Source organism: Vigna angularis, chromosome 8 (assembly GCF_016808095.1).
Source record: "Vigna angularis cultivar LongXiaoDou No.4 chromosome 8, ASM1680809v1, whole genome shotgun sequence".
Lineage (NCBI taxonomy): Eukaryota > Viridiplantae > Streptophyta > Magnoliopsida > Fabales > Fabaceae > Vigna > Vigna angularis.
The window spans coordinates 5099930-5225276 of NC_068977.1; the positions used below are offsets into that span (position 1 = coordinate 5099930).

At 34.2% G+C, this 125347-nt stretch overlaps 5 protein-coding genes across 27 annotated transcripts; 3 read left to right on the forward strand and 2 right to left on the reverse strand.

The window, feature by feature from the left end:
• Positions 1-25283: 25283 nt before the first annotated feature.
• LOC108345608 (granule-bound starch synthase 2, chloroplastic/amyloplastic) lies at positions 25284-35138 on the forward strand. Of its 2 annotated transcripts, none has more exons than XM_052867074.1 (9): positions 25284-25478; positions 25598-25971; positions 26689-27223; positions 27528-27592; positions 30290-30367; positions 30455-30565; positions 30915-30959; positions 31662-31859; positions 33759-35138. In XM_052867074.1, exons 1-9 carry the CDS (start codon positions 25445-25447, stop codon positions 34713-34715), a joined length of 2397 nt encoding a protein of 798 aa, XP_052723034.1. In that variant the 5' UTR covers positions 25284-25444; the 3' UTR covers positions 34716-35138. The 2 variants fall into 2 exon arrangements, with proteins under 2 accessions (XP_052723034.1, XP_017439718.1); XM_017584229.2 differs by having other exon boundaries at positions 25289-25478; positions 31662-31835.
• Positions 35139-38179: 3041 nt separating this feature from the next.
• LOC108344653 (uncharacterized protein At5g19025) lies at positions 38180-42474 on the reverse strand. Of its 5 annotated transcripts, none has more exons than XR_008244779.1 (4): positions 41136-42434; positions 40633-40700; positions 40002-40164; positions 38180-38376 (listed from the first exon to the last, which is right to left on the reverse strand). XR_008244779.1 is itself a non-coding variant. In XM_017583093.2 (1 exon), the coding sequence occupies exon 1, from the start codon at positions 41982-41984 to the stop codon at positions 41244-41246; it is 741 nt and encodes a 246-aa protein (XP_017438582.1). In that variant the 5' UTR covers positions 41985-42474; the 3' UTR covers positions 40977-41243. The 5 variants fall into 5 exon arrangements, 1 of the variants encoding a protein (XP_017438582.1); XR_008244777.1 differs by having other exon boundaries at positions 38181-38376; positions 40633-40703; XR_008244778.1 differs by having other exon boundaries at positions 38185-38376; positions 40002-40064; positions 40633-40703.
• A 22687-nt stretch (positions 42475-65161) lies between these two features.
• LOC128193817 (uncharacterized) lies at positions 65162-68023 on the forward strand. The gene is made up of 4 exons (XM_052867954.1): positions 65162-66167; positions 66281-66479; positions 66570-66691; positions 66882-68023. The coding sequence occupies exons 1-4, from the start codon at positions 65859-65861 to the stop codon at positions 66909-66911; spliced, it is 660 nt and encodes a 219-aa protein (XP_052723914.1). The 5' UTR covers positions 65162-65858; the 3' UTR covers positions 66912-68023.
• Positions 68024-68232: 209 nt separating this feature from the next.
• On the reverse strand, positions 68233-81077 carry LOC108345709 (reticulon-like protein B16). 11 transcript variants are annotated; one of them, XM_052866921.1, is made up of 9 exons: positions 80799-81077; positions 80424-80471; positions 80250-80322; positions 71176-71218; positions 70891-70974; positions 70090-70270; positions 69860-70001; positions 69391-69460; positions 68233-68669 (listed from the first exon to the last, which is right to left on the reverse strand). In XM_052866921.1, exons 2-9 carry the CDS (start codon positions 80438-80440, stop codon positions 68503-68505), a joined length of 777 nt encoding a protein of 258 aa, XP_052722881.1. In that variant the 5' UTR covers positions 80441-80471; positions 80799-81077; the 3' UTR covers positions 68233-68502. The 11 variants fall into 11 exon arrangements, with proteins under 11 accessions (XP_052722881.1, XP_052722878.1, XP_052722879.1 ...); XM_052866918.1 differs by lacking the exons at positions 68233-68669; positions 80424-80471 and adding exons at positions 78125-78166; positions 78303-78375 and having other exon boundaries at positions 69106-69460; XM_052866919.1 differs by lacking the exons at positions 68233-68669; positions 80799-81077 and adding exons at positions 78125-78166; positions 78303-78375 and having other exon boundaries at positions 69106-69460.
• Positions 81078-112338: 31261 nt separating this feature from the next.
• On the forward strand, positions 112339-118416 carry LOC108345776 (DNA-directed RNA polymerase I subunit rpa49). Of its 8 annotated transcripts, none has more exons than XM_017584521.2 (9): positions 112339-112437; positions 112559-112761; positions 112833-112898; positions 113395-113487; positions 113784-113853; positions 115759-116164; positions 116252-116392; positions 116742-117056; positions 117804-118416. In XM_017584521.2, exons 5-9 carry the CDS (start codon positions 113849-113851, stop codon positions 118221-118223), a joined length of 1287 nt encoding a protein of 428 aa, XP_017440010.2. In that variant the 5' UTR covers positions 112339-112437; positions 112559-112761; positions 112833-112898; positions 113395-113487; positions 113784-113848; the 3' UTR covers positions 118224-118416. The 8 variants fall into 8 exon arrangements, with proteins under 8 accessions (XP_017440010.2, XP_052722764.1, XP_017440009.2 ...); XM_052866804.1 differs by having other exon boundaries at positions 115987-116164; XM_017584520.2 differs by having other exon boundaries at positions 112351-112472.
• The last annotated feature ends 6931 nt before the right edge of the window (positions 118417-125347 follow it).

Consider the following 125347-nt stretch of genomic DNA (forward strand, 5'->3'; position numbering starts at 1 on the left):
ATTCCAACCCACAAGATCAGACATAATTAACTTAATTATAGTAAACTATGAATTATCTATATTATTTTGTATTATAAAAACTAAATTATTAAACTATTTTTATGAAAACTGAATTATATTATTTTTGTAACTCAATTTAAAAAAATTAAACTTTTTTCTATTAACAGTTTAGTTAACTATTTCAATATGTGTACTATGTTTTATTTATGAAACTTTTGCTTAATTGCTTTCCTCTTTTTTCGTTTTTCAGCACTATAAACATAAAAAAAAAAAAAGAAATAAAAGCACGTGTACTCAGTTATCTTTCATATTATACACATTTTTATCTTTTTATTTTTATAAATATAATTAATTTTTTAATAAAATTAATAAGTGAACTATGGCGGTCCAATGTTGGTAAGTTAATCACAGTATTCCTGTAACATGTCATGTCTATTTTTATGCATGGTAGAATTCTTGTAAAATTCATTGTACTCCTCTTTAGTGATTTCTTTATGATTACGGAGCTGCAAAAATAAAGTAATTCCACTTCATTCAAGTAATAATTTTCTAAATTATTTATGAGTGCAACTCATGAAATTGGAAATCATAAAACTCACCCAAAATTGTTTGGGTGAGTGATAGTGTTTTATGTTTTATAGTGATAGAGGAATGCAGATTCGAGGATAACTTGATCTATATATTTTCATTAGAATTGATAAAAGTCTTTGAAACAAATTTTTGCTTCGAAGATAAGGAGTTTGTGTAAGATTCATGAAAAAAAAAAAAAAGATATATATATATATATAGTAGTAAATTTTAGTATTTTATTATTAATAATAATTTTAATGGATAGAAAATTGTAAATTTTGGATATAAAATTATAGTAATTTTAGAAGGAGAGGTTCAAATTTTTGGTAACTTATTTAGTAAATTTTTTTAAATTGAATAGTAAAAAGTAAATAGTAAATAGTAAAAAGTAAATAGTAAAAATAAATTTTCAGCATTAAGATTTCTTAGCATGGAAGAAAGTAGTAGGTAGAAATTAGGATCAGATTTGGTGAGAAAATGATTGAAATATTATTTTTAAATAATATTAAAATAATAAATAATATTAAAATATTAATGAATAGTAAATTTTTTTTACTATAAATAGCCATGGGAGGGAAGGGTATTCTGCACCAAGAGAAGAGAAATCAAGTGAGAGAAAGTTAGAGAGAAATTTTTAGTTGCAAGAAGGGTAGAGGTTCTGAAAGGTTTCGGAGAAATAAATTCAGAGCATGAGACGCCTGGAATAGAGGTAGGGGAGCTAACCTTTCTATGTTTTTTTTTTATGATTTAATAGTTCTATGCTTTTATATTATGATTTAGTATTATTTTATTACTATTCATATATTGAAATTCTGTGTGAATATTGTTAATGTTTACTGTATGTTTATCTATGTTGAAATTCGGTATAAATATTATATGCTGTTGTTTTGAATCTGTAAATAAGAAATTTGTTAAAAACTAGTTGAGGAACACTTTGGCTAAGGAAAGACTTGGTACTTAAGTTGTCCATTGTGACGCACCTCTCTTTCCTGGAAGTCTACTCGACAAGTTTTTAACTTAAATCCTATTGAACAGATTGAGTACTGTTAAATTATTATGCAATATATTGAGTTTGTGTGATTATGTGATGATTGTATTTTATTATATTGCATTTGAATTTATGCATCTGAACATGTTATGAGTATTATGGGGAGATTTTGTAGGGGTATAATGTGAGTTGAGGAATATGAGTATGGCATGAGTCTCGTGGAGAGATTCAGTAATATTATGGTATTTGTGTATATGTTGATGTTGAGGGTCCCGTAGTTGGAGGTTATCCTGATACTCTAATAATCATCTAGTCTCAAGTAGAGAGGGATGAATTATGTGGTGAGAGGAGCAGGAGGTCCTGGTCTATGTGCCGGTTTTGGACATAGTGAGGGGACTAACCTTGTGAATGGTATGAAGTATTTTGGAAGTGTATTTGTAAGAAGAAGTAGAAGTCATTCCAAGTGCATAACCTCCCGTGACCGCTCATCAACGTATCATCCGGATGAGTGTCTATTGGGTATTGTGGTGTCTATTGGGTATTGTGAGACGAGTGTCTAATAGGAATTGTGGTATGAGGGTGTCGAACATAATTATTATATGATGTTTATATCAAGGTAATTATACATGTTTTAAATGATTTGTTGCATGTTAACTCACCTTACTTGTTTGTGTTTGTTTTGTGTTTGGGTATGTGCGATGATCGTATAATTCGTTATACGGGAGCAGATGAAGGATTGTCGTCTGATCCAATGCCAATGAAGAGAGAGACAGAAGAATAAGTTAGAAGAATTCGAATTATATTTATGAGTTTATAATTGAAATCTGAGTTTAAAACATGTGTAGACATATATTAATTATGAATTTATAAGTGTGAGATTACGGGATATTACCGTAAATGTAATGTTACAATATATAAATTATGAATTATCCGGCGTGAGATATTGGGATGTTACATTAATGGTATCAGAGCGGTTCGTCCTTAAGACGACCTAAGAGTTGTGGATTAATCCTACAAACTCATATTATAAATTATGATAACAATAATTCTCTGTATGAACAGAGAGAAATGGCTCGTAGACAACCCAATCGTGAAACCCCTGAGGTACCTAGCCTTGCAAGGGCTTTAGAATCTATCGCATCCGCTCTTCAACAACAGGGAGCTGCTTTAATGCAACAGCACACAACGACCCTACAATAGTTAGAAGCGGCCAGACTAAATTCTGAAGCAAGCCAAAGACAACATGCGGAAACCTTAAGACAACTAGCCGAGAATGGCACCCATATGGAAGCTCAACCTCAGAGAGTTCAGGAATGGACCTTAGAAAATTTTCTGCAACATCGTCCAGCTATTTTTAATGGGAAAACGAGTCCGGATGAAGCTGATCTCTGGATAAGGAACTTGGAAAAGATTTTTGAAGCAAAGAGGTGTCCACCCGAAACTAGGTTGGCATACTCTGAGTATCAGCTATCTGGGGAAGCAGCACACTGGTGGAACAACACAAAGCTGATATTAGAGGAAAGTGGTGAGATTATAACTTGGGAAATTTTTAAGAGTAAATTTTATGCTGAGTACTTTCCGGACAGTGTGAGACATTTGAAAGAGGTGGAGTTCTTGCAGCTGGTGCAAGGCAACAAATCCGTAGCTGAATATGCAGACAGGTTCAAACACTTGGTTCGTTTCTACACCCAACCGTCAAATGAAGAATGGAGGTGCAGGAAATTCAAAAATGGATTGAGAGCAAACATTCAACTAGCTGTGAATCCTTTAGCTATTAAGGAGTTTGCTGCTTTAGTAGAACATGCCAAAGCTGTGGAAAGGTTAATAAGTGAGATTGAAGTTCAGAAGTTACCAAGGGTAGGAGGACCATCTGGATCACGAGTTGAACGACATGTAAGGAATCGACCTTATGACAGACCACAACCTCAGAGGAATCCTCATCAGCAACAACACCAACAGAGAATAATCCAATGTTTCGTCTGCGGAGGACCTCATCTGAAAAGCGTCTGTCCACAAGTTAATCTGCGCAACAAGTGTTTTCTTTGCGGAGCTGAAGGACATTTTGCTAGAGATTGTCTCTCTAACAGAAGAGGAACAACTCAACCTCAACAACCGCCTCAACAGGGAAGGACTGACAATAAACCACAAGCGACTGGGAGAGTCTATGCCTTAACGGGAGCAGAAGCTGCCAAATCAGGTACTCTCATCATTGGATGTTGTAATATAGCTGGTAGAGACTTGAATGTATTGTTTGATTCTGGAGCGACACACTCCTTTTTGTCTGAAACTCTTATTCAAGAGTTGAACCTACCTGTAAAAGAGCTGCAGTATGATCTTATAGTATCTACACCGGCCTCTAAATTGATAAAAACATCAAGGATGTGTCCTCAATGTCCAATCATTGTAGAAGGACGTAGGTTCAAAGTACATCTTATATCTTTACCTCTACAAGGTTTAGATGTAATCCTAGGAATGGATTGGTTATCTATCAATCGTATCCTTATAGACTGTAACAAGAAGGAGTTAATTTTCCCTGATCCTGAAGAAGCGGAGTTGTTGTCATTACAACAAGTGTTGAAGGAAGTAAAAGATGGATCTCTGTGTTTCATTATCTTGACTCATGTGGAAATTGAGAAAGATAAACAAAATCTTGATATTCCCATAGTTAATGAGTTTAGTGATGTATTCCCAGAAGAAATACCAGGATTGCCACCTCAACGAGAAGTAGAATTTTCCATCGATTTAATACCTGGAGCTGGACCCGTATCGATATCTCCATATCGAATGGCCCCAGCAGAGTTGGCAGAGCTGAAGAAGCAAATTGAAGAGCTATTGGAAAAACAATTCATCCGACCAAGCGTATCACCATGGGGAGCACCGGTACTGCTAGTGAAGAAGAAAGATGGTAGCTTTAGATTGTGTGTTGACTACAGGCAGTTGAACAAGCTAACCATTAAGAACAAGTATCCTTTGCCTAGGATTGACGATTTGATGGATCAGTTGCATGAAGCTCAAGTATTTTCAAAGATAGATCTAAGGTCTGGATATCATCAAATTTTGGTTAAAGCTGAAGATGTACAGAAGACTGCTTTTAGATCAAGATACGGGCATTACGAGTATGTAGTTATGCCATTCGGGGTAACTAATGCTCCAGCTTTGTTCATGGATTACATGAACATAATCTTTCAACCCTTTTTAGATAAGTTTGTCGTAGTCTTTATAGATGACATACTTATTTATTCCAAAAGTCGAGAAGAACATGAGAGGCACCTAAGAATTGTGCTTGAGATCTTGAGAGAAAAGAAACTATATGCAAAGTTGTCAAAGTGTGAATTCTGGATACACGAGGTACAATTCTTGGGACATGTTATATCAGCTCAAGGCATAGCAGTGGATCCAACCAAGGTGGAAGCAGTGCTACGGTGGGAGAAACCAAAGACTACGACGGAAATACGAAGCTTTGTGGGTTTAGCTGGATACTATAGAAAATTTATAGAAGGTTTTTCTAAAATAGTAGCGCCTTTAACACAGCTAACTCGCAAAGATCAACCGTTTGTTTGGACGGATAAGTGTGAGAAAAGCTTCCTGGAATTAAAGCACAGGTTGACAAGTGCACCAATATTGATTATCCCAAATCCAAGTAAGTCTTTTGAGATTTATTGTGATGCTTCACACCAGGGGTTAGGATTTGTGCTTATGCAAGAAAGGAAGGTGGTGGCTTATGCTTCAAGACAATTAAAGGTTCATGAGAAGAATTATCCTACTCATGATCTAGAATTGGCAGCAGTGGTATTTTCTCTGAAGATTTGGCGACACTATCTTTATGGTGTCCAATTTCAAGTATTTAGCGATCACAAAAGTTTGAAGTACCTATTTGACCAAAAAGAGCTAAATATGAGGCAAAGGCGGTGGATGGAGTTTTTAAAGGATTATGACTTCGAACTTTTGTACCATCCCGGAAAGGCGAATGTAGTAGCTGATGCTTTGAGTAGGAAGATGGTACATGTTTCTCATATGATGATCAAAGAATTGGAATTGGTGGAGAAATTCAGAGATCTGAAGCTACATATGGAATATGAAGTAGATTTCATTAGATGTAGTAATTTGACTATATCTAGCGACTTTCTAACTTTAATCAAAGAGAAACAATTGATGGATCCTAACCTAAAAGAGATAGCAGAAATGATCAAAACAGAATCAACTAAAGAGTTTAGGTTAGGACCTGATGGAGTATTAAAATTTAGAAGTAGAATATTTGTACCAGACAATGCAGAGATAAAAAGATTAATCCTTGAAGAAGGACACAAGAGTCGTTTTAGCATGCATCCCGGCATGACTAAAATGTATCAAGATCTTAAGGAGTCCTTTTGGTGGCCAGGAATGAAGAAGGAAGTAGCACAATTTGTAGCAGCTTGTTTGACTTGCCAAAAGGCAAAAGTGGAACACCAAAGGCCTGGAGGAATGCTACAACAATTAGACATACCAGAGTGGAAATGGGATAGCATTGCTATGGATTTTGTTACCCATTTACCACGAACAATGAAGGGTAATGATGCCATCTGGGTCATCATTGATCGATTGACAAAAAATGCTCACTTCTTGACAATAAATCTGAGAATGTCAATGACTAAGCTGGCACAATTGTACATAAAGGAAATAGTGAGATTGCACGGTATACCTTCTAGCATTGTGTCAGACAGAGACCCAAGATTTACTTCTAGATTCTGGCAAACCTTACAGGAAGCTATGGGCAGTAAATTACGAATGAGTTCCGCATATCATCCCCAAACTGATGGACAATCTGAAAGGACTATCCAGTCATTAGAAGATCTGTTGAGAACTTGTGTATTAGATCATCTTGGTAGTTGGGATGAAATACTTCCTCTTGTGGAATTTACCTATAACAACATTTTCCAAGCAAGTATAGGTATGGCACCTTATGAGGCTCTGTATGGCAGACGATGTCAAACTCCGTTATGCTGGTATCAAGATGGTGAATCAGTTTTAATAGGACCTGAGCTACTACAACAAACCACCAACAAAGTAAAATTGATACGGGAAAGAATGAAGGCTTCTCAGAGTAGACAAAAATCGTATGCAGATCAAAGGAAGAGACCATTAGAGTTTGCGGCTGGGGACCATGTCTTTCTGCGAGTAACTTCAACCACGGGTGTTGGAAGAGCACTTCGCTCCAGGAAACTTTCTCCTAAGTTCATTGGTCCATACCAAATTTTGAGACGAATTGGGCTAGTCGCTTACGAGATTGCGCTACCCCCTCAATTGGCCAATCTTCATTCAGTTTTTCATGTCTCCCAACTAAGAAAGTATGTACCTGACCCTTCTCACATTATAGAAATAGAGGAGATTCAAATCCGAGAGGACCTCTCAGTAGAAGTACAACCTGTTTGTATAGAAGATACTAAAACAAAGGAACTTAGAGGAAAAACTATTAATTTAGTCAGGGTAGTTTGGGATAAGAGAACAGGTGACTCTACATGGGAACTAGAAGAAGAGATGAAGCAATTATATCCTCAACTATTTTCTTGAAGTATAGAATTTTCGTGGACGAAAATTTTTGTTGTTGGGGAGAATGTAAGATTCATGAAAAAAAAAAAAAAAAGATATATATATATATAGTAGTAAATTTTAGTATTTTATTATTAATAATAATTTTAATGGATAGAAAATTGTAAATTTTGGATATAAAATTATAGTAATTTTAGAAGGAGAGGTTCAAATTTTTGGTAACTTATTTAGTAAATTTTTTTAAATTGAATAGTAAAAAGTAAATAGTAAATAGTAAAAAGTAAATAGTAAAAATAAATTTTCAGCATTAAGATTTCTTAGCATGGAAGAAAGTAGTAGGTAGAAATTAGGATCAGATTTGGTGAGAAAATGATTGAAATATTATTTTTAAATAATATTAAAATAATAAATAATATTAAAATATTAATGAATAGTAAATTTTTTTTACTATAAATAGCCATGGGAGGGAAGGGTATTCTGCACCAAGAGAAGAGAAATCAAGTGAGAGAAAGTTAGAGAGAAATTTTTAGTTGCAAGAAGGGTAGAGGTTCTGAAAGGTTTCGGAGAAATAAATTCAGAGCATGAGACGCCTGGAATAGAGGTAGGGGAGCTAACCTTTCTATGTTTTTTTTTTTTATGATTTAATAGTTCTATGCTTTTATATTATGATTTAGTATTATTTTATTACTATTCATATATTGAAATTCTGTGTGAATATTGTTAATGTTTACTGTATGTTTATCTATGTTGAAATTCAGTATAAATATTATATGCTGTTGTTTTGAATCTGTAAATAAGAAATTTGTTAAAAACTAGTTGAGGAACACTTTGGCTAAGGAAAGACTTGGTACTTAAGTTGTCCATTGTGACACACCTCTCTTTCCTGGAAGTCTACTCGACAAGTTTTTAACTTAAATCCTATTGAACAGATTGAGTACTGTTAAATTATTATGCAATATATTGAGTTTGTGTGATTATGTGATGATTGTATTTTATTATATTGCATTTGAATTTATGCATCTGAACATGTTATGAGTATTATGGGGAGATTTTGTAGGGGTATAATGTGAGTTGAGGAATATGAGTATGGCATGAGTCTCGTGGAGAGATTCAGTAATATTATGGTATTTGTGTATATGTTGATGTTGAGGGTCCCGTAGTTGGAGGTTATCCTGATACTCTAATAATCATCTAGTCTCAAGTAGAGAGGGATGAATTATGTGGTGAGAGGAGCAGGAGGTCCTGGTCTATGTGCCGGTTTTGGACATAGTGAGGGGACTAACCTTGTGAATGGTATGAAGTATTTTGGAAGTGTATTTGTAAGAAGAAGTAGAAGTCATTCCAAGTGCATAACCTCCCGTGACCGCTCATCAACGTATCATCCGGATGAGTGTCTATTGGGTATTGTGGTGTCTATTGGGTATTGTGAGACGAGTGTCTAATAGGAATTGTGGTATGAGGGTGTCGAACATAATTATTATATGATGTTTATATCAAGGTAATTATACATGTTTTAAATGATTTGTTGCATGTTAACTCACCTTACTTGTTTGTGTTTGTTTTGTGTTTGGGTATGTGCGATGATCGTATAATTCGTTATACGGGAGCAGATGAAGGATTGTCGTCTGATCCAATGCCAATGAAGAGAGAGACAGAAGAATAAGTTAGAAGAATTCGAATTATATTTATGAGTTTATAGTTGAAATCTGAGTTTAAAACATGTGTAGACATATATTAATTATGAATTTATAAGTGTGAGATTACGGGATATTACCGTAAATGTAATGTTACAATATATAAATTATGAATTATCCGGCGTGAGATATTGGGATGTTACAGTTTGAAAGGTTTTTCAATTCGAAAGATGGGTTAACACGTTGAAGTCTGTAAGTAATGTTTTGCATAAAGGAGTTTTCAAGAACAGAGTCAAGGGATCAAATATCATAAGAAAAATTAAGTTTGAAGGTTAAAATAAAATATTATGACTTGTCTAGACATTTAAATGAGTAAAATCTGGTGTAGAAGTGTTAATTGTATGATAAGGTGAGTCCTTTGGTTATTTTTAGTTCAATTTTGAGGTTTTACCTAGCGAAATCTTGAAACAGAAAGGTTGAGTATGTAACATCTCAATATCTTACACTTGATATTACATAAATAATATGAAAACTATAACATTTCTACAGTCATTTATTTGGAAATATAAAATATTTCACATTAATTACATATTTTAAACTCAGATTTCAACTTAAAGACAACCCGAGTTTTTCTTTACTATCCTTCCTCCTCCATCTTCACTTGTACTGGATTAGACAATACTCCCTCATCTACTCCCGTATAACGAATTATACGATCATCGTACATACCCAAACACAAACAAGTAGGGTGAGCTAATATGCAACAATTCATTTATAAAACATGCATAATTGCTTTGATACTAACATCATATAATAATTATGTCATACACCCTCATACCATCATACCACAATTCTTATTAGACACTCGTCCCACAATACCCAATAAACACCACAATACCTAATAGAAACTCATCCGGATGATACGTTGATGAGCGATCACGGGAGGTTATGCACTTGTGATGACTTCTACTTTTTCTTACAAATATACTTCCAAAATACTCCATACCATTCACAAGGTAAATCCTCAACACTATGTCCAAAACCAGCACATAGACCAGGACCTCCTGCTCCTCTCACCACATAATTCATCCCTCTCTACTTGAGACTAGATAATTATTAGAGTATCAGGATAACCTCCAACTACGGGACCCTCAACATCAACATATACACAATTACCACATCATTACAGAATCTCTCCACGAGATTCATACAACACTCACATTCCTCAACTCATATTATACCATTACAAAATTTTCCCATAATACTCATATTATGTTCAGACGCATAAATTTAAATCCAATATAATAAATTACAATTATCACAATTAAAATTCATAATTTCGTATCTACCACAATAAAATGAATTCATTCCAACGAGATATATTGCACAATAGTTTAACAGTACATAATCTGTTCAACAAGAATTAAGTTAAAAGCTTGTCGAGTAGACTTCCAGGAAAGAGAGGTGCGTCACAATGGACAACTTAAGTACCAAGTCTTTCCTTAGCCAAAGTGTTCCTCAACTTGTTTTTAACAAATTTCTTATTTACAGATTTAAAATAACAGCATAGTTTTATATAACAATATTAACACATAAATTTAAGCATGAATAGATATATAACTAACACATAAACATACACAATAATTCAATACATAAATAGTCAAACAATAATTAACATAAGGCATAGAAAGATTAGCTCCCCTTACCTCTATTCCAGATTTCTCTTGCTCCGAATTTGTTTCTCCCGAAAATTTTTCAGAACCTCTACTCTAAAATTTCTTCCTACTCCAAAAACTTCCTAATTTCTTCTTTTCTCATAATTCTCTCTACTTCTTGGTGCAAAAACTCCATTCCTCTGGTCTCTATTTATAGGTAAAATTTTTTACTATTCATTAATTTTTTAATATTATTTATTATTTTAATATTATTTTAAAAATAATATTCTAATCACCAACTTGATCAAATGTGATCCCAACACCTTCCATGCTACGTAGGAATTCTTATCCTTTCAATTTTTTTTTACTATTCACTATTCACTTTTCTTACAAAAAAAATCCTAAATAAGTTATCAAAAATTTGAACCTCTCCTTCTAAAATTACTATAATTTTATATCCAAAAATTTAATTTTTTTCTATCCATTAAAATGCTAAAATTTACTATTATAAATATTTTTCACGAGTCTTACAGAGTAAACTAAGGTATTGGTGTATATTATCTTGTGTATTAAGACTTATCCATGTTGTTAGAATTGAGTTTAGGCACTTTTGAGTTGTTGAGTTGGTTTGGTACATCTAATTCTTATTCAAATGAGCGATATAATACTCTACTTTCATTTATAAACATGTTTTCGTATCAATATTAGTTTTACAGATTCTAAATTGATCATTTGGATATGTCTAAGATGCACCAAAACAAAAAAAAATCAAGTTATTATAAAAAAAGTGATAAAAATAAATAATTAATTATTATCTCACTTGATAATCAATTATACCAGTTAGGGTCAAATTTTCTTCAAAGCTTTCCTTTAAGAAAAAAAATTGTATACTTTTAGTGTTTTATAAAAGGAATTTATTTGAATATCTAATATTACTTTTTCAGATAAATAAATAAAATAGTGAATATATGTATGTTTTAGGGTTGGTTTAATGCTACCCACTTAATTTTGTTATATACAGGGGACTTATGTTTATATATTTATTTATAATAATAATATCTAATTTTAAGTATATGGTCATAATTAAATTACTAGAATATAACAATATTTTAATTTATAAACTAAAATGGAAGCATGGTATAATATCTTCCTCTTACAAAAATGGATAATGGCTTTTGTTTGTAGTTAACATTGCAGCTACTTATTTGCATGACATGAGAGTATTTGTTTGAAGTATATGAAGTAGCAAATGATGGTCATCTTCAATTATCTTTGGATTATTCTATTTTTTTAATAATAGATTACTGTAATTAATTAATTAATTAATTGATTGATTTCCTATTATTAATAGAAGGGTTTGTTTAATGAAATATTTTTAGATATATAGATGTTGAAACATAAAGCCCTGTTCTTTTGAGTGGATTTGAGAGGATGGATTTAAGGGGATTTAAGAGAATTTGAAGATAATTTTTTTTGTCGTTTATTTAAGTGAATTTGGAGGTAAATGAGAGTGAATTTGGAAATAAAATTTGTGAGAATTAGTATAGAATTGTATTGACATGACAAATTAAAAAAAAATTATTTCTAAATTTACTTTTATTTACCTTCAAATTCACTCAAATAAACGACAAAAAAAATTATCTTCAAATCCTCTCAAATCCCTTCAAATTCATCCTCTCAAATCCACTCAAAAGAACATGGCCTAATAGTCTCGTGTGTTAAAAGAATTTTAGATTCTCAGTCATCTAGTCATCTGTTCTTTCTTAAAAGAAATTATGTATATGCAGTTTTTGTTCTCATGTAAATGAGCTACGATCCTAATCAAATATGGGAAGTTATTTTATTACAGATCTTATTATACTTTACTTTTTTAGTTTAATTGTTTTAAAATTTAGAAAACATTTATTAAAATATAAATAATGAACAAAACATATTTTAAATATGTTTAAGAAAATATTTGTTATTATATATTTTATCATGATATTAATAGGAGTTTTAATGTAGTTTTGTAGACAACTGTGTCACGCAAATTACTACAGTCGCCAAAATATTGATAGTTCCCAAACAAGATATATTATAATGTTTGCAATATATGTCTGAACTAGATACCCGTGTGAGTATATATATAATAAAATCCAAAAATCATAAGTGAAAATATAAAGTTATTCAATTTTAATTTAATTTTAGTGTTTTCCCCTGTTTGAAATCTCATTCCTTTTAATTAAGATTTTTTTTAGAGTTGTCCATTGAGTTCTTGATGCAAGAGTTAGTTCTTGACCCATGATTGATATATTCATCTATCAATTTATTGTAATTAGAGAAAATATATATAAAATCTTTTTAATTAAAAAAAATATGTGTATCATCTTCTAGATTATTTTGTTTCCTTATTTCTTTTTCTAAAATATTAAATTGCTATAAATAGAGATAAAAAAATATAATTACAATCGATAAAAATAATAAAATCATTCTTTTTCAAATAACTCAAAATCATAAAGTTATTCAATTTCAATTTCATTGTTCTTCTCCTATTTAAAATGCCATTCCTTCAAATTATGAATAATATCTCAATGAATCATACATTAATATTTTATTAATAAATTATAATTAAATAAAAGTGTTAAAATGATAAATAAAATAACTTAATATAAATGGTAATAAGTATAAAATGATTTAATTTAATATGTTATTCTAAAATGTTGTTTTGTTTTATTTATTAAATTTTATAATAAATTTTATTTTTATTCTAATTTATATTTTAAAATTATGTTTACATTAAATTGTTTTCAAAACAATTACATTTTAAATATATTTAAAAAATATTTTAGACATCAATCACATCTATTACAAAATTTCCATTTTTTTTAATCGAAATAACTTAACTCTTGATTCTATCTTTTCTTTGTTACTCTTCATGTCAGTCAAACAAATAAAGTATAATTAAGACTTTAGGTGAAACATAAAAGCTTGCATGTAAGACTCATGAAAAATATTTACTTTAATAGTAACAATTTTATTATTAGATTTCTTTGTGAATGAAAAATATAATAAATTTATCTAAAAAATAAAATGTGGAAAGCTAAACAAGAAATTTTGGTAGCTTAATTGGTAGAAAATTGTGGTGATTTCAAGAACATGAGTTCAAACTCTTTTCTACCTTTTTCTTTAAAAAAAAATTAAAAATAAAATAAAATATTGATAGTAGATAAAACACTCAGATTTTAAGGCATTATTGAGGGATCCAATATGTCAAGTGGTGATTAAAATATAAAGAGAGGAAGAATCAAGTGAGAAAGCTTGAGAAAAAGAGAAGAAAGAGTTAGGAAGAAATTTTTAGTTGCAAGAAGAGTAGAGGTTCTGGAGGGTTTTCGGGGAAACAAATTCTGAGCAAGAGATTAAGTCTGGAATAGAGGTAGGGGAGCTAACCTTTCTAAGCTTTTATATTATGATTTAGTATTGTTTTATTACTATTCATGTCTTGAAATTCTGTATGAATATTGTTAATGAAAAACATAGGTGCTTACTGTATATCTATCTATAGTGAATTTATGTGCTAATATTATATGTTGTTGTTTTGAATATGTAAATAAGAAATTTGTTAAAACTAGTTGAGGAACACTTTAGCTAAGGAAAAACTTGGTACTTAAGTTGTCCATTGTGACACACCTCTCTTTCCTGAAAGTCTACTCGACGAGTTTTTAACTTAAATCTTGTTGAACAGATAATGTACTGTTAAATTATTGTGCAATATATCTTGTTGGAATGAAAATTTCTGATGAATTCATGTTATTGTGGTAGATATGGAATTATGAATTATAATTGTGATGATAGGATAGAGGAATCTTAAAAACCGGAGTTGGTACATCCCTGATCATAGAGCAGCCCTGGTCAAATCCAGTAAGTTGTGACTAGTCATATGTACTGACGTTTATGGTGAGTTTGATTCATCAAACATTTGATTCTTCTCCGGTGACCATTTATGGTGATATTTTAGTATTGTTAATTTATTTTGTGATATATTCATTTTGTATGATTTTTGCGATGATTGGATTTTATTGGATTTGAATTTATGCATCTGAACATGATATGAGTATTATGGGTAGATTTTGTAAGGGTATAATGTGAGTTGAGGAATATGAGCATGGTATGAGTCTCGTGGAGAGATTCAGTAATGATGTGGTATTTGTGTATATGTTGATGTTGAGGGTCCTGTAGTTGGAGGTTATCCTGATACTCTAATAATCATCCAGTCTCAAGTAGAGAAGGATGAATTATGTGGTGAGAGGGGCAGGAGGTCCTGGTCTATGTGCCAGTTTTGGACATAGTGTTGAGGACTAACCTTGTGGATGGTATGGAGTATTTTGGAAATGTATTTGTAAGAGGAAGTAGAAGTCATCACAAGTGCATAACCTCCCGTGACTGCTCATCAACGTATCATCCAGATGAGTGTCTATTGGGTATTGTGGAATGAGTGTCTATTGGGTATTGTGGAATGAGTGTCTATTGAGTATTGTGGAACGAGTGTCTATTAAGTATTGTGGGACGAATGTCTATTAGTAATTGTGGTATTGTGGCATGAGTATCTATGATGCGATTGTTGTGTGACGGTATGAGTATCTATGATGCGATTGTTGTATGATGGTATGAGGGTGTCTGACATAATTATTATATGAGGTTTGTTGAGTGTATCAAAGTAATTATGCATGTTTTATAAATGATTGGTTGCATGTTGGCTCACCCTACTTGTTTGTGTTTGTGTATGTGCGATGATCGTATAATTCGTTATATGGAAGCAGATGGAGGAATGTCGTCTGATTCAGTGCCAATGAAGAAAGAGATAGAAGAATAAATTAGAAGATTTCTAGTTATATTTATGAGTTTATAGTTGAAATCTGAGTTTAAAACATATATATATATATATATATATATATATATATATATATATATATATATATATATATATCAACTATGAATTATCAAGTGTGAGATTAAGGGATGTTACCTTAAATGTAATGCTACAATATATCAATTATGAATTATCAAGTGTGAGATTACAAGATGTTACATTAATGGTATCATAGCAGTTCGTCCTTATGACGACCTAATAGTTGTGGATTTATCCTACGAACTCATTATGAATCATAATAAGAATAATTCTATGTGTGAACAGAGAAATGACACGCACCCAACCCAACTGTGAAACCTCTAATATGCCTAGCTTGGCAAAGGCTTTGGGGAGTGAGCTCATCTAGTTTCTAGTATGTGTATCGAATGAGCAAATTGAAATTAATTACTTTGGCATTACGATGCATATATGTTTGACTGTTTATTGAAATGAATTATAAATTAATTAGGTAAATGAAGTCAATCTTTTGTTATTGATTTCCACATGATATTATCTTTGGTTATTAGTCTATGTGGAATTTACATACATTATGTCTAGTATAGGGCTGATCATGATCATGACTTCGCGCAATGCCAACTCATACTTGCCTTGTTTCTAGTATTCCATGGCACGTAGGATATGGACTTCTGCGAACTCTCTGTATGTTTTCCGTTCTTCTTCTACCATTACCTTCAAATGCAGTTTCAAATAAGAAACTAAGAAATAAAAGAAAGTTTAAGAAATAAGTTTCAAATATATTATATTGTCTTCTACTTTTTATACAATAATAAAATAAGTAACATGATGTCTGCTGTAAGGTAGTTATATACAAATCAAAGAACATTATTTTCCTAAACATTCTTGTTAAATCAAGGTTTTTTGTCACTATGTTTACAAAAACAAAATAGTACCTTTTTATCCATGGAAGATCTTGAAAGACGCTTCTTTTGCTTCCCAGACTGAGAAGCGACCACAGGAGAAGATAAATTCATCAAGATCCCCAAAGACATTTCGGTTTCTTTCACTTCCCGGTCTGCGAATGCATAGTTGCCTTGTTGCAGGTATTCCATGGCACGTAGACTATGGGCTGCTGCAGACTTCTTGGATGCTTCGGACAAACGTTTTCGTTGTCTTCGTTCTTCGTGTATCATTATCTTGTTGCAAATGCACTCAACCCAACAAAGAACAAAGTTTGAACTAAGAAACTAAGTATCAAATATATTTATATATTTATACACTAATGGTTGTTAAATTATATTAATATTTAAGATTGGTTCATGTAATTTAAAGTATAACTTTGATGTACAGATTCTAATGTAATGATTATTAGAATATAATGTATTAAAGTTATAGAGATTATTTTAGAGTTATTAAAATTAATCTCTCTCTTCTCACTTCAATAAAGGGCATTTTGGTATTTTATTAAAGTTGATTAAATATCATAAAAGAGGGAAAATGTTTGACTACGGTTGACAGGTTAAGTTTCTGAAGAGAGAGAAAGAAAGGTTACGTTCTCTGAAAAGAAAAGAAACTGTAACATCCCTTAGAATTTTTATATCATTAAAAAAGCATTAAAGAGGAGTAAGAGAAGGGAGAACATTGACAAGAAGAAATTATACAATGGATCGAGGTAAGTTCTTTTCCACTGTGTATGAGGAATATTGAGTATCATGAAAATTCAAGATCCTGTGTGTGTTTTTCATTCAATTGAAAATCAAAGAATTGCTTACAAGTGGTATTAGAACCAGGTTCTGAATTTTTTGATTCTCCATGAATGGTAATTTTCTCAATTTTGTGAAACCCTAATTTTTGAATTATAAAATTAGGGATTTTAAATTTTCAGATGTTTAATTTTACTGTTTATGCTATTAATCGTTTGTTTTGATTGGCACAAATGAAAGTTGAATTCCTTTGTGAATTTGAAAAGGAAGTCGCGATCAAGATTTTATTCTTTTTTGGTTGTCGCAATTACATGAAATCATCCAGTGGATGCCGTAAATGTCAATTCTAATTGAATTGAAAAAGAAAGCCAATTGGAAAAGCAGTAGAGCAAACTTACTGATAATGTTGCATGATTGTTTTTGAATTCACTGTAACGTGAATTTCATTTATCTTGGAAGCAACAAGTTATTTTTTTTATTTGATTATTACATTAATGTGATTTTGATCTGTGCATAACACATTAAAGTTCATTAAAGTTTCCGTATGTTAAAATTGAAATTCCTTGCGCAGTAACCAGATTAAATCCTACATGAAAGAAAATTAAAGTCACAGGTTTTTATGATTTCAATTGCTTTTATTGATGAAAGTAAAAGAATATTCATTGTAACATGAATTTCTTTTGGAAACCGCAAGTGGAGAATTTAATTTTGCCAAAAAGCAACTCTATGGTTGTGCCCATATTCTCACATTAAAGCACTTTTACTATTGTGCTAATGAAATTTCAAATGTGAATTAAAAGTTTCATAATTTTGAGTGCTTTTAATTTGAAAAGTGCATCCACATGGATGGTATAATTTTTTGTTAAATTATGAATATATATAATAATTAGTCATTTATATAAGAATGTTATGGATTACCTAAAGGTGAACCATTGTTTATAATTAATGACATTAAAGTGAGACATTTCATGTACTTAGTTAATATGTTTGTATATCCAAAGATAGCATACATATAGACTTAAGTATGATTGATTGTTTACTAAAGTGTATATGAAATTTGTTAGTTTAAGTATCACCCAAAGGTGAACTTAAATGAATGACTTAAATGATTACCTATCAGTTTAAGTGTCATCCAAAGGTGAACTTGAATGTATGACTAGTGTAGTAATTTGTTTGAATCCATTAATTTTATCAAAGCATTAATGTATGAGCTTGTGTATTATTTCCAGCTTACATGAATTTATCAGGTTTGAGCAACAATGTGGTCAAGTTTAATGGGCTCAATTGTGCTGATTGGTCACAACAAATCTAGTTCCAACTGGGTGTGTTAGACTTGGACATGACAATTATGATGGATGAAATGCCCACAACCATTATAAAGACTAGTACAAATGATGAGAAGTCTCTTTATGAGGCTTGACATAGGTCTAACAGGCTGTCACTAAACTTGATGCGCATGTCCGTGACAGAGAATGTAAAGCCTTCTATGCCTAAAACGGAAAACGCAAAGGAATTCATGAAACTGATCAAGGAGTACTCACAATCAGACATAACTGACAAGTCTATTCTAGGAACTCTTATGAGTGAGCTGACTACCAAAAAATTTGATTGGTCACAACCCATACATGACCATGTAACTGGAATGGCAAATATAGCAACAAGATTGAAGTCAATGGGAATGGAGGTGAATGAGTCTTTTCTAGTACAGTTCATCATGAACTCTCTTCCTCCTGAATTTGGCCAGTTCCAAGTGAACTATAACACTCTTAAAGACAAATGGAACTTTTAAGAAATTAAAGCCATGTTGATACAAGAAGAAGGGAGATTGAAGAAAATGAAAGATCATTCTATCCATCTCACAACTCATGAAGGTGCTAGCTTCAGTAAAGCCAAATCAGGAAAGAAGAACAAGAAGGACAAAGCCCTAATGAAAGTGAATAAGGGCAATATCTAGAAGGACCAGAAATGTTTCTTTTGCAAGAAAGTAGGTCACTTCAAGAAAGATTGTCCGAAAAGAAAGGTACTTTTTATGTTTCTATAAGTTTTGAAGCAAATGTAATTGAAGTGCCTAATAATACTTGATGGTTGGATTCTGGAGCTACTACTCATGTTTCTAATATTATGCAGGGATTCCTTTCAATCCAGCTCATAAAAGGAACTGAAAATTATTTATATATGGGGAACAAAATGAAGGCACGAATAGAAGGAATTGAGACTTACAGATTGATTCTAGACACTGCTATTGTCTGAATCTTGAAAAGTGTCTCTTTGTTCCTGGTTGTGCTAGAAATTTAATTTCTGTTGCAAAGTTGGATTATTTAGGTTTTAACTTTAAGATTGAAAATGGTATTTTTCATTTGTATAAACTTTTGTACTATTATGGTTTTGGTGCATTATTGGATGGTTTATATCGTTTAAATCTTGATGTTAATTTTTCTTAATCCCTGTTTAATGTTGAACATGTTGATAGAAATTGTGGTGCAGGAAAAGAATGTTCTGCTTTCTTATGGCATAAAAGATTAGGTCACATATCCAAAGAAAGGATGTTGAGATTAGTGAAAAATGAAATTTTACCTCAATTGGATTTTGATGACTGGGATGTATGTATTGATTGTATTAAGGGTAAACAAACAAAACACATATCAAAATATCCCGCCACAAGAAGTAGTCAACTTCTTGAATTAATACACACTAATATTTGTGGTCCTTTTGACATTAAATCATGGAGTGGTGAAAAATATTTTATCTCCTTTATTGATGATTTCTCACGTTATTGTTATATATATCTATTACATGAAAAATCTCAATCAGTGAATGCCTTTGAGGTGTTTATAAATGAGGTGGAAAGACAATTAGATAGAAAAGTAAAAGTGGTGAGATCTGATAGAGGTGGTGAATATTATGGTAAAACTGATGAGAGTGGACAATGTCCAGGTCCATTTGCAAAGTTTCTTGAAAGTCGGGGTATATGTGCACAATATACAATGCCCGGTACACCACAATAAAATGGTGTAGCAGAAAGGCGAAATTGTACTCTTATGGATATGGTTAGGAGTATGTTAAGTCATAGTAATATTCCTTTATCTTTGTGGATGTATTCATTAAAGACTGCTGTATATCTGGTTAACAGGGTTCCTAGCAAAGCAATTTCTAAAACTCCTTATGAACTATGGACTAGAAGGAAACCCAGTTTGAGACATCTTCATGTTTGGGGTTGTCTGGCAGAGGTAAGGTTATATAATCCACATGAAAAGAAGCTAGATGCAAGAACCATTAGTGGTTACTTCATCGGTTATCCTAAAAAATCAAAGGGATATAGATTTTATTGCCCTAACCATAGTACAAGAATAGTTGAGTCTGGAAATGCTCGGTTGTTCATTGAAAATGGTCAATTTAGTGGGAGTGAGGAATCACGAATAGTGGATATTCAAGAGCATATTGATAGTGTTTCTACATCTAATGTCTCTTCTGAAGTTGTTATCCCTCTTGTTGTATCATAGTCACACAACAAGCAGAGACAACAAGTTAATGTTCTAATCTCACAAAATGAACATATAAATGTTGAGCCAATTGACAATGAGCAAGTCATAAATGAGCAATTGATAGATGAACCATAAGAAGCAGGATTAAGAAGGTCTGTAAGGGAGAAAAGACCTGCTATTTTGAATGATTATGTGGTTTACTCTGTTGAACATGAATATGACTTAAGCATTGATGAGGATCCAGTCTTTTTCAGACAAGCCATGGAAAGTAATAATTCAGAGAATTGGTTGAATGCTGTGAAAGAAGAATTGAAATCAATGGATGACAATAAAGTATGGGATCTAGTTGAATTGCCTAAGGGTTCCAAAAGAGTCGGTTGTAAATGGGTCTTTAAGACTAAACATGACTCAAAAGGAAATATTGAAAGGTATAAAGCTAGATTAGTCGCCAAAGGTTTCACTCAAAAGGATGGCATTGACTACAAAGAGACCTTCTCTCTTGTTTCTAAGAAGGACTCTTTGAGAATTGTGTTGGCTTTGGTGGCTCATTATGATTTAGAGCTTCACCAAATGGATGTAAAAACCGCTTTTCTGAATGGTGACTTAGAAGAGGAAGTTTATATGGATCAACCAGAAGGTTTCACAATAACAGGAAAAGAAAATTCGGTGTGTAAATTGAAGAAATCAATATATGGACTGAAACAAGCTTCCTGACAATGGTATCTAAAATTTAATGATACCATAACTTCATATGGTTTTGTAGAGAACACCGTTGACCGGTGTATATATATGAAGATCAGTGGGAGTAAGTTTGTTATATTGGTTCTATATGTTGACGACACTCTTCTTGCTGCTAATGATGTTGGTATGTTACATGATGTAAAGAAGTTTCTCTCTAGCAACTTTGAAATGAAAAATATGAATGAGGCATCTTATGTGATAGGAATAGAAATATTCCGTGATAGATCACAAAGATTTTTAAGTTTGTCTCAAAAAGGCTATATTAACAAAGTGTTAGAGAGATTCAGAATGGAAAAATGTTCTCCTGGAATAGTTCCAATTCAAAAAGGAGACAAGTTTAGTCAAATGCAATGTCCCAAGAATGATTTGGAACGAAAGGCCATGGAATCTATTCCTTATGCGTCAGTGGTTGGGAGTTTGATGTATGCTCAAACTTGTACTCGGCCAGATATCAGTTTTGTTGTTGGAATGTTAGGCCGATATCAAAGTAATCCCGGAATGGATCATTGGAAAGCTGCAAAGAAAGTTCTTAGGTATTTTACAAGGTACCAAAGAATACATGCTCACCTATAAAAGGTCAGATCATCTTGAGATGGTTGGCTACTCGGATTCAGACTATGCTGGATGTGTGGATTCAAGAAAATCCACATTTAGGTATGTTTATCTATTAGCTAGAGGAGCAATTTCTAGGAAAAGTGCAAAACAATCAGTCATTGCTACGTCCACCATGAAGGCTGAATTCGTGGCATGCTATGAGGCCACGATTCATGCTTTGTGGTTGCGGAACTTTGTATTGAGGCTTGTCATTATTGACAGTATTGCTATGCCGATAAGGATTTATTGTGATAATTCCGCAGCCGTCTTCTTCTCTAAAAATGACAAGTACTCAAAGGGTGCTAAACACATGGATTTGAAATACTTGTCGGTCAAAGAAGAAGTGCAGAAACATAGAGTGTTGATTGAGCATATTGGTACGAATTTGATGATAGCAGATTCGTTAACTAAAGGACTACCGCCCAAAACTTTTATTGGCCATGTTGAAAGTATGGGCATTATGGATAAGTCAATATTAACATAATGATGTTATCTATCTATATGGATATGTATAGTTATATGCTTGTACTGTCATGACACTTGTGAATTCAATTAAAGTTATGTTTCTCTTTATTCTATTGTTATCCACATTAAGTTATATACATGTATTATTGATTGTGGTAACATGTTATATCTCTTTTAGAGACATGAAAGTTAAAAGATTGATTAAAGTTATGTTGAGTTGGTTTGATTATGTGATACATGGAAGGAATCTTGTCGTTCATGACTTTTGCCCGCCATGATCCGATCATTTCAATTTATATAAGGATGATGACTTGATAATTCTAATTAATGGTGCACACTTAAAGTTTAGTTTTAAATCTTCAAGTCATCACATGAACCAAGTGGGAGAATGTTAAATTATATTAATATTTAAGATTGGTTCATGTAATTTAAAGTATAACTTTGATGTATAGATTCTAATGTGATGATTATTAGAATATAATGTATTAAAGTTATAGGGATTATTTTAGAGTTATTAAAATTAATCCCTCTCTTCTCACTTCAATAAAGGACATTTTGGTATTTTATTAAAGTTGATTAAATATCATAAAAGAGGGAAAATGTTTAACTACGGTTGACAGGTTAAGTGTCTGAAAAGAGAGAAAGAAAGGTTATGTCCTCTGAAAAGAAAAGAAACTGTGACATCCCTTAGAATTTCTATATCATCAAGAAAGCATTAAAGATGAGTAAGAGAAGGGAGAACATTGACAGAAAGAAACTATACAATAGATCCAGCTAAGTTCTTTTCCATTGTGTATGAGAGAATAATGAATATCATGAAAATTCAAGATCTTGTGTGTGTGTTTTTCATTCAATTGAAAATCAAAGAATTGCTTACAATGGTACCATACACCTCTTATATATTTGGTTGGAAAATATTTTTTAACAATTTTTTTATAATATTTTATAATTATTTATGTGATAGTTTGTGATTGGTCTGATTTAAATGTATGAACCAATGAAATAGTGACATATAATCAGTTGTCAAAAAGTTATTAAAATAATTATTAACATATGGTTTTATTTCACACAAAATGTAAAGATAAAAGGGTCATAAAAGTGTAAATTTTTATATTTTTTAAGAAAGAAGAGAATAAAAAATAAATAAAAATAGTATTAAATAAATATAAAAAGATTATATGCGTCAAAATATTATTTTTTTTATGTATTTATATTGTTTTTTACTTTTTTATACAATATTAAAATAAGTAATATGATATCTGCCCTAAGGTCGGTATAGAAATCAAGGATCATTGTTTTCGTAAACATTCATGTTAAATGAAGGTTTTTTGTCACCATGTTTAAAAAAACAAAAATAGTACCTTTTTTATTCTTCTCCCTTTCTTTTAGTAAATTTTTTTTTTCGCTAACCTATTCTAACTTGAGGGATGTCCTAGATATGTTCGGGCTCAAAATCCGCAATAATAAATAAAACCATTTAAATTTTAATATTTTATCAAATAACTTTAATTTGTTAGTTAAAATATAATTTTAAGATTTTATAATAAATTTTCTTCATCTATTTTTGCAATTAATTTTAATATATATATATATATATAATTATTTAAAAAAATTACAGATAAAAGCATATATTTAATAGTTGAACATTATTTTACAAGTGCATACCCCATTTATGATAAACTTTTTAACTGGAGTAACAAATATTTAAATATATCTTAAGATTTAATTGTATTTCAATTTTAATATAAGGGCAATTTAATGATTTTTACGTATATATTTTCTTTTTAATTTTTTATATAATGAAATCACTCGCAACTTTTATTTCTTATTTTTTCTCATTTCCTATTCTCTTCTCTTAGACGTAGTCTGAAGAACCTCACATTCAATAATTTGTTTCTCTTCTTTTATGTCTTTTTTTTCACTCCGTTGATTCAAATAAATCATGGTTGTGAAAAGATGGAAGAGTGATGGACCCCTTTTAAAAATGATGAATTGATATTTATCTCTCCAATAATTGAAATCAATTACATTACATAACATCATAAAAAACAATGAAAACATATCATCCAATAAAATGCCAAGTCACATAATACATAATGGAATCATATGGTAAATATAATATACTTCTATATTACAAACACTATTCATTTTTGTAAATTTTAGTCATATATCCAGGAAAGAGATTCTTAATATGAAAAAGATATAGAAATGGAAAAATTTAAAGAAAAAAGAGACACCCCGTGAGAAAAAAAAAGAAGAAAGAAAATGAAGAAAAAAAAGAGACGAAAGAAAGTAAATAAAAAAATAGAATTATATTAAACTATTCATATACTTCAACCAATGGAAATATATAGGGGTATATGATAAATATAAACATAAAAGGATGGCAAAAAATGTATTTAAAGAAATTACACTTTACAATTCCCTTGTTATCAATTGTTATAAATCAATTCTAAGTGTATTTTACATTAGAGTTTTATTTTTTATTTTATTGAGTTTTTAAGATTTATATATTTTTAATTGATTTTTTATTTATTTTTTTTAGTTAAGACAATACTTTTAACTTATATAACAAGAAATCATCCTAATAACCTACATTGATGGTAACGAATTACAATCTGTTGACTATTATAAATAATGACCGAACAATATCCTAATTTTGTTATTTAATATTTTATTTAAAATAATAAAAGTTATTTGATATTTTACATTAATCAAAATATATTTTTATATTAATAAAAATGTTTTACATCTTTAATACGTGGATAAATAACTATAATACGAAAATCATTTAATTAAATAAAAAATAGAAAAATTTTAAATAGTTGATAAATCAAAATCTTTTTATAAAAATACAAATCACCTACAATTTAATTAAACTTTCTTATATTTATATTTCTCTCAAATTATATATCAGATCTTCATTTTCTCTTTTTATTAAACTAAGATTTTACGGCGTTTGAAGTAAACTTTTTAGCACAGAGTCAAAGCTACCCCGATAGAAAATGATGGAAAGGTTACTCCAAATTTAGTAACAGTTTCACAAGAACAAGACATGTGTGCACCACTTCACTCAGCTAACCGACACCTATGTCAAACCACGATGATCATCATCAACTGCTTCGAAAAATTTCACCTTTAAAATTCTCTGTCCTCGTCACTCAAACTACACCATCAATGGGACCCTTTCAGGTCACTAATTTGCGGTCATCCTAAGCTCTGCTCCAGACAAACCATCACTGCATGCTTTATTCTTCTTCTCCATTTTCAGTTCTGAGTAAGTTGTGAAAGAAAGCTCTCACCTTTTCATCACACTCTCACTCTTTTCTTCACTTTGCTCCCACCCTTTTGCTCACCCTCGTTGATCTCTCGTTTACGCCATCTTGGTCTCCCCAGTTTTCGCCACAGCACTTGTTCCTCTGTATCCACTGGCGATGGCATCGATGGGTTCTGCACCCTTTCTCGTGGAAGCCAATGCGGACTACACTTTGATGATGAGGATGTTTCACGGCAGGAGTCTCAAGCTTTCTTCGCCGAAGTTTGGCTCTGTGAGTGGTTCATCGTTTGGACATTCGGGGGCAAGAGGGCGGGGGCGTGGAAGAGTGAACCATTTGTGTAGTAGGGGTTTGCTGTGTTTGGTGGAGAATAATAAGCGAATAAGAGCTTTGGGGAATGATTCCGGGATGAGTGAAGAGCCAGAGAAGACGCTTCAGGGCACAATTGAGAAGAGTAAGCAGGTTCTTGCTTTGCAAAAGGAGCTGCTTCAACAGGTATCATTGTGTTGTGGAATCAATGTGTTTTACAAAGGGTCTAGGATTTCATCTTTATGTTTGTCCCCAAAAAGGTTTATGTTGAGACCCACGTAAGTGTTGATTTTTTTAATTCATACTTTTTTCAGACCACATGCATGCAAGATATGATTTTTGATTATAATTTTGGTCTTTCATTGGATTGATTTGTTGAGATTGGGAAACTGGGAATTTATTGGAAAAATAAAGGAGATACTCTATTTTTCTCTTGCAAAGGTGAGTATAAAAAATGACTAGTATAAAAGATTTATTGTTTCGACAACCTTTTTCAGCTTCACTCACTGTGGGTCTTTCGCTTCTGTGATCTATTTTTGAGATGTTAATTTGGTCTATGAGATCCTTGTGCTAATACATGCAAATTGCATGCAGTTTGTCCTTTTTAGGATTAAGTGCCATGGAATTAATAATAACTAGGTAGAAGTGACAAAAATATGCTTGGAATAGTAGAGAAGATAACTCAAATCAACTGAAGGGCGTAATAGAGTGAGACTTTATTTTTTTTGGAGTAAACTACTATGTGCTACTGCTTAAATTAGAACTTTCTTTACCTGTCGTTCTTGTTTTTTTTTTTTTTGTGTGTGAGCATACTTTGTTTGCTTTTTTATGTGCTTTAATAACTGGTCATGTTATTATAAGCATCCATGTGGTGATATTACTTAGCTTTATTGTTTATTGTAGATTGCTGAAAGAAAGAAACTGATTAATTCAATAAATAGTGAAATCGGTCTTGAAGCAGAAGGAAACGGTATTTCAGATGAGCACAGCAATGAATCCCTGTTAAGTACTGTTGAGAACCAAAATGGTGGCACTGTTTCAAGCAATTACGTCCGATCTAATGAGAAAGAAATACCAGATGTCTCGGTTTTAGGCATTGATCGTGGTTTTGATAAAGCTGAAGAAGATGATAAATCTCTTGCTGAAAAGGCTTCAGCTACGCAATATCTTGATGAACTGTTGAATAGTAATAGATATGAGACAATTGCCCCTGATACCATTGCCCCTGATACTGTACCAATCGAAATCCCAAGTGGCACCGGACCCATCAATCATGTTATTGAAATACTGGAAGGTATGAGTGAATCAAGTTTAAGTGAGGTTGCCAATAAAACTGACAATGTTGAGAGTGAAGGTGAAAAACCCCCACCATTGGCTGGGGACAATGTTATGAATGTTATATTGGCTGCAGTAGAATGTGCTCCCTGGTCCAAAGCAGGTAACTAACATTATTTCATGTAATGTTTTCTTTGATGAATGTAGGCAACTGAACTCCTTTGTGAATTGTGACTAACACATATAGGCATTATTGAAAGAAATTTGATAAGTGGCTCTTTGTTGGCAACTTGTTCGCTAGCCTGATGATGTTTAAATAAAAGACAGAAAAATGAAAGACTCTTTTTGGGGGTCAAAATTTTCTTTTAAATTTCTATATTTATCATTGCATGCCTGTTCTTGAATTAGCATTCTTGAATTTGCTGTTTTGTCTTGCCGTAATTTAAAACTTATACCTGAGCTGATAGGTGGGCTTGGAGATGTTGCTGGATCGTTACCTAAGGCTTTGGCTAGGCGTGGACACAGGGTTATGGTAACATGCTATTCCCTAAATGAACTGACAGAGGATCACTTAATTTGGGAAGAAAACTTGCTCTTTAGATATACTCCTTGCTTAAAGAATGTGTCAAATTGTCTTTTGAGATAGAAAAGATACACTATAGAAGAAATAGAAAATTCTCTATTAATAAGAGAAGAATAAAACTACTAATAAGAAATCTCTATGAATTTTTAATCTCTTACATGAGTACTCTCCAAAGAATTTGTACAGTTATGTTTTTTTTTTTTTTTTTGAATGAATTGTTACAATATCTCTGCACATATTTATACTAGTTCTGAGTTAATTGTTACTATATCTCTGCACTTATTTATACTAGAATGCAAGCAACCAAGCCTTCCGTTATGAATGGTTAATATCAACTAAACCATTAAAGCAAGTAACGGATTATAGTTATTTACTAAATGTAGAAATTCTATCAAGCCAACGCAACAAAACTCCACCTTGGCTTCAATTCTCAATGTTATTTAGCTCTCACCATCTATCAATGTTGTTCCACCCACTTCCAATGTAAAGAAGGACCAGTAATTCCAACTTAGCCCTAAGGATCTTCTCTACCACCTCAAGTTATGCATCCCATATTAAATATATCCTGGCATCAATATGTTTGTCATCACATATGAAAGTCATTAAACTTCTTTCACCCTTTGTAGCTTCCATATAGCACTATCTCCAAGTGTGGAAATATAACCAGTCAATGACCTCCTATGATCAATATCACCCACATAATTTGAGTCATAAAACTTGCAACGTGATATTAACACCATTTGTTCCCCAATTAAATGCTAGTCCTATGCCAATTGCACTCTTCAAGTATTTAAGCATCTACTTCAAAACTTGCCAATGAGCCTTACCTAGATTAGTCATATAACAAGTAACAACACTCACTACATTTACAATATCCGGTCTAGTACAAATCATGATATAGATAAGATTTTCAACTATATTGAAGTAGGGCATTTGAGACACAAACTCTTTCTCCCTTTTTACGTGGTGACATTTTTTCTGATAACATAAAATGAGTCATGAAAGGTATACTAATTACTTTTTGCATTGTGCTTTGAAAATCTCTCCAAAACGTTCTCAATATAGCTCCTTTGAGTTAAATACTATCTTCCAGCTTTTTTCCTTCTTTGATCCCCATACCAAGGACTTTTTTGCTAACCCAAATCCTTCAACTCAAATTCAGCACTTGATTGTGCATTCACTTTATTGATCTTGGTTGGGGACTTATATGCAATTAGCATATCATCAACATAGGGAAGTACCTAAATATAGGAGCTTATAGACAATTTCTAATTATTGGAGATCTTACATCAACTAGAGATATTAAGTTGGATTTGTGAAGTTGAGTTAGACTTAAAGTCTACTAGAGTCTATCTTAGCAAGGTTTGTTAGACTTATCGTATACCTTGTTATTGGACGACTATTAGATCACTCACTAATATGTAATTTCAGTCCTCAACATAAAGGGGTGTTTGGAGATTAATCGATTAGAGATATGATCAAATTATAGTACATAAGTAGATGCAAAATTCATCTGTTTTGTAATATTGAGATAGATGTAATGTTTACTTTATGAAACTTATGATAAAGATAACTATCATAGTGTCTTCTTGTATATCCAATGTCAATCATAAATGAGCTGGATTGTTTATACCATTGCCTAGGAGACCACTCCAACCCATACAAAGACTTCTTCAACCAACACAAGTGTTCTTGTTTTCTAGGTTTGATATACCCCTTTCATTGCGAGTAAATCCTTTCCTCCAAGTCACCATGGTCTTCACATCTAGTTGTTCTAACTTTGAAACACACTTGTATGAATGGATATTATAGAGTCCCCATGAACTCCAACGCGAGATTTTACTCTAAACATAAAGCGCACAAAAATCTGGCTTTCCAATCCATTGTCCACTAAGCACATCTTTCTTACTAAGCTCATCCATTTCACCAATGGCCTAACTTCATATGCCATAAGTGATTTTGGTCAAGATCATAAATAAAAGGTTACTACTACAAGATATATAGTCCATTCTTCAACTTTCTTTTCATATTAAGGCACCTGTAGAAATTCTTAGGACTTCACCTTCAGCTCTATATGAACAAGCAAGAGAATTTAGGTTGCTAAAATAAATTAAATTCTTAATGTGCTCATAGTACCATCAACCATCTTGATTTGCATTGTATCTTTGCCAACTATGCTTCGACTACCATCATATTGAAATTGACAAACATTTCATCAAAGATAATCTTAACAAGGGGGCCCAGTGGTTACAACTCATGTTGCAACATGATTTTATATGGCAGACATTTTCAATAAAGGACTTCCTTAGGGCAGATTCCAGGATCTTGTACGGAAGTTGGGAATGATATTAGGATAAAAAAATATTCTCAATTTATCCGTAGTCTATGAAAAAATATCTTCAGAATCTTTCTATTCATTTCAGCATATTTGTATTTCATTTTTTAAAGGTTTTGATTATTACAAAGATGAGAATGTAATTTGTGTGATTATTATTAATAATAATTCTTTATTTTCTTACATAATCCAAGTGAAATGACAGCTGTTTCATGTGTCATCAGATTGTTATTGGACACTTCAATGAGTTTCATCTTCCTTTTTATTAATACTCCCATTGTCTTTTTTCATTCTTTTCATTTTCTTTGTAGGTTGTAGCACCTCGATATAGTAATTATGCTGAAGCACAAGAGATTGGAGTACGGAAACAGTACAAAGTGGATGGCCAGGTTTGGAGCAACAACTCTATTCTTGATCAGTTATAAATTGTTGCTGCTACCTTGGTTTTGTAACAAATCATTGTTTTTTCTTGACAGGACATGGAAGTAACATATTACCATGCTTTTATTGATGGTGTTGACTTCGTTTTTCTTGACAGTCCAAACTTCCGCAATTTACAGAATAACGTATATGGTGGAAACCGAATGGTAATAATATATTTTTGTTGAACGGTAATAATTTGCTTTTGTTTGAGTTGTAGCCCATCATTAAGTACTTCCATTGTCTTAAATGGTAATACGTCTCCTTTTCAAGGCGCAAAGGAAGGTGAAGGGTTAGGAGGGGGGGGTTGGGGGGTGGGACAAAACCTGTCTTATCTTTTGATTTCTTTGTTTCCTCCATTAGTAAAGTTAAGAAGAGAGGTGCTTTTCTAATTTTAAGGTATTCTAGTAACTCCATCTTGCATTATCATATATTCAGGACTGCCCAGTTTACCCGTAACTATTTCTCTGCTCATTAATTTCTTTTTGACTCGGTTCATGTCCTTTAATGGAACAGGATATTCTAAAACGCATGGTGTTGTTTTGCAAGGCAGCTGCTGAGGTACGTGAACTAAATGATTTAGTTCGTTCTACATTATTTATGGGGATGCTTGGTTGACAGCTATCTATTTTTTATTAGAATGCATATGCTATGTTTTATAAAGTTAACCAAATGTATCCTTATCCTTGATTTTTGATGTAAATAGTATGTTTCAGGAAACTTGAAAAATACCAATCTGCATTACATCAGGTGATAAAAATGTTAAAATAAGAAGTGACTAGAGGTACATTTGTAGTTCCACGCAATGTGACTAACATAAACTCTGGTATTGTAATGAAACAAAGATGCTTGCCAAACTGAGCTTCCAATTAAGATACTTGGGACATGTCCATCTTCATTTGTCAGAGAATACTAATTTTGAATCTTTCTTCATTATCTCTTAGAATCATTTTTATGCATGCTTCCATGCATCACTGATTAATGGACAGGACTACCCCAGTAAATATGTAAATATGCCTTTAGAATTACTTAACCCTGGGTCCCCAAGAAAGTTCCGTGAAGTTCTTACCACATGATAAGGCGCATAAAGCAGGGTGCTTGTGAGTAACCAATTTGATAGAATTATTCTCAAATGCGGAGTTGTTGACAGAGTTTATCCAAATCATTTGTATCAACTTTCAAAAGTCTTTTTGCAGATATATTCTATATGAAGTCTTTATAGTTGTCTACTTTCAATGGATAAATGACGTTAATGATTTTCAGGTTCCATGGCATGTTCCATGTGGTGGTGTTTGCTATGGAGATGGAAATCTGGCCTTCATTGCAAATGATTGGCATACTGCATTGCTGCCTGTGTACCTCAAAGCATATTATCGTGACAATGGTTTGATGAAGTTCACAAGATCTGTTTTTGTGATTCATAACATAGCACACCAGGTTCATCCTCTAGCTATTTATATGGTTAATTACATATATATTGAGTGTTTGAGTGGAGTTAATCTTGGCCATACAATTGTAGGAGATACCAAAATATGGTATGTAGGGAATGCAAACCTTATCTTACAAATTTTTTTTGTAAGGTTAAGTTAAAAAATCTACTTTTTGTGATGGTAGTGGCAGTAAAGTTTGTTGTGTCTTTTGTTATTTGATTACCCATGAATATCTAGTATCACACTTGCGATGTCTTGTCCTCAGCCTAAGAGGATGTTGGAGATCCCATATTGACTAGAAGTATGATGTCTTGTCCTCGGCCTAAGAGGATGTTGGAGATCCCATATTGACTAGAAGTATGGCTAAATAGTAGGATATAGATGAGTGTAAACATCACTTTACAAACCAATGCTATGAACTTGAATTAGAGTTCAAGTCCAATTTCTACGAACAATAATAAATGGATAGTGAAGATTATTTTACCTAAATTTAATCTTTACAATCCAATTGAATTAAATGACAAAGAATTATTCCTCTTGTTATAACTATAGAAATTATAGAAATAAGATGCAAATCCTTTACAATCAGTAATATCTGAATTATATATATATATATATATATATATATATATATATATATAGTAACATATCTATTGATTCCCATATCATATCTTTATTATTAGACAATATCAAATCTCCTCTATTTATTGTACTAATTCTATTTTCTCAATAAGAATAAAACACCCATGCTCTCTTAGAAACACACTGTTTCAGTCCTATAATTTAACATGATATTTAGTGTTTTTTAAAAACTGTTGCTGGAGGATATTATTTTTTAAAAATAGGTCTTGACGGTAAAATTGATCGTTATAAAGCTCAATTGTTTGTCAAAGAATACACACAAATCTATTGACAAGATTATACCTGCACTTTCTCTCCTGTTGCCTAGATGAAATCTATCTATCTTTTCTTCTTAATTGGAATTACTCGTCACTAACCGAGCTCCTAAATGATTTCAGTGCTAAATTTGTTAACTCCAACGAATATTTGACTAACATATTCACTAAGTTCCTAAGAGGACTATATATTGATCATATCAGCACGAAGCTAAAAGCATATGACTTATATGCTCCAGTTTGAAGGAAAACGTTATAATTATAGAAATAAGGCTCAAATCCTTTATTTATTAGAGTATATCAGTCTCCTCTATCTATTGTGTTGATTTCACTTTCTCAGTATACGTAAAGCACCTGTGTTGTCTTAGAAACATGATTTGAGCTTCAGGTCTTTCTCTTTCCTATTTAACACCTCTCTTTTCATGTTTTCATAAGCCACATACCAGATAAAAGGGCATTATTGTTTATACTTCCAAGGGGTATGCATGATTTTCCTTGTGTAGAATATATTGGGGAAAATAATGGATAAATAATCAGAGGCAAAATTCCTGGATAGCTCTCTATCCCAAGGCTAAAATAGAAGGGATTTTTAATGAAAAAATGGCTTCGGATATTCATGGATATTCGTACCCTTAGATGTGTTTGTCACTCTTCTGGATGATTTATTTATTGTTAGGAGGTTCTTATTGGATAGAATGGATTACTTATGTGGTACTTAAGCCTTAGGTTCTCCCAATTAATGGATTAGTCTCTGTTTTTGTCCTCAACTCCGTACATATTGTCATATGTTTGCACTCCAACCTTTCAAATATTATGTGAATGTGAGTATGCATGTATCCTGTCATGATGATTAATGTTAATGACTAGTCAATGCGAGAAAATGTTTTTTCATCTGATGCATTTATGTTTGTTTCACTTATGGAATGTGGATTGTTGTATCTATAAGCAATTATTTTATCTTTAAACAAAAAAAAAACTATTTGTTAAGGCAAATCACTGTTTCATTTTCATAATGGTTGGATTTTATATTATAGGGTCGTGGCCCACTTGATGAATTCCGTTACACGGATTTACCGGAGCACTACATAGACCTTTTCAAATTTTATGATCCTGTTGGAGGTGAACACATGAATATCTTTGCGGCTGGCATAAAGGCAGCTGATCGGATTGTCACTGTCAGTCATGGATATGCATGGGAGATCAAAACTTCTGAAGGTGGTTGGGGTTTGCATGGGATCATGAATGAGAATGACTGGAAACTGAGGGGAATTGTCAATGGAATTGATACCAAAGATTGGAACCCCAAGTTTGATGTTCACCTGACATCAAATGGATACACCAACTACTCCATTGAGACCCTGCAAAGTGGCAAGCGTCAATGCAAAGCTGCTTTACAAAGGGAGCTCGGTTTGCCAGTTCGTGAGGATGTTCCGTTACTCGGGTTCATCGGAAGGCTGGATCATCAAAAAGGCATCGATCTCATAGCTGAAGCCATTCCATGGTTGATGGGTCAGGATGTGCAGCTTGCCATGCTGGGAACAGGAAGGCCAGACTTAGAAGATATGGTTAAGGAACTTATGGCCCAACACGGTGACAAAATCAAAGGATGGGTTGGCTTTTCTGTGAAGATGGCTCACAGGATAACAGCAGGTGCAGACATATTGCTCATGCCATCAAGATTTGAGCCATGTGGTTTGAATCAACTCTATGCCATGAATTATGGAACAATCCCTGTTGTACACGCTGTGGGTGGACTGAGGGATACTGTGACACCTTTTAATCCATTTGAAGAGTCTGGCCTTGGATGGACATTTGATAGTGCTGAAACTAATAAGCTAATAAACTCATTAGGGAACTGTTTGATGACCTTTAGGCAGTTTAAGCATAGCTGGGAAGGGCTACAACGGCGTGGGATGATGCAGGATCTCAGTTGGGACAAGGCTGCTGAGCAGTATGAGGAGGTTCTTGTTGCTGCCAAGTACCAATGGTGAAATCTTTGCTTCTACTCTACCTAAGCAGATTCATCAATGTGAGTGCATTCATGCTGCTGAGTTATATCATGGTCTGTGCAAGGGAAAGGGACCCTGTTATTGTGGCCAAGTTGTTACAACTTTCTTGATGCAGGTCCTGCAGGAACATTTTTGCCCCTTAACTAAGGTTATGTAATAATCACTTGTTATATATGTCATTTCTGGCACATCTAGTATTGTCCTTTTTGAATAAAGAAAGAAAGAAAAAACAAAACAAAGAATAGAGTATTAGCCCTTTAGATAGATGAATTCTATACCTTTCAATGTTGCAATGGTGTGTCTACAACTATGTTACGTAGCAGTAGCAGAATAATGAAACATGTAGTGTGTAGATGCTTAAATGTCTTCTTTATAATCATTTTAGAATTAAAAGTGTCTTTAACATGTCTTTTATTTTGGTTCTAATGCATAGCTAGACCTTTGTTGTTTTAATAAAGGTATATGGATATACCAGGATTTGATCTCAACCGCCTTAGCACACTTAATCATGCATTATTCTGTTTTTGTAGTTTAGAGAACACAACCTAAAAGAAGACAATGAAAGGTTTATAAATTCTAGTACTATATGCCAATATATACGCCAATAGGGTAACTTAAATATCAGTTTTTAAATAAGTTTCTTATTATAAATGTTTTAGTTGAAGGTTGTGTAAAAAGAAAAAAACATCTAATAAATATATTTGATCTTTTCACAACAATCTTGTCCATTATGATATATTTGTCTTGTTTGGGTATCTAGAGTTATTATGACATTCTTAAACCATTACTCTTAGTTGTCTGAACATCACAAAAATAGTTTACATAAATTCTATATGCAAATTTCGCGACTTCTATATTCTAATGCATTTAACATGTATGTTTTCGGTTTGAAAGGAACACTTTTTAACAGTGCAACAGCTTTCAACCAAGTAGTTCAAGAAAGCATTCACAATTCATTTTGATTTCGTATGATCTCTTCTAAATATTTTCTGATAATCCTGAATACATAGCTAAGAAGATAATAAGATAGGGTGGTTTTTTGTGTACAACATGTAGTTTTAAGATGGAGAGATTATTAACTAAATTAGCTATATCAAGATTTTATTCATAAACTCTGCATAGAAAAAGTGAAATAGAAAACTCCAAATATTATTTTAATTTCAAATCAAATTAATAACTCCTCAAATCTTAATGATAAGATCACATTTTTATTTTATCCCAATAAAACCTTAAAATAAACATAAAAATTCTGAGATGTTGATATTCAAATATTTCAACTGATAACATAAAAACCGACAGATTCTGAGAGGAACTGTTCAAACATTTCTCCTGCCTATTTCCTTGACCACTGCCATATGCAACAGTCATTGCATCCAACATATAACATTTGTAAAATATAACATCATTGGAAAACTTTGTCTTGTCTGATTTGTTTAAATGTAATATTTATCTAACATGACTTTTTCTTTATAAATATGACAGTCATTTAAGCCATGTTTATCTTTCTTAATAAGCATTAAAAAGACAATCTATTTAATCTTTATGAGAAAAGAGGTATACAATATTTTAACATGTTATAAACAAAACATGAACTTGTTTTTCATGTTCTGTAGAAGCCAATCTTAGACAGATAATGCTGACAAATGAAAAAAGAAGTAAACAGTTCACTTAATGCAACTATGACCAAAGGCACACAACTTGCCAGCCACAATGAAATTCCACAACCCAATTGTCTTCTTTCATTTGGTGAGAAAACACATTTAGGGTCTTCAATGCTTCCACACTTACCACACATATCATGTCAATCACTCAATGTTACCTTTCCCTTCAGGCAAGTGCTTTTTCTTATCTCAATCTCTTTGCATTACCATAAAAAAATGTCTTAATTACAATTATCTTAAACTACATCTTATTAAAGAGGGCATTGACATTGTTATTAAAGAGAAATGGGGGCATGTGTATCAATGGCTTGCATCAGTGGTCCAACCTTATGGCTTAGTTACTCAGCAACCAAAAAAGTTGACGTTTGAATTTAGAACAAAATAATAATAAAATAAAATTGGAACTTGTAGAGGATCTACAACAACAAAGTTTACTTCAATAATTTGAAATGACAAGGAACAATTTTCCAGAAAAAGAAAACATGTATCACTTCTTCAATCTTCATGCATTTCAACTATACATGTCTACATTTTATAATAATATCAATAATTTATAGTAATATATAATTCTTAGTTTTTCTGTAATAGTTTCACTCTGTTTTTGTCTTTCAATAGTTCAAACATTGAATAAATAAAGAAGGAAAATTTAAATATAAAAAAGATTTTTTTTCTAACCTTTTCAATTATTATATTTATTTATAGCTGATATTTTTTTATTTTTAAAGAATGCAACTGCACAAGCACAAAAATACCTGTGTTTGGCATAGTGGTAGGGGTAAGTTTTCAATCTTCTAAATATCTTGATGAAAAGGCTAAAGTTTAGAAACTTTAACATATTAGGACCAATATAAAATAAACCAATTTTAACTAAAATCAAAATACAAAGACTAGTCTTATTTGTTCTTCCCTCTTATGTAGTTAGTGTCTTACATGTGGGTGGCGCACTTTGAATCATTTCATTTTTCATTTTTACTTTTGGCACCCTCTCAATCTATATATTCACTCTATGTATATGTGCAAATATTTACAAATTGAATCGCTTACGTTTTCATAGACTTATTACTTAAAATTTATTAATCAAAATATGCGTATAAAAAATTTCCCTTTTCAAATTCATCTCATTCAATGAAAGCCTTCAGATGATTTTGAGTATTTTAAATGGAAGAAAGATGAAAGTATGACTAAATTAACTTACAAAAATTAGGGGACCGAAATAGCAATTATCCAATCTAAAATAACTAAAATCACAATTAAAGCTAATTAAGAATTACACTACCAATACTATTATCCCTATCACATAAGGAAAATGTTTGACTTTGCATTATAACAAAAATATCTCAATGTTATTCTTAGTTTCGTTACCAAATTCTTTAATGTTATTCTTAGTTTCCATTTTCTCTTTGTGCATGCCCCAATCACTAATATGTTTTCTATCACATTTTTTCTCAAATACTACATCAACCACTCCCTACACGTAATCATTTTGCACCTTGTTCTTTCTTATATATAACAAAATATTCATTTTAACACTCATCTCCATGACTCTAACCTTTCTCAGAAAGGAAAAGTAAGATGTCAAAGAAGGAATTCACGATAGAAATGCAAGTTTTGTTAAATTGAAGGCTTGAGTTTATCACTACAATTTTCTCTTTGTTAGAATATTTTAGTGCCTCGTCTTAACCTATTTGTATGAATATCCATTTCGGTGTTGTTTTGTCCCAACTTTAAGTTTGTTGATTGTTCTCTCAGTTGTATCTGTCTATTCCTAGTTTATAATTTAACCAAAAAGATTATTTATAGAAATTTTGCTTTGATTTCATCGCTACCCTTGTAATGCTAGTGCTCATCTGGGTGATCATTTATTATACAAATAGTATTTTGATCTCTATTCTCCACATCTTAGTCATATGTCTCTTGATACATGGAGTTTGCAAACTTGGTTATTGAGATGTTCACGTTTCTTGGTACAAAACTATGAGCACCTGCAGAAGTTTTTGGTGCCATGTAACATCATTAGATTCACATATTTTGAAAAATTGAAAATCATTTCCATTAAGACTTATTGCAATTATTTCACAGCAAAATATAAGGAGGGCATAGTGTTGCCCCCATAAAATGAATGATCAAATATCATACCATTATTGATGTACATGCATTTGATAGGTGCCAATGAAAGAAACTAAAATCTAAAACAAAATGCAGTCAACATTTACTTTTTGTAACCAAAAGAGAGACTGACATATATTTCTATAAGCCCATTTCCTTTTTCCCTTAAAAATTGTTTGGCTGCAGTAAAGGGTACCTAACTATGTTGTGTAGGAATATTTTTTCAGCCATATTAGTTTATGTTAGTAGTTTAGGTTTAGGAGTCTAGGTTCTCTGCTGTTTTTTTTGTTGTGCCTCTGCTAAGTTTTCATAATACATTGATGTTGATATATTAAAAAGGTATATTTTAAAACATTAAAATCAATGTACATCAGTGTATTTTGAAGATACAATAAAAGCTTAGTACCAAAAACCGAGCAGAGAATCCAAATTCATCATTTAACTAGCATATATTATGCCCTCTTTTTTGGGCTCCAAAAGTGGTCATCCTTACTTTGTGATAGAATTGATCATTGCCCTTAACACATGGGAAGGCAGTAGGGTAGAAGACATATATTACAAGGCAAAAGTTTAAGTATTCAATTAAATTTTCTACAACAGAATATAAAAAAAAAAAAAAGAAGGATCCTTTGGAGTTACTTGTGAGAGTTTGGTTTTGTTGAATCACTCATCATCAAAACATTCATTCCATAACTCTAAATTATAAATTACAACCTTGGGCAGTTTCTTTCAGAGGAAAAATGAGAAGTCACAAGCTTATGGTAGTGTTAGGGGATTCTTTTAGTTTCCTAACATATTTATAAAACAGTTCCATGTTGGACAATATTAAGCTAAAAATGGATTGGTTTATCTTGACTTTCTCATAATTTAAATGGCCATATCAGTGGAATTTCTCAATATTAAGCTTGAGAACTCCCCACTTAAGATATCTTGTTAAGAGTTTCTCAGTGGAATTTCTGCATCATCCTCCTAGAGTGTTTTAGTTATTTGCAATACAACAGAGAAAATATACACTTGAGAATTAAATTGTAAAATAATTTTTGAGGACTTGATTAATCTTTCTCATAATTTTCTATTTATAAAAATAAATTGACACAATATAATCATGATAAATAGAGTAATCCTAGACACAATATAATCATGATAAATAGGGTAACCTTAGACACAATATAATCATGATAAATAGGATAACCTTAGACACAATATAATCACGATAAATAGGGTAAATATTCTAACATATACAATTGGAAAACTAAAAGAATATAACTTAATTACAGAAGATAAGACTATTCAAACAGGACAGAGTCTAGAAAACTGCAATTGAGACAAGATGGCTGCTAGGATTTGCTAATTTCAACTAGTGAGACAGACTGAGTGTTCAAATAATTTAAAATCTGTCATGTTCAAAATTATAATTGAAGATGAGTTCATATACACCAAAGAAAAAATATAGAAATAGAAATCAAAAGTTGGCTCAATGCACTACAGATGAACATCTTACCAAGTTCGCTGTTCAAATCTGGTCACTGTTCCATAAGAGAATTGCATGTACTGCCCCCAGATACTGATCAACAATAGAAAAAAATGACTTGTGCAATAACCTTGATTTGAAGTTTTAGCAAATAAAAAAGTATCAAAGTCATGATACTGATAGTCTAGCACGTCTGCAAGCAGGAAATGAATGGTCAAATGCAACCACAAAAACTTATTTACAAACAATTTGTGTATGAGTCTTACAAAAGTAACTAAGAATCAGACTAACTAAAAAATATGCAGAAAATTAAGCATGGGTTCTAGCAGCGACAAAAAATGCTGTGGAAACCAATAGAAATATAATCCGAATGGATTTCTTTGGGAGAGGAAGAGATGGAAACATTTATATTATAATTCAGGATTCAAAATAGTTTTGTTCAGTTTATGCAAACGGATAACAAAGATGAAAAATTAGAACGAAGATGCAACTGGCTAAGTAAAAGTCTGACAAATGCACACAACATATACAATACAACTATGTACAAAAGTAGACCTCTACAGTAAAAAATAATTCTAGAATTATCGTCCAACTGTTTTCTCCATTAGCAAATTCAATTTTCTGAAAAAAGAATTCAAATAGAACCAAAGCTTTCTTCTACCTGAATAAAAAGATGCCATGTCCTTGAGGTTGAACAGTCTATCCCACCGTTAACATTCCAGACATCTTCTGCTACAATCACAACACAGGGCAATGAAAATAGAGGAACCTTCCTATAAATGAAATTTTACAAGATTGAAACAAACTCAGGCAAAGCTAAGATATATGTTCAGAACATCAAACTTAATCTGTCATAACCTGCAGCACATAGCAAGATTAAGAACTCGTCCTACACTTATCATCACAAAAACACACAACATAACAATAACCACAAGAGAGTAAAATTCAAAACCATGATGCAAAAATCTTCACAGAACTATATATAAATCTTGAAAACTCAAGAACTAAATTAAAATAAAAATGTTTTGTTTTTTTTTTTTATATTTCCAGGTATAACCAACTAATTGTGTATGACCCATAGTTCCTTACAACTTATTGCCAAGGGGCTTATTTAAAGACATCCTAAATTCCTACTAGATCAATGAACACAAGGATGACAAGTACACATTCTCTAGTTGATCCGATTATCCCTTTCCTTCCTTCCTTCCAATAAATCAAAAGGGTGTCCTCTCCTATCCTGTTCCTACTAGAACAGGATTGCTGCAGCTGCTGCTACTTCTTGATCTTCCGATGATGCTTTCTAGGTCCCGGCACCTCTAACCTTCCAACAGAACATCCACACCTTGCTCGTAACACAAGCACAGCCCTTCCATTAGGCGGTGCCATCTTCTTGAGTTCAGCCTCCAGCTCCTTATGGTGATCACGGGGCAATTCAAAGAGACCTTTCTTCACTCCACCACTGCCACCACTCTCTTTTGCAGAATTCAAGGAGGAAGAAGCGGAATTCTTCACACAATCTTCAGTCTCCAACTGAATGTCAAACTCAGCAGCCTTCCTCAGACCCTTGCAATTGGGATTTCCACACCTCCTAGTGGTGCAAGCCACCACACCCCACGTGGCCAATGCAGCGCACACAACACTCAAACCTATAGAAACATAGATCCAAGGTGCAATCGAAACCTCTTCCTTAACCAAAAACACAACAACCTTAACCCCATCATAGCACTTTGTCACCAAAAATTCCAAGTAAGGAAAGAACAAAAAGCCACAGGCACAAACAACAGCAATGAACATCACAACATCAACCATGGCCGATCGAGATCGATCACAAGGAGGAATCTGAAGGGAATTCGATGATGCTGACGATGAAGAATTAGGGGTTCTCCGATTCTTCTGAAGTTGATTGATTTGCCTTGATTTCGAACCGAAATCCGCAGAACAAATTGAATTCGCCATGGAAGATGATTGATCAAAGGACTTGCAGATAGAGATCGAGCTATGGAAATAGACCATTTCAAAAAAGGACACAATCTTGAATCGGAGATAACCCAATTCTTCCTCTTTTCCTTTTCCAGATCAAACCCACTAGTATTGAACGAAACCGGATCGACCCACCTCGCCAAAAGTCCAAAAGATTGCAACTTTGGCACGAAGAAGATCGAAACTTGTCGGTGACCAACGGGTCGAAATTCACGAAACGATCATTTTTTCTTTTTAATTTTCTTAATTTTTTATGCTGGGCAATGAAACTGAATATGTGATTATCTAAAAGAGAGTGTTGAAGAAGAAGAAAAATTAACTTTTGGCTAATGGGGCTTTGGCCGGCTTGAAGGGATTGGTGACGCTGTTGTTATTGCAGAAAGAGTAAGAGAAGAAGATGTAGAAGAAGGATTGAGAGGAGAATGAAGGAAGAATCATCATTCACTGCTTTATTATCATCATATGAAATCAGCAATGTTAATTTATTTACTTATTTTAATTTATTTTAATTATTTATTTAATATTACTTGTAAGGAGGGAGAGAGATAAGAGTTTAAGTTACACACACTCCAGCCATCATAGATGAAGGAAAGGACACGTTTTGTTTAAGGTGGGCTATGCAAAGGAATGGAATGGGCTTCTATGATGCAACTCTTTTAGAAATCATGTGTGAATGATTTGGTGGGGCATGACCCAATTCTCTCTTGGGAAAATGGCATTTTGCTTTTTTACTTATTGTATTTGTGACTAAATAGCATCAAGGAATATGTACCTAGTGATGTTATTTTTTTGCTATGAATGACTTTTTTTTTGTGTGTGTGTGTGAAAAGTAGTTTTTAGCTTATAGGGAAAAGTATAAATATGTTAGTAGGGATGTGAAAGTTATTTTAAGAGAGATAATTGTCTAAAGAATTGTTTATAGTTTTGCATTTTTTTTTATTTGAGGAGAGGTTCATAATAGGTTTTTATAAGAAGTTAAAAGGAATTTAGGAAAAAATTAAATAGTGGAGAATAATCTTTGTGGAGATTCAAAACCACTTATTTATAATTAAGCTAAATTACTTTAATCAATTATATTTAACTAATGGGCTAACTTAAGAAAATATAGTTTTATATATCTCTAAAAATTATTTGGTGCCTTCTAATTTTATAATTGGCTAATTATTTTTGCATCTCAAAATTAAATCTCACATCTCATGATAAGATAAAATTAGAGAGAATTATATTGTTTGGTAAAAGTCATTAGGAGGGAAAAAATTATTATATTTTAGATGTTTCCTCTTTTTATTTATTTATTTTAGTTTAAGCTAATGAGTCTTTTATTCAACAAACTCATGCATATATGAATTTAAATGATGATGATTTAATGTCAATAAACTTAATCAATAACAATATTGTCAAGAGTAATATATTGACAAAAGAGATGCTGATAAGAAAAAGACAAAGACAATTAGCATAAACTTTTAACCCTCACTGATAAGAAAAATTATTGTACTGAATGTTTCTTATGTTACGATATATATATTTGTAAATAGTATGGGTCAATATCAAGAATATATCACATTCTGATAAAATTTATCTAAATTAAAAATTGATAACGCTATTATATTTGCGTTATCGTTAATTGTGATTTTAAAATTAAAACTTAAACTGTAAAATAACACATCATAATAGGGCAACTAATGCATATAATAATAATATTTTATATTTTCAAACCATAATAAAAAGTTACATCAGTCACTTTTGAAAGAAAAAAATTATATCATCACAATGAATCAATCCCGACACTTAATAATGTAACTTTAAAGCTTAAGTAATTTATTAGCCATGAAACATATGTTATGATTATGGTATCAATTATAATATTCACGTAAGAATCAAACTAATTAAAAGAGTGGCTTATAATAAAAAAGAGTTAAAGTGAAAAGGGAAGAATAAGAGAAAGGATTCTTGCAAATGTTGGCATATTAATTACATATTGTTGATCGAAAACTCATGCATGATCTTATAATAGTTTTTTAATATAAAAGTGATAAGAATATTGATTATGTTAGTGCACTAAACACATTAAAAGATTTGCACCAAGTAGTACATTCAAAACTATTTAGGAATCAACATCTTTCTATAGGTGAAGATGACAATTGGAAGAATTTATATGATAAAAAGATAAAGAGGACACATATCCTTCCCCATAAAGCTATAAAGAATATTCAATATAATGTGACTTTAACTTGTATTTTTTAATAATTTTAAATTAGACAATCGTACGTATTTTAATTTTCATCAATGATTTAAAATTTCCTTTTATACAAATTATGTTTATAAATTGTATATTATTTTGTATTTGATTTCAATATATTAAAATTCACATAATATATGTTTAAAATATAATAATTCCAACTATTTACATTCATGCTCCTCTAGTATAGCAATCATCCTCCACATTGCATCACGACCAATTTTGGCTTGTGTTACCCTTTACGTTTCTTTAGTGGGTAAAAAAGATTAATTTATTTTAGAATATAGAAGCATATATTTTTGTTTAGTATATAAGAATATTTTTTTAATATCAAATTTAGAAATAGAAATTTAGTTAAATATATAACTATACATTATATGTGTTAACATGAAAGAAATCAATATTTAATAATTCAAAACTACTTCTATCCTAACAATCTTTCCCTCAAATAAAAGATTATAGTTCTATATCTACCCTACAAAGAAAGTCTTTTTTTATACACGAGTACACCATGGTTTTCACTGAGCGTCTATTGCTCTCTTTCATGACTCATGGTCACACTACTGAGGATATCTTACTCTCCACCTCTCATGATTCATTTGGTTGTCTGTCATCGGCAGCCTGTCAAGGTTTCACCTTACTATGGAGGGTCGTACTCGTATGAGTCGGTCACCAAGACTAATCATCAGATCTGATATCAATTGTAGGGAGGGTCAGCACACATAAGTCTTCATAATGGTAAGATATTGTGTGCTTTGGGCAAAACCCTCATTTCAAAATTTTTTGACAATTGTTTCTTCAACTTGTTAATTTCTTCCATATTAGCTTGTGCTATCAACATGTCATCAACATATAAAGCAAGGATGATATAGTTGTCAACATAGTTTTTCACATAACAACAATGATCTTCTTCATATCTATGACCGATAGAACGAAAAGAGGTACTTGAATGCTTCTGTTAGAGTTAGAGTGTATCAATGTGGAAGAGACTCATCCTTGAAGGGGGATTATTAGAATTCCAAGTGTGATTCTAAGTCACACATTAGATAGAAATGAGAAAGTAGAATATTATATAAAGGTAAAGACCTATTAACCAATTGCCTTAAGGTTTTGAATAGAGAATAGTGTTAATCCCTTATGTGGTTGAACTCAAATCTCATTGGTGTTGTGTCTCCCTAATGAATCTCTCCTCTATAAACCCAACAAGTGAGGTAAGTGTGTCCCGTTAAGATAAACAATGGTACGAAAAGGGATACTCGAATGCTAGAGGAGAAGTGCACCAATGTGGAAGGAACTCACCTTTAAAGAGGAGCATTTTTTAGAATCCAAGTATGAGTCCAAGTCTCACATTAGATAGAAATGAGAAAGTGAAATAAAATATAAATGTAAACCCAACAAAAAAAATTGCATGAACTTGTTTTTCAAAGAACTTGTTAAATTCTCACTTTTACCAATCTTTTACAACTCAATTTGTTTTTTTTTAATGACTTACAAATTGTCTTGTGCCAATATGATTAAAATTTAAACATCCAACAATAATACATTAATCTCGTTTTCAAATTCTAATAGAGTTAGGATATGAGGTGGGATGAGTATGTGTACTCATCCAATTTTTGAAGTAAAATTTTTTATACTTCTTCGTTCTTATTCTTATTATATGTGAAATGTGTCAAATCTTCCTTATGGAAATAGGCATATCTGTGATATTTTCAAAAGAAAAACCGATTAAGAAGCACACTGAGAACATAAATAAATTTTTAAGTTATCTAATAAATTAAAGTTATACATTATTGAATCTTTGAGATATTTAAATTAATAGATCATTTTCATATAATAACAAATAAACAATAAATAAAAATATTAAAAAGAAGGAAAAATATATTATAAATTGATTTAATATGTTAACTTGAATTTTTATTTATTTTTTTGAAATGTAAATCATTGATTAAATACAATAATATGTAAAAAGTATGTAATCAAAATTAATGATATGAAGACAAATTAATAGATACACTAACAAAATAGCCTAAACATAATTTCCATTACGTCACCTTCTGTAAATAAGGTAATAAAACAAAGGTGTAAGTAAACTTTAAGTATTGAATATATATTCTTTATTTCGAAAATAATTATTTATTTAACAATCACCAATCTTGCTGAAATGGTTTTTAAATTAAGTTAGGTTTAAATTTGAATCTTAAAAGGAAAAGATGTCATTCGAAAATAAGACCCTTTTAGAATAGGTAATAATTTTTTTTATCCGTTTCCGATTAACTATTTTATTAGATATTACTTTTAAGTCGTGTTGAAATTAATCACTGATTGTATTTTTTTAATGTGAGTCTTATTGTATTAGTTACTTTAAATTATAATAGTGAAAATATATGTGCTATGAGCATATTTGTTTACTTTGTTGTGATAGTAAAAATAATAAAATTATTATTAATATTCTTATTATTATTATAAAATTATATATAAATAAATTTTACAATTTTATTATAAGTAATGTTTTTATTTTATAGGTAATTTTTCAATTAAAAAAATGATTTAAGTTTAGAAAACGGTCAAGTAAAAAAACGGTTAATTATAAAAGATAAACACTTAAAGAATAAAATTGGTAAACTAATTATTTTATTAAAAAAACTATTTAAAGGATAAAATTGGAAAATAAATATGGACACTAAAAAGAAAAATCATATATATATATATATATATATATATATATATATATATATATATATATATATATATACATGATTGAAAAAAAAACTTACAATATGTTAAAAACATTTATATTTTAGAAAAGAGAAAATATTTATAGAAGAGAGCTTTTAGTTTTGATAAAAAAAAATGTTCATAGATTATCTTATCATATACTAACACCATTTGAACTAATATACTTATTTTAAGAAAAATGTTTGACAACTATTTTTATTGGATTTTGACAAAGTAGCTTCAAAGTATAATATAAGACTCTCAATATTTAAAATGTTGCTTATTGGTGAAAAAATCGAATTCTAAGGAAAAATAGTAATTTACAAAAAAAAAAAAAGTGACGCGCAACTAAGTAAAAGTTTAACGTATAATATAATATACGAATATAATAATAAATAAGAGAATTGAGTAAATACTTTGCTTCTTAAATCTTTAGATGAATAGATTAAGTTTGCAATCTATAAATATTTTTACTTATTATCACAACATACATTCAATGTTGTTAGGTAACACCGTTATCATTAATATCACTAACTTCGAACATTTTGGAATTTCTTCTCAATATATCGGGATCCGAATATTTAGGAGTATTTCGGGTCAACTAGATACAATAATAATAAATTAGTCAATAATACTTTTATTCTTACATTATAGTTATTTTATTATGAAAATTTGCTTGTTTTTTTATCTTATATCTAAATTTTTAAGATAATATAACCTTTTTTTCCAGTGATATTATTTTTATTATGCATTGAAAATTGTTTGAAAAGTGGAAATTAAAATAATAGAATAATTAAATATTTTTTTATTTGGATGAAAAACTCAAACTACTATCATTTACGAGGATCTGGAAGTGATTTATATTGTGTTCTAAAATTATACTTATAGCTAAAAGTAAAGTAGTCAACTGTAACTTTGATTTTGGTGATTACTTTTTCTCTCAAATGAGTTTAGAAGAGAGAAGTTTTGTGTCATTCACTTAAAATATTTCCTATATTAACTTTTTTTTAATGAAAACATGTTCATTAATTAAGGGTATTTTAAAAAATAATTAATACATCAACTACAAACTAGTCTTATAGAAATGGACAATAAGTTATTTTTAAAAATATTATAAATAGGAATGAGGAGACTATAATTTATACAATTTTGGATTAAAATTTTATAATTATAAAAATTATAAAAATTTTAAATCATAAAATAACATATAACGACAACTTAATCTAATATAACAAGATAACATTTACGTTAATCACCTAACAATAACATACTCAATTAAAAAATATAAATTTATTAAGTACTTAATAAAGTATAAAAATTTATTAAAAGTTAAATTAAAATTGTGAACTATTTTAATTTGATTTAATTATATTTTTTTAAGATACTCTAATTTTAATTAATGGTTATTCCTTTCAATTATTAACATAAGAATTAATATATAGATGGGTAATTATGGAATAGAAACTTGGTGAGTGTTTCACACATGAATACATAAAAAAGTGAGAAAAGCCATAAACACAAAGAAAGAAAACGATTGCGTGTTCATTCATCAAATCATTGTTACTCCTTAATCGTATTATTAGTCAACAAACCCACATGCTTTCCACTTTTTTTCGTGCCTTTCTTAGAAGAAATATTGGGCAAATGTTAGGTTTAAGGTCACTCAACCACCAAGATTTAGAAAATTTGATTAATTATTTTTTATGTGATAGTTTTATCAAGATTAATTATTTTTAATTATATATATATATATATATATATATATATATGTATATATATATATATATATATATATATATATATATATATATATATTACCATTTGACTATTATTATTTTGTGTGTTTTCCTTTTAGATTTTGTTTCCCGTATATTACGATTTATTTTTACATATTTTACCATCACGTTAAATACAAAAACATAGTTTTTCAAAATAATTGTAGTAAAATAATATCGTTTTCAAGTTAGCATTTTATGACATATTAAATGTGACAGTAAAGTACGCTAAATTTAAAAATATTTAATAAAAATATACAATTAAGTTATTTTTTTAATTGTTTTTGATAAATAATTCAATTTCGAATTCTTACCGTAAATCGTAATCCAATATTGGCAATTATCTTTTAGGTTGTTTCATTTCTATTATATTTTCATCTTTTTAAAGTGACTTAAGGGTTGTATGGAGAAATAAACAATTAGTTGTTATTTTTTATTAATTATATTTTGGTTATGAAATTAAAGGTTATAAATTTCCAAAATTTTATGTGTCGAATACTTGTCTTCACCATAGTTTGATTCTTCATTCCATTCATTCAAGGTAAAATGTTAAAGTCAACAAAGATTCGACAAATTCAGTAATAAATACATAATCAATTCAAGGGTTAAATATGTTTGTAATTCCTAAACTATTAAACGAATTTGTTTTTAGTCTCTCTTTCAAACTAAGCTATATTTTGGTCATTTTCCTTAAGGAAACCATACTTTTTTGTCCTCCAAAACCAACGGCGTTAAAAATAAGCTGAGGTGACTATCAGAGGGGTACCACATCATTTTTTTTTACACTGGTCAATCTTTCCCAACTCCTCTCCCTCCCTCTCCCTCCGACTCTACCACAGCCACCTCCAGCGCCACCTCGAACACCTCCGCCGTGATCGCGAGCCGCCCCTTCCTTTCCACAGTCGTCCCTTGGAGCCGGATCTTGAAGTCCTTCACCTTCGCCACCGTAAAACTCAGCCCCTGTCCATCTAGAGTTATTGATGAGATCAACCAAGGTTGGTTACTGTTTGAAGAAAATTCTTTCCAGATTTACACCAACTCTCTAAGATTATCATCACTTCATCAGTAGAAATTAAAAAGGCAACAAATCATCAGTAGCTAGGAAAAATCTGATAAAAGTTGAAAGGAAGACCAACATTATAATCAACAAATAAATGAGACTACTTTCTAGTTTCTTTATTTTAGTAGAGATATTCAAAATGTATTATTTTTCAGCATTCACAAATCCAAAGCCACAACATATAGCAGCTTTTCACAAATTTTTGCAGTCATATCAGAAGCCAGTTTATCACCAACAACGTCAACAATAATCTTTATCCCCTTAGGTAAGGGAAATCAGTTTATAGACAAAAAGATCAGAACTTGGAAAAGTATAAATAATTACATATATAGTATATGCTCCTAAAGGTTTCCTACCCCTTCACCCTACCCACATCATAAACAAAAAGGAAATGAAGGTGGATCTAACTCAAATAAGAAAAAAAATGAGAAGATCACAGACCTGAGGAAAGTCAAGATAACCATTCACATGCTGCTGATCAAGGACAAGCTCATCATCCAAAATTTCTCTAATGATGTCATTGATTTCATCATCAAGCAAAGGATGTAGTGCACTCCCATTCTCAGGGACAACATTTGGATCCTCCTGATCAATTATGTTATTATTAAAATCCACAATGTAATCATCCGCTGTCCACTCTTGTTCATTAAATGGTGTACCATATTGTTCACCATTTTTAGGACCAGGTCCACTTTTCTTGAAAACCTTATAAAGTGCATAGTAGTCCTGATAATGAATTAATATAAAAAACTGAAAGTCAATACATTTACTCTTACCATCATCAAAACAACAAGGAAAACAAATAAAAAAGTTTGAAGTAAAATGGGCACTTAAAATGGTACCTTAACACCTTGGCATCTCTTAAGCTCCTCTTCATCCATGGTTGTTGGGTGATTTCGGCAAGTGCACCGAATCGTTTCAAGTAATAAAACCAAGGTAAGACCAGGTATCGTTTTTCCAAGAGACTCGTAATACTAAAGAATTGTGTGATTAACAACTCATCTAGACTCAATAGAACAACATTAATTTACAAACATGTGGAATAGGATAAAATTACAAATATACATGGTTGGACTTTGGTATTGAAGGCACATAGATATGGCATAGACTAGAAATGATATGAAATGACATTGTTAAAGTTAGTTTTCACCTATTTCACTCTTGTGCTTACCCTATTTCATCTCCTCTACATCAATTTACTAAAGTCAATCCACAAGAACACTCTAACCCGAATCCCTTAGGTGAAATAGCCTAGGTTTTCCCTATTAAACTCTAATCGCTTGGAAAATCTAACAAGCAAACCCACATTAATGAGCTACAATCTTAAGACAACATGTGAATCATCTTACATCCCTAGAATCAATGACCACAAGGACTCTTGTTTCAGTTCTAGGTTCCATCTTACGTCCCCATAATCCATGAAACTCCAAAATCAAGTCATGAACATTCCTATTACATGCAAGCTTTAAGATTGGAAACAAGAATACTAACAATTGATAGAAAAAACATATACAAAAACGAATCAATCATCCATTACACAAGAATTCATAGGCTACAACAATCCCTAACAAGATGAATTTGGTTCTCCACTTCCATGGAGAACCCTAGGTCTTACAAACATGGTGGATGGAAGAAGAAGGAGACCCAAGGAGGAGAAAAGAGATGTTCCCGCAAGCTCCAAGCGGCCTCCATGAGCTCCTACAGTGAAATTGTGCCTCCACACCTCCGTCCTTGAGTTCTGGGTGCGTCTCCCCTTCCAAAACTCCCTTCTGTTCGCGTTTTTGAGCTTTCAAATAAACTTTGTAATAAGTCTCGCTCAAGCGAAAGTAAACTCGCTTAAGCGAAAAAGTCAATATGTGAACAGTAAAGTCAACGCATGAACAATGTTAGTGCATAGTGAATTTTTAGGGACATTTTTTATCTTCTCAAATCCTTATTTATCTGTAAAATAAACAGACAAAGACAATTAAACTAATCTATGAACAATAAAACACAATTTTTACATCTTTCCATGAGACTTAATACACAAACACATGAAAAAGAGATTAAATTAAGTGTGAATATAAGGTAAATATCACACTTATCAATGGTGTATTCGTGCATAACTCAATCAGTTCGCGTTCCACTAGGAGCTCAAGCCAAATACCCCCTAGTGAGTTCTAAAATTATCACTTCATCTCTATTTTCCTATGGTCAATTATACATTATTTCTGTGAGTCAGATTATTTTTCTGTTTTCAAAATAGTCTTGAATAAAAGGGAAAGGCAAGGGATATTATTAATATGTATTTATGTTATATCAATTGATAAACACTACTAAACGTGACCATATTTTGTGTATTTATAGGCAAGAAAAGGATAATCTCCAATCAGTTTGAAATTAAAAAAATTGACCCCAAAAATTCTTCTTGACAGAATAATGGGAGTTATCATGTGAATTGTCACTCAAGAACCTAAGGGAAGCTTAAACAATAGAGAAGTTGGTGTTGATTATGGCCAAGATCGTCGCGGCGGCCAAGGGGTTGAGTTTCATGGTGGTGGAGGTGAAGGACTTCAAGATCTGGCTCCAAGGGACGGCCGTGGGAAGGAAGGGGTGGCTCGCGATGACGGTGGAGGTGTTCGAGGTGGCGTCGGAGGTGGTAGTGGTAGAGTCGGAGGAGAGGGAGGGATAAGAGCTGGGAAAGATTGACTAGTTTAAAAAAAAGGATGTGGCACACCACCGTTAGCCACCTCAACTTATTTTTAACGTCGTTAGTTTTGGAGGACGAAAAATTATGGTTTCCTTAAGGAGAATGACCAAAATGTAGTTTAGTTTGAAAGAGGGACTAAAAACAAATTTGTTTGATAGTTTAGGAACTAAAAACATATTTAACCCTAAATTAAATCACCTATTTCATTACCTCAAACTACATTTATATATTTTTGGAAGGAGTTCAAATTAACAGTAGCCTAATCATGGTTGGTAATGATCATATTTTGACATAAGATAATCACCATTAAGTTTAATTATTTTATAAGGATGACCGCTCGGTTCATAGGGTCCAACACCACTTGATCTCTGGATGGTTTAATGGATGTTCCTAACTGTGTGAACCATTCTTAGACTGCCTGAACGATCATATGATACCAATTATATTAAAATTTAGGTAAAACATAAGGAAAAAAAAGTCAAATTGTGTTTTAATTTTTTTCTTGTCAATTTTCACAAATATTGTTTGATGTATGATGATTTTATATTACTTAAACAAATTGATAAAGATTTTAAAAAATTAAGTATGAAAATTTCTGCATAAATCAGTGCAAATACAATAATATGCAATGTAACAATATAAAGAAGGAAAAAAAATATTCAATATATTCTTATATTTGTTTGTTTATAACGAAGATTACGTCTATTTTTGAATCAATTGATTGTATTTTACTAAGTAGACTAATATTGTAAAGATACAACATAAACATTATTTCTACTCAACCATTCCTAACCAACTTGTATGAGTATTAGTTTGAAACGTAATTATTTGTGGTTAATCCATTAAGTATTATTTAATCTTTAGTCACTTTTGACTAAAAATCCAAATATTACTTAATACATACTCACTGCTAAAACAAGATGATATAAGGTGTGATCAAAAGGTCATGTGTTGCTCGTTAGAAAGGGGTAATGTCTTCAAAATTTAAGCTCTTGCTTTTAGTTTTGCTAAACAAACATAATAATTACAAAAATTATTAGGGCACAAAAAATATTTTGTTAGTCTTTTAAACTTTACATATATAAAAAAAGTCTTTACAAATCCTTTTTTGTCATTGAAGTGTTTCAAACTCATTTGAACATTTCTTGTGTTTGAGTAATTTGGACATAAAAGGTGCATCAATTACGCTTCATTCTCTAAAAGATCGTTGATGTGGTAAATATTTTTTCAAATATCCATGTTCAAACATAGGGAATAAATATTCTCTTTTACATATAATAAGAAAACAAATATTTATAAAGTACTGTGTTAACTTAAAACTACACGTGTATCGTTTGAATAAACATTATTTATAAGATAAAAAAAGATCATAATATTATAACTTTTAATCGATAAAACACGTATATCTCATTAGTTTGTTCAATAAAGACTTTTGTTTTATAAATCTATGATCATTTTTATATTTTTGTTGTTATCAACACTTAATTAAAATCATGTTAAATTTTCCTCAATCATTTTATTTTTTATAGCGCCTAAAACAATAACATTTAAATATGACATTTTAAAAGTAAAGATTCAATTGATGAAGTTTTCTCAAATCATAGGTTTGGTATAGTTTATCCTATTTTATATTATTTTATTTTATTTTTAATAAATTTTCATATAATGACAAAATAATTAATGAGCTTTAGAATGTTAGTATAATTAAATACCAACATAATTAAAATGTCAAAGTTAATAATAATAATAATAATTATAATTAAATAATTGTTTAATTTTTATTTTATTAAAAAAAATTGTACTTTTTGTCGAAAAGAAAGTATTTTCGTTCTGTAACTACGTACTATTAGTAGTCGAGAGTCTAAGATTGATGAAGTCAAAGGTCAAGATTCAATAGGTCATTCACAATCAAAAGAGAAACACTCAAAATAATTTTATTTTATTTTTCATCTTTGACGTCTAAAAGGGTTTATAACAGTATTGTTTTAGAGATATTTTGACCAGAAGATTCAGTATGAACCATTTAATTTATAAGTTTTGACTTCTTTGGTATTTCTCCTTATATTTATTTTAAGTTCTTATAACATTATATTACCCTTAGTTTGGCACATTGCAGAATCAAATTGGACCCACTTTTTAAGTTATGTTTAATGTGTCATTATCATAGTATTAAGTATTCATAATCCTATTTATTATTTATTTATTATTGTGTTAAGTAGAGATAAGTTGAGGAAAGTGACTCTGTTTCCCACTTCAGCCATATACTTCTCATTCCTCAACTACAAAAGTTGGTAAAAGATTTATATCCACACTTTTTTTTCTTCACATTTATATGTATATTTTATTATAGATAATTCACTTTTAAGTAATAGATTTAAATTATAAAATCGGAAAGTTGAAGGTGGGAGGGAATGAGTGATTAATTATGTGTGTTGAATTTTTATATATTAACAATTAATTAACATATGTCGATAAAAAATATTTATTAATATAAATATTTTCAGCTTTTGTAATATATGTTGATAAATAAATAAATGAATAAAAGTGAAAAGGGCGTGTATAAATAGCAATTAAAAGTAGTATGATAAGAAAAGGCCTAGCAATTAAGGTTATAAAGTACCTCTTCATAAGCCCAATTACTATTTGAAGGTAGTATGTTGAAGTAAGTGTTAACACAATCAAAAGTTTTCATAAATAAGGTAGGTGATAATTTTACAGATTTAAAAGATAAAATCAGAAACATGAAATTTGATTTTATCCAATAAAAAAATATCTATTTAAAATTTTCATAATTCCATTTTTGTTCGTATTGGATTTTTTAACCATTCTCAGTACACAAACTAAATTAGTTTCTTTTCATTTTATTCAATAAAATTTCAAATTTGTTGATACCAAAAAAACTCAACATATATGAAATCACTTTTTTACTTTTTCTATTAACTTATTTACACATTTGACCACTTAAATTACTATACTTATACCTCTTTATATATATATATATATATATATATATATATATATATATATATATATATATATATATATATATATATATATATATATATATATATCGCTTTAAAAATTTTCATAATGTTTATAATTATATCTATAAAATAATATCCATAATTATGTTTATCAAATTATATTCATGATTAATAATTAATAATAAAATAAATAACTTTAATAATAATATTTCTTTAGAATATGAATATTTTAAATTTTTAATTACTTATACCTTGCCATTCATGTTAATAATATGATCATGTTATGTTCAAATTTAAAATTAGAATTGAATGACACTTTCTCAATCATACAAATAATATGATAATTTTACTTTTAAGTTGAAATGCAAAATCAGAATTGAAAACAAAAAACACTTATTTAAAATAGAGTAATTAAGATATGGAAGATGAGGGCGCAAGGACTACGGGTGAAGCAAGGATGAATTATGCGAATATGGGAGAAAATCATCTACGCCGTGCTCTTCAGTTTTTGCAAGAGGACCGTTTTGAAGATGCCTTGAGGGAGATGGAAGAGGCCAATCGACTATTGTTTATGGCTCAAAATAACCCTCCTCCTCCTCACGTGAGGACTAATCCCCAACAATAATAAATTTAATAAATTATATTTAATAAATTATATTAATATAATATTTATTAGAATATAATATTAATTGTTATCATAAACAATGTATTTTTAAGGTTGATATTAATTTAAATTTTATTATAAATAACTAAAATTTAGAATTAAGATTCTATCCCATTCTTTTTCATACGTCTATGGGTTTAACTTAAAGTTAGAGCATTAGCTAGAAATCCGAATTTTCTCAATTTGTTTGTAAAGAGTATTTTACAACTCATTATCTCTAACCTTCCACGGTATGTTATAGGTGTATCCTAAATTTAGCGACAATAAAAATTGCAAATTGCAAATACACAACAAATCCTGAATATTTAACATCACAGTGAAAAAGTTTCATCCTTTTATCTTGAACTTTCACTAAATCAAAAAGACATGCAAAGCATCTGGAGTGCATACATTCTTTTTCATAGTTGGAACCTGAATTAAGAAAATACATTCTAATTATCTCATTTAAGTAATCTGCACATAAAAAACAGAGCATCAATCATATTTGCAAACTATATTAAATTAAGGAAACTATATTCTTAAAGTAATTTAAAAATTAAAGACCAACTATGCCAAAATCTCAGGTTGTTAGTTGAAATTTAATAAAAGGTTTCACCCTTTCTTGTTCAAAATGTTTAAAACCAAATAATGATTCTTAATGCCTCTTATTCTTAATGTCTCTACAATAGTTCTTGAATGACTTTTCACTCGAGTTTATGTATTAGTCTTAAAGCTTTTGAAATAATTTTCGAATAACTTTTCATCCAAGCTTATTGAAATTTAGGGTTGATTGATTTTCTTATCTTTTGTTACCTAAGTATTCACTTCTCATTTTTTAAAGTTTCTTGACTTTGGTTTGTTGGATGAAATCCAAAAAACATGTGTCTTTGGTTGTTTTGTTAGTATCTTCAGTATTCGTGTTGCAGATCATCATCCAAGGTCGGTCCTTGGCATAGCAGTGATTCATCGAAAGTTGAGTTGAAAATGTGTACCACTCTTTTCTTGTAATCCCGTCTTTGTTACTAGGATCTAAGACATTCATAATTTCTTCAAGAACATCCATAATCTCGCGAGCATTCTGAGTTTTTGTCAAACTTAAAGTTCGAAACTCAGACTCGACAGAGGATCCAACGGTTTCCTGACCAGTATCACGTATATTATACAAGTGCAGATTGTTCTCATCGTATATTATCATAATATAAGGAATACTATAAAAGTCAATATCTTCTCTTTAGAGTTCTTTATCATCGTGTCTTTGATAAGATTATGAAGAGGTTCATTAAGAACCCCGAGGGATCACACTTCTTCAAAGAATGACATAGGAATCATGATACACAATAGGAATCAATGTATATCTTCTTAAATATACTTCATTATTCATTTATATTGGATAGAATTGAACAAGTCGCTTTCAACTGCACGTGAACATTACAAGTACTTCTTTAACTTTTTCATTAAAGACACTCGTGTTCTTGTTTTAAAGACACTCGTGTTCTTGTTTTATGTGTCTCTCCATTTTTTTAAGTGTCATCCATGTGATAATCAAGATTAAAGAATTAATTTTTACTTAATTTTAAATTAAAAATACATAAATATAATCATTAATTAAGTTAATTAGATTTGTGTTTATATTAGATGTCATCATTACTTGTGTTCACATTTAATATTCTCATTCTTATTTTAACCTTGAAACTCATTTTTGTCTTCATTTTGGCTAAACCTAATGCCTATAAAAGAGAGTCAAATTTCTCTTCTCAAATACACATAAATGGATGAAATTTTCACTTAATTTGTGAGCATCTTGAAAGTGTTACAGTCTTATCTTGATTATCACCTTTACACTAATCCTTTGAGACCTTTTTAAAGGTGGTATATTCTTACTCATTTATTTCCTTAATCTATTTTCTCTTTTATTTTGCAATTTGTTCTTATTTTTACTTTGTAACTCATTAGTGTCTGCAACCCTTCTATCCATTTCCATGGATTATTGGTTTCTCAATACCTTGATAAAGATCCAACCATCCTTCCAAGGATTACATAACTTGTTTACATCACTAGTTCTTGTTTTCTCTTTAAAAAAACCATTCTTTATTAAAAAATTTAACACTTTTGTCTTATTTTTAGATGCTCTTTAAATTATGTGACATTTTTATCTTTATTTACTCTATCTCCACATATATTTAAATAAGAACTAGAGCCCAGATTAAAGTTTTATTTAGTTATATTTTCTTAATGTAATTCTTTATTTTTCTTCAATTCAAATTCTTTGCTACATTATAGATGTTATTATTAAACATAACAAACTAAAAAATGTATCTTTTATTTAAATAATTTTTTACATTGTAATGTATCAAGTACTCGAACCAAAAGATAATCAGCCAAGTTGAGAGGTTAAGAATTATCTCTTGATTTTAAAGTCTTTCCGAATTCCAATGTATACAATAATACTTGTAAAACAATATCAAGGTATATTTATTTTATTTTGATTATGGATCCATTAATGAGAATTGTTAGATATTGTTTTACTATCTGGCTCATTAATAACATCCAAAATTATAAAAAAATAAATAATAATAATATGAATTTGTGATATTTGGTAAATCACTTGGATAAATTATACATTTTGAAGAAGTTAAAAGTACTTCTTCACTTTATTCATGTGTATATTTATGTAACTAATTATATTATTATAGACTAAGAACTACAAACATTTTCAAACAATAACTATGCCATATTATATTTCTGTTATACTTAATTTATGTTATATTGTGAATTTTTGTTATGTTATATTGTGAATTTGCATTAAATCTTTTCTCGAGTCATTTATAAGTTTTCTTTCTCAAAAACATTGTTCTTTATATTAATACAATAGCCCTAATTGGTACCTTCTTAACATTAATGATAAAAAGCACAATTATTCAACCTAGTTATGAATGTGATGCAACACAACTCAAGAGAGTTAGGTCCAACATCATGATCAAGTTTTTGTAGTCATTTCACCTGTTTTGTAGGCCTTAAAAACTCTTCAATTAATCCAATGTTTTTTTACCAAAATATAATGTCCAATGTGAACATTATGGTGAAGTTGTGTCTAAAAGTGTTTTGGACCACACACATGTTTGATGGAAGGGATGGTAGACAATTTAGATGGTACACACACTACTTCAATATATAGCCATATTATTCATTGATTTATAGTATAAAAAAATTATTGAAGGAGGGAGTGGGGAAATTATTAAATATTTTAAGGTTTGGATGAATTTATCCAAATACATCATCATGATAAAAAATAAAAATGATTTTTTTATAAATTAAAATTAATTGAAAATAGGCAGATTTTGAAGAAAGTAATATAAACAAGGGTGGTTAAACCAACAAATCTAGTCCGTTTTTTACCCAATCTATAATTGTCCTATAAAAAAATAGGAGAACTAGCCTATCATTAAAAAAATAAAGTGGGTTTTGATGACTTTTTCTTTTAAATTTTGTATTTTTAAAATTTGTGTCTTGATTATTTTGAAACTACATTTAATCATATAAAAAAATTAATTTTTAATTCATTGAATTTTAGAAGTATTATTACATGTTAAATTACTATATCATAATTAATAATTGAAACCTAATTACTAAGTGTGAGTTATTCAAATTGCAATATTATTTGCATTTTCATATACAAAAATATTTTGATAGATTCACCGGATAAATTAATATAGACTAACAGATTAAAAACTTCAACTAGACCTATCAAAGTGGAATCAAAACTCACTTTACCAATCTTAAATATAAATTATCTTCTATAAATTAGTTTATCATAAATTAAATTAAGTTGTGAAAAAGCTGATTTCATTTTTAGGAAAATGAAAGTGCTTATACAAAAATTTATCAAATTATATAAAGGGTTAAATATGTTTTTCGTCCCTTAAGTATCACACGATTTTGGGTTTAGTCCCTATTCGAAACTTTTGTTCCTTTTAATCCTCCTAGTTTTGAAACTAATACAATTAGTCTTTAAAATTGAACCACTTTAACTTTTGTTTGATGTGACAAATGGTGAGTCCACGTGTGAAGTCAGCAATGTCAGCTTATATGTTAGGTGTCTGCCACGTATCTTTTCTTCTCTAAATCAGATTAGGGTTCTTTTACTCTGATTCATGATTTCACCATAGCCGGTGGATTCAATTCATCGACAGATCCAAAGCAAGACCCAAAATCGCAAGCCCAAAAAAACCCACGAAGGCCAAGCCTGATTCTGGTTCCTCTCCTTGAAAGCAGTCTCCCCCTTCGACTGCTCTGCCTCTCCTCAGGCTCATCCCGTCTTTGCCAACACCATCGAGGGCTTGTGCTACCCCTTCCTCTTCTCCCTCTCCGATTTCGGAACCCTCCCCAACAAGCCTCACAAGAACATCGTAAGGATGCTCAAAGGGAAGCCCTTTCGCAAGCCCAACATCTCCATCACCATTCAGGACCTGCTCGATGAGGCCAAGAGCAAGGGCAAGGATGGGTTGGTCGTCAACGTTGGTGCCAACGTAGGTATGGCCACCTTCGCCGCCTCTACCATGGGGTTTCAGGTTTTGGCGTTTGAACCCGTGTTAAAGAATTTGCAAAATATCTGTGAAAGGATTTACTTCAACCGAGTTGCGGATTTGGTCACTGTGTTTGAGGTCGCTGTGTCAGATCGCGTTGGTAACATTACTGTTTACAAGGTTATATTTCTTGCTTTATTTATTTTTTAATTTAATTTTTATGTGCTATTTTTCGAGCTTGAATTGAATTTATGTTGTAAAAGCAGGCTTGTTTTAGTTTTAGTTGGATACTAGTCTAGTTAGCTGGGAAAGAATAATTGGAAGTGCTTTGAGAGAAGAAACGTAGAGAAAATTGTTGTTGATGGAAATAGATAAATTAATATTAGTGGAAAGCAACACACCTAGTGAAGTATTGGTAAACATCCCCAGAAACTATGGAAAATTTAGAAGGAAAAAGCACAGTAAGCATGTTTCAGGAAAAGAACAAGATGAAATCTCGATCATCTATAGAATCCGATGGAAGCACAGAAGTTGGAACATGGAAAGATGAATCTGAATTTTTTAAACTGGCGGGAATGGAAGAATTTGGTGCAAGGTACTAGAGCTCAAAAACATGGTCAGAAGGAAAGAGAGGCATCTAATGTGCAAGAAAAACATAAACAAGTAAAAGCAACTGAAGGAAACTATCAGGTAGAGGAGTATGAGAAAAAATATAAAGCAACAAAAGAAGCTCGTGAACATGATGAAAAGCAACGTGTGGTCTGAAACTTATCAGAAAAAGAAAAAAATGTGGCACAGTAACAAGGAAGATGACATTACACATGGACTTGTCGTTTGCCACATCAAACAAAAGTTAACGGCGTTCAATTTTAAGGAATAATTGCAATAGTTTCAAAACTAAGAGAACTAAAAGGAACAAAAGTTTCGAATAGAAACTAAACCCAATATAATGTGATACTTAAGAGACGAAAAACATATTTAACCCTTATATAAAATAATAACATACCATTTCAATCCCAAATTTTTTGATAATAAATTTGAAAACATTTTTAACTTATATATGGTTAATCTATCCTACTTGTTGGAAGTCCCACATCGACTACAGATAAGGCCAAATTAAAGTATATAAGTGGGTGCAGACCTCACCTTACAAGCCGGTTTTGTGAGGATGAGTTAGGCCTCAAGTTCACTTCTAACATGGTATCAGAGCACAGGAATAGTTCCAGTCAACTCCACGGTCTCCGGCACCCATCACTGCTACTGTTGTCGCGTCGTCGCCGCCGCTACCGTCGCCACCGCCGCCATCGGCGAAGCTCCAGAATCGACTGGCGACCACACCATCGGAAGCGTCTCGGCCGGGCGACCACCGTCGCACGAAGATCGCTGCGATCGGAGCTCTCACGCGTCTCCACGCGCCACCGCAAGAGTCGCCGCTGCCGCCGCGCGTGCCGGCGCGTCGCCGGAGCTTTCCGCCGCCGATCAGCACCGCCGTGATCGCCTCCTCGCCCTCTTTCTGGATCTGTGGTCGTTGCGTCAATCGGAGCACTTTGAATTTTTAGGGTTTCTCCCTCTCCATGGCATCTTCCTCGTCTACAAACACCTCTATTGGTGGCTCATCTTCTGATCCCTCAATATATACTAATTATGTGAATGTACACTTGTCCATTGACAAGTTAGATGACACAAATTATGCAACCTGGGCGTCCGACATCAAACTTTGGTTGAAGAGTCAGGGGTACTTAGATCATCTTACTCAAAATGTGACTACTGCTCTCATAGATGACACTTCCCGCTGGATGAAAATTGATGCTCAGTTATGCATTGTTATAAAGTCCACTTCTAACATGGTATCAGAGCTATGGTTAGAGCCTATCCTAGCATTATTGGTTGTTTGTTGGGCATATTGTTCCACCCATTATCGGGCCGCTATTGGACCACCCATTAATGTCTAATCTCACGCTCGAGATATATACCTCGACGTGAGGGAGGGTGTTGGAAGTCCCACATCGACTAGAGATAAGGCCAAATTAAAGTATATAAGTAGGTGCAGATCTCACCTTATAAGCCGATTTTGTGAGGATGAGTTAGGCCTCAAGTTCACTTTTAATACATCTTTACTAATACATTATCTATTATTAATTAAAATTTACAAAAAAATTGTGAAATTATAAATGAGACTCTTTAAAAAGAAACTTAAAATTACGAAATTAGCAGTACTTCACCAAGTTACAAAGAAGATTTAATTTTGTTAAATAAATACTTCTTTTAAGCCAGTTAAATGAATACTTCTAGATTATTGGAGTGTTACATTGTAATTTAAAAAAATTTCTTTTGTTAAAAAATAGCCATTCAAGAAACTTGACATGAATTGAGTACTAATTATTGTAACTTGTTTGGTTCTACATTTTAGATGTAGTTTTACTGGATCCTATGGTTTATTTTTTATTTAAAGAAAATTTTCAAACACTATAATTATGTGAAATCGGTGCTTTTTTAAGTCACATTCGTATTCATTTTTACTCAATTTCTCTTTGGATGGCTCAACTTATACATACTTAGAAGATTTTGGTGAATTATTTCACCATGCAAAGTATTTTAATCAGGAAGATTTTAAAAAGTGTTAGGATATTTATCCTATTTTATCATCATTATAGTGTGTCAAGGGTTACCCTATTTATCATGATTATATTATGTCTAGGATTACCCTATTTATCATGATTATATTGTGTCTAGGGTTACCCTATTTATCATGTATTTGTGTATCAATTTATTCTTATAAATAGAAGATTGTGAGAGGGATCAATCAAGCCCTCTAGAATTATTTTACAGTTTCAATCTTAAGTTGGTATCAGAGCGGGTCGATCCCGCTCTGGTTTCTGTCTCGTAATATATATTTGTCCGGCGCCACAGTTCTTTGTCGCCCGCCGCTGCCCGCCGCTGCCCGCCGCCGGCCACCGTCAACCGTCGGCCACCGTCGGCCGTCGCCGGCCACCGTCTGGCCACCGTCACCGCCGGCCACCGCCCGCCATTGCCGGCCACCGTCGTCCATCACTGTCAAAGTTTCCTTCGTCTAAACCCTTAGGGTTTTCTTGTTCTTCGTTAGTACTATTCGTCTTCTTCAGAAATGGCGTCTGGCAGTACTCTTTCCTTCTCTGGAAGTCCATCAATTACCTCCGAGAAGCTAAATGGAAAAAATTATCTATCATGGTCTGCTGCCGTTGAAATGTGGTTCCTTGGCCAAGGGCATTATGACCACCTTGAGCGAGATGGAAGCCATGTGCCTACTGAAAAAGCTGATCAGTGGAAACAAGCAGATTTCCAGTTGTGTGCCCTGTTATGGCAATCAGTGGAACCCAAACTTTTTGTATCTTTGAGGGCTTTCAAAACTTGTCACTCCTTTTGGAAGAAAGCCCAAAGCATTTATGCCAACGATATTCAACGTCTCTATGACACTACGAATAAACTTGCATCTCTTAAAATGGCAGACCATGATATGGTGTCCTTCATGACTGAAGCCCAATCTGCTGTCGAAGAACTTAGGATGTTTTTGGAAGTAGATCCATTAGAGGATATAAAAAAGAAACTAGACAAATTCTACATGGTGTTGATCCTTCGTGCCCTACATCCCGATTTTGATCATCTCAGAGATCAACTTCTAACTAGTCATGAGGTCCCCTCTATGGAAACATTGACCACTCGCCTTCTGCGTGTCCCGGTATCTCAAACTCAAGAAGCGCATGAACTAGTGGAACCATCTGTCATGGTTGCCACACGAGGAAGAGGAGGACGTGGCACTAGAGGAGGAGGACGAGGAGGTCGGGGACGTACTCAATGCACATATTGTAAAAGGATGGGTCATACTCAAGAGAATTGCTACTCCTTACATGGTTTCCCTTCCAAAACCGCCAATATTTCGAAGACTGAAACTTCCACTTTGAAAACTGAAACCTCTACTTCTATGTTTTCTGAGGATGAATATCAAGAGTATTTAAGGTTAAAGTCTAACAGCTTGGCACAACCATCTCAATCTCCCAATACATCAACAGCCTGCGTTTCTCAATCTATGGAATGTCAAAATTCATGGGTAATTGACTCAGGTGCTTCTGATCACATTTCTGGTAATACCTCTTTGTTCTCATCTATTTCCTTTCGAGAAAAACCTCATTTCATAACCCTTGCAAATGGATCTAAAACTTCTTCCAAAGGAGTCGGTCATGTTTCTTTGTCTCCCTCCCTCAATCTCAACTCAGTCCTTTTTGTCCCTAATTGTCCTTTTAATTTAATTTCCTTAAGCCAGTTGACTAAAATGTTAAATTGTTCAATAACCTTTGATCATAAATCTTTTGTTATACAGGAGCGTGGTTCGGGGAGACAGATTGGAGAAGGATATGAAGCTGGCGGATTATACCATTTTGGATCTCGTCCAAGGGTGTCTTGTGTTGCTGCTCTTAATCCTAAAGTGCTACATGATCGACTTGGCCATCCTCATTTGTCCAAATTAAAAAAGATGTGTCCTGAACTTAGTGGTCTCCAAACCTTAGAATGTGAGTCATGTCAATTAGGAAAACATGTTAGGTCTTCCTTTCCTAAAAGGTCTCAATCAATATGTAATTCTAGTTTTTCCATCATCCATTCTGATATATGGGGACCTAGTCGTATCTCCTCCTTTGGTTATAGATATTTTGTTACCTTTATTGATGAATATTCAAGATGTACTTGGGTTTATCTTATGAAAAATCGTTCTGAATTGTTAGCTATCTTTACATCCTTTTTGAATGAAATCAAGAATCAATTTGGTCAAGTAATCAAAATATTAAGAAGTGATAATGCCAAAGAGTATTTTTCATCCTCCTTTTCTGCCATCTTGAGTTCCCATGGTATCTTACATCAGTCTACTTGTCCTCATACACCACAGCAAAATGGTATAGCAGAACGAAAAAATAGACACTTGGTTGAAACTGCTCGTACCCTTTTGCTTGGTGCCCATATTCCTGTCCATCACTGGGGGGATGCCATCTTAACTGCATGTTATCTTATTAATAGGATGCCCTCCTCCTCTCTTGATAATAAAGTCCCTTTCTCCATTTTGTTTCCTAATGATCCTCTCTTTCATACATCTCCCCGAGTGTTTGGCTGTGTATGTTTTGTTCATGACATGTCTCCAGGTCTAGACAAACTCTCCGCTCGCGCTCTCAAATGTGTCTTCTTAGGCTATTCTCGACTTCAAAAAGGATATCGGTGTTACTCTCCTGAAACTAAGAAGTATTACATGTCTGCCAATGTCACATTCTTTGAACAGACTCCTTACTTCTCTCCATCTGTTCAGGATGTTTCTATCCTCCAGCAGGTCCTTCCTATTCCAATGGTTGAGTCAAATAGCTCCACTGTCTCTGTCATTCCCAGTCATGATCACAATCCTTTTACACCTGTTTCTCCACATACTGAGATCATCCCACACAGGGCCCCAATGGATAGTCCACCTCCCCAAGACAATGGTGAATCTCCTACTTCAGATTCTTCTCCCTCGTCACCTCCTCCCACGCCTCCTGGTGCAAATGATTCAGCATGGCCTATTGCCCTCAGAAAAGGTACTCGTTCCACTCGGAACCCTCATCCCATTTATAATTTTCTAAGCTATCATCGATTGTCGCCCTCCTATTTTTCTCTTTTATCCTCAGTGTCCTCTGTTGTTATACCCAAGAATGTGAAAGAAGCACTTGATCATCCTGGATGGCGACAAGCTATGATTGCAGAAATGCAGGCTCTTGACCACAGTAATACTTGGGAGCTGGTGCCCCTTCCCCCAGGAAAAAAGGCGGTTGGTTGTCGATGGGTGTATGCAGTTAAAGTTGGCCCTGATGGTGAAATTGATCGGCTCAAAGCTCGGCTTGTTGCAAAAGGTTACACTCAGGTTTATGGTCTTGATTATTGTGACACTTTCTCTCCTGTAGCCAAGATGACTACTATTCGTCTCTTCTTTGCCATGGCAGCCATTCGTCACTGGCCACTTCATCAATTGGATATCAAGAATGCCTTCCTACATGGTGATCTTGAGGAAGAAGTTTATATGGAGCAACCTCCAGGGTTTGTTGCTCAGGGGGAGTCTGGTATGGTATGCAAATTGCATCGATCTCTATATGGCCTCAAGCAATCCCCACGTGCTTGGTTTGGAAAGTTTAGCTCCATTGTTCAAAAATTTGGGCTAAAACGCAGTGAAGCAGACCATTCAGTTTTTTATTGTCATTCTTCTCTCGGGAAATGTGTTTACTTAATAGTATATGTTGATGATATTGTCATTACAGGAAATGATGCTGTTGGAATATCTCAACTAAAAGAGTACTTGTGTAGACATTTTCAAACCAAGGATCTTGGAAGTCTCAAATATTTCTTAGGCATTGAAGTAGCGCAATCAAAAGATGGAGTTGTAATCTCCCAAAGGAAGTATGCTCTTGATATATTACAAGAAACAGGCATGATTGATTGTAGACCGGTAGACAGTCCCATGGACCCAAACCAGAAATTAAGGACAGAAGAAGGTGAATTATTCTCCGATCCAGAGAGGTATAGGAGGCTGGTTGGCAAACTGATTTATCTCACTATTACAAGGCCAGATCTATCCTTTGCAGTTGGAGTGGTTAGTCAGTTCATGCAGGCTCCATGTATTGACCATTGGAATGCTCTCATTCGCATTCTAAGGTATGTAAAGAAGGCTCCCGGGCAAGGATTGTTATATGAAGATAAAGGAAGCATTCATGTCTCTGGGTATTGTGATGCAGATTGGGCAGGTTCACCTATTGATAGACGGTCTACAACAGGATATTGTGTTTTTCTGGGAGGAAACATTATTTCATGGAAAAGTAAGAAACAGAATGTAGTAGCTCGATCAACCGCGGAAGCCGAGTATAGGGCAATGGCATCACTAACATGTGAACTTATATGGGTGAAACAATTCCTTCAAGAGGTTAAATTTTGTGACATCCATACTATGAAGATGTATTGCGACAATCAAGCTGCTCTCCACATTGCATCAAATCCAGTGTTTCACGAGAGGACTAAACATATAGAAATTGATTGTCATTTTGTTCGTGAAAAGTTGTTGACCAAAGAAATATGTACTGAGTTTATTGGGTCAAACGATCAACTCGCAGATGTATTGACCAAGTCATTAAGGGGTCCTCGGATTGAGTTTATTTGTTCCAAGCTTGGTACATACAATTTGTATGCTCCAGCTTGAGGGGGAGTGTTAGGATATTTATCCTATTTTATCATCATTATAGTGTGTCAAGGGTTACCCTATTTATCATGATTATATTATGTCTAGGATTACCCTATTTATCATGATTATATTGTGTCTAGGGTTACCCTATTTATCATGTATTTGTGTATCAATTTATTCTTATAAATAGAAGATTGTGAGAGGGATCAATCAAGCCCTCTAGAATTATTTTACAGTTTCAATCTTAAGTAAAAGATTTAAAGAGACAAGCGAATCCACTTAGCATTTGATTAGTCATTTGAACTGTAATGTATTTTTTTTTATCTGCTTACACATTACATGATGTTAATGAAATCATTAAGCGATGTGACTAACACTTTATAAACCCAGTTAAAAAAACAAAATGTATGAGGCATTAAAATGTAAGAAGCATCACATTAGAAAATAATGACAATGTGCAACTCCTATAAAACTTTCAACAAAGGTTTTCACAAAAAGATCACCACATTTTAGTTCAAAATCCTCCAACTATGTACACAAAAGCTTCCAACCTTTCTCTATCAGAAGACAGAAAAATGAAAACTGCCATTAGTTGTTGGCATGAACAGACAACTAAGTTTGTAAGATTCTAAACAACATAACCAACAACAAAATGGAATAGTTTCTTTCAGAGAATGAACATGAAATGGGTTGGAAGACCTTGGAAATCAAGACTCTTTTTCCTTTGGTATATTTCGTGGAAGTCTGTTGAAAACATTCTCATCTACTATTCTATAATGTCTTGAAAGTTGGCGGTTTATTACTCCACAACATTTATCTACATAACCACCATATTTGCGGTACAATGCAGGGATGGTAATCATAAGAAGGGTTCCTGTCACCATTAAAGAGGAAGAATATAAAAAAAAAATTAACAAAGTGTCATGTATGTCATATAGGGATTTTCTATCATAGACCCACTTGTTTTCCTAAATAAGTATATATGGGTGTATATTAAGATCTACTGAGATTATAGGTTGCTAGCACACTCAATTCTAAAAAGTGAGTGAGTACACACTAACAAACTTCTATCTTTTAGAAGGACAACATTGTAATTTGTATTTTAAGATCTACTGTAGTTATAATTTGTGAATGTACTCTTAAAATGTAAGTATACATTAGCAAATCCTATAAACATGAGCTAATATACACCACTTGTTTCTGTCAAAGGAGTGTTAACAAATTACACCCAGATATATTTTCAGGATGTATCATAGGTAGAGCTTGCCAACATACTACATCTAAAAACAGATGTGAGATGTTCAAGACAATTGGCTGTTAAAATGGCTCTTCAATATACAACATCCAATGTATGTGTACAGTGATATGCAGGTAAAAAGGTTCAAAAGCACCTAATAATGTATGTTTGTGCAAACATCCAATGGGGTAAATGGAAACAATGTACATTGAATGGAGTTGGATGCAAATGACCTTCAACACAACCCACCAAAAACCAAACAAAAGATAAAAATCCAAAAATGATATATTACGGTGTTTACTATATACATCAATGAAAAAGGATGGTCTGTTAGGAACATCAGAAATTGAAAGCATACCAATATATGCGAGGGTAAAGAAGGAGAAGACGCTGCCGATGACAGACAAGAGCCACAGACAAATAACCACCTGTCAAGTAGACAATAGACACTAAATTATGTCAGTTAATTTTCCACCAAGTCATAAAAAATATTGATGATTACCATCATCTCATTTATAATTCTAGGTGCATAAAGCACATTGCTGCAGAAAAGAAAAACTTGAGAAAAATGCTTACATAACAGAAATGCCCAAAGATAGTATTGAAAAACAAATGATACATTTGAAGGAATTACTTAAACAGAGCAAGTTCAATGAAGGGAGTGACTATTGAAAGCATTTGATAAGCCATTGCCAAATTAAGTGTAATCCTTCTAGACAATAGCATACAAAACCTATAATTCTTTACAACGAAAAGAAATACTAATTATTTAGGTCACACTTCCCCAAGCTACAATACTAAAAGGCTGCAACATGAAACACACTAACCTTGAAAAAAATTCTAAAATCCTTGCCAATAGTGATGTCATGGGCTATAAGAAGAACATTGTTGATTTTGACCCGAAATGAAGCTGCCACATTATTAACCATCTCCTCTGACACAACTAGTTCAGGTAATGTTGGTGGTTGTCTGCGTGAGAAGAAAAGGATACAGATGACATTGTTCTAATGTTGAAAACGATAAAAAAAAAAAGGCATTAAAGGGATGGCAGTCATACTTATTTCTGAGGGCAGCATAGTTAGCATGCAGAAACAACAGTACGATCAAAATCAGTAAGACATCTGAACATATTGTTAAAAATGGTAAATTGGTCCACTCAAACACGATCCAGGCAACTGTAGCAACAACAATGACACCCAAGGAAATGTGCCACCTCTTCCACAGTAGAACATCAGCAACTACAATACAGACAAAGGAAAGCAAACATCAGAACTAGTAGAACCATATTGAACCCATAACAAAAAACTGCAGCAGTCAAAATTATGCCCTTCAGCATTTTATCTTTATTTGTAAAGACAGAGTTCAATTTATTAAAAGGTATCATTAACTAGTTTGAGTATATGGAAAAGAAATCAAAATGTCAACTCAGAACAATTCTCAATTGCTCTGAACAATTAATATTTTACCAAGTTCACCAACACAAAAGAAGAACAGAATATGCTCACAGCAGAAAAGAAAAATTAAATATGAATCAAAGTACCCATGCATAAGGAAGGCTCCTGAAGGTTCTACCAAGGTTTTAAGAAAAAACAGTTCAAGGTTTTTGGACTACAATATCAAGCTTTTTGGAGTCTTCACAATCATAATTGTGGACACATCAGTCACACCAAACCACAATATCAAGGATGATGACAATAGGCGACCACAATTAGCAATAAAGCTTGGATTCAGTAGACATCAATAAAGGGGAAGCTCATGTGTACGTTGTGTCCAATTATCAAAATCTCCACTTGAATAAAAACATCATAAAACAGACAATCCGTGTACATGAATCAGAAACCAGAAAATTACAACATACCAAAGGCAGTAGGAAGCTGAGCTTCTGATTCAGACATTACACAGAACTCTGAAACTGAAGTCCTACAAAGCAGATACCCCAGATCTGGAAATAAACAAACATATTAGACAGATATACGATATGAAAGCATCAAAATCAATCTTCAGAATTCAGTCATCCCCACTAAATCATAATCCAACAAGTCAACTAAATCACAACAATACCCATGCACTCGAGGAAAAAAACTAGCACAAGTTTAAGTTACCAAGATCATATTGACAGCCAGAAAGTAATACAGTAACTAACCATGAGAATTATCCAAGCTAGAAACCATATGACAATTGAAAACCTAAATCATAAATCCATTACCAATTAGCAAAAATCACAATAAAATAGCAACAACAAATCTTAAATATTAGAAAAACCCAACTTTCAAACCGGTTACATTATTTCTACCACAAAGATCAAAGGAAAACCAGCTGAAATTATGTCATGCCAAGAACGCAATGCAGAGAATTGAAAGATAGAAGCTTGAATCAAATTTAGACTAGATTGCAATGAGAATGGGAATAGATCAAGGTATTCAATTCATTGGACTGAGAAAATGCTTAGAAACGTGGAGTCCCATATGCTTAGGATTTGCATTGCAAATAATTTTTTTGTTTTTTTGGTACAAAGAACATTGTGGGTTCAAATACTACACTAATAGTATGTTTCTAATACTAAATTATTGTTCATATTTGAAAAATTATTCGGATGAATTAGTAGGAGACCCTTCTAATTAATTATGTTTCATTTTTTTTAAAAGCAATTAATTATCATTAATAATTGGTTAAATTAATACACCAAAGTTGTGACTTTGTGGAAAATTCTCAAATCTATGCCAAAGCAGTGCAAGTGGTTAGGTTAGGTTTCTCCCTTTATGAAGGGCATTTTGTTCTTCTGAAATGGATAAACGTAATGTAAGAACCTAGTAAGTCAAACCAACAACTTTGCCTGCCATAATGTAATGTGAAGGAGTTCTTATGCAATGCACAAAGGCAAACCTACCATGACCCGAACAGACAACAAAACAAGCAGCAAACTCATTAATAATCCACATCAAAGTTGCTTTCATCCTAAAAAATTTGCTTCCTTGAAACATCATATGTCAAAACTTCATCCCATGACTTCTTTAGATAGTTAATAAAAAGGCTCTAAATGAGCATCAATATTGGCCTTTGAATTAGATGGGCTTGGTATAAGGCAACACAAAAACAACTACCTTTTGACATCCACATTCATGTGGATGATTGAATATGGTAAAAATTACAAGCCAACAAAAATAGTGAAAATGATGCCTTGATATATAAATTAAACCCATCAAAGCATAAACCAAGTCTTACATTCATGGAAAAATCTAGATGTACTAGATCAAAGTGCTTCCAAGTTGTGCCATCATATGGATGGCATAACACTCATGAGGTTCTTCTCTTTTCATGGTTTGTCCTGCAGTTTGAAACAATGCAGACATTCTTTGCAACCTTAGGACTATAAGCAAATAGAAAATTGCCCAAACTGGAACTTGTCTTTTGTTACTTGTTCCAGTGTGGCAATCATGATACCTTGGCGTGTGACAAATTTGATTTAACTAACTTTCCCTCTTGTTTTCCAAAAGTCATTGACAAAAAAAAAAACATATAACCATCTCCACAGCAATCAACTCTTTAGCTTCCAATCCTAGCTTTGATACTAATCTTTTGGCATCATAATAACTTTTTGACAAACTCTCTTTTATGGGGGTCACATCCAAAAGCACTTGGATAATAAACTCTATGCATTGATCAAGAAGGTTCCAATTGGACATGCAAGACAAAAAGCCTGACACATATAAGTCCTTTTGAATCAAATACAAAGAAAAATTTGTGCACTGACTGGAATGTTCCAGTATAAAAAATTTCAAGAAAATGGGTCCTTGAAAAATTCATTTGCTTGCAGTAAGTCCTTTTGTATCAAATACAAAGAAAAGTCTATGTCTGCATATCAAATATCAAATACAGATAAAGGACTTACATCTAAGCAGATAAATTTCTCAATGATTCATTTACGTGGAAATTTTAATCAGTAGATGTCAGACCACTCATCTTGGAAACAATTGAGTATTTACTCTATTTTTTGCTCAGCCGAAGAAAAAAACATATTTTGACAATAAAATTTGAAGGAAAACAATAATTAGTAGATGAGCACACTTAAACATACTGACTTCATCATGTGCCAGTTTGTTTAAATTTAAAATAAGTGTTTTTGAAATAAGATCTTTTTTTAAAAATCACATATTTAAGTAGATAAGATTCACTCATTAAAAATAGTTGAAAACTACTTATTTTTAAAATAAACAGATTAGAAAAACATATTAGAAGAAAGCATCAATTTATTTTTTTAGCAAAAAAAACTTTAAAACAAATAAGCACAAACAAACTGACCTGGAATCTGAATTTAAGAAGTATTTTCTCTTTTTTGGAAGAAATTAAAAACTTCATCTTATGAAGTAAAATCAAATCAAGAAATTCATGTGAGAAGTACTTGGTATTGGTCAAGCTTTTCCAATTTTGGTCCAACATTCAGACCTACCAAGTTCTTTTAGATATGCCAATATGCCATCAAATTTGTATTGGCCAAGGTATACAGATACCTTCAAAACACCATAGTGACTATTTTGTTGGAAATACATGTCCATGTTGTTTGACATGCTCGGACTAAAATGATATCCTTAATAATGCATGCATATGTGATCCAAAGTTCTTTTTTTTATGCTCCACAAAACACCATGTTGATTTCAAACAAACATGAATTAAAATTTCCTCACATTGCTACCAGTGATCATTGCATGTGCATAATCCATCTCTAAAATGATGAAAACGGTTAGCATCTCTTACAACTATCAACCTATTTGTGACCTTTGAAATCAATTTTACAGCAATGTGACAATCATCACACATCCTAAGGTTTTTTATTATTCGGATTGGCCCTGGTGGAGGTATTTTCATGAGGCCATATGCTAATGCTAGCTTCTCACTGTGATAGCTAAGATAACCTTCCTTTTGTTCCTCTTCCACATCATGCAGCACAGCACCAACATCAGGCACATACCCTAGTGGCTTAATCATTGCTAACAACTCTTGAATTTTCTCATAGATTTGAGTAGATTCTGGATGATTGCTTCCTTCTGAAACAAAGACATGAGTATCATTTCTTATACCTAACCAACTCGCACCGGGTTCCTTCTTAATATTCCTTTCCTTCATCAATTTTCTAATCTTCACTACTCCATCCCATTTCCTTGCCTTGGCATACATGTTTGATAGTAATGTATATGTTCCTACATCATGAGGGTCCATCAGTATCACAGTTTCTGCAATTAACTTCCCTAAATTATAGTTTCGATGAACATGGCATGCGTTAAGCAAAGTACGCCAAGCAACTACATCCCACTTGACTTCTGTTTTTGCCTTCATAAAATTTTCAGCCTCATCAAGTTGACCATCCCTACACAAAAGAGAAACCATACATGTGTAATGTTCCAATCCAGGCTCGATATTAAGTTCCTTCATTAGTTGATCAAAATAGTAGAACCCTTCTTGCACAAGAGCCAAATGAGCACAAGCAGAAAGTACCCCAATGAAGGTTACATAGTTTGGACATTCTCCAGCAGACATCATGTCTTGAAACACTAGTAAAGCTTGTTTACCAAGTCCATGATGGGAATAACCACATATCATAGCATTCCATGTAATCACATCTTTATATATCATGTTTGAGAACACACTATATGAAGAATCAATATTGCCACTCTTGGAATACATATTTACTAAAGCATTTCCAACAATGAGATGATTCTTAAACCCTAATTTCATTATACGACCATGTAATGCATCACCATACGTTAGTGCAACCAAATTTGCAGAAGCATTTAGAAGAACTGCAAAAGTGAACTCATTTGGATGTGTACCCTCTAGCTCCATTCTTGGAAATAGATTCAAAGTTTCCTCAAAATATCCATTTTGTAAATATGCAGTCAGCATGGCAGTCCATGCAACCACATTCCGATCTTGCACGTCATCAAAATGCTTTCTCGCATTTAGAACTTTACAACATTTCCCATACATGTCTATCAGTGTGCTAATAACAAAGACATCAAATACCAATCCAGTCTTCATCAACTGTGCATGAATCTGCATACCCAATTGCAAATCTTTAAAACGAGAACAAAGGCACAACATATTTACATGAGTAACACCATCCCAAGACACACATTCATCCACCATCATGTTCAGAACCTTTTCAACTTCTTCTCTACACCCTGATTCCACAAGTGCACTCAAGATAGAATTATAAGAAAACACATCATTCCCAGGCACTGTTCCCAAAATCTGCAAGGCTGAAACCACATGAAAGCACCTAGAGTACACGTGAACAAGTGCATTCTTCACATATTGATGCAACAACAAACCGGACTTAAACAAATACCCATGACATTGCTTCCCCTCTTGGACTCTCCCACTGTCTGCACAACAAGAAAGAACAATGGTAAAAATATACTCATTGGGGCATGCACTGTCCAATGAAACCATGTTCCTGAATAGCCCAAGTACTCCCAAAACATCCCCTTTGTGCAAATACCCCACCATTAAAACACTCCAAGAAATCACGTTTCTCTGTGGCATTCTGTCAAACAGCTTTCTGGCATACTCCAATTGACCACATTTAGAGTATAGATTGATCAGTGAATTTATTAGAGTGATGCTACTGTCTTTTGAAGTTTGGTTACAAACAAGCAATTGGGCATGGATTGTTTTGCCCAACCTCAGACTCTTTGAAGTAGCAGAGAGTTTCAAAATGTTAACAAGTTCTTTGAACTTGTGACTCAAATTCATCTTTGCCCTTTTCATGTAGCACCTCATTCTCCATCTGTTTCAGCATATATCACCATATATCTCCAAAACTGAAGTCCTACCAAGCAGATACCCCCGGACAAGGAGACAATTAACATATTAGACATATATGATATGAGAGAATCAAAATCATTCTTTAGAATTTAGGAATCTCAGCCAAATCATAATCCAACAAGTTAGCGGAGTCACAATACCCATTCACTTAAAAAAGACACTAGCACAAGTTTGACACAATGGATAGAGCAACACGGAAAATTACATTAAAACAAAGACAAAAATTATCGAGATCATAGCCACAACCCTCCCAGTAATTAAACAGTAACCAACCAAAAGAATTATCCAAGCTAGAAATGATCAAAGGAAAACCTAAATCTAAACCATTTCCAATTAGAAAAAATCACTCCAAAAATAGCAACAAATGTTAAACATCAAAAAAAGAAATTTCAAACCAGGCTGCACAGTTTATACCACAGATATCCAAGGAAAACCAATTCAAATCCTACGCCACTCCAAGAACACAGAGCAGAGAATTGAAAAAGATAAGCTTGAATCAAATTGATGAGAAAAGGAATAGAAGAGTGAGACCCTAAAACTGACGAGGAAAATATTGAAATTGGGGAATTCAACTCAGTTCAATTCTTATGAACAAGAAAATGGTTAGACACTTGGAGCCTCACTTCTACTATGCTTATCGAATAACTTTTTTGTTATGTTTTTCTGATACAAAGAACATTGTGGGTTCAAATACGATAGTAACAGTATTTTTTTCAATTATTTAAATTAGTGTTCATCCTTTAAAAATATTTTAATGATTTATTGTGTGACTTTTGGAAAATTCTCAACTCTATGCCAAACTTGTGCAGGTATAGCTTATGTGGGTGCCCATCCCATTAAACTTCTCTCTTTGGGAAAGCTTTTTTGTTCTTCCTTATTACAAAACTCAACCTTACAAAATCGGTTTATAAAATAAGATTTGCACCTACTTATATACTATAACTTGATCATATCTTTAGTCAATGAGGGATCTCCAAAATATTCCCTATCGTCAAAGACTTGACATCTCAAACATGGAATTAGATATTTGTGGGTGCTCAAATAGTGGATGGCACAATAGGCCCAACAAACCTCACTAGGATAGTCTTTGATGATACCAACTTAAAGAGAAAAGTTTTAAGAGATCTTAACTTGGATCTCATTGTCTATTCAGGTTCATATAATTGTAAGGAACAATTGCTTACAACAGAAACTTAAGGAGAAAGAAACCCCTAGGATACTTTATTACAAACTACGAAGCACAAACACATACGGCTAAATTCAAAAATACAGGATAGGAAGACATGGAAGTATACATATTTGTATGACTATAAGACTACTAAAATATACTGATCATACTTCACAATCCAAAAAATCAAGAGAAACCATTACAAAAGTCTAACAAATTGTAAACTATTAATTGACAATCACATTTGGTCATCTCATTGAAAAATATAACTTATTAGTCTAGTTTGTCGAGATAAGTTGGCAATCTCAAGAGTCTTATTGTCATCAAATGAAAAGTCATTTCTTGCAATATCTCATAAGTTAGTTTCCTCTTCATTGTATTTTGAAAAGTTTCTTCAAAGAAGACGAAGATTGCTATAGACAAATACTAGATCCTTTGTCCTTTGGGATGTCCTCTTATTTCTTTTCAAAGAATGAAAAACAAAATAGGTACTCCAATTTCTTTCACAACAAGAAGAACATGGTTGTCCAAGTAACTTAAGCACTATCTTTTGAAGTGTTCGTACTGCAGAGCTCCATGAAGAATCCCCCATAACTTTTCATCCCTTTTACCCCTATCCCTTAAAGAACCCAGACTGACAAAAGCTTTTTTTTTCATTTGAAAAGTTTGCAAACTTTGTACTCGTCTCCTTACATCCACATCAATAAAATACCTTTAGAAACATTTCTTCCTTTCATGAGTAAGTTTCAAATACAGAATTGAACGCTCATCCTTTTATGAGGTAGTAAACTCAACATTAATTGATCATTGAACTAAGAGTAGTAGCACATATTTTCATTGTCTTGTTCATTCTTTAAATCCAAGGTTATTATATTGTTAAATTAATTTATGATTATATTTTGTTGTGTACATTTTATTTTTTAATATCATAAATTTATAAATTATCTTAAGTTATGTTTATATATTTTTAATGTTAAAAATATTATATTCATGTGCTTCATAGTCTAAAATTGAGCAGACTGGAATTTCTAGATTGTGCAGTCTAAATGGTATTTTAGGACCTTGAATTCAAGATTGAGCAGTCTAACTAGTGTTTTAGAACCTGGAATTCGAAGATTGAGCAGTCTAATTGATATTTTAGGACCTGGAATTTCAAAATTGAGCATGGAGAATGATATTAGGACCAGGTGGTTAAGGTTGGAAGGAAAAGAAAAAGCTGGCATTGTAGACAATCACTCTGATCCGACAGAAAGAACTAAAATGAAAAGTAAAGAAATAACCATCATGTCAAGATGCATGCTGCACACATATAATCCTCAACATTGAAGGATTGGAAATTGTAGAGAGAATACCCTGCCACAAGACAAATAGAAAATGGCTAAAGTTTTTGTCCTTATACTAGAGATTGGACAGGTCAATCAGCTTGAATGTGTACGTAAGTAATATTGTAATGTATGTCAACATGTTAGAATTTATAATCAATCAATATAACTTACCATACAATACAATTCATTTAAGGAAAAGGAGAATATTACGAGAAAGTGAAACAAAGGAATCCCCATACCACTGAAGCCACCCAGCAGAATATCAAACTTCCAGCAAGAAAACAAAGATTAAATATTTCAACTTTAATAGCAACCTAAAACAAATGAAAATTCAACATCACCTTGTACAATAATGTTGTAGTCAAAACAATAAATTAAGTTATACATCTTCCTATTCAAATGATTGTTTAAAAATTTTGTTTATTTTATCATTTAAATTAGACAAGTCATATATCTTCCTTTTCAAAACAAGATTCGACTCTCAATTCAAAATATATAAAAAACGATTCACCATTTGAATCTCACTTTAATAGCCATGTTACAAGATCCATCCAGTAAAAATATAGACTGTGATTGGAGCCTGCTCATAATCATTAATAACATTTTCATGGCACAAAGATAAATAGCAAGACAGTAAGAATTTACAACAGCGTTACACAAAAATGCTATTCACAATTCCAAAAATAAAAAAGACTTTAAACATCATCACAATCCACAGTGAACCTTATTGGTTTAACAATGCTCGTGACAAAACCAGCAGACCACCCAGTACCCACACATATCTCTACCTTCCTGTGAATATTTTGTTGTATATGTAAAAACATATTCTTTCTTCTGTACAGGGTAGCATTTTTGTGATCAAGCCTTATGTGTTGGCACCAAATCAGAAGCTAAATGGGTTAGTTAAAGCTGCAGACTGATGAACGGATACGTGAAACTTCAGAACAAATTGCATTTGGAGGCATTGTCTATAGACTATGGATGTTCTTATTTTCCTTTAACAAATTACCTGTGTCAAGGGATGTTCTTCTTCTCCCACTCCAATCTCACTTCACTTAAAACTCACTATCTACAAAGATCGTGTTGGATCGCCATTCTAAATTGCAACTCGTGTGGAATGCTTCTTGCGATGCAGTTCCTCCCAACAGCGAGGAAGAAGCGGACACAGCTCGCGATTGTGCTTCTCTAGCAGCCTCCCGATGCAATCCCTCCCAGTGTAAGGGATAATACACGGACAGACCTCACGGCTGCTTGGCACCTCTATCAGTGGCAACTCTCACAGCATCGGTGTACCTAGCAGTGGCAGCCATAACGCTGTGGCAGCCATAACGCTGGCCTCTCTACGAGTCTCTTCATGGAAGGTGAGGGTGACAACTCCAGGGTGTCCTTTATGGGTTGGAATTGTTTTCTAACCTAAAAGGTTTAACCCATTTAGTTTAAGCTCAATTATTAAAAAATTTATTAGTGTTACCAAATCAGTAACATACCAGTAGAGGATTCGGTGCATATTACTGGAATTTTGGACTGAATCAGTATTAATTACAGTGAATGAGACTATAACTGAATCAGAGTTCGAATGCTTAGAGGCTAAATTTAAGGATTTTAAAATGTTGATTTAGTAATAGAACGAGAGGATATAACAGGTTATTCAGTAGTTTTTAAATTGGAATACTATGGAATGAAAAATACATTTATGAAGATTTCGCACATATGATCATGACTAGAGTATTAGATAAATAATTCTCACGTCTTTCAATGCATTCTCATTCCAAGTAAGAGTTCTAATCATGCAGAGAACAAACATCAACAATCAAGTCATTCAACAAGTAATCTTATATGATAAACCCAACAAAAAATGAGATTCAGAAATGTAAATAGTTTATGGTTGGCATGTTTCATTACCTGGTAATGGTCAATTAGTGGAGATTTCCTTGCGTTGCCCGTTTGAGTCAACTTGCCACCAAAGCTAAATGGCCTGCTCAAGTACACTGAAAACTTAAGTATATATGTTTGCGGGAGGATAGAATTAAATTTAGCAAAAAAATATCTGCATTATCAAGAAAATTGACCACTTACAGCATTGAAGAAGACATCTCCAAAATTAACTTGTGAAACACAGTTTACCTGGTTTACACCAACCCAATTCCTTACATGTACTCAATTTGTCATATAATTTGTTCAACTTAAAAAGGGTAAGGCAAGATAATACAACTTTGGGACACACCAAATCACCCCCACCCACTTACTTTCAAGTTCAAACAAAATCCATTTTTTATTCCTTTTTTTAATGGTATTCATCTCAGACAGTTAACAAAATTATAAAAAAAATTAACAATCTCAAGTTCCGTTAAGTAATACGGCATCATGTAGAAAGCTTTAAACTTGGATGCCTGGAACCCTACACGATAAAAGATATTCGACGTGTGTTACGAGAAAGGGAAAGATAGGCACCTCGCAGCAGCGAACAACGTTGAACAGTGTTCAAGTCCCCAACTTTTTGGAGTCACGTTTTGCAAACGCGATTTGGGGACTCGGAATCCTCAGGTATTTGAAGAACAAACAAATTTGGGAACAAATTTGGAAGTGGGATTTAGGATGGCGATTTGGGAACGACTCTGTGTTAGTGCACGAAGCTGGGGGTTTGGGAAATTTCGAATCGTTGGTTCTAAAAAATGATGAAGATTGAAACTGGGGGTTTCAATTCCGAAAGAGAAAATGCAAATAGTTGTTTTGTGGTTTTTCTGGTACAAAAAACTTATTCAAATACCATGGTAATTGTGATTATTTAATTATTGGAAAAAAATTATTTGAATGATTTATTAGGAGACCCTTCTAATTAATTATCTTTCGGAATGGGTTAAATTAATATGCAGATCCCAAAATCAATTGAAAATTTTAAGTATTTCTCCATATCAAAATTCTTTTATATTAGATCTTTTTAAGTTTTTGGAGTCTGTTAAAAATGATTTTGAAATTGGTTTTCCGTGAAATAGTAAAAATAAAATATATGGCAATTTTAAAAATCATCACCACTCAATTAAAGAATTATAAGATTAACGACTCACTTCTACCTTACTTAATTTAGAGTCCTAATTAAAATTATCAAATAATTCGGAGATTTAAAAATTAATTTAAAACTTAAAATTCGAATCTTCAATCTCTTTTTTAAATTAATATTAATGTGCTTGGAGATTTAATTAAAATACAAAACATATGTAGTAATAGGCATATAGTATTTTTTTTGACTTAAATATGTTTTTAGTCTCTAATCTATTAAGCGAATTTGTTTTTAGTTCATCTTTCAAAGTAAGGTACATTTTAGTCATCCTCCTTCAGGAAATCATAATTTTTCGTCCTCAAAAACTAACGGCGTTAAAAAAAACTGAGCTCACTGACAGTAAAGTGTCATGTCATTTTTTTTCTGACAGAGTCAATCTGTCCCTCATGATAGGTGTGAACTTTGCTTATATTTGTTGCTTAAATTGTCGTGCTTTTGAGTGAGTTTTAGTGTTAATTCTCATGAAAAGTATATAATTGTTGATGTAAATATAGTTTTGATTGTTTAAGTGTGTTTTGATGCTTTTGTTTATTTATTTCAAAGTAGAATAAGGATTGGATACTATCAAAGACTGGGAGCGCGTCATTTGCATGTCAGAAGGATGAAATAACCAAGCCAGCGAGAACGGACGTTCGCCCAGCGACCGGACGCTCGTCCAGCGAGAGGACGCTCGTCGCCCAGCGAGTGGACGCTCGTCGCCCAGCAAGAGGACGCTCGTTCAGCTCGCAGTGGACGCTCGTCCAGCGAGTGAACGCCCGTGACCAGCAAGTGGACGCTCGCCCAGCCAGAGGACGCTCGTCGACCAGCGAGGATGCTCGTCCAGCGAGCGGTGAACGCTCGCCTAGAGAACGAAGGCTCGTGACTCAACAGTTGACGCTCGCCCAGCGAGCTAGGACGCTTGCCCAACGACGGACGCTGTTCGTCGCCCAGCGAAAAATCACTTACGGCCCTTCTCTTTACGTTCCATGGATGATGAGTTTTTCTACGAAAACAAAGCGTCATCTAGTGTCATAAAAGCGATAAAGAGTATGCCACTTGTGGTTCTAAAGACAAAAAGTTTTATGAAGGTCATTTTGGAGTAATCAAATTTCCTTGTCCCATACTTCATCTGTATTTTATGTCAGAGATTGCACAAATCTTGAAAAAGATTTGCCCTGTTTGTAAATATATTTGTCATAAATATAAGGGTGGTCAATTAATCTTTGGAATCAAGGACCATATCAAATGCAAATATTGTTCTCAAAATGAGATGGGTCGTGAACCATCGATGAAGTTTAAATTTTCGTCCAATGATCTCTATAGAAGAATAACAATTATTGTTGAAGTGAATGATAAAGCTTCAAAGAAAATTTTGGGATGAAGCCTACCAGTTGATTATTGGGATTTTATTCCTTATGATGCTCAACAAGAAGAAAATTATGTGAATATAAGGACACGTTATTTCTTTATTGAATGATATTGATCCTAACTTCATTGAAAAATATATTCCAAGAAAAAAATTTGATCATTCTTAATTGCTTCCAAGTGATTCCAAATTTTCATCGAGTTACAGAAGTCCCTTATGCAATTTCTAGTGGAAACTGATTAAGTTTTGATGATAGGACTCGATCTTGTAAGAAATTGGTTGATTTTAGAGGTACAACTAATGAGTTAAGTTCTCGTGTGTCGGATTGTCTTAGTATTTCTAAGCTAAATCCTAATAAAACACCTAATACTTTTTTTGCTGATATCCAAAAAAAAAGAAGTTGTCGAATATGCTTGTAATCCTCCTGGTTTAAGATGGATAAAAGATGTGGTTCTTTGGAAATCGCAATGATAGTACGTTTCGTTCTATGTTGTTGGTGATCCATACCTTGAGCTCAGTGAAATAGGTATCCGAACCAGATTAGAGTCTATCCTAGCAAGATTTGTGTTGACATATTTTTCCACCCGCTATGGGGTCATTATCGGACCACCCATTAATGTCTATTCTCACGTTCGAGATGTATATACTTCGGCGTGAGGAGGTGTGTTGGAAGTTTCACATTGACTAGAGATAAGACATATTTATAGTATATAATGGGTGCAAACCTCACCTTACAAGTCGATTTTGTGGAGTTGAGTTAGTCTTAAAATTCACTTCTTAACGATAGATACACATTTTTAGTGTAATAAGACGATACAAAAACTATATACAAAACTTTACTTTTACTCTTGTTGTAACATTCGTGATTGATGATTCATTCATATTTCATTAATTTGTATTTTGATTTTTTTTATGGACTAACACTGATATCTTTAGTATAAGCTAGATTTGAATGAGATAAAATTTGATGCAAATTGTAAACCAAAGTCACAATAAGACGACTAACCAAAAAAGTCTTTTACAAGGAAAGAAAACACTTTAACAAGAGTCGCCACCATAATTTATTGATGAACACTATGAGAAAACTGAAAAGAATGGTCTAAGAAGCCAAATTGAGTTTGTAGTCGATCATTTATACAATATTAAAACAAAACACATACAATTTTGAAGAGGACGTATAATGTAAGAACCTGTATTTTTGAAGTGGTGGGGGCATGGTGGGGACATGGTGGTCACCCACCTCTTGCATTATTAGAATGCAATTATTGGAGGTGCATTATTACGGGAAGCTTTGCAAAAGGAGAGAGTCTCATTTTTTGCATGAGGGAGAGCTTCCAGAAGAAGGGAACCCTTCCTTCCTTCCATTTTCAACCGTCCAAAGAGCACCCAAGGTAAGCTATACCAACTTTAGAAGGACTGAGAGGAGGATCTGGGTTGGGAATCTGGTGAGAGTGGAGTTCTTGCAGCAAGATCTGGAGAGAAAGTGGAGAGTTGCTGAATTTGCTAGGAGATCTGGAGCTGCATGTCTGGGAGGAGATGGATCACAAATTTTACAAAGGAAGTCTTCAAGAGGTAAGGGGAGTTTGATTTATTTCATTAATTGTTGAAATAATCTGTATTTGATGCAAATTTGGGAAGAAGGGGATGAAAATGGGGCTTCTGGGTTTTCTCTGGAATCTGGTGCGTTTTCTGCAGAATCCTGCAGAACGCGCGTACGTCCAATTTTGGTGAGTCAAAATTGGACGTTCGTTCCAACAGTGCTCGACCAAATAGTGGTCGGCCAATTTCTGAACGTTCGGTAATTGTTCTGAGCGTCCGCACGAATCAGCCAACTTAGAACGTTCGTCCGTATAGTACTCGACCCAGGTCAGCCAGTTTTGGAACGTTCGGTCATTTAAAGCTAGCGAGCATTAGCGTTCGTCCTTGGTTTGCAATAGTGATATTAGCGTTCGGTCAGGGCTTATTTTAATACCGTTCGGTTGAAACCTAAATTGATAGTGTCCGGTTAAGTGTGAATTTAACACTGTTCGACTTAATCGCTCGGCCAGGATTCTAGACGTTCGTCTAAATGATTGTGAGCGTTCGGTTTTTGGGTATAAGTGAGCATTCGGTTTTGGGTATAAGTGAGCGTTCGGTTTTTGGGTATAAGTGAGCGTTCGGTTTTGGGTATAAGTGAGCGTTCGGTTTTTGGGTATAAGTGAGTGTTCGGTTTTGGGTATAAGTGAGCGTTCGGTTTTTGGGTATAAGTGAGCGTTCGATTTTTGGGTATAAGTGAGCGTTCGGTTTTTGGGTATAAGTGAGCGTTCGGTTTTTGGGTATAAGTGAGCGTTCGGTTTTTGGGTATAAGTGAGCGTTCGGTTTTGGGTATAAGTGAATGTTCGGTTTGTGGGTATAAGTGAGCGTTCGGTTTTTGGGTATAAGTGAGCGTTCGGTTCTTGGGTATAAGTGAGCGTTCGGTTCTTGGGTATAAGTGAGCGTTCGGTTTTTAAGTTGCTTATTCTTAAGTTTTGAATCTTGAGCGATCGACCTTGGGGTATTAGTGACTATTGAGCGTTCGGTTAAGTTTTGATTTAAGCATCGTTCGGTTAGTTGCTGATTTATGTCGTTCGGTCAGGCTTCTTTTAATGCCGTTCGGCAAAGTGACCTAGGGGTTCGACTAAGTATCAAAACGTTCGTCCTAATCGTGTTCCGATTAATAGTGTTTGATTTAAGTGTTCGGTAGTGAGATATTAGTGAGTATACGCGTTCGTTCTTAACTTGGAATTCTTGGGTAACAATCTTGAGCGTTCGGCTTTGAGTTGGTACTCTTAGGTTTGGATCTTGGACGTTCGACCTTGGTTTAATTGTGAATGTGAGCGTTCGTTCTCGATGATGTTAATCCTCAGGAAGTACTCGTCAGAGGTAACGTACGACTAGACTTGATCTCGAGCGTTCGTCCTTGGAGCTCGGTTAATAAGGTTTGGTGTTCATCGGCAGCGTTCGGCCTTTGATGATGATTGATCCGAGAACGTTCGTTCAGACAGCATCAGAGTTGAAAATAGCGTTCGACAATAATGTATGAATCCGTGGGAGTATTTTGAAGCAATTATTGAGAATTGTTGGTTATTTCCTTGATCCAATATTGGTTTATTTATACATGTTTTTGAGAATATGTATGAATTCGTGATTGAGCACGTTTATTCTGTTGGAGGTGGTACATACACTATGTTATTTACTTGTAACTTTGTTTGTCTTTTGAGCATTTTTGCTAGTCTCACGCGTGAGACTGAGATTCGAGTGTCACCTTCTTCTGCGCGAGGAGGTGAATGTCTCGCCCAATGACTTCGGCTTGTGTTGAGTATAGTGCATCGTTACGCGTAGTATCGATGTTTTTACTCGTTAGTCCTTGAGGAGTCGGGGAGATAGGTCTGAAGTCGCGATGGAAGACGGCTCGGGTCGCCTGTTATTGAGAGCAGGTTATGACGACGAATTACAAGTAAACGACATTAGTTTATGAAAGACTAGTCTGCATCGTCATGTGGGTCGATTTATCGTGGAAATTGTTATAGTATATGTAATGGGTTTATGATGTGATACTTCTGGTTATTCATATTGCATGTTGTGACTGTGGTTTCCAACCGTGATTATCGTACTGGTACGGGAGAGATGGTAGTGCAGATAAAGCTGGTTTTGGAATAATTCTTCGAGAGAGATGGGAAGTAAAACTTGTTGGGTCTATAGGTAGTAGCGTGCGTTATTATTAGTGACGTTCGGTCTTGGTATTATTTATTTTCAGGTAGCAAGCGTTAATATGTAACAGTTGATCTTGATGTTAGTTGTTCTGAGGTAGCTAGCGTCTGATCTTAATTTGGTACCCTGTGGTTTAGTTTGATTACGTTCGGTCAGTACTGAGGTGTTCAGCAGAGTACTCTAGGCGTTTAACCCAGACTCAAGCGTTCTTTATTCTAGTGTTCTGTCTCGTAGCGATGGTTCTTAGAGAATGATCTTTATTGGTGATGTTGCTCTGAGGTTGCAATCATTTATGGGGAGTGACCGGCCTTGATATTCATTGAGGTAGCGATCGATTAATAAATAGTGATTAGTCGTGATGATGCATTATTCAGGCAATGATCATTCATAGGTAGTGCTCGGTTTGGATGACACTTGTCTCAGACAAGGATTGTTAACGGTTAGTGGTCGTACGTAGGGAACATCCGGTCTCGATGAGGTTACCCTTAGATAGTGTTAAATCCAGTAAAGTGATCAATTAAGCGTTCGTCCGAATGGTACTTAATCTGTGGTGCGCGAGATTTGATCTTTGAGCGATCGTTCGAATAGTGTTCGAAATAATAGTAATTGTTCTAGTAGAGTGCGCTGTCTCAGCGTGAAGTCTAAGTGTTTGATCTTACTAAGCATTCAGTCTCTTGGTGTGCGACCTAATGGTATCCGGTCTAATAGCGTTTGGTGTCTAGTGTCGAGCCTAAGTGATCAATCTTAACGTTTGTGCAATCAGTATTCGATCTGGCGTTCGGTTTCTAGCGTTCGGCCTAGTGTTTGATCTCAGTGTTCATTATGAGAGTGTTCGGTCATTATGGCTTCCTGAGTTTAGTGTTCGGCTCAATTGTACATGATCGCCTAGCGTTCGTTCAAATGGGATTCAGCCTAATAGTATTCATTAGATAGGGTTCGGCAGATAGCGTCCGTCCAAATAGTATCCGATTAGAATGTTTGGGGAATAGCTTTGTCCAGTAGCTCATCATTGTATCTTTCGTATGAGTGTCTAGTAGAAATTTTGGTATGTTGGTGTATGGGGATGTCTAACCTAAATATTATATGATGTTTATATCAAAACAATTATGCATATTTTTATAAATGTTATATTGCATGTTAGCTCACCCTTACTTATTTGTGCATGTATCGGAAAATCATATTTTTGCGATGATCGTATAACGTTTTTGTTATACGGGAGCAGATGAAGGGATGTCACGTGATCTGGTGCAAGTGCAGGAAGAGATGGAAGACACTGTATTAGAAGGATTCAATGTTATCTTTACTGTTAAGTCTGAGCTTAAAACTTTTGTATAGATTTGAGCTTGAGGTTCAGGGTGTTACCGTGATTGTATTATTGTAATATTTTAAGTTTTGAATTTTAAAAAAGGGAAAAAAAGTTTTTGGGGTGTTACATATAATAATCAAAATTAAAAATGCATTAATAAAAAAGAATAAAATGGTAATGACATACCTTCCAAACTTTTCAATTATCTTTTTCTCCATTGATATTACTCTTTTGTTTCGTACATAAAATGTAACTTTTCTCCTGTTTTTTTCTTGCCTCCTTCTGTAAGTTTTCTTTTTGTTTTCTCCCAAAAGAGGTAAAAAAGAGTTGTGTCTGTGTGAGTGATGATGGAAAAAAAAAGGAGAGAATTGTAGAGAATCCCCTTTAAATGACAAATTTTGTATCTATATACACATATTATAATATAATTGTAATCGACTAGAGATAAAGCTCAAAATACTTCTACATCCAACGTCTAAAACATTTCCTAAAGAATTAAAAAACACTTTAAACACTAAAAATTGAAAATTGTCTTGTAATAAAAAAAAGATTAAGTTAAGTTTTATACAAAAATTTATCTTAATTCTATTGGTATCATATTCACATAAAATAATAGATATGTGAGAATCGAAAGAAATTTTTGAAATATTACCTCAATTGACATCCATAAAACATTATAGTCTCGTAAATTTAAAATTCAATTAATTTATATTTTATTAGATTAAACTTAATTCAAATTATCTTATAAATTTTAGGTAATTAAATTTTGAAACCTTTTGATAACACAAACAATTCCGTTTGAAATATTATATAAGTAATCATACATTTAGAAAAAAAAAACAAATCTTTTGATGTAGTATATATTTTTGACGTTAAATTTCTCTCTTGTTAATTCTCACAATACTATAAAAATCCATTGTTCTTGATAGATCAATTATAATAACTATTAAAACTTTAGAATGTCAAAACTAATTCTCCTTTTCTAACTACAAAATAGAATGCATAATTACACACTCCTGCTAATAAATTTCATATTCTTATCTAAAATAGAGATAACGGTTGATAAATTTAGAACAATTCATAGGAGTTTCAGTGCATAAATTGATTTAACAATAATAACGGGTAAAATCAGTATTATTTGTTAGGTTTAATTGCTTGCATTGTCTACAGTTTGGCTGCAACGTGTCAAGTTAATCCATCTTTTTAAAAAAGTTTCAATTACGTCCAAACTTGGTTTAAAAGTGTCAATTTTGTCCAAACGTATGTAAAATTTGCTTCAATCAAGTCCCTTCCGTTAAATCCACATAAACGGAGAGAGAGAAAAAAATTAACGTCCGTTTATGTGGATTTAACGGAAGGGACTTGATTGAAGCAAATTTTACATACGTTTGGACAAAATGGACACTTTTAAACCAAGTTTGGACGTAATTGAAACTTTTTTAAAAAGATGGACTAACTTGACACGTTGCAGTCAAACTGTGGACAATGCAAGCAATTAAACCTATTTGTTAACCTTTTTAAGTTGAATACAATAAAACTATTTAACAATACTATATATACTTACTATATTTTTATATATGCATAACCTAAACAATAATTTAAAAGTTGCATATATTAAAAATTTAAAGCTTTATTACATTTTAAAAAATTAAAACTAAATTTATAACTATACTAAACGTACTATTCATGGTAGTAGTTCGGATTTAATGTTAGAAATATTTTGATTTGTTAATGAATCTTTAATTTCTTTTACTCTTTTTATTAATTTTTTTTACTTAATTAAATTTTAATTTTTGTTAAATAAGATCTATATGATTTTTTTTTAAATTGAATGACCACTTATTAATCTAATAAAATGCTTAGTTACTAATTTAGTTTCTATATTTAAATATATGAGCTAACGTTATCTTTATATTTCTTCTTAACTGAATGAAGTCTTTATATATTGTTTTTTAAATAGAGATCATTGTTCTTTTAGTTAAATATCATTAATATTGTTAGAAAGTGACTACATGCACTTCTCTAATTTTTTTTTTCATTTTGACGACTCAATCTCATCAAAATAATTTCTTTTAGATTAAAGATAGTCTGTTTTAGATTTAATATCATAAATAAAAGATCCTCATTTTTATCTAATGTATATTTATGGCACACAAATATATTTTTTATTTTATATTCTAATTTTTTATTTTAGATTATCTAATATAAAATAAAAAAGTAATTTAAAATACATTTTTTATATTTTGAATTGTATAATTTAAAATAAAAGATTTATAATCAGAATAAAAATTTTGTATTGTGAATTAAACAATTCATAATATATTTTTTATTTTGGATTTGAAATCTAAGATATAGAATACAAAAAATGTATTCTAAATGCATGTCTCTAAATTAAACCATTTAAAACTAAAAATAAATTTTTTAACTAAAGAGTAAAGTTGGAATTTTGAAATTTATAAGCTGGTATAGGTCCAACATCAGAAACATAAGTCCAAAATACCACCAAAATATCGATCAATTCCTAGATTACTTTCTACACCCCCACACATTCCTTCATGGGCTTCATAAAGGTTTCAAAAATATCCTTTTGATGACAAAAATACTCTAATTGTTTTTGTAAATAATTAAAACCACCTAAGATATGTCACAAAAATAATTCAAACAATTATTCTCTAAAAAAATGGTTTGTAACATGTATTTCGAACATTATTTATATTTTAAAAATACTAAAATATTTTTATTTACCAAATTAATCTCTTAGAAATCAATTTTATATTTGATTGTCCAAATAAATCTTTTATTTTTTCATTTCAAGAGGAAAACATGTCTCTATTATAATACTAATTTCTTTTAAATGTTTTAAAATAGGATATAATTTTCTACTATAATTGTAGGCTTTAGTAATTGAGAAATCTATCTTCAAATAATCACATTTTTAAAAATTAGTGTACAATAACAAAAATACGCTAATAATATTTAATGTTTAATATCTATAATAATAATAATAATTTATGGAAACATATAGAAAATAAATAATTTTTATCACATGCATTTTTTATTATAAATAGTTAATTGAATAAAATTAAAATTAGAAAATCTAAAGAATAAAATAATGAAATAAATTATATTAATGAGCATAAAATCAATAATGATTTATGTATATTGGGATTACAAAGATAAATCTTCTTTCTTACTAATTATTAAATATTTTAAAATAACAAAATTTTCTACTATACTTCTAGGTTTTACGAATTGAAAAATCTAACTTAACAATCACCTTAGTGTATAATATTAATAATTATTTTAATAATAATAATAATAATTTAAAATTTGAAATAATAATAATTAGTAATACGTTTCTTTTCTTATGATAATAATTTTTTTATCATAGATGTAAAGCCTCGAAAAATTAAACCAGCCTCCACCTGTCAAATCATGTTTTAATCCCCAAAAACCCTGTTCAGATTCTTCTTAAGAAACGTACCCAACCCCACACTCTGATCACTATTAAATGCACGCACGCCGCACGATCAGTGCCATTAAAACACACTCACACCCACTCTGCATGCAACTGCCAAGTGTCAGTGTTGGAACATTCGAAATCGTTAGTGGAATACAAGTGGCAGTAGGAGAATGGACGCTCGTCCTACGAGGGAAGGGAATATGATTTTCTGAAAAACTCTCTTCCCACTCTTCTGCATGCTTCTTCATCTTCACCAAATTTCTGATCTTCCTTCTTCTCCATCTTCTCTCTAGAAACCTTCTCCCTTCTCTCTACTGTAACTCATTCTACCTTTCTCCGATTCCATTTCAGAAACCATAGAAGTACTCCCAACGCTGTGAGCTTTAATTTGAACCGATTACATCTGAATTCTGAAACTGGTAAGTCTCTCCCTTTAGACGTTCGTTCTTCTGTTTCCTGCGAAGTCATATTTTGGTTGCTTGAAGGGTTAAGTTCTTAGTATTTCTTGGTTTTATGGTTAGATCTGGTTGGAAGAATTAAGTGATCCTTTGAGGGTAGAAAACTACTAGCGGGCGAACCCAAAATCTTGAGTTTAGGACGTTCACTACTGATCCAGGTAAGGGAAGCTTATTAATTTAATTCGTATGATGTTGTATGTATGTTGAAATTGATTTCATGTTACTGAATGAGTGTATGTATGTATCCAGTATATATATATATATATATATATATATATATATATATATATGAAGCATGATGTTTGATATGCCTGAAGTGTATGAACGTGAAAATGAGTATGTATTTGAAGTATAAATTCTTAATGTGATGACATAAAGTCTGGAAATTTATATTCGATGTAAAGTATAAAGTATGATCTGGTATTTGGAAAGATTCAAGGTTTAAATTAGTGGAAAATGTGAATTTGAACTTCTTAATATGATTATATACGTTCGTTATTGAATGGTCCTTGACCGTTCGGTATTTTTGTAATTCCCTTGAAAAACAGAATTCTTTCATTTGGGAAGAATACGTAATTAGGACGAACGCCCTCTTATATTCGTCTTACGTTTGAGCGTTCGGCCAAACGTAGGTGCTCTGAGTGTTATGTGAGAAATTGAGAAGCTTGAAAAATATAAATTTCTATACTTAGCCATTTTTAAATACTTCTCTTCCATATTGTTATCTTATAAATTTCTATTTTTATTAATATTTCGCATCAGCGATGGGTCTCGACCCAAAGCGTTCGTTATGAGTGGCGCTCGGTCTTATACTGAACGCTCGTCCATACACTTGATTACCAAACGTGTGCGAATAGCGTTCGTCCAAATATTTAATAAATATCTATTACCGCGTTCGGTCATTGACTGATGGTTACTCTTTTTACTAAATCGTACTCGGTGTCAGTATTTAGACGCCTTGCGGTGTCTTTATTCATTTGGTTTTGATCTATGGTTATTGAGCTTAAATTATTCTAATTATCATTTGAGTCGTTCTAGAATCAGTTCATTTAACTGATTCAAGTGGTCATAACGTCCGTCCTTGGAAAGACGTTCGTTTCCTTCCGTTCAGAAACGAGAACCTCTCTGTATCATGTTAACGTTCGTCCTCATTATGAAGGGGGCTGAACGCTCGTCTTTTTATGAAACTAAAATGGAGTATGAAAATGATATTAAGTTGGAAAGTTATTGATAATGAACAGTATATGAGGTGTGTCAACACTCAATTTTGTCCGGGTTGTAAAAAACGTGTTTTTATTGGTTTTTTTTTTATTATTATTTTCCTTTTATTTTATTTTACCTTTTGTTTTATTCTATTTTAATGTATTTAGGTCTTTGCTTTTAATTCAATTTCTCTTTTATTTCTTATATTCATTTTGTTTTAATAGAGTTAATTAATCAAAATAATTGAAAAATTGAAAAATAAAATTAAAAATAATGTAAAAAAAAATGAAATAAAATTGAAATAAAAAATAAAAAAAATAAAAAACGTGGAAAAGGGGATATGTGGGACGTGTCTGAAGGAGGGAGACCAGGTGGTTAAGGGAATATTTTCTAAGATTTTTTGGAAGGAGAAAGGGGGAGACCAGGTGGTTAGAATATGATAATTCCAAAGATTTTTGGGGAGGATTTTGTGGGATCAGAGAAGAGAAATTTGATCAGAGGAGGAGAGGTACAAGGAACTACTGAGAAGGTAAGTCCTCATCCTTCAAGCTTCACTGCTCACCAGCGTAAATGCTTACAGTCTTGGATCATAGTATTGTTATTGGCTTGCATTTGGTTTGATGATGCTTGGTTGGGTTTTTCTGTTGGGTTTTTTTTTTTGGATTAAACATGTGATTATATTAGGATGTTACTTTGTTTGTTTTTGTACCTTTGTTTTCCATTCATCCATCATCAACGTAAATTTTGGGCTTTCCCTATCCTTTCTCATAACCATCACATAGACTACAACCACGGCCTAAGGAGGAACGAGACTCTCTTCTTGACCCTCACCAAACATCATCCACCCCGTTGAACTTAACAGAAACCATTTTTCTCCCTTACCACATAACAGACATTTTGCTCGCCACGCCTCATTGCTCTAGTCCGTCACACACTCACCTCCAGCACCATCCAACACTCACCTACAACAAAACACAACAAAAAAGGGGGGCAAATACCATATGACCACGACCATCATCTTCATCCATTTTCCTTTTCCTTTTCATCATCATTCATTCATCAGATACCCACTTCACCATCCAGATTCACCCATGGCCATATCATGACACTCACGGTTACTACCAGCCACCCTTCAACCACCGTCTGCTTCCACTCTTTCCGCCAAAAGGCGCCATCAAAATCACAACCCAGAACCCACAAAACCCAGTCTTCTCTTTTTTTTTTCTCCCATCCTCGGAATCCAATCATCCTTCCCCCCACTCACAACACAATCGTCATCAAAACCCCAAGACTGATGCCCAGAATAATACCAACGGGAGGATAGTTGTTGGCGGTGAGTTTGGATTCCGAGTAGAAGGTAGTGGCTAGCCATGAAGGGATCGGAGATGAAGGCTGAGGAAGACCCTCCCTGGGAATCGCTGTTTTCGAAGAGAGAAAAGTGGAGACGGTGGCGTCGTGGCTGGTGGTGGTTCTGGTGGCGCGAGTTGTCGCCGGCGAGGCCAAGGCGTGTTCTGGTTGAGACGACGGTGGCCGGTCATGGCAGAGGCGACAGTGAGTTTGTGGTGCAGAGCAGGAGACCTTGGGTCTCTATAGAAGGCGTGAGCTGGGGAGTGGGGAATGAGGATGAACCTCCTGAACCCCTAGGAAATTCTAGGTTAGAAAGCATTAGACTGGGCCAAGCCTAGAAATGAGCGTACGTCCGGGAACATAAGGCCTCTTTTGGAACGCTCGTTATTTGGCGTCCGTTCGCCATCTCCCCACAACGAACGCTCGTTATTTGGCGTTCGTTCGCCATCTCCCCACAACGAACGCTCGTTATTTAGCGTCCATTCGCCATCTCCCCACAACGAACGCTCGTTATCCAAACGAATGAGCGTTCGTTAGCCTTAAGCCTTTTCGACCGTTCGCTCAGCCTTCTCCCCAACGAACGTTCGTCATTAAGCTTCTATTTTTGAACGTCCGTTCGCTTTTTCAATAACGAACGTTCGTCCTTAAGCTTCCATTTTGGAACGTCCGTTCATCATTTCAATAACGAACGTTCGTCCTTAAACTTCCATTTTTGGACGTTCGTTCGTCATTTCAATAACGAACGTTCGTCATTAAGCTTCCATTTTTGAACGTCCGTTCGCTATTTCAATAACGAACGTTCGTCCTTAAGCTTCCATTTTTGAACGTCCGTTCGTCATTTAAATAACGAACGTTCGTCCTTAAACTTTCATTTTTGGACGTTCGTTCGTCTATTCAATAACGAACGTTCGTCATTAAATTTCCATTTCTCAACGTCCGTTCGTCATCTCTTCAACGAGCGTTCGTCATTCAGCCTTCGTTCTCAACGTCCGTTCGTTATAACTCTCGACGAACGCTCGTCATTAAGCTCACATTTCTGAACGTCCGTCCGTTATATTCCCCCAACAGACGTTCGTCCTCTCCCCAACGAACGCTCGCTATCCTGAATGCTGTCCCCAACGTCCGTTCAGCCATTCCCATTTCTTTTGTTTATTTATTTTATTTCTTATTTTATTTTGTTCTATTTATTTATTTTAGACATCTACTTATCTTAAAATATATATTTAATAATACAATATTTATAGTTTAAATAAAAAGAATTTACAAGAATATTTTTAAAGGTTTAAGCGCACGTGTGACCGCTCGCGTCGTCCTTGTGCTAAAAACCTCTTCTTCTTTCTTATAAAAATTATTACAAAAATATTTTGAAAAGGTTTAAGCACACGTGCGACCGCTCGCGTAGGCCTTGTGCTAAAAAACCTTTTCCTTTTCTTTTACAAAAGTTTAAAATCAAATAAAAATATTTTGAAAAGGTTTTAAGCACACGTGCGACCGCTCGCGTAGGCCTTGTGCTAAAAAACCTTTTCCTTTTCTTTTACAAAAGTTTAAAATCAAATAAAAATATTTTGAAAAGGTTTTAAGCACACTTGCGACCGCTCGCGTAGGCCTTGTGCTAAAAAACCTTTTCCTTTTCTTTTACAAAAGTTAAAAATCAAATAAAAATATTTGAAAAGGTTTAAGCACACGTGCGACCGCTCGCGTAGGCCTTGTGCTAGAAAACCTTTTCCTTCTTTATTAAAAATACTAAAATATTCCCAAACTACAAGTAATCTCTCAGTCAAAACTACGTGATCCTTGATTCTCCATCAAAAGTGGAGATACGTAGGAGCAAGGCTAGACCTTGTCAGGTTCATTTCTCCAGAAATCCAAATTCATCCAAAGCAATTTCCTCAAACAAATCTCAAACCAATTTCAAAACTAATTTTCAAGCAGTTTCTAAAAGAACTACGTAACCCTGATTTCTCATTTTGAATGAGAATACGTAGGAGCAAGGTCAATCCTTGTCGGGCCCAAAAAACTAAAAAATATATTTTGTTTATTTAGAATTTTATTTTAGGGACTAGTTAAACATTTTGAAAACCACATCATATTCGTGCATTTAGTTAAAGGTACTGCCTTCGGGCAGGCGTTGTAGGGTGCTAATACCTTCCCTACACGTAACCGACTCCCGAACCCAGAATCTGGTTTTCGTGGACCGTGTCTTATTATTTTATGGTTTTTCCGTAGTTTTCCAGAATAAACTATGGTGGCGACTCCAAATCTCTTTTCCAAACCCGTTTCTTTTTGGATCGTCGTCCCGTCGCGATTCTGGTTGCGACAGATGGCGACTTCACTGGGGAGTTTTTTTAGAGAGTCAAGCCATTTAACTATATGCGTGAATTCAATGTGGTTTTTTCTTTATGTTTTTCTTCCCTTTTTCTTTATCTATCTTTGATATTTGAATAATCGCATGTGAGTAAATTTTCCTATTGGATATTGAACCCTAGGGTAGAAACCATGTTTATATCTGCTTGGGAATTTTTCTGGTTGTTTTGCAGGTGAGGGTTTGGGTATGCATTGCATTCTCCCTTCACACACGCACCTTATGCATATCATGAGTGAGGCCCTATACCTGGGTCTGAGCGCAACTTAGAATTAGAGGGGTTGTGTAGCGGTGTCACTCTGGGATGTACTTCCTGTTTGGCTATCGTGAGAACCCCAGCTAGAGTCTGTTATCTTCATTTGTGTCTTCACACCTAGTTGATTACTCGACTGTTGTGGAGATGCTATGAAGGGGGCCATAGCTCTAGTGACCGTCGACCTTTAAGTTTAGGGAACCATCCTGGTGGGATTGCATATGGTTGACCTCGAATCCGAAGCGTTGAACCTTATCTAGGGCACAAAGGGAGATGTGTGCAGCCTTATAATCCTCATTGTTTCTTAATAAAATCCAACACCTTGTACATATCTTTATACCGTTTTTATACACCTTTTTCTTTTCTTTCTTTCTTTTTCTCATGCATTTTTATGGTCTTGTCACTGGTTCTAGTCAGGAAATTATAAATTTGTGACTAAGCCTTTGAGATAAAATGGAAATTAACATGAGATCTGAAGTCAAGGGGGGTTCAAGTTCAGACATTTTAAAGGAAAGGATAGCCATTGAAGTAAGGGAGGGTAATATGGATGGCTTGAGAGAACTGCTAAAGAAAATGGAGACAACCCAAAAGGATGCATTCAGGAAGGAGTATGAGAATTTGTTGAGCCTGTTAGAGGTGGAAGTTCAAACATCGGCCATTACTCTTTTAGCCCAGTCTTATGAACCACCATTGAGATGTTTCAGTTTCTGGGATTTCCAATTGGTACCTATGGTAGAAGAATTCGAGCAAATGTTTGATATACCTCTCGAGGGAAAAATTCCCTACAACTACCTAGGGTAGTATACCCCTATCCTACAGCTAGCGGGAATCATGAAAATACACCCTATGCAATTGGAAAGTGGGTTCACAATCAAGGGCAAAGTGAGGGGGGTTCCTCAGGGATACCTAGAAGGATACTTGCATTGTTTGGATGAAGAGGAAAATAGGAAACAATTACGAACGTACTAGCTCTTATCCTCTATGATGTCATGATCTTTTCTAATATCATGGATTTTGTCGGCTACGTCGTCATGAATGTATTTGTGGGATACAAAGTTCGCTCTAAAGGATCCAGTCAGTATTGTCCTAACTGAAGTTTCCAAGACCCTTAGTCAAGGTTATGAGCCATGCAGAAAGAAGATCTCTTGCATGAGTAAGGCAATTTTGAATGCCACATGTCACGTGGAGGAGTTGTTGCGGTGTAAACCGAAGATGAAAGAGGAAAATGTATGAGCGCAACTCTGTGTAGGCTCAGAGGAGGGAAAGTTTAAATGACATGTTTTCTTGGGAGCAAAGATCGTGTATCATACACCATCGCAGGAGTTATCCTGATGCCCCCTCATGGGTATCCAATATTCTGTATTAATTACATCTATGTGTCAACAAAAAAAACAATTTGGGTATCCTGTGAGAGGATTTCCAACGCCTGCATCTCTTGTCACATTGCAGATCTTATGAGGAATGAACCTTTGCTGAAACGCTTCATCAAGTTAGGGACGCTTGGGGCAATGTTCTTCGCTGCGAAAAAGGCCCAAGATCATGGACTGTTAATAAAAGATTCCCTTAGCCAATGGATCGTAGAAAGAGCTAAGACAATCCAGTTGCCATTCAAGTTAATCTCCCCTGACCCAAATTGTGAAAAGAAATTTCACAAGTGATAAACAGTGTGAAAGCAGCAATGACAAAACTGGAGAAGAAATGTCATTGAGCTAAAAGGGGACATCAAGAATTGATAATTCAAATGAAGAAGCATATTGTTGAGCAAGGGGGAATTGAAAGAGAAGTCTCTTACAACTAGCTTCCCTCGCCAATGAAGCCATTGAAGGTGTTCCGAAGTTATTAACTAATCTTGAGTCTGTAGTGTCAATCTTCAACCCGCTTAAGGGGATTGAAACATTCCTCAATTGCTGCAGGGAACTTATCAGAGAAATGAAGAATGTTATGGCTAAAGCCTGAGATGGTTGACCAATACTTCCTATGACTCACTTTTTTTGGAACTTCTGAATGATGAGCCACCCTATTGACTATGTTTCGTTTCCAAACTATGTTGGGGCAATGTTTTCACAACTTTATAATTTCCGACTAGAGTATTTGAACTGCATTGTCTCTTCTTTTTCTTTTCTTTTTCATTGTCTTTTTCTTAATTTGTTTCATCTAAAAACAAAAACTTAAAAATGCGACTAAACATCCAAGATACCCTAAAGGACTTGAACCAGTTAACAAATCTTGGAGAACCAAAGAGAAGTTCAAGAAGGGATGAAAGTCAATATCCAACAATTGAAGAGACAAATGAGCCAAATCCTAGAGGCCCTGAATGTCTTACAAAGCCCTGGAGATTCGTGCGTACCACGACTACAATAGAGAGTTCCAAAGGCACCAACTTTCCCTCCTTATGGTCTTCCCCTACATTACACTTCACCATTGGGAGTGGAATTGAGGCATGTTCACACTCAAAAGGCAGAATATAACGCAGTTGAAGGAAGAAACAAGCTTAGGGCAACCACTTTCATGGTCCCTGCAGAAATGATTCAGCCCAATGTAGTGAGCAAGACAATGACAAAGCAACCCGAGTTGAAATCTTCTCCTCATGTCGTTACGCCAATGGATGTTGAGGTTGACAGATGTAAATTGGAAATGTTGGAAAAGGGCAAGAGTCATAGAAGTTGGAGTAAGTCTTAACTTTGAAAATGTTGTAGGGCTATGCTTAGTCCCAAATGTGGTGATACCTCCCAAAGTATAAATGACAAGGAGAGACCGCTTGTCTTAAGACTCATCTCATAACAATTGGGAAGAAAATGTTTGTTCATGCATGTGATGGAAAGTTGCTAATTCATTTGTTCCGAGAATTTGGTTGGCATGGCACCAAACTGGGGCACTCATCTTGAATCTTCGTGCATCCGGTCTTGGGGAGGATTTGGTGGATGCTTTCTTGAGGTAGTACAAGTACAACCTGGATGTAGCACCTGATAGATTGCAATTCCAGAGCGTGGTGAGAGAGTTCAAGTCATTTAAAGAGTATGCCTAAAGGTGGAAAGAGATTGTTGCTCAAGTAGGGTATCCTATGAGTGACAAGGAGATGGTTGTCATGTTCTTTCTATGAGCATATGGTGAGTAGTGTTTCCTCAAACTTTGCAGACTTGAGGATGCTTGGAGAAAGAACTGAAATTAATGTGAGGAAAAATCCCGCACGATCCTACAATGACGGTAAATGTTAACGAGTTCGGGTCTAAGCCTAAGAAGGGAATACAAGGAAGTGTTTAACCATGTCCCACCACTCAAATACCATTTGCCTACCCTCCATCAAAAATGTTTCCAAGACATAATTGGAAACCAGATCCAAACTCAACTTCTCACCAAATCGCTGGGCAGAAAGATGCTTGTGAGCTTCACTGCTATCCTTATGACTTACGCGCGTTGCTACCAAGCATCCTACAAAAAGACCTTGTCTCTACTCGTCACGTGAAGCCTGTAAAACCTCCATGCTTCAAGACTTATGATGCAAATACAAAATTTGATTACCATGGAGAGGCTATCGGTCATTCCACCAAAAGTGTAGGACGTTCAAGCGAAAAGACAAACTTTAATTGATGCAAGATGGTTAAAGTTTGAAGAAATTCAACCCAACACTAAGGCAGGGCTTGAGAATGTCTCTACAGACGCCATAAAGAAATGAAGTGGGCTTTAGGACCACATAAGAAAACATAAGTCATTATACAAGTGGATTTGATGTTGTGAAGTGTCTTGCTACCGGGGAGGTATGTGCATTGATATCGCACTTTCCTCCATGACTTTCAATGTGAACATTCACTACATGGTTTCTCCAAGTAGTGCTGGAAATCGAGTCCTGAAAGGGTATTGCGGAAAAAAGGAAAGCGAGATTGAAAAAAAAAATGAGGGAAATCTTGAGTCACTTGTCTTTCCTGTGAATCGTCAAACTCTTGTTTTTTCGAAAATAGAAAAAAGGAAAAAGTATGAATAATCAAAAAGAAAATTGGGATGTCAAGTTTTTCTGAGGTCCAATGTTTAAAAATAACAATTTGATGTTTTCTTTCGAGATGTTTGCGCACGTGTTGCTTGAAAGCCTTCACCCTTCACTTTCTCTAAAATAAAGGATTTTCCCCAACAAACATTATCACTACCCTCATCAACAAGCACCTTTACACTGGGGCAGATTGGCCTGACCAAAATTACTCTCGCTTGCGCTAGTAGGGTGATCCATGAATCCATTGAGACAAACAAAAGAACTTTCAAAAGGAGAATAAGTCCAGTAGATTGAAAACCCGAAAGGGCGGTCTAGAAAGAAGGAAAAAGAAAAATGACTCATGTTGAGGTCATCTAATTGTAGAATTAATCTTTTGAAAAATAAAGCAATCAGAGTTCAAAATGATGTGTGGCCTTCTTTCTTTATCCAAAAAGCAAAAACTATAACCATTGTTACCCCGTTTGAGCCAAAAATAAATTCTTTTTCAAAAGGTTTAATCATTCACTAAGTCCCTATTTTCGCATGGAATCTCAATTTCGTCCCTTTCTTTCTGAAAATCTCAATTGGGTCCCAATTTTATGAAAATTGCAACAAATCGATCCTTTCCGTTAATTTGGCTGGACGGCGTTAAAAAAAATTGATGAGTGAATGCTGAGATGACGAACGAGCGCTCGTCCAGCAGCGAACGAGCGCTCGTCCAGCAACGAACGAGCGCTCGTCCAGCAGCGAACGAACGCTCGTCCAGCAGCGAACGAGCGCTCGACCACCGAACGAACGGTCGTCCAGTGTGGAACGAACGGTTGTCCAGCAGTAAGAGGTCGACGAGCGTTCGTTCTCTGGTGGACAACCGTTCGTTCGGTGGTCGAGCGCTCGTTCGCTGCTGGACGAGCGCTCGTTCGCTGCTGGACGAGCACTCGTTTGCTGCTGGACGAGCGCTCGTTCGTCATCTCAGCATTCACTCATCAATTTTTTTAACGCCGTTTGACACTATTTAACGGAAAGGATCGATTTGTTGTAATTTTCATAAAATTGGGACCCAATTGAGATTTTCAGAAAGAAAGGGACGAAATTGAGATTCCATGCGAAAATAGGGACTTAGTGAATGATTAAACCTTTTCAAAATTATTCCCAAGTAAGGGTTATCGTCAGCATGAGTCAACTCGAGAAGCAGACGAAGAGCACTGAATGATCAAACGAGAGAATCCTTCAAAAGGGTAAACAAACAAAAACGAAAAACAAAAATAAAAAATAAAACATCACAAAGTGGTGATAAATGAAAAGAATGAAAAAACGAAGTTCAAGAAAAAAGAAGAGTGCTCAAAAGATCAAATAGTTGACACAATGCCGATGATAACCCTTGTTTCAAAAAATAACCGACAAGCATTCATTTGGGCCTTTAACCCTTTCTTTCGATACCTTCTAGCCCTAGCCACATTACAAGCCTAATAAAGTCCACACAGATTGAATAATTTTTGCTCAAATTTTCATAAAGCTTAATTTTGCGATAAGACGAAATGACTTTCAATGTGTCAAAAAAAAAAAAAAACAAACAAAAAAAAAGAAGAAAAAAGTAATGTCTCAGGAAGAAGGGATCTCTTTGCCAACTAGGCAAAGGCATGCAAAAGAAAATCAGACCAATTGGGGTCATCCTTTTAACCGATCCTTTTCATGCCCACTACCTCTTCCAAACATAACCCCATGCCAAAAACTGGGGCAACTTTGTGAGTCTCATACGAGTTTTTCATCAACCCATACCACAATAAATAAAAAAAAAACTAGGGCAACTTTGTGAGTCTCATACGAGTTTTTCATCAACCCATACCACAATAGATAAAGAAAAAACCTGGGGCAGCTTTGTGAGTCTCCCAAGAGTGTTTTATCAACCCATAATTTCAAGACTGGGGCAGCTTTGCGAATCTCACTTGAATTTTTCACCCGAATTGTCAAAGATCCATACCCCATGCTCATATTCCCAAACTGGGGCAACTTTCGGGATATCCCGTTTCACTTTGACATTCACATATCACATCTCTGGCGAGGAGTGTATGGGGAATGATGCGCCCTTGTGGTTGTCCTAGTCTTCTCCAAACCATCCTAAACATCTGTCATTTTTCTCACTTGCCAGTGAATTCAAGCACGCGTGCATTGATGTCACGAAAGAAAAAGTCAAAATGTAAAAATCTCAAAGTTAGATCTCGGATGTATGACATTCCTCTTTTTTAGAAGCATTAAAAATAATGACCAGTTGATGATTGCAAGTAAGTCAATTGACTCAAAAAAAAAAAAACATTTCACAAAATTACAAATTTCAAGAATTCCAAAATTTGAAAGCCCAGTTTTACCTGGCCCCCAAAGCCCAGTTTCCACACTGGCCCCAAAAGCCCAGTTTCCACACTGGCCCCAAAGCCCAGTTTTCACACTGGCCCTCAAAGCCCAGTTTTCACGCTGGCCCCCAAGCCCAGTTTCTACACTGGCCCCCAAAAGCCCAGTTTCCACACTGGCCCCAAAGTCCAGTTTTCACACTGGCCCCCAAAGCCTAGTTTCACCTGGCCCACAAAGCCCAGTTCCCATACTGGCCCATAAGCCCAGTTTCGCCTGGCACCCTAAACTCAAGTTTTTCTTTTTGTAACGGCCCTCTGCTTGGCAATGGTCGAATTTAAGTTTTCTTCTGTGAGTTTGGCCCTCTGCGAGGCAATGGTCAAATCCAGGTTTTAGTTTTCTGTTATCGACCCTCTGCATGGCAATGGTCGGATTTAAATTTCTGTTTTGTGAGTTTGGCCCTCTGCGAGGCAATGGTCAAATCCAGGTTTTAGTTTTCTGTTATCGGCCCTCTGCATGGCAATGGTCGGATTTAAATTTCTGTTCTGTGAGTTTGGCCCTCTGCGAGGCAATGGTCAAATCCAGGTTTTAGTTTTCTGTTATCGGCCCTCTGCATGGCAATGGTCGGTTTTAAATTTCTGTTTTGTGAGTTTAGCCCTCTGCGAGGCAATGGTCAAATCCAGGTTTTAGTTTTCTGTTATCGGCCCTCTGCATGGCAATGGTCGGATGTAAATTTATGTTCTGTGAGTTTGGCCCTCTACGAGGCAATGGTCAAATCCAGATTTTAGTTTTCTGTTATCGGCCCTCTGCACGGCAATGGTCGGATTTAAATTTCTATTCTGTGAGTTTGGCCCTCTGCGAGGAAATGGTCAAATCCAGGTTTTAGTTTTTTGTTATTGGTACTTTACTTGACATTGGTCATTCAACATCGTGATTTGAATTATTTTGTCCGTTTTCTTTCATGATTGAAACCCAGACAAAATTAGTGTCTTTATCTTTACTTAGCTTTACTTAAATAATACGAAAAGATTAAATTTTCATATTATTTAGTAATATCTAAGTAAAGAGGGGCAGCTGTCAACACTCAATTTTGTCCGGGTTGTAAAAAACGTGTTTTTATTGGTTTTTTTTTTTTTATTATTTTCCTTTTATTTTATTTTACCTTTTGTTTTATTCTATTTTAATGTATTTAGGTCTTTGCTTTTAATTCAATTTCTCTTTTATTTCTTATATTCATTTTGTTTTAATAGAGTTAATTAATCAAAATAATTGAAAAATTGAAAAATAAAATTAAAAATAATGTAAAAAAAAATGAAATAAAATTGAAATAAAAAATAAAAAAAATAAAAAACGTGGAAAAGGGGATATGTGGGACGTGTCTGAAGGAGGGAGACCAGGTGGTTAAGGGAATATTTTCTAAGATTTTTTGGAAGGAGAAAGGGGGGAGACCAGGTGGTTAGAATAGGATAATTCCAAAGATTTTTGGGGAGGATTTTGTGGGATCAGAGAAGAGAAATTTGATCAGAGGAGGAGAGGTACAAGGAACTACTGAGAAGGTAAGTCCTCATCCTTCAAGCTTCACTGCTCACCAGCGTAAATGCTTACAGTCTTGGATCATAGTATTGTTATTGGCTGGCATTTGGTTTGATGATGCTTGGTTGGGTTTTTCTGTTGGTTTTTTTTTTTGGATTAAACATGTGATTATATTAGGATGTTACTTTGTTTGTTTTTGTACCTTTGTTTTCCATTCATCCATCATCAACGTAGATTTTGGGCTTTCCCTATCCTTTCTCATAACCATCACATAGACTACAACCACGACCTAAGGAGGAACGAGACTCTCTTCTTGACCCTCACCAAACATCATCCACCCCGTTGAACTTAACAGAAACCATTTTTCTCCCTTACCACATAACAGACATTTTGCTCGCCACGCCTCATTGCTCCAGTCCGTCACGCACTCACCTCCAGCACCATCCAGCACTCACCTACAACAAAACACAACAGAAAAGGGGGGCAAATACCATATGACCACGGCCATCATCTTCATCCATTTTCCTTTTCCTTTTCATTATCATTCATTCATCAGATACCCACTTCACCATCCAGATTCACCCATGGCCATATCATGACACTCACGGTTACTACCAGCCACCCTTCAACCACCGTCTGCTTCCACTCTTTCCGCCAAAAGGCGCCATCAAAATCACAACCCAGAACCCACAAAACCCAGTCTTCTCTTTTTTTTTTCTCCCATCCTCGGAATCCAATCATCCTTCCCCCTACTCACGACACAATCGTCATCAAAACCCCAAGACTGATGCCCAGAATAATACCAACGGGAGGATAGTTGTTGGCGGTGAGTTTGGATTCCGAGTAGAAGGTAGTGGCTAGCCATGAAGGGATCGGAGATGAAGGCGGAGGAAGACCCTTCCTGGGAATCGCTGTTTTCGAAGAGAGAAAAGTGCAATCGCTGTTTTCGAAGAGAGAAAAGTGCAGACGGTGGCGTCGTGGCTGGTGGTGGTTCTGGTGGCGCGAGTTGTCGCCGGCGAGGCCAAGGCGTGTTCTGGTTGAGACGACGGTGGCCGGTCATGGCAGAGGCGACAGTGAGTTTGTGGTGCAGAGCAGGAGACCTTGGGTCTCTATAGAAGGCGTGAGCTGGGGAGTGGGGAATGAGGATGAACCTCCTGAACCCCTAGGAAATTCTAGGTTAGAAAGCATTAGACTGGGCCAAGCCTAGAAATGAGCGTACGTCCGGGAACATAAGGCCTCTTTTGGAACGCTCGTTATTTGGCGTCCGTTCGCCATCTCCCCACAACGAACGCTCGTTATTTGGCGTCCGTTCGCCATCTCCCCAAAACGAACGCTCGTTATTTAGCGTCCATTCGCCATCTCCCCACAACGAACGCTCGTTATCCAAACGAATGAGCGTTCGTTAGCCTTAAGCCTTTTCGACCGTTCGCTCAGCCTTCTCCCCAACGAACGTTCGTCATTAAGCTTCTATTTTTGAACGTCCGTTCTCTATTTCAGTAACGAACGTTCGTCCTTAAGCTTCCATTTTGGAACGTCCGTTCATCATTTCAATAACGAACGTTCGTCCTTAAACTTCCATTTTTGGACGTTCGTTCGTCATTTCAATAACGAACGTTCGTCATTAAGCTTCCATTTTTGAACGTCCGTTCGCTATTTCAATAACGAACGTTCGTCCTTAAGCTTCCATTTTTGAACGTCCGTCCGTCATTTAAATAACGAACGTTCGTCCTTAAACTTTCATTTTTGGACGTTCGTTCGTCATTTCAATAACGAACGTTCGTCATTAAATTTCCATTTCTCAACGTCCGTTCGTCATCTCTTCAACGAGCGTTCATCATTCAGCCTTCGTTCTCAACGTCCGTTCGTTATAACTCTCGACGAACGCTCGTCATTAAGCTCACATTTCTAAACGTCCGTCCGTTATATTCCCCCAACGGACGTTCGTCCTCTCCCCAACGAACGCTCGCTATCCTGAATACTGTCCCCAACGTCCGTTCAGCAATTCCCATTTCTTTTGTTTATTTATTTTATTTCTTATTTTATTTTGTTCTATTTATTTATTTTAGACATCTACTTATCTTAAAATATATATTTAATAATACAATATTTATAGTTTAAATAAAAAGAATTTACAAGAATATTTTTAAAGGTTTAAGCGCACGTGTGACCGCTCGCGTCGTCCTTGTGCTAAAAACCTCTTCTTCTTTCTTATAAAAATTATTACAAAAATATTTTGAAAAGGTTTAAGCACACGTGCGACCGCTCGCGTAGGCCTTGTGCTAAAAAACCTTTTCCTTTTCTTTTACAAAAGTTTAAAATCAAATAAAAATATTTTGAAAAGGTTTTAAGCACACGTGCGACCGCTCGCGTAGGCCTTGTGCTAAAAAACCTTTTCCTTTTCTTTTACAAAAGTTTAAAATCAAATAAAAATATTTTGAAAAGGTTTTAAGCACACTTGCGACCGCTCGCATAGGCCTTGTGCTAAAAAACCTTTTCCTTTTCTTTTACAAAAGTTAAAAATCAAATAAAAATATTTGAAAAGGTTTAAGCACACGTGCGACCGCTCGCGTAGGCCTTGTGCTAGAAAACCTTTTCCTTCTTTATTAAAAATACTAAAATATTCCCAAACTACAAGTAATCTCTCAGCCAGAATTACGTGATCCTTGATTCTCCATCAAAAGTAGAGATACGTAGGAGCAAGGCTAGACCTTGTCAGGTTCATTTCTCCAGAAATCCAAATTCATCCAAAGCAATTTCCTCAAACAAATCTCAAACCAATTTCAAAACTAATTTTCAAGCAGTTTCTAAAAGAACTACGTAACCCTGATTTCTCATTTTGAATGAGAATACGTAGGAGCAAGGTCAATCCTTGTCGGGCCCAAAAAACTAAAAAATATATTTTGTTTATTTAGAATTTTCTTTTAGGGACTAGTTAAACATTTTGAAAACCACATCATATTCGTGCATTTAGTTAAAGGTACTGCCTTCGGGCAGGCGTTGTAGGGTGCTGATACCTTCCCTACACGTAACCGACTCCCCAACCCAGAATCTGGTTTTCGTGGACCGTGTCTTATTATTTTATGGTTTTTCCGTAGTTTTCCAGAATAAACTATGGTGGCGATTCCAAATCTCTTTTCCAAACCCGTTTCTTTTTGGATCGTCGTCCCGTCGCGATTCTGGTTGCGACAAGGTGAATCTATGATTGTGGAATTTGAACGAGCGTTCCAGGGAGGAACGACTCATGTATGTATGAATTTGAATATGGAATTTGGTAAAGTATGACTGTGGGCATGCTAATGCTGGCGGTCCATCCTGATGTTTCGTGAGTACTCATCCTCACTTAGAGGGGGTAGGTCATGTGTGGGAACGGCAGGAGGTCCTTAGTCCATAAGTTAACATGGGCGACGTAAGAACGGACTAACCTCGAGTGGCAACTGTTGAGTGTAATATAGTTACTACATCACTCGGGTGCAAGGACGCCTGTAGCTACACAGATTCATACAGTCCGGACGGTCCGTCTAGTAATAGTTTTTGGATGATTATTTATGTTGAATTATTCTGGTATGTGTGGATTGATGAAATTTTATGTTAATGTATGAATTAAATTACATAAGCTTACCCTTCGTTTTTCCTTGTGTTGTCCCTCGTCTTTGTACGTCCGTCTTGTCTTCGCGATGATCATCCGTGTGGATGGGAGCAGATGGAAGTGAGCCACTGGAAGAGGCGCTGGAAGAAGAAAATTTGGAAGACGCGGTGTCGCATCCGGGAAATCGCGACGGGACGACGATCCGAAAAAAGAGAAAGACGTGATTTGAAAAAGAGATTTGGAGTTGCCACCATAGTTTATTCTGGAAAACTACGGAAAAACCATAAAATGATAAGGCATGGTCTATTAGAACCAGATTCTTGGTTCGGGAGTCGGTTACGTGTAGGGAAGGTATTAGCACCCTACAACGCCTGTCTGAAAGCAGTACCTTTAATTAAATATGCGAATATGATGTGGTTTTCAAAATGTTTAACTTTCCCTTAAAATAAAATTCTAAATAAACAAAACATATTTTTTAGTTTTTTTGGGCCCGACAAGGATTGACCTTGCTCCTACGTATTCCCATTCAGAATGAGAAATCAGGGTTCCGTAGTTCATTTAGAAAACTCCTTGAAATTTTGTTTAGGAAATTTGTTTGAAAATTTGTTTTGAAATGATTTGGATTTTTGGGGAAATGAACCTGACAAGGACTGACCTTGCTCCTACGTATCTCCACTTTTTATGGAGAATCAAGGATCACGTAGTTCTGGCAAGGCGATATTGTTTGTTGTTTGAACAATAGATGTTTTTTAGTTTTTGAAGATTTTATATTTTTTTGGTATTTTTTTTATTTAGGAGAATGAAAAGGTTTTTAACACAAGGACGATGCGTGCGATCACACATGTGCCTAAACCTTTTAAAACATATTTTTGTAATTTTATTTAAAAGAGAGAAAAGGTTTTTAGCACAAGGACGATGCGTACGATCACACATGTGCTTAAACCTTTGAAACGTATTTTTGACATTTTTTTGAAGAAAGAGAAAAGGTTTTTGGCACAAGGACGATGCGTGCGATCACACATGTACCTAAACCTTTAAAACATATTTTTGGGATTTTAAAGAAAGAGAAAAAGTTTTTTTGCACAAGGACGATGCGTGCGATCACACATGTGCCTAAACCTTTAAAACATATTTTTATAATTTTTAATTTTTTTATTTCGTATTTTTCTTTTTATCTTTAATTTTTATATTTTGTAATTTTTTTATGTAAAACGAAACAAATAAGTTCAATAGATAAAACAAAATGGTGGGGAAACTATACAAGGAGAGCATGCAATAAAAACCGACTAAAAAAGAAAACAAAAGCATAAAAATAAAGCAAGAGAAAAAAAAGCCCAAGAGGCGTAGGAGTACAGAGATAAAAACCAGAGGTGCGTGCAGAGTAAAGTTGGGTCGAGGAAAAAAACGAACAGGCCCAAGGCCTTTCCATTCTTCAGCTCAGGAGACCCTTAGGGGTTTCTCCCATTCTTCTCATCACACCATTTCACTCCACTGAGACTAGGGGTCTCTTTCTCTCTGAGCAAGAGAAACCAAAGGCGCTCACCTCCACCGTTCAACGACCACCTCCCAACCTTCGTCCAAACGGCCACCGCGGTGCGCGAGAGGAGAACGCACTCGCCTTCCACCTTGCATCCTCGCCGCCGCTGCTACCGGTGACTGTCTCCGCGCCACTGCTTCTGCGAACCAGCCACCACGCCACCGCTTGCTAGGACCAGCCGCCGCATCACTGCCTCTTCGAACCAGTCATCACGCACGCCAACCGGGCCGCCTTTGTCTTGGGTCCCCTGCCATCCTTCTTGCTTCACGAACAGCGACTCTAATCCTTGGGCCGTGGGCACAGAGGATCAATATCTAGTTTGGCTCTTGGATTTTTTTGTTTTTTTTGCAGTTAATGGTTTTGGGGTCTTCGATAATTGAAAATGATGAAAGTAGAAGTGATGTTGGAGATGTCGGGAAGTGATGATGCTGGAGGTAGTGTTGGAGATAAAAGTGGTGGGAGAAAATGAAAGAAGAAAAGGATGAAGGTAGGGGTTGGCCGTGAGGAAGACGAAAAGGGAAGGGATGAAGATGAAGATTGATGAATGTTGGCCGTGTGTTGGATGTGATGAATGAAGAAGAAAAATGAAGATGATGAGTGCTCCTAGTAGCCGTGGGCGTGAGCTATTGAAGATGGCTGTAACAATGGGTGAAGATGGATGATGGGTTGGGGAAATTGGTTTCCGAAAATCTGTGTGAGTGTCCGTGATGAAAGAAGGAAAGGACGAAGAATGAAGGGTGTGAGTTTTGTAGTGACGGGTATTGGATCTTGAAGGTGGTTACGGATGAGAGGAGCAGAGGGAGCCAGTGTCCCACGACTGTGGTTACCGGGCCTCCCTTTGGAAACGAAAGCTTCACTCCTTAAATTGCCAGAAAACTGAAAATTGTCGGCAAGCCTTATTGGATGATTGACTGTCGGCAACTCTCATTGGAGGATTGTGGGAATTGGTGGAAGAATTTGGTAGGCAGACAGATAATTGGAGGATTGGGAGTGTCGGTAGCTGTGGTTGGAGGATTGTTTGAAAGTGGAAGGATTGGGTAGGTAGACAGATAATTGGAGGGTTGGTGAAAGATTCTGGGAATCATTGGTGGGAAAAAATTAGCGGAAGATCGTGGGAATCATTAGTGGGACCCTAGCCAAAGGGAGCGACCGAGACGAAAGGGGATAATCAGGACGAGCGGTAGAAAAGAAATAGTGACCTGAACGAGCGGCATAAGACGGGAGTGATTAGGACGAGCGGTAGAAGAATGGAAGAGAGGGACGAGCGGTAGAAAGGGCAGGAGTGATCTGGACGAACGCCTCAACACACTCTTTGCCGAACGCTATTTGCTTCCGGGCTGAACGCTTAAAACCGAACACTGCACGAAATTAAGCACTAGTACGAACGCTGAAGACAAAGGTCATTGAGACCGAGCGTTCAAATAAAGACCGAATGCTTATTAAACAATATAACCGAACGCTCACTAACACATTACATGACCGAACGTTCAACTGAGAATCAATAATTTCAAGACCGAACGTTCACATAACATGACTGGACGTTCATATGAAGACCGAACGTTCATTAAAACATTATGACCAAACGGTTGACTATTTGTATGACCGAACGTCCTAAAGATCTGAATGGCCGAACGGTCGAATAGTGGACTCTTGAGAACGACCGAACGGTTGAAGCTGAAAATTGCCGAACGTCCTAAAGGTCAGTATGGACGACCGTTCGAATAAGGCAAAGTAGGAATGATGGAGGACGAACGTTCGTGAAAGTTAAAGGACGAACGGTTGCATGCACAGTTGATGGCGAACGGTCGCGTAGGATAAAGGACGTTTGAAAGGGGAGAAAACGAACGCGCACGGTGCAGGACGAACGCTTATGGTCACGCATGGGAGAGGACGGAGCCGAACGTCAGAGGACGAACGCTCTTTATTTTTTATTTTTATTTTTATTTTTTATTATTTGTTTTTTTTTACTCTTTTTTTTTTAATTTTTATTTGACACTCATGATGAAAATAAAATAAATCTAGTGGTCAATCCGGATGAAATTGGGTGTTGACACGCGGGCCTCGTAGATGTGGAAGTCAAGGCCGAGCCTTAGCGCGCTCGTTAGTTTAGTTTATTATTTTAATCTGGATAGTGGACGTTCGGTTATTGGGTTTTGTAAAACCGTTCGTCCCTGACTCTCTTAGTTTTGCTTGGTATTTTGGTTTCTGTATATTAAGCCGTTCGGCTTTTGAACCCTATTTAGTATAAGACTGCATTGTTTAACTGTTAATTGTAATTAATTCTAAATTATAGTTATTGTTGTATTTTGGGATGTTATAATAGTTATTAAAATAAAATATGTTATTTAAATTATTAAAAATATGGTTATAAAAAATAATAAAAATAAATTATATTAATTAATGTAAAATTAATAGTAAATTATGTACAATAAAAAAAGTTATAAAATCTTATACGAGATTTCTGTGTATTAATAATTATAAATAATAATATATGTAAAAATGATTTGGTTAGAAATGTCTAAGTGTTCTATTTTATACCGTCTGGGTTCAATTGGGGTTTAGGGTTATCTCTGCAGACACCCTAGCATTGGGTTGAACGCTTTGTAACGGTGGGTACCCTTCATTAGGGCTGACTGCAGTTTAGGTTTATATCTGCGTTCCCAATCACAGCTTTATTTGCTTTCTGCCTTACATCCCATTCATCCCACTCACTCGCTGCTGCTGTTGAAGTTGCCGCTGTTGAAGGCTGCCGCCGAAGTTACCGTTGTTGAAGGTTCGCTGCCGTCGAAGTTACCGTTGTTGAAGGTTCGCCGTCGTCGAAGGCTCGCCGCTGTCGAAGGCTCGCCGCTGTCGAAGGCTTTACCGCACTCTGCCGTCGCCGAAGATTCTGAGAACTCTCTCCTGGAAAACAGAAGCAAATCTGGAACCCTAAGGTAACAATGTTTTTCCTGTGTTGTTCAAACATTTTTGAAATGTATTCTTAGTTGTTCAAACATTTTGTTAGACATCTTGTAACGATCTCTTGTACGTGGAGAGAGCATCTGGGGTTCTTCCATCATCAGTGGCCAAGGTACTTTGTTATTCCAACAAGGGTTTTAAATTACCATCTGGGGTTCTTCCATCATCGATAAACACTGCACCATGCTTTGCCAGTAGTTGTCCTGTTTATTGTGTATGAAGATTATTGTGTAGCTAGAAAAGTTAAACCAAAACGAAGCCAATGAATATAAAGAACAATCTTAGTTGATTTGCAGTGCTTGTTATTTTTATGTCTGTTGTTCACTGAAATATTGTTTAAGTGTGAGACATCTTATTCCTTGATCTTCTTGTCTAGAATGTATACAAAAAATCACCCAGTCAAACGAAGTTGCATATAACATTTATAACTTCTATTCATTATTTTCCTTTTATCAAAACATATTGCAGATCACATTCAATTTTTGTTAAAATGGGAGATAATCTGAAGTAGTTTTTGTCCTCCGTTCTGTGTCTTGAAATTGAATTTAGTTTCTGAATTTGTATTCTGAATCTGGATTTCTTTTTATCTGTCTTTGCTTTATTTACAGGGAGAGAAACTTTTGGAAAGCATTGGTGGCATATTCTCCAGAATTTGAAAACCAATAATAACGGTGCAATAACTTGCCCTGTTGTTTCTGAAGGTTAGTATATTCTCTCCATTCTCACCATTTTAATTTTGATTAATTTCTTAAATCGTGATATAATGTAATTTTGTGGTTTCAACTTCTGCAATTAGTCACAGTATAGAGTATTTGTCATTGTTTAATGCTATATTTTTGTAATATTTCTTTACTCCATCTTCAATAGAGATCTGCTATTAGTGTTTGAACAGCTTAAGTTGAATATACCACTGGATGAGGAATGTATATGCCTAACCTTGGCTAAGTATTTTTAATGTTAAGGATGATTTGTTCTAATACTATTTTCCTGACTTCAGCTCAGAATCTCCACAAACAAACCAGCTTTGCTCCATTAGCCGATGCAATTCAGACTCTCTTTTAAATGAGGTATGGCTTATGTGACTCTGATCATTCTGCATATTTGGCTTATTTTCTCCATATATGTGAGAGTGTTTATGTAACCATTCTTTTGGTTATTAGACGTTTGTTATTACAAATCCATCATTTCTTAATTAGGCCTTTAGGAGTTCTTTTTTCCTGTAATGAGTGCCTAGGCTAGGGCTGGGCATAGTTCAATGAACCGTACTATATTCTGTAATTAGGCTCACGCATTTTTTTATTCTGTTTGCAATGCTTTTAGATTCGTAGTTGTTGAGTTAGAGAGGATAGTGTTTCAAATTTGTGAAATATATGACTGCCATATTGAGGTAATATCAGAAAATAAATCACTTTTGATGTTTAATATCAGAAAATAAATCACTTTTGGCTGTCAAGTTATGGGGATAAAAAACTTGTGCTTATTATCTAGTTTTTAAATGGTATTGTTATTTTTGTTTGTTGTGTTATGTTCTTTAAATGATATCCCCTGTTTTTGTTGAAAAGTGTTCTATACCCGATCTTTAAAATTGTGGATCACAATGGGTAACTTTTGTTGTGCTGCAGCTCACTGTGATGTAGTATGTAAGAGGGATGTTTGTAGAAATGACTGATATTTGGCCTTACACTATTATTAATATTGCTTATAAAGAGTGGTTGACTAGATTTATACTACCTCTTTCTGTCTGTATATTGCTTAAAAACAGGCTAGCATCCCAACTATTATTGTTCATGATTCTAATATTTTAGCTGATGCTTCTTTTAATGATGTTGTTTCTGATTATTTGAGTGTTATTTCTGCTTCTAATTTTGATAATGCTGATTCTGACTTTATGCCTGCAGTTCAATATGGTTTCAATGATGTACCTGCTTTTTACATTAATTTTATAGCGGTTGATTTTCATAATAATACTTCTTATTGTTCTAAAAGTATGGTTGAACCTGTCGTTGATAATCACACTGAATATAATGAAATAACTGCAGTTCACACTGATTTTATAGTTGTTGATGGTCATATTGATCATATTGATATACCTGCTGCTGTTTTTTGATCCAAATGTTGATGTTGCTGATTGATCTGATTTTTACACAGTTTTAATTGATAACAACGTTGCAGTAGCTGGTGAATTTCATGCTTCTGTTTCAGATCTTGATGTTGTTGATTTTATTACTGCCACTGCTGATTATGATTTTAATGCTTTTGGTTCTGATTCTTAATGTTCATTCTGAACTCAATAATGTGGCAGCTGTTGTTGCTGATTTTTCAAGTGCTGATTTTGTTATTGTTGATGCTGATATTCACACACCTCTCATTCAACACATTCATAAACCTTCACTAGATGAGGTGTTGCTGCTGCAACAGAATTGGAAAGAAAGTCATTGTTTTATAGATTAGTCTAGTTTCCTGCCTTTTAGTTTAGCTCAGCCTAGTTTTCTACAGTTTGTTTTTGCTGGTTTTTATATGTTTCATACTTAGTACTACTTTGTAGATGTTAGGATTCAAGTTTCATTTCAGTTTCGAAGCATGTATATTTACTGAATTTTGAACTGCACAATAAATACCACTTTACTGAATTGTATTAGTGTAACTGAACTAAAAAATAGTTCAGTTCAATTTTTTTGAACTATTTTTTTAGTTTAGTTCAGTTTACTTGAACTATTTTGTAGTTAACTGTAATTATTTATAGTACAGTGCACTGAACTGCATTTTGCCCACCCATACCCTTCATTGTTTGATTTTCTCGTTGGTTTTATGGTTTGTCTTTCTATTAATTTGTGTATTTTATTTAAATTTTGCATACCAAAAGACCCTTTTTGATTTCAAAATCTGTGATGTGCCTACAATTTGTGTGTCTGAAGAACCGTCGACATCTCTATCTGTTCTTTGCGTGAAATCTGATAATTTTTAATCGATAGTGTAATGGATTCGGACACTGATGCACCAAAATCCAAAACTCCCAAAAAGGAGAAGAACAAGAAGAAAAAAGATGTTCCCCCTCAACCTGATCGAATTGAGGTTGCGGTGGAGGTTGTCCATGAGCATCCCAATAAAACAGCTCCTGTTGTTGGTTATTTTCCTTCGGGCTATGATCCGGTTAAGAATCATGCCAGTGGTTCCGGTCCCTCTGAATTTCAACTTTACAGGCACAAGAACATGTCCAAGAGGATGCAGTTTGTTGTTCGCCCTCCTGGATCTTCGGTGGAATTTGTTGGAACTAGTTTTTCTGGCGAGGCTGCAGCTGGACACCGGGCCATGTTCGCGCTTGGACTCCTTGATAAGGAAGCTGGGACCCTGAAGATTGTTCCCATTGCTGGTAATAAGGTAAAATGTGAAGGGGAAGAACAATTTCATTTGCCTTGCTGTCGAATAAGTCAGTGTGTATTTTGTTAATTGGTGGATGCTGTTCAGATATTCAGATTGGAGCCAAAGGTTAAAGGTGTGGACACTGGTGACAATGAGCCTGCGAACTCAACATTGGAAGAGATGACTCCACAGCAGAAGATTGCAGAGACTACTGCTATATGGGGAACAAAGAAGGATATAGAGAAGGTATTTTTTTTTACTCATTTAACCCTTTTTGCTAGCTATGCTAATATCAAGTAGTAAATCTATATTCACAATGAAAAGTTGATATTAACGTGTGGATGTTTACTGATTTGCAGTGGCTAGATACTGTTAGTTTGAGTGTCAATAGATGTAAAAGGGGACTATGTGAAGAATGCATTTAAGTGTCTTCCATTTGTTTATTCTTATTGGTCCATGGACAAATTAGTCTTTGGTTGTCAGCTTTGGGATATAATATGTGAAGAATGTCATATATTATTTTTCACTCAACTATATTTAGCTGACTTTATTGCAATTATTTTTAACTAATCTTGGCATCTGTATCATTTTGCAGGCTAAAAAGAAGCTAGCTCTCAAACAAGATGAAGATCCTAATTCTCAAAGGAATCTGAATGTGAAAATGAAAAATGTTTCTGTGAAGAAAAGCGCTCTTCAAAGTACAGAATCTCATGTTTCTCGCAACATACCACCATATGATACTTCTGCAACTACACCTCAGGAGGCATATGTATTGGACAAAATCATCCTTACAGGAGAATGGAATTATCTTGAAGACATTTATAAAAAATTGCATCAGGAAGAAAAGGCAGATTTCAGTTCTTATCCAACATTTGTTCGCAACAGGGTAGAGGGATTAAGGAAAATTGAGGTATTGATACAAATATAACCCTTTTGCTTAACTTGAACAAATTAGATGGATGAACATACTGTATTCAACCTAGACTGTTGTGCTTACAAAAAAAAGACAAGGCACTGGCTTAAAACCCTAAACATAAAGCTGGTTACACAAAAAAGAAATATTAATAAAATTGAATTATATTTCAACCGCATTAAAATAGTAACTTCAGAGTTTTTTGGGTTATAGAAAGAAAATGTCCAGTCTTACTAGTTATACTCTACAATTGGCTACATTGTAGAACGATGAGAAATGCTTAGACTTGTGTTATATCAATAATTGTAGAATTTATTTTTCATAAACGTTCTAGAAGTCTCTGACGGGGGATTTGTAAACAGTTAGTTAATATGATTACCCCAATGTTCTTGTGGTAGAAGGGGACCTGAATGTGTTTATACTAAGGCTTGTATGGATTAACTTGTCAACACTTATAGAAGAAGAAATAGGGAGGTAAAAGGAATTGAACTTCCACATATCAAAGTCAAGTTATGCAATTCGATTTTTTTGAGAAGACAAGAGTCTAAATAGTTTAGGTACGTAAGTTTTTATTAACGTATGAGAGAAGTTTCATTTATTTTTACCTTTTTATTTTCTTTTACAAATGTTGATGAGATGTCTGTTATTTCAGTACAAAATTCTCTTTTGATCCAAATACTCTTCAAGGTTTGATTTTTGTCTTTTCCAACTAAAATATCTGTGATCTATTGTTTATATTTACAGGATGAGTCAGAAAAGAGGAAGCTTTCCTGCATATTCTCATACATCAATCATCTGATAAAGTTCAAAGATCAGCATTCCTTTGATGTTTTCACTGCAAAGGGCCATAAAATCCCCAACATCCTGCGACATAAATTTTCAAATACGTTTGCTGTTTCTGAATTAAGAAGGCTACCCCCTGAAAAAATTTCTCTTCTCATAAGTTACGTGCTGGTGCTTACGCTTTTCGCTGATAACTTCAAAACCTACTGCACAGATATTGCAAAGGATCTGAGCATGAATGTTTTGGCCGTTAGACGAGTCTATGAGCAATTGGGTTGCAAACTTATCCGTCAGAAAAGCTCTCTTAACGGTTTTTGTGCTACTCTTTCTGTCCCTCTTACATTTCCTGCTGAGTTAAAGGACAAAAAGAGGAAGAGGTAGATGCATCACTTGAGTCCCTTTTTAGGTCATTGACTGTTACAAATCCTGTGATGTTAAAACATTGTTATCCAACACCTCTTCTGATAGGATATTTGTTATTATTTCTATCTGCATACATCTGAACCGTGTTTGCCGTTTTAGTAGTTTAAGAAGCAATTTTGAAATTAGCATACTCTAATTATGTTGATAAAAATAGAATTTACTTGTGTACTGCTGTTTAACAAACTGTTTGGTTAAAAGAATTGTAAATCCAAATGTCACGCGCATAAAGCATGACAGTATTAAGGGGCGAGAAACGGTTACACCTAGTGGCCACGTGTCAAACAAAGATGAAGGCATGGGAGTGCGTAGAGGGACATGTGAGAGGAGAGGAAATACTAAATGGAGGGATTTCATTCAGGGATGGTTAGTCGGTGGTATGGTCCCTTTTTCTGCAATCACTTTTTCCTCAAATTCTTCTTTTCTGATTTCAGTGTGGATAATTCTCTAAGTTCCTTTCCTTTATTCTTTTACAGGAATGGAACACATCATGGTTTAGCTGTGACTCATACAGTTTTATTTTCTGCAATTGTCATTTTCATTGTTAGCCACGTATTACTTGTACTGGGACAACTTTACTTAATAAAATTCCATTGCTCTGTTCGATTTTTATGCATACCTCATTTAGCACGGTTACATTGGTGCTTTCATTGTCTTCCATGGCTGAGAACACAAGATTGAAAGAACTCCAAATCGAGATCCGCACAACGGTTGATGATCTGCGTCGTCTAACAGCAACGGTGGAAAAGCTGCAGAGCACGATTGATGAGAGAAATCGAAATCAAGACTCGACGATGGATGAAATCAAACTTGTCTTACAACAACTATTGTAAAATTCCACTCAGACATTTGAAAGTCCTTCGAACTCAAATTCCACAGTTAGAGTTCATCCGCTACATTCTACGAACCCGATAAAAGACATTTCTCTCGGTTTTCCACACTTTGATGGCTCCACCCTAGTTTTAGAATGGATTTTTAGAGCAGATAAGTTCTTCAACTACCACAACACACCTGATGCTGAGCGGGTTGAAATAGCTTCTATGCATTTTGAGAACGACGTGGTGCCATGGTTCCAAATGTTGCAGAAGATTGAAGTGGTCACAACCTGGACAGCGTTGAAGTGTGCTCTGGAATCTCAATTTGGACCCTCTCCCTTTGATTGTCCAATGACAGAACTGTTTAAGCTCCAACAGCAAGGCTCGGTATCAAATTACTATATGAAATTTATGTCGCTTGCAAATCGCTTTGAGGGTTTAACCGAGGAAGCTATTTTAAATTGCTTTATGAGTAGTTTAAATGTTGATATTAGAAGAGATGTGATGGCCTTGACTCCAACAAACCTATTACGAGCAGTAGCATTAGCTAAACTGTATGAAGAGAAATATATGCTAGGAACCAAGCCTACTCTTAATTACACCATTTGATACACAACTTCTCCAAAAGTGACTACGTTCGGGGTTCAAAACACCACAAGGACCATCCTACCAGCTTCCAAATCTTCCTTACCTTCGTTGTTACCTAACCCACCAGGACCACCATTAAGAAACCCCAATGTCAAAAGAATAAGTCCAGCAGAAATGCAATTACGAAGAGAGAAGGGTCTATGTTATTTCTGTTATGAGAAATTCTCTTTTAATCACAAGTGCCCAAACAAGCAATGTTTTGTCCTGCAATTGGGGGAGGACGAATTAGATAATCTGGAATTAGATAATCTGGAATTAGAGACTGAGTTACCCTAAGACAAGGAAGCAACTGGAAACGAAGATCATCACCTATCTTTGAATGCCTTGAAAGGTGGTTTCGGAGTAGGGACAATTAGATTCACAGCACATATTGGAACTATGTCAGTCAAAGTATTGATTGATGGAGGCAGTTCTAATAATTTCTTACAACCAAGGGTTGCGAAATTTTTGAAACTTCCCGTGGTGATGACTCCTTCATTCAAAGTAATGGTTGGTAGTGGGAATTACATGGAATCTGAGGGCTTAATACAAAATTTGACTTTAATAGCATAGGGCAATGGTTGGTAATGGTGTTTCTTTTATCATTCTCTGGTGCTGATCTCATCTTTGGTGCAAATTGGTTGAAGACAATTGGCCCCCACTTAGCAGATTATGATTCGCTGCAAATCAAGCTTTTGCAGGATGGTCGCTTCACTACATTACAAGGTGACCGAGACATGTTACCTGAAATAGCTCAACTACATCACATAAGGAGAATGATGGACACTAATGCCCTAGATGAGATATATAGTATGCAGATGGTCCATCAAGCCACTCAAAATTTTCCTCTACTTGAACTTCCAGAGGACATGGAGCCAGACTTAGTGAAATTACCACATAATTACAGCATTGTATTTAGCCAACCGTGTGGACTACCTCCACCAAGGAGTCATGATCACTCTATTCCTTTATTAGAAGGATCAAATCCAGTCAAGGTGAAGCCTTATAGATATCCACACAGTCAAAAGGAAGAAATTGAAAAATTGGTAGAAGGTATGTTAAAAGAGGGCATTGTACAACCCAACAACAACCCTTTTTCATCTCCAATTATTTTAGTCAAGAAGAAAGATGGCACATGGAGGGTTTGCACAGACTATAGAGCCTTGAATGCTATAACAATTAAGGACAGTTTCCCAATTCCAACAGTGGATGAACTTATTGATGAGTTGTATGGAGCTCGTTATTTTTTCAAGTTGGATTTATGGTCTGGATACCACCAAATTTTACTGAAACCGGAGGACCGACATAAAACTGCATTCAGGACTCATCAAGGACTCTACGAATGGTTGGTTATGCCATTCGGGTTGTCCAATGCGCCAGCAACATTTCAAAGTTTAATGAATCAAATCTTTAAGGGTGTATTAAGAAGATTTGTCCTAGTTTTTTTTTATGATATATTGGTCTACAGTTCAAGCTGGAAAGACCACCTATACCATCTAGAAGTGGTGCTGAGGATTCTCCAACAAAATCAATTATTTGCTAAGTTCTCTAAATGCAGCTTTGGAGTGCAACAGATCGGGTATCTCGGTCACACATTGGCAGGAAATGGAATTGCTATGGAGTCTGAAAAGTTGGAGGCAGTAAAAAATTGGCCGAAACCTACAACACTTAAACAGTTGCGAGGTTTTTTAGGATTAACGGGGTATTACAGAAGATTTGTCAAAAGTTATGCACAAATAGCTGCATCATTGACTGATTTATTAAAGAAAGATTCATTTAAGTGGAGTGCAGCAACAGATAAGGGTTTTCAAGAATTGAAGCTAGCCCTCACCACTGCTCCTGTTCTAACAATTCCAAATTTTGAAGAACCTTTTGTTTTGGAAACAGATGCTTCTGGGTTAGGCATTGGTGCGGTATTAAGTCAAAATAAGCACCCTATTGCTTATTTTTCAAAGAAACTATCATTAAGGATGCAGAAACAATCGACATATACCAGAGAATTCTACGCTATCATTGAATCTTTGTCAAAATTCAGACATTATTTACTTGGCCACAGGTTCATTATTAAAACAGATCAGAAGAGTTTGAAAGAATTATTGGAGTAAACACTCCAAACCCCTGAGCAACAACAATGGCTACCCAAATTTATAGGGTTTGATTTCTGTTAGGGATTTTCGGCAAGTGTACCGAATCGCTTCAAGTAATAAACCGGTAAGACCATGTATCATTTTTCCAAGAGACTCGTAATACTAGAGAATTGTGCGATTAACAACTCATCTAGACTCAAGAACATAACATCAATTTACAGAACAAGTGCAAAAACAAACATTCACAAGTAATTACAAGGTTGGACTTTGGTATTGAAGACACTTGGAAATGGAAAAGACTAGAAATGGTATGAAATGACATTGTTAAGGTTAGTTTTCACCAATGCACTCTTGTATATGACCAATTTCATCTCCTCTCTATCAATTTACTAAAGTCAATCCACTAAAACACTCTAGCCCTAATCCCTTAGGTGAAAGAGCCTAGGTTTTCCTTATCAAACTCTAATCCCTTGGACAATCTAACAAGCAAACCCGCATTAAAGAGCTAGGATCTAAGACAACATGTGAATCATCTTCCATCCCTAGAATCAATGAACCACAAGGACTCCTATTTCAGTTCTGGGTTTCATCTTACGTCCCCATTACATGCAAGCTTTAAGATCGGAAACAAAAATACTAGCAATTGATAGAAAAGGCATATATATATTCAAATCATTCAACAATTACACAAGATTCAAAGGTTACAACTAACCCCAACAAGATGGGTTTGGCTCTCCATTTCCATGGAGAGCCTTTAAGCTTACAAAATGGCCATGAAAGAAGATGAAGAACCCAAGAGGAAGAAGGGAGTGTTCCCACGAGCCCTAGCAGCCCTCCAAGCTCTCCTCATAATGAAATTGCGCCTCCAAAGAACCAAAGACCCAAACCCCTTTGCGTTTTAGGGTTAAATAAGCTCTGTCAGACACATCAGCAAAAGTCGCGCCCGACGCCCTCTCTGTTTCGCGTTCGGGCGTGAAACTCTCTGGAAAATCGCGCCCGGCGCCTCTCTATCGCGCCCAGGCGCAGACAATCTGGATATGGGCGAGCGTCCTCTGAAAAAGGACGAGCGTCAACTTTTCGATGCCGAGCGTCCACTGAGCGCCTCCCTGGACGAGCGTCCTCTTCTCTCGCTGGACGAGCGTCCTCTCCTCTCTTCGCTGGACGAGCGTCCACTGCGCAATGGACGAGGATCCTCTTCTCGCTGACGAACGTCCTCTCTGCCTGGCTGGACGAGCGTCCTCTTCTGCCTGGCTGGACGAGCGTCCTTTTCTACCTGGCTGGACGAGCGTCCACTTCTGCCTCTGGATGAGCGTCCACTCGTGTTTCCACTCTGGACGAGCGTCCACTTATCCTGGGTGAGCGTCCCTCGTTCTGGGCGAGCGTTCTCTCTTGTCTTTTGCTGGACGAGCGTCCCCTCTAAATGTCCTGGACGAGCGTCCTCTTGCTGGTGACGAGCGTTTCTGCGTGTGCTTGCTTTGGTTCAGCTCTATACATTGTTGGAGACTCTTCCAAGCTCATTTTTAGCTATAAAATAAGGGATTATTGATGAAAGTTCATTAAAGTAGCCAAAAACACAATTATTCAGAAAACAAGACAAAAGAAGAGGATTTAACAAGTTATAAGTTAGAAAGGAGTTGATTTTGCTACTAAAATGATGCTTAAATAATGGTAAAATTTAGCATTATCAAATACCCCCAAACTTACAACTTTGCTTGTCCTCAAGCAAAAGTACTTCACCTAGCAAACAATTCAATCATAATGGTCTAACAACTCAAGCATAGTTTCAATCAAATAAAGAAAATCAATCATGCTTGCTCAACTTATAAATCACATTCAAGAGACAATATAGTCTTAACAAGCTAAACTTGAACCATGGTGCTCACAAATTAAAAATCACAAGATAGATGCAAATGATAGATCAACAAACATGGCAAGTTGTTTTCAATGAGTGCATGGAACCAATTCTCACCAAGGAAAATGTTTCACTCAAGCACAATGGTGTATAAGGATGTGTGTCTATCTCTCAACTGTTACAGTGTTACACAAATCAACTTTGCCTTTCGTTTCAACAATATCAAACACATTAACAAGCAAGTTACATCACAAGGACTTTTTGAAGCTTGTATTGTGGCTGGGCTAAGAAGAAAAATTGGTTTTTCTGGACAACAAAGCACCTTGAGATAAGAGACCAAACAATTTAGTTCATGATATAACATAGTATCTCTTTTTCTCCAAAATTGAATAAACCACTCTCAACTTATTTCCTAACTCTTTTTCATTTAATTCATGTTTTTGTTTTTCTTCTTCTTTCTTTTTTTTCTTTCTTTTTCACTCAACTTATTGTTTTTCTCAATGCTCCCCTTTTGACAAGAACTCCCCCAAACTTAAACCATTCTCCTCATTTTAACAAATATGTTCATCTCAACTCAAGGTAAGGAGGTTAATGATTTTTCAATAGGCTTTAAGGTTTTAGGAATGAGAAAGTTTTTCTTCAAGGTACAAGTGTTTTGCATTGGCTTTTAGGCTCAAAATGTAGAAGAGGTGGAAGAACAAGATGGCCTTGATCATTTGTAAAATGCAAGTAACTAGTTCAAATAGAGAAACTTAGGCAAAATCAACTGTGATTCCAAAGTAATAACATTCAACAATAAACTCTGAGGCACAACATCTCACAGGTTTACTCAGGGTTCCATAATTTGATAAACATCATGCCAAGAATATTGATCACAATTAAAACCAAGCATCTATATAAACATATACAAGCAACCACAATCTCTGTTCAACAAGCTCAACCACATAATCTCAATCAGATTTTCAAAACAATTCTCATGGATAAAGAGCAAGCACAACAGATTTGTACTCAATTCAAGCATAACAAATGATTCACTCAAATCACCAGACCAATTGCACAAGAACTATCCACAAGGCAAGTCAAAAAGAAATAAAAAACACAAAAGCGGAAAGCAGATAAAACATGAAATTAAAACTGGAAAACCGAATTTAGAATGGACTCTTTGCAGCTCCAGCAGTGTAGAACACTAGCTTCACTTTCATCTGAAACTTCTTCCTTCAACAGTAGCTTATACTCCGCAACTGCTCCACCTCCCCATCAGTAGGGGCCTGGCCCCCAGGCCATGCTACACGAGCAGCAAAATCTTCAAGTCATATGGTTGCTCAACTCACGCATGCCTCAAAGGATGACCATTGGTGGTTTCAAACTTGTTAAGTCCTAAAGAAGATCTTATACTGTAACAAGAAAGCTCAAAGCAAAATTAGTATCCCATAGTCAACAATTGAAGAGAAGAATCCATAAAACATCCTAAAAGAAATATGCACAAGAAAGCAAAGAAACAAGACAATGAAATCCAAAACAAACAAAGACAAAAGTACATGAACAAAGAGGGAAGTCTTAGAATTAAACTTCCCAAAGGTACACAAATACAAAAAGGTTTAAAAACACAACAAAAGAAGTGTGTGAAAGAGTGCAAAAGAATGGGAAACTCATCATAAATCAAGAAAAAACAAAAGTGCAGAACCATAATTTTTGGTGCTGGGC

Bases quoted from the DNA above. Each gene is read 5' to 3' on its own strand.
- LOC128193817 (XM_052867954.1), top strand. From the start codon at position 65,859: ATGTCACATTCTTTGAACAGACTCCTTACTTCTCTCCATCTGTTCAGG. The intron at 66,168-66,280 runs GTACTCGTTCCA...GTTATACCCAAG, and splicing joins GCCTATTGCCCTCAGAAAAG to AATGTGAAAGAAGCACTTGA. The intron at 66,692-66,881 runs GTATGCAAATTG...TTGTCATTACAG, and splicing joins CTCAGGGGGAGTCTGGTATG to GAAATGATGCTGTTGGAATA.
- LOC108345608 (XM_052867074.1), top strand. From the start codon at position 25,445: ATGCTTTATTCTTCTTCTCCATTTTCAGTTCTGA. The intron at 30,960-31,661 runs GTACGTGAACTA...AATGATTTTCAG, and splicing joins TTTGCAAGGCAGCTGCTGAG to GTTCCATGGCATGTTCCATG. The intron at 31,860-33,758 runs GTTAATTACATA...TTTATATTATAG, and splicing joins ATCCTCTAGCTATTTATATG to GGTCGTGGCCCACTTGATGA.
- LOC108345709 (XM_052866915.1), bottom strand. From the start codon at position 75,176: ATGATGGTGGATGAATGTGTGTCTTGGGATGGTGTTACTCATGTAAAT.
- LOC108344653 (XM_017583093.2), bottom strand. From the start codon at position 41,984: ATGGTCTATTTCCATAGCTCGATCTCTATCTGCAAGTCCTTTGATCAA.
- LOC108345776 (XM_017584521.2), top strand. The intron at 116,165-116,251 runs GTAAAATGTGAA...GATGCTGTTCAG, and splicing joins TTCCCATTGCTGGTAATAAG to ATATTCAGATTGGAGCCAAA. The intron at 116,393-116,741 runs GTATTTTTTTTT...ATCATTTTGCAG, and splicing joins CAAAGAAGGATATAGAGAAG to GCTAAAAAGAAGCTAGCTCT.